The sequence below is a fragment of the Budorcas taxicolor genome, chromosome 4 (assembly GCF_023091745.1).
Source record: "Budorcas taxicolor isolate Tak-1 chromosome 4, Takin1.1, whole genome shotgun sequence".
In the NCBI taxonomy this organism is placed as follows: Eukaryota; Metazoa; Chordata; class Mammalia; order Artiodactyla; family Bovidae; genus Budorcas; species Budorcas taxicolor.
In genome coordinates this window covers 50,693,689-50,837,867 of record NC_068913.1, presented here as the reverse complement: position 1 = coordinate 50,837,867, position 144,179 = coordinate 50,693,689, and the positions used below count along the sequence as shown (strand labels likewise).

Sequence of the window (144,179 nt, the reverse complement as noted above, 5' to 3'; positions counted from 1 at the left end):
TATGTCAATAAAAATTTTTAAAAGCCACAAACCCAAAGGGCTCAGCAGTTCTTAAACCATGTCTACCATTGTCCCCATCAAAGATACCCTCTACTATCTATGAAACAATTTCAGTTGACTGTCCCCAAAACACATCACACAGAACTTAAGTCCTATTCCTGTCCGCCTTCACCATGGCCCTGCTGTTCCCCCTGGAAATCTTTCCTGTCTCAGTGAATGGCTAAACCGGCCCTCTAACTGCTTAAGCCCCAAACCAAGGAGATAGAATCCATGCCTTATTTCCTCTCTGCTTTCAATCCTTCAGAAAGCCTTACTAATTCTAGCTCTGACTGTAACTCAGATGTACCCACCAGCCCACCCTACCTGGAGCCCCTCCACCTCACTTATCTAAAGTGCTATAAAGGCCTTTTTTACGTGTTCTCTCCTCTTCCATTCCTGCCTCCTTTCCAATTCTTTCACAAACCAGCACTAGGAGTGACTTTCTTCAAACACAAATTAGATATGGCTATTCCTCCGCATAAAAATCCTCCCTGGCTTCCTGTTGTGTTTAGAATAAAATCAATGTCAAACTCTTTACTATGGCCCCGAAGGACATCACAACTATCCCAACTTAATTCAAGCCACTCCTCCATTCACTCACCACTCCCAACTCCAGTCTCCCTCCCCTTCCTCAATATGCCAAGCTCCTTCTGGCTCAGGGCCTTTACAAACACTGTGGCTTCTGCCTGGAACTCTCTTTTCCTTCACTATTCCCATGGCTGACTCCTTCTCATCTTTAAGTCTGGTTTAAATGACACTTTCTCAGAAAAACCTTCCCTGATCACCCTTTTAAAATTATGATCCCCACTTACACTCCATCTCAGTGCTCTGTTTTCTTTGCAGAATTTGTACCGTTTATAATTATTTCATTTGTGACTTTCTTTGTTTTCTCTGTTTTACTAACCTGTAAGCTCCAGAAGGTCTAGGATCTTGACCATCTTGCTCATTTATTTATCTCTGACTCTGAGCACAGGGCCTAACCCATAGGAGACACTCATCAAGTGTGTATTGAATGGAAGAATGAGTGAAAGCCTGTTTACTTCTCAGCATCCCCTTCCTGCCCAGGAGAATGTAAATTCTATTGAGATAGGAGACAGATGGGTTCCTGGGCTGGACAGCTAGGTTTGTCAAGTAGAGTAAAACTAAAGCTTTGTTCTCACCCAGACATTCCAAGCTAGTGGCAAAAGCTGAGCTCTGCTAAAGTAGAGAGATAAGGTACCTATTCCTGAGGTCAAGGAAGACTTCCCTGTCTGCACATGTGCAGGAAGGCTTTTGGGGGATTGAAAAGGGGAGGGGCCCCACCCCCTAGTAAGTGTGGACACGTATCCATAGGCCTCTGTGGTGGAATCCATCTTAGCAACAAGTTGCACAGGCATCTTGGCAAGGGTCTTAGGACCAGTCAGGTGTGAAGAAAGAAACAAGATAACTGGCCACATGTAAACAAAGACCTGGAAGAACTGTCCTGTACCAGTGACTTAAATCACCTCCTTACTGTGCTCTTCTCCATTCAGGATGCACTCTTCTCTGGGTATGTATTTCTTCCTAGCTTCTGACTCCAGTGAACTGTTTCTCTGTGATCTCCCATACTTTGTGCTGTGTCTCTAATAATAAGCTTTGTACCTTTTTACAGTTTTTGCCTCCTTGCAACATTCTTCTTTCAAAGAAGGGAAAGAGCCAGAGCCACTTTGCTTCTGGCCTCTAGCCCCTGGTGGTCTAGTGGCTAGATTCCCGGTTTTCATTCAGGCTGCCTAGCTTAGGGAACTAAGATCTCTTTTCAGGACCGCTCACTGCAGTCTCTCTGAGATCACTGTGGCAACTCTATCCCGTTATCCTCAGCACCTAGTATGGTGAATGAATACTCAATAGATATTTGTTGAGTTAAAATGAAAAACAGGAGCTCAGTTAGGAAACAGTGGGAAGAATCTTCATTGGAGACAATGGAGAACGATTTAAAAAGGCAGAAGGCAAAATAATTATCTTGCTATTTTTGGTACAATCACCTATTACATATATCCTTTACTATAAGTATGCAAATATTATGCACTGTTGAGTTAATATTAGCCTATGGTTACATTGCCTTTCTTGTCTTTTTCTTTTTCCTCAAGCTAATAATTTTTCTTTACATAGCTCTCTGTGCAGCTATCATTAAGTTCTTCCAAAACTCTCTCTCTCAGAATTTTAAAGCACCTCTAAATACTCTTCTCTTTACCAAGTGCTCAAATCCATCAGATGACCATTAGTTCTGCATTTTCCCTTGCGCCCTCCATCCTCCTGCTCCTCTCTGCACCCTCTTGTCTTGCTGCCCAAGATTTCCCTTTGCTTTTCTTCTAGCCTGGATCTCTTAGTTCTAGGATCCTATGTCTTCTCCTTTCTTAGTTTATCCTCTCTTTTGGCAAAGCATCTCCTGCTGAAGCTTCTTGAGCGAGAATGGAAGGGAAGTCTCCTCACTGCTAGGAATCCCACTTCTCATTTCTAAGGATTAATCCTGCTCCCTTACAATCTCCTTTAATTAAAGGCAGGGGCTAGGAGTTATTTTTCTTTTAATATCCTAGTCTGTACATGACTATTCCCCTACCAGTCCCTGTTCATCACAGATCCTAAAATTATCCTAGTTATTTATCTGTTTACCAATATATTATCTTTCCACCGTACATGCCTTACTCCATCAATGTATCTTCAGCACATTAAAGTTGCCAGTCCCACTAAAACTACTGAATAAATAGACAAATGAATTAAAAAAAAAAAAAAAAAAGAGGTGGAAGGGAGAGTGGAAAGTGGAGGGCACAGGCCACCACTTACTACTGGGAAGACTACCCTGGTACCGGTTTTGCCTTTTCTAGGCACTATTATGTACAGAGCCAGACAAACCCAGCAGAATTACAGAATCTAGGGAAGGCTATAGAAATGTTTCTTTATTTTAGAATAATTTTAAACAACAGATCTCAGTGTATGGATTATCCTGTAGAGAGAAAACCAACGCTGATTCTAGAATACAGATGCTTACAGCACTATATCAAACAGGAGAACTGTAGAAGTACACATTTATTTTGGTAACTGTGACAATTATTTCTTTCTACTCTGTGGCCCTGTGATGTTCGTGTAGACCAGGAGAACTCTGCCCAGGCAGGAAGAAGTTACAACCTCCTGTGTCCCCCTCACCTGACCCTCCCTAGCTCCATGCTATTAATCTCTTTAAGTTGGAAAAGGTTCCTGGGTATCTTTTGACTGTTTAAGAGTCCAGTTCAATATGTTTGCACAAGTGTATAAAGATGTATGTTCAAGTGTACAAGATGTATGTTTGCACAAGTGTACAAGACGTGTGTTCTCTGCACTGTTGCCTCTATTAGCAACCCTCTGGACACCCACGGGGGAGGCTGGTCCCTTTATACTTCCCAGTGCTAAACCCATGTGGGAAATCTCTGTTGATGAACTCTGCTGGTTTGAAGGCTACCAAGACATGCTTGTAAGTGAAAATAGCAAGATGAAGAATGATGTTTGTTCCTACTTCTATAGCTACAGAGTTTGTATAATTTAAAATATATGTCTCTATGTATAAAAAGTTTCAAGATTCTCAAGATACTGTTAAAGCTTGCTAAGGAAGAAGACAGGAGTCATATTATTTAAGGTTTTTTAAGCCATCGGCCGTGTATTACCTTTTTTCAATTAAAAAATACTACTTAATTTTTAAAATTGACAAATACTCTCTCATGAATTGTAGACTCCAATTTTTATCAAGCTTAGAGTAATTAACTAGAATAACTAGAATAATTAACATCAGGTCTGATTCCTTCATGATTAATTAAAATATTGATAATATTAGAGTCGTACTTTGCAGTTTCCAAAACACTTTCACATATACTATTTCATAACAACCCACTGAAGAATGCATTAGCAGTAGTGATACCAACCACTTTTATCAATGAAAAAAAAAAAAAGCCAAACACATTCAATGTAAATAGGAAGTTATGGATTCAGGACTTGAATGAGGTCTTTGAACATCAAATGTTGTGATCTCTCCCCCAAATCCAACTTCTCCTCTCTTCACCAAATCATTTTCTAAAAGAACAACTCTCTACATCAACTTCAAATTATAACATAATTATTGGGATGTTTATCATCTCTTTAAAATGCTGTTAAATTTTAGGTTTCTTGAAAAGCCTAAATAAGAATTTTTCTATTGTTGCTGGATGCCATTTTCTGCTTCATGGGAGAAAACGTATGAATAATGTAAGATTTTTTTCTCCTATCTTGTTTATCCATCTATTATCAACATTTTATTTCAGGCAGGAATAGGGCTATGGGCATAATCCTGATGTTGATCCCAGAAAATTGGTTCTTATGAGCCTTTCCATAGCCCTGATGGGACCAGAACAGTTAAAATAGACACTTGACAGAATTCCAGTCCTAATGATATAAAATAGAGGAGGGAGTTCCCAGGATTCCCCTCTCCCATGTTGATCTGAGTAACTTGACATAGCTTTTTGATGAGCTGACTAGATGGCCTTTTGTTGCAATAAGTAGGAAAGGGGCCTCTTTCTTTCCTCACCAGGGATTTTCAATCCTGTGTGCACAATGCAACCATCTAGAGAACTTAAAAAAAAATTACTGGTGCTTGGGCCCAACCCCCAGAGTTTTATGGGTTAATCAGTCTGAGCTGGTGCCTGGACATAGATATTTTTAAAATCTCTGTAGGTGATACAATATTAATAAGTGTTGGGGCTGTGTTTACCAGCTGTCTTCTCCTGGATCTATTGGGATGCAGCTTTCCCCTAAAGCAAAGAGCAGCCCCAGCCTTATCAAGGTCCTTTAATGTCCCTCAGTGGGCTTGGCCAGCACCATCTCTCCCACTTTCCATGAGGCCAAACTCTGAGCTTCCAGCTGAGAACTTGCTCAGGCATTTGAACAGATTCCAGACAGCCTCTTAACAGAACACTGCTGTTGCTGCTGCTAAGTCACTTCAGTCATGTCCGACTCTGTGTGACCCCATAGACGGCCCCATCCTCGTCCCTGGGATTCTCCAGGCAAGAACACAGAAGTGGGTTGCCATTTCCTTCTCCAATGCATGAAAGTGAAAAGTCAAAGTGAAGTCATTCAGTCGTGTCCGACTCTTCACGACCCCATGGACTGCAGCCTACCAGGCTCCTCCATCCACGGGAATTTCCAGGCAAGAGTACCGGAGTGGGGTGCCATCACCTTCTCCATAACAGAACACTAGCCTTGCCTATATCCTCTCATTGTGCCCCATACGATGTGAGAAGGCTCCAGATCCAGGCAAGAACTCAGGTCTTTTTATTTGTCACAAGAAGATATAGACTTTACCCACTGGAATTTAAGCTGGATGGATCTATTGCAAATCAGTAACAGAATTTCTATATTTCAGGACTTGCTAGGGAATACAGCCTGGTACTCTCTGCTCCGTCCAGTGCCTGAGAACAAGTCTCACTGAAATCTTAGAGTTCAAGGTCTGTGCAAATCACCTTCTTATCTAGAGTCTGTATGTTCCATCCTTGCCTGGAGCAAACAGGGAGTGTCAGGCTTGCACACCATTACTTTTTTTTATTAAAAAATTTTACTGAGGGAAAGTTGATGTACAATATTATATTAGTTTCAGGTATGCAACAGTGATCCAAAATTTTTAGAAATTTTTTTATAGATTGCTGCTGCTTCTAAGTTGCTTCAGTCGTGTCCGACTCTGTGCAACCCCATAGACGGCAACCCACCAGGCTCCTCCGTCCCTGGGATTCTCCAGGCAAGAACACTGGAGTGGGTTGCCATTTCCTTCTCCAATGCACGAAAGTGAAAAGTGAAAGTGAAGTCGCTCAGTCGTGTCCGACTCTTAGTGACCCCATTGACTGCAGCCTACCAGGCTCCTCCGTCCATAGGATTTTCCAGGCGAGAGTACTGGAGTGGGGTGCCATTTTTTATAGATTATACTCCACTTAAAGTTATAATAAAATATTAACTATATCCCCTTATTGTATAACTTATCCTTGTAGCTTGTTTTATATGTAACATTTGTTCCTGTCAATCCCCTAGCCCTATCCTGCCCCTCCTCACTTCCCTCTCCCCGCTGGTAACCACTAATTTGTTCTCTATATCTGTGAATCGGCTTCTTTTTTGTTATATTCACTAGTTTGCTATTTTTTTCTAGATTTCACATGTAAGTGATATCATACAGTATTTGTCTTTCTCTGACTTATTTCACTAAGCATAATACTCTCTGAGTCCATTCATGTTGCTACAAATGGCAAATTTTCTTTCTTATGGCTGTAGAATTTTCATGTACCTGTTAGCTATCCCTTATGTCTTTTTTAGAAAAATGTCTATTCAAGTCTTCTGCTCATTTTTTAATCTAGTTTAAAGAAAAATACTGAGTTGTACAAGCTGTTTATATATATTGGACATTAACCCCTTATCAGTAACCTCATTTGCAAATATCTTCTCCCATTCAATAGGTTTTCTTCTAGAAGACCTAAATGTAAGACTGGAAACCATAAAATTCATAGAATGAATTCAATAGTGTTCTTTCCTCTGCAATTTTTTGGACTAGTTTAAGAAAGATAGTCTTAAACTCTTCTCTAAATGTTTGGCAGAATTCACCTGTGAAGCTGTCTTCTCCTGGACTTTTGTTTGTTGGGAGTTTTTTTTTTAACTGGTTTAATTTCATTACTGGTAATTGGTCAGTTTATATTTTTTATTTCTTCTTAGTTTAGTCTTGGGAGATTGTACACTTCTAGGAATTTCTCCATTTCTTCTAGCTTGTCCACTGGCATTTATTTTTTATTAGAATTTAATTGTTCATAATAATCTCTTATGATCCTTCATATTTCTGTGGTTTCAGTTGTAACTTCTCCCTTTTCATTTCTGATTTTATTGATTTTGGCCCTCTCTCTTTTTTTCTTGAGTCTGGCTAAAGGTTTATAATTTTTGCTTATTGTTTCAAAGAACCGACTCAGTTTCACTGATCTTTTCTATTTTTTAGTCTGTGTGATAATTTATTTCTGCTCTAATCTTTATCATTTCTTTCTTCCTACAAATGTTGGAGAAGGTGTGGAGAATGGAATCTTCCTACATTGTGGGTAGGAATGTAAGCTAGTGTAGCTACTGTGGAAAGCAGTATGGCAGTTCCTCAGAAAACTAAAAATAGAATTATCATATGATCCAGCAATCCTACATGCTTCTCAGGTGGCCCAGTGGTAAGGCATTCGCCTGCCAATGAAGGAGACGCAGGTTTGATCCCTGTGTCAGAAAGATCCCCGGGAGGAGGAAATGGCATCCCACTCCAGTATTCTCGCCTGGAGAATTCCATGGACAGAAGAACCTGGCAGAATGCAGTCCATGGGGTTGCAAAGAGTCAGACACCACTGAGCACTCGTGCATACAATACACACCAGCAATACTACACCTGGGTGTATATTCAGATATAAATATAATTCAAAAAGATCTGTGCAACCCTCTGTTCATAGCAGCACTATTCACAGTAACCAAAACATGGAATCAGCCTAAATGTCCATCAGATGAATGAATGAAGATATGGTACATATATACAATGGAATACTACTCAGCCACAGAAAAGAATGAAATAACGACATTTGCAGCAACATGGATTTAACTAGAGATTATCGTACTAAGTGAAATGTCAGAACGAAAAAGACAGATACCATAGGATATCACTTATATATTGAATCTAAAATATGACACAAATGACCCTATCTATGAACCAAACAGAATCACGGGCATGAAGCACAGACTGGTGGTTGCCAAGGGGGTGGGGGTTGGAGAAGGGATGCAAAGGGAGGCTGTTGTTAGCAGATGTAAGCTTTAAATAGAGAATGCATAAACAACAAAGTCCTCCTGTATAGCACAGAGAACTATATTCAATATCCTATGATTAAACCATAATGGATCCATACATATAAATGAATCATTTTGCTATACAGAAAAAGAAACATAGTGTAACACTGTAAATCAACTATACTTCAATTAAAATATATTGATTAAGAAAAAATAAAGTCAATTTTGTCTGATATAAGTAATGCTACCCCAGCTTTCTACTGATCTTCATATGCATGGAAAACCTTTTTTCATCCCGCACTTGCAGTCTGTATGTGTCTTTAGATCTGAAATGAGTCTCTTGTAGGCAGTGTGTGTATATATATATGTTCTTATATCCATTCATCCATTCTATGTCTTTCGATTGGAGCATCTAGCCCATTTACATTTAAAGTGATTATTAATAAGCATGTACTTATTGCCATTTTGTTACCCATTAGATTTTTATACAAATGTCACTACAATGGTAACATTGAATAATATAGCCTTGAGGTTTTATGGTGATTTAATAAAAGGAATAGCCATTGAAATACCAGCCTTGATTTTAAGTAAAAAAAGTATATTTGAAGACAGTAGCCTATATTTTGTTCAGTGGATGAAACAGTGACGTTTTTTTGCTCATTTTGTTCAATCAGCAGACACTTATTAAGCACCTCCTTTGGACAGATAGGTACTGGCCATTTATAGATAAGTCAGGTAAGTGTCTATATTTCCAAGAATTCACAGGATAGTGTAGAGAAAGAGTATAAACAAATAGTTACAAAACCATCAGCCAAGTGCAATAAAAGAGTTTAGTGCAAGGTGCACAGAGGGGCCCCAGTTTCACCTTGGCTGGGCAGTCAGAGAAGCAGGTCTGAAGGGAATGACTGAGGTTCCCCTAAGTTGAAAGTGGATGTTTACATTTTAGAAAGATAATTCTGGAAGTTACAAGGAGGTAGATTTATTGACTAACCATATATTGTGTAGCACTCACCATGACCCACACACTATTCTAAGTGCTTACATGGAGTAATACGTTTAATCTTCATAACAACTCTTTGAGGAAAGAACTGTTATCCCCATTTACACATGAGGAAACAGGCACACAGAGATTATGTAACTTGATTGAGATTGTATGGCTATTAAGGAACAAAATCAAGATTTACACTCAGACTGTTTGGCTCCAGAGTCCACACACTACCATTACGCTACAGTGCCTCAGAGAGAGAGAGCGCAAAAGGGAGATGGGTAGACCAGTTACAAAGCTGATGTCAAGGGGAAATGGATACCCAGTATCTAGCAGGTGAAAACAACAGAAAAAATAGACTGAAACTCACTCTGTGGTTCTAGCTTAGGGAATTAGGAAAATTATTAAGCCTTTAACTGAGTAAACAAATGCTAGAGGTATACGTTTCAGATAGGCCAAAAGTTAGAGGAAAATGGAAACAACATTTATGAAACAGAATTTATGTTCTAGGAAATCTAAATATTCAATAGACTAATTAACATGTTTAATTCTTAAAACTTTAAGAGCTGGTTTTTAAATATGAGAAGACAGAAGTTCAGAGAGGTTAAGTGAAGTCACACAATATATTAGACATTTGCTGGTTTGGGCTGCCTAGAGTCCTAATAGCACTTCGGTTTTCTCTAGGGGAATCACATCCCTCCCATTACATGTAGTCTTTTTGGTGGGGCGTAATCTCAGGTACTCGCTTCCCAACAAAAGTTGAAAAGCTGCGTCATTCCTCTTTCTGGTTATTGGTGTACCCAAGGAGAAGACAGGCTGGTCAGAGTTGGTTTTGGTTGCTTGACCCTAAGAAATCCTAACTGAAATCCACAGTAATTGTCAAAGCCAAAATTGTCAAACCCTGGTCCCTCTGCTGCTGCTGCTAAGTCACTTCAGTCATGTCCGACTCTGTGCAACCCCATAGACGGAAGCCCACCAGGCTCCCCCATCACTGGGATTCTCCAGGCAAGAACACTGAAGTGGGTTGCCATTCCCTTCTCCAATGCATGAAAGTGAAAAGTGAAAGTGAAGTCACTCAGTCGTGTCTGACCCTCAGCGACCCCATGGACTGCAGCCTACCAGGCTCCTCCGTCCATGGGATTTTCCAGGCAGGAGTACTGGAGTAGGGTGCCATTGCCTTCCCCACTGGTCCTTCTAATGCCCATCTAATGGACATCTGCTAAGTTGCTAAGTCGCTTCAGTCGTGTCCGACTCTGCCATCCCATAGACGGCAGCCCACCAGGCTCCCTGGTCCCTGGGATTCTCCAGGCAAGAACACTGGAGTGGGTTGCCATTTCCTTCTCCAATGCACGAAAGTGAAAAGTGAAAGTGAAGTCGCTCAGTCGTGTCCGACTCCCAGCAACCCCATGGACTGCAGCCTACCAGGCTCCTCCGTCAATGGGATTTTCCAGGCAAGAGTACTGGAGTGGGTTGCCATTGCCTTCTCCAAATGGACATCTAATGGACATCTAATGTCCATCTAATACTTTTAGATTGTATAATGACACCTTGCTGCTCCCAATGTTTCTCCAGGCAGAATACATGGTGATTGTTCACTATAGGTTCAATATGAGGTGTTTTTTTTTTTTTTTTAACAAACTATTAGGTGTTTTTTCCAAGTAATCTAGCGAAGCCACCATGGAAAACATTGAGCAGTATGGAGTTCCTCAGAAAACTAAAAACAGCTCAGCCATGTGATTCAGCAATTCCACTTTTGGGTATTTACCCAAAGAAGAACTCGAAAATCTATACACACCCCCATGTTGACTGCAGCATTATTTACAATTGCTGAGATATGGAAACAGCCTAAATGTCCATTGATAGATAAATGTGGTATATTCCATATATTATTCAACCATAAAACAAGAGTGAAACCTTGCCATTTGCAACAATATAGATGGACCTTGAAGGCATTATGGTAGGTGAAATAAGTTGGACAGGGAAGGACAAATACTATATGATCTCATTTATATGAGAAATGGGATTCCCTAGTGGCTCAGAGGGTAAAGCGTCTGCCTGCAATGCGGGAGACCCAGGTTCGATCCCTGGGTTGGGAAGGTCCCCTGGAGAAGGAAATGGCAATCCACTCCAGTATTCTTGCCTAAAGAATGCCATGGACAGAGCAGCCTGGTAAGCTATAGTCCATGGGGTCGCAAAGAGTCAGACACGACTGAGAGACTACTTCACTTCATATATGATAAATGAGAAAAAAAAAATCAAGCTCAAAGATACAAAGAATCAGTGGTGGTTGCTAGAGGTGGAGTGGGAGATGGGCAAAATGAGTGAAGGTGGTCAAAATGTACAAAATTCCAGCTATAAAATAAATAGCTCAGGGGAATGTAATGTACAGCATGGTGACCACAATTAATAATACTGTATTGCATATTTGAAGGTTGCTAATACCTTTTTAAGTAGATCTTAAAAAGCCTCATCACAAGCGAAAAAAACTTTGTAACCATGTGTGGTGACAGGTGTTGATTAGACTTACTGCTGTGATCATTTTGCAATATGTACAGATATCAAATCATTACACTGTATACTTGAAATTAACCTCAATTACACCTCAATAAAAAAAATAAAAAGGTCCTTATTCCAGGGTGAGTGAAGAACTTTATCAGGCAGTTAAAATCAGGTTTATTGAGGTATAATTGACATGCAACAAAATTCATCCTGTTTAATGAACAAGTCTGTGATTTTAATAACATATACAGTTGTGTAATTCCATCAAAATCAAGATATAGAATTCCCTTACACCCTTTTATAGTCAATTCCTACTACCCCAACCCCTGGTAACCACTGATCTTTAAAAACTCTCTATAGTTTTCCATTTTCCAGAATGCCATGGAAGTGAAATTTTACAACATGTGGCCTTTCGAGTCTGCAAAATGCATTTGAGAGTTATCCATGCGGTTTCATGATCATTAGTTCACTTATCAGGTAAGTTTTACTGAATATTAAACTTGTTAAGTTGTCAGACAGTTTATAAGGAGTTGCTAGCCTAGGCACTATTCCAGGTCTTGGGAGTACAGCAGTGACCGAAAGAATCTCAAGTTTCTGCCTTTAATGAGCTGATATCCTAATTCTGGGGAGGGAGGCAGACAGGCAATAAACACATAAAGTGAAGTCACTCAGTTGGGGCCGACTCTTTGCGACCCCATGGACACCAGACTCCTTTGTCCTTGGGATTTTCCAGGCAAGAGTACTGGGTTGGCATTGTGGGTTGCCATTTCCTTCTCCAGGGAATCTTCCCGACCCAGGGATCCAACCCAGGTCTCCCACATTGTAAACAGAAGCTTTACCATCTGAGCCACCGGGAAAGTCTTAATAAACACATAAAAAGGACTTTTAAAAGAATTTAATTTCAAAGATTTGCAGGTGCTAAAATAGGATAAGAATAGAGTGGCAGAAGTGAGCATAGGGGTGCTGATTTATCTAGGGTGAGCTTTTAAGGTCTCTCCAAGAGATGGGAATTGGGATCCACATAAAGAGATGTGGGCATCCATGCAAAGATCTGGGAAAAGAGCAAATAACAGGAAGAACAATAAGTGCAAAGGTCTAGAAAGGAACCAAGCTTGATGTGTTCAAGAGACAGGAAGAGGGTTAAAGGGACTGGTATGCTGAGGACCAGGAGCAAATGGTGGGTTAATTCGGAGAGCCAATCAGGAAGGTTTAGAGCCTAATGTGAGAATATCAGTCTTTTTCTAGTTGCAAAGGGAAACCTTGGGAGAGATTTGAATCAGAGTGATGTGCAATGATTTACACTTTATAAAGATAGCTCTTGTTGCTATGTGGTGGATGGACTGTGCTGGGTGGGTATGGGTTAACAGTAGAGAAAGGGAGATGGGTCTGGAAACTTTCTCAGAGTTTCAGAGACAGTTGGCAGTGGCTTGAACCAGGACTGCAGCAGCACAGATGGTGAGAAGTCTTGAAATTATCCACTTTTGTGGCATGGTAGGAAAAAAGAAAAATAATCTCCCAACCCGTCACATTTTAATATATTTTAAAAGCTTTGACCTTAAAAATCTCATAGATGCAAATTTGGAGAAATACACAAAAGTTTAAAACATTCAAGGTAACACAAAATAGGCTAGTGACTGATCTGCATGTGTGCCTGCTCAGTTGCTCAGTCGTGTCCGACTCTTTGCAACCCCATGAACTGCAGCCCACCAGGCTCCTCTTGTCCATGGAATTCTTCAGGCAAGATACTGGAGTTGATGCCATTTTCTTCCTCCAGGGGATCGAGCTTCATCTCTTGCATCTCCTGCGTTGGCAGGCAGATTCTTTACCACTAGCACCACCTGGGAAACCCAATCTGTACAGTGCAGGTAAACTAGTCTTGATGATTAAGGTCAATATATGCTAAATGGGGGACATTCTTTTGATTCCCTGTGGGCACTGATGAAATTAAGCCAGAAGCTCACCTTTATCTACTCTGTTGTCATAACAACAGGCAAAGAACTCACAAGGGCCATAATCTAAATACATTCACATGAACCCCAGATTTGAAGAGCTATAAATGTGGGTTGGATTCCAAAGAAAAAACAGTAGGAAGAGATTCATTGCTGAGGCTGTATCTGGTCAAAGTCCCATCACAGTCACACTTCTCAACCTTTAGGCTTAGAGATGCGAACCATTATAAAGTTGAGTCAGAAATATAGTGAGCCTCTAACTATAGTAAACTGAAAAAAAAAATAAATCATGTTCTCCTACGGCTTTCAGTTTTTATTTCTTTACATCCTCCATTCCATCAGGACATGCAGGTCCTCAAAAGGCACTCGGTGTTGTGGTCTGAGATCATCATTTGGCTCTAATCATTTTGATCTACAGCTGATGCCACTTTCCCAGCCAAGACCTCCTCCCTTAAAAACAAAGATCTCAACTTCAGAGGGAATGAAGAAATGTATCTTAATGGAGTGTTCTGTTCCTTTCACTGTTCAAAGGATTTGAGAAATTTGTTTGTTTTGAAACAAGTAACCAGCCTCCTCCACCTGCATATTACTAAACTCCCAGGGGGCACCGTGCAGACCTGAAGACCTGGGTGACCCTCTGTTGTCAGCCTATCCCATTCTTGCCCTGCTTCCTGTTTACTTATTTGGTTTTGTTTTTAAAGTGAAAAGAAAGAAAGTGAAGTCACTCAGTGGGGTCCTACTCTTTGCGACACCCATAGGCACCGGCCTCCTTCATCCATGGGATTTTCTAGGCAAGAGTCCTGGAATGGGTTGCCATTTCCCTCTCCAGGGAATCTTCCTGACCCAGGGATCGAACCCAGGTCTCCCGGATTGTAGAGAGATTCTTTACCGTCCGAGCCACCACGGAAGTCTTGTTTTTAAACTGAGTTTATATCTGACTCACCCTCAGACTTTCAGTTAGGGTACAATATACTGCAAGTGTTTGCCAGGGAGGAGATTCAGAACAGAGACTGTAGCCTTTCAGAGACAGTGTGTTAGTTAATCATCAGAGAAATGCAAATTATAGCCACAATAAGATATCAGCCCATACCTGTCAGAATCGCTATCATCAAAAAGACTACAAATAACAAATGTTGGTGACAATGTGGAGAAAAGTGAACCCTTGGGCACTGTTGGGTGGAATGTAAATTGGTTCACCACTGTGCAAAACAGTATGGAGGTTTCTTAAAAAATAAATAAATAAAAACAGAACTAGTCAACACCATTGTTGTCGTCGTTTTACTCACTAAGTCATGCCTGACTCTTAGTGACCCCATGGATTGTAGCCCACCAGGCTCCTCTGTCCATGGCATTTCCCAAGCAAGAATACTAGAGTGGGTTGCCATTTTCTTCTCCAGGAGATCTTCCCAACCCAGGGATAGAATCCACGTCTCCTGCTTGGCAGATGGATTCTTAACCACTGAGCCACCTGGGAAGTCCAGCCAATGCCATAGGACCCAGCACTTCCACTCCTGGGTATGTAACTGAAAAAGATGAAAAGCACTAATTGGAAAAGATAGACATACCCCAACGTTCATAGCAGTATTATTCACAATTGCCAAGATACGGAAGGAAGCAACCCAAGTGTCCATCAACGTGGATAAAGACAAGGAATGAATAAATACTACTGGAGAAGGCAATGGCACCCCACTCCAGTACTCTTGCCTGGAAAATCCCATGGATGGAGGAGCCTGGTAGGCTGCAGTCCATGGGGTCGCTAAGAGTTGGACACGACTGAGTGACTTCACTTTCACTTTTCACTTTCATGCATTGGAGAAGGAAATGGCAACCCACTCCAGTGTTCTTGCCTGGAGAATCACAGGGATGGGGGAGCCTGGTGGGCTGTGGTCTCTAGGGTCGCACAGAGTCGGACATGACTGAAGCGACTTAGCAGTAGCAGCAACAGCCAAAAAAAGAATGAAAATTTGCCATTTGCAACAACATGGATGGACTTGAAGGATAATATGTTTAGTGAAATAATCCAGAGAAAGGCAAATACTGTATGCTATCATTTATATGTGGAATCTAAAATAAACTGTGCATGCTAAGTTGCTTTAGTTGTGTCCAACTCTTTGTGACCCTATGGACTGCAGCCTGCCAGACTCCTGTGTCCATGGGATTTTCCAGGCAAGAAAACTGGAGTGGATTGCCATGCCCTCCTCCAGGGGATCTTCCTGACACAGCGACTGAACCCACGTCTCTTATGTCTCCTAAATTGGGAGGCAGGTTCTTTATCACTAACGCCACCCAGTAAGCCCCAAGACAAACTAGTGAATATAAAACAAAAAAGAAACAGATTCGCAGATATAAAGAACAAATGTTACTAGTGGGGAGGGGAGGGGGAGGGGCAAGATATGGGGAGGGGATTAAGAGGTGCAAACTCCTATGTATACTCCTATAAATAAGCTACATGGATATATTGTATGACACAGGGAATATAGCCAATATTTTACAATAACTTTGAATAGAGAATAACCTTTAAAAATTGTGAATCACTATGTTATATACCTGAAATATATATAATATTATAGACAACTATACCTCAATAAAAATTTTTCTTATTTAAAAAGAAAAAAAAAAATGCTGTGTCAATGGTGTTACTCAGTTAGGGGGCAGGAAGGTGGAGGATGGGAGTAGAAAATTAAACAGGACTGTCTCTATAGCCCTCTCCTCCTTTTCAGCATAAATCTGTTCCAGGGAAAATGCCTTGACCAAGACTCAACAAAATCTGTGGGGCTTAGGAAACCCAGAAGAGGACTTTTCAGAGAAGATACAGGCAGGGGAGCATGGTGGCAGCTTCTCCTGCTCTTTTCATACAGTTACACAAGCATACTCTATCCCCGGCCCCCGTGTCCATGCCATTAAAACAAACACAGTCAACCATGTCCACAGGGAAGACTTCATCCTTCTGAAGCCTATTCACACCTAAAGAAGGTTTTTTTTGAATGGCAAACACACTTGTAACTAACATCATACCACTGCTAATCATCCTTCTTTGTATAAAGTTAACATCTAGCTGAGGACAAGAGTGAACTACAAAAGATAACTCTGGAGAAAGAAAGGAAAGAGAGAAGTATTATTACTTTTTATTATACTTTTTATTATTACTTTTTTATCACTTTAAAAAGAATTTATTGTATTAATTTTTGCATTTATTTTTTTAACTTTTTATTTTGTATTGGGGTATAGCTGATTAACAAACAATGTCATGATAGTTTCAGGTGAACAGCGAAGGGACTCAGCCATTACATACATATATTCATCCTTCCCTCGGAGAAGGCAATGGCAACCCACTCCAGTACTCTTGCCTGGAAAATCCCATGGACGGAGGAGCCTGGTAGGCTGCAGTCCATGTTGTCGCTAAGAGTCGGACACGACTGAGCGACTTCACTTTCATTTTTCACTTTCATGCATTGGAGAAGGAAATGGCAACCCACTCCAGTGTTCTTGCCTGGAAAATCCCAGGGACAGGGGAGCCTGGTGGGTTTCCGTCTGTGGCATCGCACAGAGTCGGACACGACTATAGCGACTTCGCATTCATCCTTCCCTAAACCCCCCTCCCATCCAGGCTGCCACATAACACTGAGCAGAGTTCCATGTGCTATACAGTATGTCCCTGTTGGTTATCCGTTTTAAATATAGCAATGTGTATGATGTCACTTTTTTTAAATTGGAGGATAATTGCTTTACAATGTATTGGTTTCTGCCCTGCAACAATGTGAATCAGCAATAAGTACACATATGTCCCCTCCCTCTTGAACCTGCCTTCCACCCCCTACCCCATCCAACCCCTCTAGGTTGTCATGGAGCACTAGGTTGAGCTCTCTGTGTTACACAGCAACTTCCCACTATCTATCTGTTTTACATATGGTAATGTATATGTTTAATGCTACTATCTCAATTCATCCCAACCTCTCTTTCTTCTGGTGGGTCCACAAGTCTCTATGTCTGCATCTCAAGAAAGGATATTATTGATGAAGTAAGATGCTACTAAGGCTTCTGCTGGGTTGCCTGATACACATTATTCAAAAATATATTGAGAACAACTCTTGGTATACATTCATCTGTTCATTAAATAAAGATCTCTTTTGTACCTGAGAAGATAATGTAGCCATTTGGCATGTAGTAGGTGGTCATAACTAACTGTTAGTTATAAGTGTTATTATTACTATCCCTACTAGTATTAGTATTACCGCTACTATTACTCTTTGGCATGTTGGACACTATACTGGGTTCTGGGAACAGAGAGAAGCAAAACTTAGCCTCTGTCCTCAGGGAACTTACAGTCTAGGAGAGGGGATGATGAGTGAGTGCAGGCTGTGACACAGTGTTGCTAGTGCTGGGTGGGGTGGCCAACACACTCAGGAGACTGGCACAGCATGGAACAGGGATGGGTACTGCTTCTGGAGAAAGTTGTAACTGAGAGGGGTCTGGAAGGATAGATAGAAGTTAGTCAGGTATAACAGTCAGTGTCTTAATTGTGAGTAACAGAAAATAGCTCTGGCCAGAATCTTTGGAAATGACATCAATTAGCTACACAGTTTCAGGGAAAGCTATGGAACAATTTGGCAAAGGGGTACCAATGTGATGTGGATGTTGGTGGTGGTGTGGCTTCACAGATGGTCCCAGGAAACTGCATGCCACCTCTGCCATGGCCAAGTAGGGTGTCTTCCCAATTTTGCTTCTTGGTGGCTTTACTTCCAGAGTCCACGTTCAGATCAGTTCAGCTGATAGACCAAGGCTGGCTACCTATCCACTCCTTAGGTACCAGGGTAGCTGGCAAATTGAGTATTGGGTCTTTTACACTTCTGTCAAGGAAGACACTTCTTGTTTCCTGACAAGACTCATAATGAGAGGTTTGTCCTTACATGGGAAGAAGGTTTAGAGGCTGTGAGTCAAAATGCGTCAAATGTTTTCTGTTCCAGGTAAAGCAGGAAGGAAAGGTCACTGTGGCAGAGGGGCCAACATATGCAAAGGCCTGACCTGGGGTGAGAGACAGTACAGTGAATTTGCAGGCCTGTGATACTCCAGTTTGACTGGAGCATGGACTGGAGGGAGGGAGGTATCTAAAGACAGAAGTAGAAAGGTAATCAGAGTCTAGATCAAGGGGAAGCCTGTTGTGTTTTGTGTCCTCTAAGGACTTTTGTCTTCAATTTATGAATGAAATATGGTAAGGTTTTAAGTTTGGGAGTAAGGGACAGGGTAGTAGAGATGGGATGGGGACTGGCAGGGAAGATCAGATTTTTGAAGTTTGAGCTGTGTATTCATAAAGCTTATCAGAAAACATCTTCTTTATCATGTTAGCTTAGAGGTGTCTATTCACTTTTGCATCATCTGGTCAATCACAGCTCTCCATTCTGCCTTTCTGTGTCATAAATTAGATCCACTTATCCCAAATTACAATTATCACAGAGGACATTTCTGGGTTGTAAATTCTTACATTCAAGCACAGTGTAGACACGAGCAGGTTAAAAACTGGCCAGAATTGCAAGAATTGTGTTTAGATCCAGTACAAACTCCCAACTCTAACAAATTTTCCCAATGGTATAAGCAATGTGCTAGACCATGGAGGCAAGTCACCAAAATCAGACATCGTTTTAGTTTCCTAACCCACAGGAAATGTTTTCTTCCGATAACATGGAGTAAATTGGAGGTGTGATGATAATCTGGCCAATTCAGGGCTAATGGTCTGATGGAATTTGTTGGCTAGTGTGGAAATCAGGAGAAAGAAAGAAGGCATCTGGAGTGTTGCAGCTCACTGGCTCTCCAACCAGGAGAAACCATGAGAATGAATAATGCCTAGGGGAGGTAATACTCTGTGTGACGTGCTGGGAGTCACAAAGGGGAAAACCCATCTCTGTCCTTACTGCTGGGGTGGTAGGGAGGAGGAAGAAATAGAAATTCAGACTTGGTTCAGCTTGCTTTTCCAGTTTACCATCTCTTCCCTACATCTCCCATCACTCCTGCCTATAGAACAAACTATGGCTGCAGTCTCTGCAAAATCATCAAAAGCCCCTAGCTCTTGAGAAACAGAAGTTCTGGGGTATGTTGCTAATGGGCACAGGGCTAAGAACCCAAGCCAATGACACCTTTTCATCAAGCCCTGACCCTTAACTAGCAAGTTGTTTACCAGTGAGAATGACCATACTAGTTAATGCCTGGAATTCACTTAAAGTGTGGGTGATAGGATTGCAGTAAGTGACAATGATTTTTACACTGTCCTTGGCAGCAAAAGGATAGCAGGACTATTGTCAATTTGAATCTAGAAAACTGTGTGATTTGTGAAATCTCACAGAAACTTACAGTGAAAATCCTGTGGATAGTTATATGGCTACATCTTTTTGTATGATTTAGTGTTAATGAATTTTAAAAGAATTTTGAAAACGTAAACCAGGATTTTAAAATAGTGAGGCAAGTCTTCCCTGAATGAATGTCTTCAGGTCTGATTGAATCATCCGGTTAACTAATGAATGTCGCTAAGATTTCAAATGTATTCTGGGGGAGTAGGAGGTGAATCGCTTGGTTTCTTATTGAACCACATTCACTAGATAAATGTCAGATGTGCACTTATATGTATCTGTTGAGAAGCACCTTGAAAAAACATACAGAGAGGGTGAGAGAGGCCATCACGATCACTGTTACTTATCGTCCAGGGTAGAGAAGGGCTTAAGAAAATTTCGATCCCACTGTCAAAACACATTACAGTGACCTTGAGGGAACATGGCTTGTGTCATATTCACTCAGGCAGCTTTACAGACACAGGCACAGCTAAATGAACAGAGCTGTTTCTTTGTTCCATCAGAGTAAGAAGCAATCTCTCCTCTGGAACATTCTGAGGAGAGGAATTGCTGAGCTTTGGGGCAATTCAGACAACAAACCATCTCTGGGTGCTTTTTGTCATTATGCAATTAAAAAAAATGTTTATTTTTTTATTATATACTTTACATTGAACACTTTAAGAAAATAATTATGATGATTTCCACATATAGTCCTTAAACTCAATAGGTATTCTTTATTATTATACCCAATCAATATCTAGAAATGTAGAAGACAATGTCTAGGAATGGCAGTAAACCAATTAATAAATAAAAATAAGTAAAATAACTATATAAACTATAAATCTTGGGGATTAAAATATTCACCATCAGTTAAGTCAATTTACCATTTCCCACCATGTTTTGTTTGTTTGTTTTTGGAAACACGATTCATGGATTTATGTGTGTATGTGTTTCAATCACATATACATCCAATGCAAGAGTTAAATTAGACCACTAATGTCAACAACTACAAATTGAGCCTCAACGTAAATGTTAATAGTAGCATTATTCATGATAGCCAAAAGGTGGAAACAAGCCAGTGTCCATTCACAGATGAGTAGACAAACAAAATGTGATCTATATGTACATTGGATATTATCCAGTGGTAAAAAGGAAATTCTGACCTATAATGAAACTTGAAACATTATCCTAAGTGAAATAAACCAGTCACAAAAAGACAGGTATTTTAAGATTTCACTTTATGAGGCCCTAGAGAGGGCAAATTCAGAGAGATAGAAAGTAGAATGGTAGTTGCTTGGGGTTGGGGAGACAGCATAATAGGGAATTATTTTTAATGGGTAGTTTCTGTTTGGGATGACAAAGAGTTCTGGGAATGGATTGTGAAGGCCACACAACAACACGGATATATTTAATGCTACTGAATTACACACTTAAAAATGGTGAAAATGATAAATCATATTATGTGTGAAAGAAAGTGAAAGTGTTAGTCACTCAGCTGTGTCCATCTCTTTGCAGCCCCGTAGACTATAGACCACCAGGATCCTCTTTCCATGGAATTCTCCAAACAAGAATACTGGAGTTTGTAGCCATTCCCTTTTCCAGGAGATCTTCCTGTCCCAGGGATTAAAGCCAGATCTCTTGCATTGCAGGCATATTCTTTACCATCTGAGCCACCAGGGAAGCCCCATGTTATGTGTGTTTTACCACAGTTTAAGACAAAAACAGGATAGAAAGCCCAGAAATAAACCCACACATCTATGGTCAATTAATCAGTTACAAAGGAGGCAAGACTACACAATGGAGAAAAGAATCTTCTGCAATAAGTGGTTCTTAGAAAACTAGACAGCTGCATGTAAAAAAAAAAGAAGAAAGAAACTAGAATATTATTTAACACTATATGCAAAAATAAAATAGATTAAAGACCTGAATATAACACCAGATACTACAAAACTCTTTTAGGAAAACACAGGCAGAACACTCTCTGACATAAATCACAGCAGTATCCTTTTCAATCCATCACTCAGAGTAATGCATATGAAAACAAATGATGAGGTGGATGAAACTGGAACCGATTATACAGAGTGAAGTAAACCAGAAAGAAAAACACCAATACAGCATATTAACACATATATATGGAATTTAGAAAGATGGTAACGATAACACTATATGCAAGACAGCAAAAGAGACACAGATGTATAGAACAGACTTTTGGACTCTGGGAGAAGGAGAGGGTGGGATGATTTGGGAGAATGGCATTGAAACATGTATAATATCATGTAAGAAACGAATCGCAAGTCTAGGTTTGATGCAGGGTACAGGATGCTTGGGGCTGGTGCACTGGGATGATCCAGAGAAATGGTATGGAGAGGGAGGTGGGAGGGGGGTTCAGGACTGAGAACTCACATACACCCATGGCGGATTCATGTTGATGTATGGCAAAACCAATTGTAAAGTAAAATAAAGTAAAAAAAAAAAAAAGAAAAAGAAAACAAATGAATGGGACTTAACTAAACTCAAAAGCTTTTGCACAGCAAAGCAAACCACAAGCAAAATGAAAAGACAACTCACAGAATGGGAGAAAATATTTGCAAATAATGCAAACTACAAGGGACTTCTCTCCAAAATTTGCAAACAGCTCATGTGGCTCAACATCTGAAGTGAAGTGAAGTTACTCAGTCATGTCCGACTCTTTGCAACCCCATGGACTGTAGCCTACCAGGCTCCTCCACCCATGGGATTTTCCAGGCAAGAGTACTGGAATGGGTTGCCATTTCCTTCTCCAGGGGATATTTCCAACCCAGGGATTGAACCTGGATCTCCTGCACTGTAGGCAGACGCTTTACTGTCTGAGTCACAAACATCTGCAAAACCAATCAAAAAATGGACAGAAAACCTAAACAAAAATTTTTCCAAAGACATACAGATGACCAAGAGACACATGAAAAGATACTCAACATCACTAATTATTAAAGAAATGCAAATAAAAGCTACAATGAGGTATCACCTCACACCAGTCAGAAAGGCTATCATCAAAAAAAATCCACAAACAATAAGTGCTAGAGAGTGTGTGGAGAAAAGAGAAGCCTTCTGCACTGTTGGTGGGAATGAAAATTGCTACAGCCACTATGGAGAACAGTATGGAGTTTCCTTAACCTACAAATAGATCTACCATATGATCCAGCAATCACACCCCTGGGCATATATCTGGAGAAAAATATGGTTCAAAAGAAAACACGCACCCAATGTTCACTGCAGCACTGTTTACCAAGTGCTGCAGCCAAGATATGGAAACAACCTAAATGTTCATCAACAGAGGAACTGATAAAGATGATATGGTACATGTATACAGTGGAATATTACTCAGTCATTAAAAAGAATGAAATAATGCCATTTGCAGCAACATGGACAGATCTGGAGATGATCACACTAAGTGAAATAAGACAGAGAAAGACAAATATCATGTTATACATTTATATACAGAATATTTTAAAAAATGATACAAATTATTTACAAAATAGGTTCCAGAGGGGAAGGGATACCATGATGGTGTTATCACTCACTAGAGCCAGTCATCCTGGAATGTGAAGTCAAGTAGGCCTTAGGAGGCATCACTATGAACAAAGCTAGTAGAGGTGACGGAACTCCAATTGAGCTATTTCAAATCCTAAAAGATGATGCTGTTAAAGTGATGCACTCAATATGCCAGCAATTTTGGAAAACTCAGTAGTGGCCACAGGACTGGAAAAGGTCAGTTTTCATTCCAATCCCAAAGATAGGAAATGCCAAAGAATGTTCAAACTACCACACAATTGTACTCATCTCACATGCTAGCAAAATAATACTCAAAATTCTCCAAGCTTCAATAGTACGTGAACTATGAACTTCCAGATGTTCAAGCTGGATTTAGAAAAGGCAGAGGAACCAGAGATCAAATTGCCAATATCTGCTGGATCATCAAAAAGCAAGAGAATTCCAGAAAAACATCTACTTTTTGACTATGCCAAAGCCTTTGACTGTGTAGATCACAACAAACTCTGAATAATTCTTCAAGAGGTGGGAATACAAGACCACCTGACCTGCCTCCTGAGGAATCTGTATGCAGGTCAAGAAACCATAGTTAGAACTGAACATGGAACAACAGAGTGGTTCCAAACAGGGAAAGGAGAACATCAAGGCTGCATATTGTCACCCTGCTTATTTAACTTATATGCAGAGTGTATCATGTGAAATGCTAGGCTGGACGGAGCACAAGCTGAAATCAAGACTGTCGGGAGAAATATCAATAACCTCAGATATGCAGATGACACCACCCTTATGGCAGAAAGTGAAGAAGAACTAAAGAGCCTCTTGATGAAAGTGAAAGAGGAGAGTGAAAAAGTTGGCTTAAAACTCAACATTCAAAAAACTAAGATCATGGCATCCGGTCCCATCACTTCATGGCAAATAGATGGTGAAACAATGGAAACAGTGATAGATTTTATTCTTTTGGACTCCAAAATCACTTCAGATGGTGACTGCCTCCATGAAATTAAAAGATGCTTGCTCCTTGGGAGAAAAGCTATGACCAACCTAGACTGCATATGAAAAAGCAGAGACATTACTTTGCACAAAGGTCTGTCTAGTCAAAGCTATGGTTTTTCCAGGAGTCATGTATGGATGTGAGAGTTGGAGTATAAAGAAATCTGAATGCCGAAGAATTGATGCATTTGAACTGTGGTGTTGGAGAAGACTCTTGAGAGTCCCTTGGCCTGCAAAGGAGGTCAAATCAGTCAATCCTAAAGGAAATCAGTCCTGAATATTCATTGAAAGGACTGATATTGAAGTTGAAACTCCAATACTTTGGCCACCTGATGTGAAGAACTGATTAATTTGAAAAGACTCTGATGCTGGGAAAGATTGAAGGCAGGAGTAGAAGGGGATGACAGAGGATGAGATGGTTGGATGGCATCACCGACTCGATGGACATGAGTTTGAGTAAGCTTCAGGAGTTGGTGATGAACAGGGAGGCCTGGAGTCCATGCAGTCCACGGGGTCGCAAAAAGTTGGACACAGCTGAACCCCTGAATTGAACTGAACTTTATGGTGAATTTTAGTTCATATTAAACAAGAACACTCCAGGAACAAACAGGGTGTAATGAAGTAAACTCCTTGAGCCAAATTTCTCCTTCTCCAATCTGCATCATTCTATCCTGTTATTCATGTTTTCCCTGTCATTCATTTACTTACTTATTATCTGTCTCCCCTCACTAGAATGTAAGCTTCCAAGAAAACTCCATCTGTTTTGTTCCCTAATACTTTGAGTCTGACCCTGAGTTGGTGCTCCGTAAATATTTGTTGAATGAATGAGTGACTGAACCAGTGACTTAAAGCATGTTCTCTATAAACAGAGCTTATTTGAAGTCAAGGGCAAAGAGTCTTCATCTTCATATTATCTTTTCCTTCCTATCCTCTCCTCCCAATTTTCCAAACCCTAATTCCAGTTTAATATCACTTGAGTGACTAACACCAAGCCTCTACACACTAACCTCACCCATGCTAATGTCCATTTGGTCCACACCCGCCATGCTGCCCTGCCCATACTGGAGAGGTGGGGTCTTTTGAGGGGTGTAAGTGATTTGAAAGGTGACGAAGTCAAATATTACAGTACTCTTGGCCTTGTGGGAGATTCTGGACTAAAATGAAGAAACAGCGAATCTCCCTTCCATACTCACATTTTATTACAGTCATCAGCTGATGAAAGGCTCACTTCTGGCTGTGATGGGCCAAGGAAGCCATCAGTAGGAAAAACCAGGAGCCATCTGACACTGACATGCTTGCATCTCCAGAGCAGTGCGTTACCTACCAGGCATGGGGATTCACCACTGGAGATGCACCTGAGAGTTGGGGCTGGCTCAGGAAGACCCAGGGGACACAAAAGCTCTGAGTTACTGGGAAGTAATTTTGTCATTTGAGCTTAACTCTTCAAGTTTTACTGGCAGAAAATTCTATTTATCTATAGCAGCTGTTAGAATCACAATCACTAGGTACCCTATGTAAGGTCAAAGATGCGAATCTCATCTGTCCCCAGTGAGTGATAAGTAGTAGGTAATGTGAGTGAGAAATGACATTTATTTCTCAGCGTATACCCTCCTCTGACTTAGGGGTTTTACCTGACCTCATTTAATTTACCTATGGTCTTCAGTTAGTTCTTTCGCCAAGACTACAAATCATCTCTAGCCAGACACACTGCAGATATAGGTTCTTTGTCACAGAGTAGTAGATGAAATATGAATTCAAATGTATCTCTCTTGAAAAGGAACTATCCAAGGAACACACTGGAAGAAGAAAGAGACATTAACACCCATATATTTTTATTAGAGTAGTGAAAGAATGGTATATGGTGAAAGCACGTGTTTTTGTTTCATTTTGCCCTAAGGTGTGGTATTACTTAATGTATCTACTCATATACACCCCTTCCCATAACTGCCACTCATCCTTCTGCCTCTTTGTTTTCTCCATGAAGCAGGTTTCTGTGACTATTCAAGGAATCAGGAACTGCCTTGAACTTTTGCTAAAGCAGTTAAAGAGAGAAAAACAATCTAGTTTTTTTTCTGAAAAATAAAAGCAAGTACTGCCTTCTCCTCTTCAATCACCTTGACTGAGCCTTCTCTGCTTCTGTCAGCTTCTCTCAGTTTGGGACCCAGTTATTATATCTTCTACTGTTAGTCACAAAATATATACAACATTCTCTACCCACATCCAAACAACACAGAATCGAATCTAGAAGTGAATGCTAAAAATTGAGTGAGATTTAAAAAAAAGAACCAATTATCTTTAAACAAAACAAACTCAAAAAGACTTGTGCTCATTGATTTGTTCCTGTGATGACTAGAACGTTCCTATGTTCAGAGAAAGAATGTAAAATGGTACACTATCGTGAAAAACAGTGCCATACTTTCTTATAAAGGTAAACAAACTACTACCATATGACCTAGCAATCCTACTCCTAAGTAGTTAGCCTAAGTGAAGTCGCTCAGTCGTGTCCCACTCTTTGCGACCCCACGGACTGTAGCCTACCAGGCTCCTCTGTCCACGGGATTTTCCAGGCAATAGTACTGGAGTGAATTGCCATTTCCTTCTCCAGGGAATCTTCCCGACCCAGGGATCGAACCCAGGTCGATCTGGGCAGAAATATTGACAGTGGATTTGTTATTGTCAAAACCTGGAAGCCACCCAATGACCTTTGTGAACATTTAAAGCAAAAAGGTAAGTGGTTTAGCCAGCAAAACCCAGTTTGTTTGGGATTAGCAGAGGAATTGCAGTTTGGGACATGACAACTGTGATGAATCATAGACAAGTCCGGAGGGCAAAGGAGAGGAGCATTTCTTTCATAAAAGAAAGGAAGTTGGGAGGAGCTGCTTGAACAAATGTTTATTGGAGGAGAACAAGAATTTGGGGTTGTGGTGGCTGCTCACTGGCTGAGTTGCTGCTGGGAAAGAAGAAAATCTTCCTTCTTCCTGTTGGGCTATTTAAAGGAAGCTGCCACACTGGTACATGTGTGACAGCTTTCCTTTCAGGGCTTCCTCACCCCATTTTGAAAAGATATTTTTCTTTATTCATTTTTACACCTTCAGTTGTGGAATAGTACAAATCACGATACATCCACACTAAGGAATATTACTCAGCAATAAAAAAGAGTAATCTACTAGTACATATAAACATGAATAAACCTCAAATATGTTATGCTAAGTGAAGAAGCCAGAATCAAAAAGCATTATGTGATATATAATTCATTCAGGCAAAAACTGTGGGGACAAAGGGGCTTTCCAGGTGGCTCAGCAGTAAAGAATTCGCCTGCAATATAGGAGACATTGGTTGACCTCTGGGTCAAGAAGATCCCCTGGAGGAGGAAATGGCAACCTATTCCAGTATTTTTGCTGGGATAATCCCAAGGACAAAGAAGCACACAGGAACAAAAAACAGACCAGTGGTTGCCAGGAGCTGGGGGCAGAGGAGGAAATCACTACAGAGGGAGTTCTGCTGGGTGGTAAAACCATTCTTAATCTTGACTGTGGCGGTAGCGACACAACTTACGTGTCTGTCAAAACTTACAGCTCAGATAGTAAAGAATCTGCCTGCAATGCAGGAGACCAGGGTTCGATCCCGGGGTTGGGAAGATCTTCTGGAGAAGGAAAAGGAAACCCACTCCAATATTCTTGCCTGGGAAATCCCAAGGTCAGAGGAGCCCGGCAGGCTATAGTCCAGAGAGTCAAAAAGATTTGGACACGACTGAAGTGACTTAGCACATTAAAAAATGTACTGTATGTATATGACATTCCAATTAATCTGATATAAAGAATAAGTGACACCCCCTCTATCTATATAAGATAAAGGCGGTTCATCTTATTCTTACCTCCTGCAAGTACTTTTGTATCTGTGTGATCCATGCAACTGAAGGAACACTGCTGCTTTGGGTGCTTTTATGAAACAGCAGTCATGTCATTCTTTGCAAGCTCACTTTGCACTCTGCTCATGCTGGCCTCACGTAGTCCTGGACACACTGCAGCCTCCACACCACCACCCCTCTGCAACACCAACACCCCTCCATTAGGGCTGCTCTGCCCCAACAGCTCCCCCCACTAGCTCCTTCTGATGCTGTAGGTCTCTGCTTAAGCATTTCCTCCTTAGAGAAGCTCCCCTTGATTCTTTCAAGCTAGAGAATCTGTTATTCTCAGCCACCATGCCCCACTGGTTTGCTTTGATAGTCATAACGTTTCACGTTTTACTGTTTACTAATAAACTTTTTAAAATCACCTAAACAGATCTCCCTCAACTTAGATGGGGTTATGTCCCAATAAACCCCTTGCAAGTTGAGACTATCATTAAGTTGAAATGCATTTACTACACTTCACCTGCTGAACATCATAGCTGAGCCTAGCCTACCTTAAACATGTTCAGAATGTGTGGGCAAAATCATCTAATGCAAAGCTGCTTTTATAATAAACTGTTGAGCCTAATCCCCAGTGTTACGGTATTAAGAGAAGGGGCCTTTGGGAGGTAGTGAGGTCATGAGAGTAGAGTCCTCATGAATCAGATTAGGCGCCCTTATGAATGAGACCTCAGAGAGCTCCCTCTTCTTTCCAGCCATATGAGGACTAAGCTAGAAGACCTCCATCTACAAACCAGGAAGGGGTCTCAGACACCACATTTACAGGCACACTGACCCTGGATGACCCAGCCTTCAGAACTGTGTGAGGTACATTTCTGTTGTTTATTAGTCACCCGGTCTATAGTAGCTTGTTATTGCACTCAGAGCAGACTAAGACAACATGTATTCAATAAACTTTTGTTGAACCCAGGAGCCTAGAGACCCTGCTCAGAGTGAGCAAAAGCAATCAGCAGCAGCAGACCAATCAGCAGCAGCAGAAGTCAAGACAGTATTATGATTACCTATAAAGCCAACAGCAGCTATTATCTCCTAGTCTAGAGGCATAAGGTGTCTGTACCGTATTGAATTGCACTGAAATCCAAGCTATATAAAACAGTTCATCCCTTCCTCACCAGTACATTTCTTCTCTTCATTGAAAACCTTCTGGGATGAATTCCCTGGAGTCTGGGCAGAACCAAATCATGTCTATTGCACATTGAACCATTATGATGACAAGCATGTGCCCACAATATATCTTTGCTCCGTGCAACACCACAGCAAGAACTCAAATACAATAGGAAAGGATCAGGTTTGATCAATATGTGATCCAAAAACCTTCTCAAACTCAGTAAATTATTAACTGATAGATAAATTAAAGCTTTTCCTAATGAAAAAGTGATTTCAAAGGATCATTTCCTACTTAAACCACAGTCCAAGATTCAGAGGTTGATTTCTTCTCTGGTAATTATGAGCCAAATGTTTAAATTTTAGGCTCATATATTAACAACATATTTTCCCCCCTGAATCAAAATCTATGTCTGCAGAAACCACTGAACAACTTTTTTACTTGGGGTTTTCTTAAACATGTGTCATTAATGTTTTAGAGTGAGGTCTTGGTATCTGACATTCCCTCTGCCCAGAACACTCTTCCCATGTATCCTCACGGTTTACTCCTTCATCTTCTTGGAGACTTGGCTCAAAATTTATCATATCAATAGGTTCATCCTAACTACATAATATCACACCCATCATCTTTCCCATCCAGCTTCTGCGTTCCCCTTTCCTCCATGATACTTATTCCCCATCTGCCATACGGAAAACGCTGTATGTTTTGTTTATTGCACATGTTTCCTCATTTTTACTGATTATTGTATCTCCCCAGCCTAAAACAGTGCCTGGCACATGTAGGTGATCAATAAATATGTGTTGAATGGATACTAAATAGATTGTTATAACTTATACTATCAACCATTCCCCCTAGATGATATATATTTACTTTCTCAGTTGTCAGGTGGGAGTTCATAGCTCAGGAACTGCAAAGTCCAAGGGAAAACTAACGTTTCTTAGGCTTTATGGTGTTCCCGAGCTATCCTCACTGATGAGGGCATTTCTCTGAAATTCTCAGGACAAACCAAGCAAGTCTCGGGGGGAAGCAACATGATGGAAAGACCAGTGTCCTGGGCTCCAGGACTCACCAAAGCCATGGTGTCAGCTAATTCACGTGACTCTCTGAGCCTCAATTGCCTCCACTATAAAAAGGAGACGTGCTTGCCTCCCTTATCAGGCTGAAATGTGGGTAAACTGAGAATCTTTCCCCTCCCAAACTCATCTCCCCCTACTTCCCCATGCCTCCCTGCCTTACCTTACCTTCTGGGTCCTATTCCATTGTGGAAATGTGATAAACTAACCAGAGCCAATGAGTGTTAATGGGTTAATGTGCCTGGATTTTTACTTTTTTATTTTTAAATGAAGGTTTAGAAAGTCTTTGGCCTTAATCTGGATGAACAATTTTAGATTAAATCAAGAAGGGAAGAATTACAGCTAGAGCCGAGGCGGGGGTGGTTTGTGGTTAATCACTTAAGGATCAATGTTCCTTTTGGTATGCCCAAAATAATAGACTTCAAAATGATTCAGGGCTGTAGTGGCCTTGTTCTCCGCTTTTCAGTTTTGCTGATTGACGACGTCGCCCTGCTCACTTCAGCCTGCGGCCCGCCATCTCCTTGAGACCTAACACCATGCGTTCAATTAAGTTGCAGAGTTCTGATGGAGAGATATTTGAAGTTGATGTTGAAATCGCAAAACAGTCTGTGACCATCAAGACTATGTTGGAAGATTTGGGAATGGATGATGAAAGAGATGATGCTCCAGTCCCCTTGCCAAATGTTAATGCAGCAATATTAAAAAAGGTCATTCAGTGGTGCACCCACCACAAGGATGATCCTCCTCCTCCTGAGGATGATGAGAACAAAGAAAAACGAACAGATGATATACCTGTTTGGGATCAAGAATTCCTGAAAGTTGCCCAAGGGACACTCTTTGAGCTTATATTGGCAGCAAACTACTTAGACATCAAAGGTTTGCTTGACGTTACCTGCAAGACTGTTGCTAATATGATCAAGGGCAAAACTCCTGAGGAGATTTGAAAGACATTCAATATCAAAAATGATTTTACTGAAGAAGAGGAAGCCCAGGTACGCAAAGAGAACCAGTGGTGTGAGGAGAAGTGAAATTTCATGTCTAACGCTGTAACACTGTAAGGATTATTCCAAATACTAGTTGCACTGCTTTGTTTATAATTGTTAATATTAGAAAAACAGTCAACAAATGCAGCAGCAAGTCAATTGTGTTTGTAGAATGTTGTCCTCATTGCATGTGTAGTTTCAGTACAGTTCCCAAACTTAAGGCCCAGTTTCTTCTAGTATGATTGAAAGTTTCTTTTCTTCGCTCTGAATAAAATTGAACTGTGGGTTCCCTATAGAAAGTGGCATTTTGGGCTTTCCCTTTTTGTAAAGCAATTTCTGCCTAGTTTATTGTCCAGTTAATTTTAGTTCAGTGACTTTTAAAGTTGGTGTTGTAAATAAAGCAACTTGCAAAAAACCTTCTGAAATAGAAAAAAAAAAAAAAAAGATTCAGGAAGCAACAGCTGCAGGCCTTGGGGAATTATTCCTATGTATCCAGGCTTCTCCTGGTTACTTTACCTTAGGTACACACATGCATTCTAATGGAAAAGTTTGCAGTAGTTTCCAGTTCAGTATTCTTTTGCTGCAAGGCAAATCACAGGCCACGTAGAGAGAGGAGCCCTGCCCTGCCCTGCCTTCAAAACCCCCTCAGTATTGTCTCTAAATTGATAGATGTTCTGTCTCTAACCCTGATGAGTATTACTGCTGTCCATGTATATCTGGAGATCAGTGGTTAACATTGACTTAGCAGCTTCTTCATTCCTGTCCTTTGTGTCATGTCAACATTCCCCTTTCCTTCTGAGTATTTTCCTCCTGTGTTTGATTCTAGGTTGGTGGTTGATTAATGCTGGGACAAGTGTGATGGTGGTGGTGTAGACGGGGTGTTTAAAATGAGTGTACATTGTTTCCCTGTGTATTTGTTAAAATCTAGGACCTTTGTGTGGTGCAGGGTTCAGGGCTCAGCTTCTTGCATTCCTGGCCAGTTCAGTCTGTGCTTCATAAGGAATGTACCAGATGTGGGTCTGTGATATGTGTCTTTGCCCTTTATTAATCTTCCACAGAATAGTTAGTTAGAGCCAAAACTTCCAAGACTTTCCCTGACAAAAAAGTTTAGGGGAAAAAAAAAAAAAAGAACACAATGTCTCTTCCCTTAGACTGTAATATTTTTGTTTACAGGGGGAAAATTTTATTTATTTATCTTAGCTATAAACCTCACTCTATCCTGGCTTTCTGGCTGGCACACACACACACATACACAAATGTAATCTTTGTATACAGAGCCTCAAAATCCAAGTTCTTTTGTTCATGCAACAAAAATTAATTGAGGTTTTCCTTTGCACATACAGGGATTTCCCTGGTGGCTCAGATGGTAAAGAAGCTGCCTGCAATGTGGGAAACCCAGGTTAAATCCCTGGGTCAGGAAGGTCCACTGGAGAAGGGGAATGCCTACCCACCCTAGTATTCTTGCCTGGAAAGTTCCATGGACAGAAGAGCCTGGCGGGCTACAGTCCATAGGGTTGCAAAGAGTCTGAGATGGCTGAGAAACTAACGCACACAATTGAGTGAATAAGAATGCGAGACAGGGGTGAGGAGAGGGGGTAGAGTGAGGGAGAGTGTGGCTGGAGAAAGCAGAGCAGCATCAGGCGAGGCGGAGCAGGCAGGCTCTCCAGAGATCCGCCCCTGCTCACCCCTACCTTCCCCAAGCTACCATCACCAACTTCCTCCCAGGGTCTTTAGATTATGGCAACTGTGGTGAGACAGAAGTATCTCCTACCCCCATTTTTTTTAAGGCAACATTGATCTCTTCCCTGCAAATAAAGTTTCCATGATGCCACATTCATTTGGTAAGAATATGAAAGGAATACAGGGCACAGAAACAAAGGAATATGCAAGAGGCATATTTTTTAAATATTTATTTATTATGTGGCCATACCATGTGGCTTGTGAGATCTTAGTTTCCTGACCAGGGTTTGAACCCGTGCGCCCTGTAATGAACCTGCAGAGCTATAATCACTGGACCACCACGATTCCCTGCCAAAGACACTTTGATGCATAAAACTGAAGCGGCAGTTCAATTCCAATTTCACCTCACGTATGCGTGCTAAGTTGCTTCAGTGTGTCTGATTTTTTGCGACATTATGGACTGTAGCCCCCCAGGCTCCTCTGTCTGTGAGATTCTCCAGGCAAGAATACTGGAGTGGGTTACCATGCCTTCCTCCAGGGGATCGTCGCAACCCAGGGATCAAACCTTGTCTCTTATGTCTCCTGCATCAGCAGTCAGGTTCTTTAACACTAGTACCACCTCATTGAAACCAAAGCACACTGTTAGCCTGGTAGTACATCCTATCACCTGAATTTCCCCCAACTCTACTCCCCTGGACTCTTTCCACGCCTCCAACAGTTATCTTCTTATTTCCCCTCTGACTAGATCTTCTCTCTAGATGTGGTGTCAGGAGTACATGAAGTTAGCGTGCCTTGCTGAGGTCAAAGCCCTGAAGACCTGACAATTCTTGACTCTGCCACCACTCCACCACCACTGTCTCACCTGTAGGTGACCTTGGGATATCACCAGGAGAGAAGCAGAAGCCAACTTTAAGAGCGGGGAGACGCTCCCTGGCTAAAGGCTTCGCTAGGCTGGCTGGACAGCCAGAACAGTACAAGGGACTGAGTAACACCCTACCATCTCCCACACCCTAGTTTGGACTTGGCAAGTGTTAATAATCCTCCTCTTTGGAGTTTACCTCCAGAAAAATGTCAAGGTTCCTCACTCCTTCTTTGGGCAGCTCAGGCTTCCGCTTGGAAGATGAAAGAGACAGATAGTTACTAAAATGGTTAATCAGTAATTTCAAGCTCATTGACATGTGACCTTGACAGCACTTCATGAAGGATAACCTGGCACACAGTAAACACTTATAAGAGATAGCCATATCCTGATAAAGGCCACGTGATTAACACATTGCTGCAGTTATGACAAACTCTATTTCTCCTGCACCTTAAGAAACATGTTCACCCATACTAAAGTAGGCAAAAGATTTTTGGCACACTTGGCCTGATATGTGGCCTTCACCTCGAGCTATTGAAAACAATGGCAACTAGGTATTAACTAGTAAGCATGAGTCAGAGCCTGGGCTAACCACTGCGTCTCATTTATTCATCTTGCCTACCCTACACAGTAACCCTGTAAGGTAGGTTCTATTACCATTTCTATTTTAGAGATGAAAAAGATGAGACAAGAAGAAGGTTTAAAACTTGTGCATTTTATACCCCTAATAAGTGGTGAACGTGGGAGTCAAACTCAGGGAGTGTGATGCCAGATCCATGCACTCATCCCCTTTAAATTACTTAGTGTCATCTATATTTGCTGGCACTAGAGGGGATCTGTTGTGCTTTCTTCCAGTCCCCTGAATTCAGGGCTGAAGTGAAGTGAAGTTGCTCAGTCGTGTCCGACTCTTTGCGACCCCATGGACTGTAGCCTACCAGGCTACTCCTTCCATGAGATTTTCCAGGCAATAGTACTGGAGTGGATTGCCATTTCCTTCTCCAGGGGATCTTCCTGATCCAGGGATTGAACCCGGGTCTCTTGCATGGTAGACAGACGCTTTACCATCTGAGCCACCAGGGGAGTCTGAATTCAGGGCAGTAGAAGGTAAACGGGATGCAGCCATCGTGGAAAACTGTATGGAGGTTACTCAAAAAGCAAAAAACTAAAAGGAGAACTACCATATGCTCCAGCAATCTCACACCTGGACATATATCTGGACAAAACTGTAATTCAGAAAGAAACATGTACTGTTATGTTCATAGCCACACTATTTACAATAACCAAGACACGGAGACAACCTAAATGTCCATGACAGATGAAAGGATAAAGAATATGTGGTATGTATCATATACAATGGAATACTTGTTGCTGTTGTTTAGTCGCTAGGTTGTGTCCAATACTTTTGGGACCCCATGGACTATAGCTCACCAGGCTCCTTCTATAAGTAGGATTTCCCAGGCAAAAATATTGGAGTGGGTTGCCATTTCCTTCTCCAGGGGATCTTCCCGACCCCGGGATCGAACCCCTGTCTCCCACACAGGTGGGCAGATGCTTTCCCACTGAGCCACCAGGTTAGCCCATAAAAAAGAATGAAATAATGCCATTTACAGCAACACAAATGGACCTAGAAATTATCATGAAATAAGTCAGAAAAAGAAAGACAAATACCATATGATATCACCTATATATGGAATCTAAAATATGGCACAAATAAACGAAACAGAAATAGACTCACAGACATAGAGAACAACAGACTTGTGGTTGCCAAGAGGGAAGGTAAGTCGGGGAGGGATGGAATTTGGGATTAGCAGCTGCAAACTATTATTTATAGAATGGATAACAGCAAGATCCTACTGTATAGCACAGGGAACTATATTCAATATCCTGTGATAGAGACTTCGCTGGTGGTCCAGTTGTTAAGATTCTGCACTTCCAATGCAGGGGGAACAGGCTGGAATCCTGGTCATGGAATGAAGATCTCACATGCTTCACAGCGTAGGCAAAAAAAAAAAAAAAAGATAAAATAAAATAAAGGCAAATTGTTTCACAAAAAGAATATCCTATGATAAACCATAGTGGAAAAGAACAGGAAAAAAGATTGTGTGTGTGTGTGTGTGTACAACTGAATCATTCTGCTGTGCAGCAGAAATTAGCACAACATTGTAAATCAGCTATAATTCAATCAAATAAAACATTTTTTAATTAACTGAAAATCACAGGAGAATAGAGGTGATCTGGTGACTGGGAGAAGTGGAGCAAGGACTCTTGATTTCCCCTCGTGTACAGCTCTCCACTGTCATTCATGGATGTTTCTCCATCCAGGATTTCTGCCTATCCAATTTTTGACTTTTGGATTGTAAGCATTGTGCCAAATATGGGAAGAAATAACATTTTAAAATCACGAAGTTTGGTTTCATACTGCTAATGAAGTGCGTGAAAAGAAAGGGTGTGTTCCACCTCTGTTAGTTTGGAAAGGGGCAAAAACACTTGCCTCACTCCCTTACTCTACACTCTGCACTCAGTTCACACACAAAAGGATGAACATGGCAGTAACTTTCCAGTTCCTGATCTTTTACTGTCCCCCTCGATCTCTCTTCTGGGTAACTGATTTAATCAACATACCAAGCATATACCACACAGACATTCCAGAAGTTTTGAGCTTTGGAAGCTGTTAAAAAGTTAACAATGAAATTATTAGACCATTTGTCACTACTCTTAAGATTGTCTTAGGAAAAAAAAAACCTTTTTGCGTTGGTGAAAGCAGACTATGAATGAGGGATTGAAGAGCCTAGTCCAAGTGGACTTGGACGTACCCTGATGGAGAAAGAGGAGCTAAGGAAACAGTCATTCTTCTCATCTGGGGCATCTGAGGAGTTGAGACAGGGGAAGATGATCCACAGTTTATGAATCCCTCCATGAGCCAGGCACTGGGTTAGGAGCTTTTACAAATATTTTACAACTTAATTGTTTATAATTTTATAGCTAAAAGCTAACACCTTCTAGCATAGTCTTCTAAGTACTTTGAAAATCCCATGGATGGAGGAGCCTGGTGGGCTCCAGTCCATGGGGTCGCAAAGAGTTGGACACGACTGAGCGACTTCACTTTCACTTTTCACTTTCATGCATTGGAGAAGGGAATGGCAACCACTCCCGTGTTCTTGCCTGGAGAATCCCAGGGACAGGGGAGCCTGGTGGGCTGCCGTCCATGGGGTTGCACAGAGTCGGACATGACTGAAGCAACTTAGCAGCAGCAGCAGTAGCTCATTTAAGAGTCACAACAACCAGATAGAGCAGATTCTGTTGTCCTCACTATAAAACATGGGGAAATCAAGTCATTAAGCAGTTAACTAACTTGGCCCCATCACTTCATGGGAATAGATGGGGAAACAGTGGAAACAGTGGCTTACTTTATTTTTGGGGGCTCCAAAATCACTGCAGATGGTGACTGCAGCCATGAAATTAAAAGATGCTTACTCCTTGGAGGGAAAGTTATGACCAACCTAGAGAGCATATTAAAAAGCAGAGATATTACTTTGCCAACAAAGGTCTGTCTAGTCAAGGCTATAGTTTTTCCAGTGGTCACGTATGGATGTGAGAGTTGGACTGTGAAGAAGGCTGAGTGCTGAAGAATTGATGCTTTTGAACTGTGATGTTGGAGAAGACTCCTGAGAGTCCCTTGGACTGCAAGGAGATCCCACCAGTCCATCCTAAAGGAGATCAGCCCTTGAAGGGCTGATGCTAAGGCTGAAACTCCAATACTCTGGCCACCTCATGCAAAGAGCTGACTCATTGGAAAAGACCCTGATGCTGGGAGGGAATGGGGGCAGGAGGAGAAGGGGGCGACAGAGGATGAGATGGCTGGATGGCATCACTGACTCGATGCACATGAATTTGGGTGAACTCCGGGAGTTGGTGATGGACAGGGAGGCCTGGTGTACTGCGGTTCATGGGGTTGCAAAGAGTCGGACACGACTGAGCGACTGAAATGAACTGAACTTGCCCAAGGTCCTACAGCTGGTATGTGTTAGAATAAGGAATTAAACCTAGTTCCAGAAACACAGCTCTTCCTCTCTGGACCACATTACCTCTCAGGATGCTCAGAGAGGTTACCTGGTTCAATGTTGCACAGCTAGAATGGCAGAACCAGGTCTCAGAGCCCAGGTTTGTCTGGCATCAGAATACATGCTTCCTACTATACTTTTCTGCTACCTACGCCTACTACATCTTTCCTGTTTGATCTTGTGATCGCAGGAAAGTTTTCATCCTACCCTCGAGGAACAAATTCAGATATACCGCTTCCTCTTTTGTTTCTCTTCTCTCTGCTTCACCTCTTCCCTCCACTTTCCTCTCCCCCTTTCTCTTTTTCTCTGGTAATTTTTCCTTTCCTTGTTTTTCCTCCTTCTTTTTCCCTGTTTCCTCCTAGAGTCTGCCAGGTAACGCACAGAAAGGGCGAGGAGGAGATAAGAGGTTACTAAGCTTTGACCTCACTAGTTTAAGCCCAATTTACCAAGGTTAAGAATAATTGCAATCTGACCAGAAGCTAAAATGAAAAATTAAATGTTTATCTCAAGAAACATGTACATGGAGAATTGGTCCAACTGTTGTGACAAACGCGGCATTTTGAATTTTAATACATTCAACCTATTGACAAATTAGATGGATCACTACGTGTTCACTGTATTGTTTAATGATTCTATCAGGGGGTTAGTTATTGATGTCAGTGTTCAGATTAACCAAATTACACAGCCTTACCCTTAGGCTAGATCCTAGGAAGCCAGTAGACTCAGACGTGCAGAGTGCCAACAAGTTTCCAGTTTATTGGCCTGGAGACAGCTGCAGTTTCTAAGACACCCACAAGTGCTTCAAATAAAGGCATGTATAGAACTCATTAACACCTCAAAGACTCCATAATACTAATTCACGTCATAACCTTTTTGGTATATTATACAGTGTGTGTGGATCACAATAAACTGTGGAAATTCTGAAAGAGATGGGAATACCAGACCACCTAACCTGCCTCTTTAGAAATCTGTATGCAGGTTAGGAGGCAACAGTTAGAACTGGACATGGAACAACAAACTGGTTCCAAATAGGAAAAGGAGTACGTCAAGGCTGTATATTGTCACCCTGCTTATTTAACTTCTATGCAGAGTACATCATGAGAAACGCTGGGCTGGAAGAAGCACAAGCTGGAATCAAGATTGCCAGGAGAAATATCAATATCCTCAGATATGCAGATGACACCACCTTTATGGCAGAAAGTGAAGAAGAACTAAAGAGCCTCTTGATGAAAGTGAAAGGGAAGTGTGAAAAAGTTGGCTTAAAGCTCAACATTCAGAAACGAAGATCATGGCATCCAGTCCCATCACTTCATGGGAAATAGATGGGGAAACAGTGGCAACAGTGTCAGACTTTATTTTTTGGGGCTCCAAAATCACTGCAGATGGTGACTGCAGCCATGAAATTAAAAGACTCTTACTCCTTGGAAGAAAAGTTATGACCAACCTAGATAGCATATTCAAAAGCAGAGACATTACTTTGGCAACTAAGGTCCATCTAGTTAAGGCTATGGTTTTTCCAGTAGTCATGTATGGGTGTGAGAGTTGGACTGTGAAGAAAGCTGAGTGCCAAAGAATTGATGCTTTTGAACTGTGGTGTTGGAGAAGACTCTTGAGAGTCCCCTGGACTGCAAGGAGATCCAACCAGTCCATTCTGAAGGAGATCAACCCTGGGATTTATTTGGAAGGAATGACGCTAAAGCTGAAACTCCAGTACTTTGGCCACCTCATGTGAAGAGTTGACTTATTGGAAAAGACTCTGATGCTGGGAGGGATTAGGGGCAGGAGGAGAAGGGGACGACAGAGGATGAGATGGCTGGATGGCATCACTGACTCAATGGACGTGAGTCTGGGTGAACTCCGGGAGTTGGTGATGGACAGGGAGGCCTGGCGTGCTGTGATTCATGGGGTCACAAAGAGTCAGACACGACTGAGCGACTGAACTGAACTGAAAATCACTGTAGAAGGTGATTGCAGTCATGAAATTCAAAGACGCTTACTCCTTGGAAGGAAAGCTATGACCAACCTAGACAAGCATATTAAAAAGCAGAGACATTACTTTTGTCAACAAAGGTCTGTCTTGTCAAGGCTATGATTTTTCCAGTGGTCATGTATGGATGTGAGAATTGGACTATAAAGAAAGCTGAGCCCTGAAGAACTGAAGCTTTTGAACTGTGGTGTTGGAGAAGACTCTTGAGAGTCCCTTGGACTGCAAGGAGACCCAACCAGTCCTTCCTAAAGAAGATCAGTGTTCATTGGAAGGACTGATGTTGAAGCTGAAACTCCAATACTTTGGCCACCTGATGCAAAGAGCTGACTCATTTGAAAAGACCCTGATGCTTAAATGGATGAGATGGTTGGATGGCATCACTGACTCGATGGACATCAGTTTGGGTAAACTCTTGGAGTTGGTGATAGACAGGGAGGCCTGGCATGCTGCAGTCCATGGGGTCACAAAGAGTTGGACATGACTGAGCTACTGAACTGAACTGAACATTATGTATTTCTTCTCCTACTCAAGGACTAGATCTGTCCAGGACTCTGATAGTGATCTTCTCTTCTCCATCTGCTAATGCTCTTTCATGCCTTCAAGTCCCATCTACTGCTGATGACCTCCAGATCAGTGTCTCTAGATTCTCAGTAACTCTAATTATTTCCCTGAAGTCATTACTTCACTATCCTTCTGGAATGTGAAATTGACCCAGAACTAGATTCCTAGAATTTCCCCCATACAATTCTGCTAATAGTATGTCTCCACCACACAGCTAAAATTCTTCATTCGTTCTGAGTCCTCCCTCTCCTATATTCCATATTCAGTAGGTCTCCAGATTCTTCAGGAGATTCTTCTCCAGGTCTTCCAGATTAGTTCAAATACCAAGGAGATGTCTTCCAAATATCTCCATTTCTCTATTCCTACTGTTATGGCCTTTGATTTTCATCTCTTCCAAGATTACTGCCAGTCTTATGCATCTGGGACAGAGTGTGTCTTTGTGTCCCTGTATGTTTCATCTCACAGTCTCTAAGTTAGTTACATCTGTCTTGTGCACCTTGAGATACAGTTACAAGCAGAACTGAGCTGGCCTCACCTCACTCTAGTCCACTATTTATGACACTGCAGAACTTTATTTCCCACATATAAGTTATCCCTGTATTTCCATTAGTTTCCTATCACTTACAGAAAAGGTGAAGCACATTGATATGATATGCAAGGCACTTCACAACTTTTTTACAATTTAATTCTCTCCCTCCCTCCTTATTTTCCATCATTCTTCTCCATCTACCTGACACTCCAGCTGAATGAACTCGGATGTTCCTGAACATGCTGCTGGGGCCAGTTCAGGCAGTCGCTCAGTCGTATCTGACTCTTTGTGACCCCATGAACTGCAGCACACCAGGCCTCCCTGTCCATCACCAACTCCCGGAATTCACTCAAATTCACATCCATCGAGTCAGTGATGCCATCCAGCCATCTCATCCTCTGTCGTCCCCTTCTCCTCCTGCCCCCAATCCCTCCCAGCATCAGGGTCTTTTCCAATGAGTCAACTCTTCGCATGAGGTGGCCAAAGTACTGGAGTTTCAGCTTCAGCATCATTTCCTCCAAAGAAATCCCAGGGCTGATCTCCTTGCAGTCCGAAGGACTCTCAAGAGTCTTCTCCAACACCACAGTTCAAAAGCATCAATTCTTCGACGCTCAGCTTTCTTCACAGTCCAACTCTCACATCCATACATAACCACTGGAAAAACCATAGCCTTGACTAGATGGACCTTTGTTGGCAAAGTAATGTCTCTGCTTTTCAATATGCTATCTAGGTTGGTCATAACTTAGGTGACCCCAAAACACGCCTCAATGGCATATTGATTATTCTGAATTAAAGTTACTTAAGAAATGGTCAGTGCAAGAGGGACACTCTGACCTTCCCATCTCCCTCAAAGCAGGAAATCAATCTCTCATGTGAAAAGTACACTCACTGTATCTGGAGGTAAAAGGATATCCCTGTCACCAGAGGTTGAGGACTCAGGCCAAAGGGACTTACATACACAAAACTTGCTGCTTCTTTAATTTATTAACCCATTCCCAAACTCTGTTTAGATGCGTCACTAACTTCAAACCCCAAACTTAAGTTTGTCCTGTCAATTCCTCACAAATGCATCGTTTCTTTGTCTAAAAAGTATAAAACCTGCCTGTTTTGGTCAGTTCTCAGGTCTCATTTCTATAATACCTCCATATGCATGAATTAAAATTCATTTCTTTTTTTTTCCTGTTAACCTGTCTTGTGTCCACTTTATTAGGTCCAGCTACCAGAACCTAAGAGTGATAAAGGGGGATATTTTTCCCTCCACAATAATGCCATACTCTGTGTATCCCTGGGTCTTTTTTTTTTTTTTTCTCTCACTATTCCACATGGTATGTGAGATCTTAGTTCCCTGACCAGGTTCAAACCTGTGCCCCTTGCAGTGGAAGTGCAGAGTCTTAACCACTTAACCCTGGCAGTCTTCCACTGCCAGGGAATTCCTATCCTCAGGTCTTCACACATGCTGCAGTTCTGCCAAGAATGACCTCCCCTTGCTCCAGCCCTAGCAGTGCCTGGAAAATGTTCCCTTATCTTTCAAAACCCAATTCAATGTCTCTTCTGGGACACCTTCCCAGACAGCTCTTTTCTCTGCAAACATACACCATCTGAATCTCCACATAAGATGCTGTTTTTCAAGGATTTATTTACTTTTGTCACCATTTATGTCGGTTTCCTGGGGCTGCTGTACCAAATTATCACAGACTGGGTGGCTTAAAGCAACAGAAGCGTACTCTTTCACAGTTCTTGGGGCCAGGTGCATATACCTGGACTAAGATAAGGTGTCAGCAGGGCCACACTCTCTCCAGAAGTTCTAGAGGAGAATGTGTTCCTTGCCTCTTTCACCTTCTGGGGGCCGCTGCCATCCCTTGGCTTGTGGCCACATCACTTCAATCCCTGCCTCCACCTTCACATCATCTTCTCCTCTGTGTGTTGTAAGCTCTCTCTCTACTTCCCTCTTATAAAGATAATGTGATGGCATTCAGTGCTCACCTCACCTGGACAGTCCAGTCTAATCTCCCCATCTCAAGATTCTTAATCATATCTGCAAAGACTGTTTTTCTAAATAAGTTAACACTGAAAGGTTTAAGAATTTGGGTCTAATATTTTGGGGACCAACATTTAGGTCACTACACTGTCCCAATAGTCTAGGACTTCAGAACAGGTAGAGGATATGTTTTATTCCTTTTTTATTCCCAGCACTAATAGAAATTCAATACTTGTTTACTGGATGACTAGGGAATAAACAGAATTCAACATTCTCATCTTATAGATAATGGCTGTTTATTCACTCGACAAAGCATTTATTATTATATACCAGATACTACACAGGAAGTACAGTGACAACACAAAACAAACATGACTCGTCTCATAGAACTTATATTCTAGTAAAAGAAATAAGCATTTTAAAAAGGGCAGATATTGGGACTTCCTTGGCAGGTCAGTGATTAGCATTCCAGGCTCCATTGCAGGCATCATGGGTTCAATTCCTGGTGAGGGAACTAAGAATATCAAGCCACACACTGAGGCCAAAGAAAGAGGGGCAGCTATTACAAAATACATAATTATGGAGTGTAATCAGGGTCAAGAAAGGAAAGAGCAAGGATCAACAAGAAAGAAAAAGGAGTGCAGATCAGCAAGTGCTTCTCTATGGAAGTAACATTGTAAGCTGAGATCAAAGAATGGATAACTGGAGAGTGAAGAGTCAGGGGTGGGGTGCAATTATTCCAGACAGAGGGAACAATATATGCACAGGTTTTTTGCACTGTAAAGAGCTTGGTGAATCCAAGAAACAGGATCCAGAGAGGCTGGAATGTAATCATCTACAGGCAAGAGAGGGAAGATGTTGGCAGGACACATCATGCAGGCTTTGGGCCTGTCTTAACAATTTTGAATTTATCCTTTATTTATTTATTTTTAATTATTATTATTATTTTTTAATTTTTATTTTTACTTTATTTTACTTTACAATACTGTATTGGTTTTGTCACACATCGACACGAATCCACCACGGGTGTACATGAGTTCCCAGACATGAACCGCCCTCCCACCTCCCACCCCACACCATCCCTCTGGATCATCCCCGTGTACCAGCCCCAAGCATCCTGTATCCTGCATCAAACATAGACTGGCGATTTGTTTCTTACATGATAGTATACCTGTTTCAATGCCATTCTCCCAAATCATCCCACCCTCTCCCTCTCCCACAGAGTCCAAAAGTCCGCTCTACACATCTGTGTCTCCTTTGCTGTCTCGCATACAGGGTTATCATTACCATCTTTCTAAATTCCATATATATGTGTTAGTATACTGTATTGGTGTTTTTGTTTCTGGCTTGCTTCACTCTGTATAATTGGCTCCAGTTTCATCCATCTCATTAGAACGGATTCAAATGTATTCTTTTTAATGGCTAATACTCCATTGTGTATATGTACCACAGCTTTCTTATCCATTCATCTGCTGATGGACATCTAGGTTGCTTCCATGTCCTAGCTATTATAAACTGTGCTACGATGAACATTGGGGTACATGTATCTCTTTCTATTCTGGTTTCCTCAGTGTGTATGCCCAGCAGTGGGATTGCTGGGTCATAAGGCAGTTCTATTGGCAATTTTTTAAGGAATCTCCACACTGTTCTCCATAGTGGCTGTACTAGTTTGCATTCCCACCAACAGTGCAAGAGGGTTCCCTTTTCTCCACACCCTCTCCAGCATTTATTGCTTGCAGACTTTTGGATCGCAGACATTCTGACTGGTGTGAAGTGGTACCTCATTGTGGTCTTGATTTGCATTTCTCTAATAATGAGCTTTTAATTTTAATTAGATCCCATTTGTTTATTTTTGCTTTTATTTCCAGAATTCTGGGAGGTGGATCATAGAGGATCCTGCTGTGATTTATGTCGGAGAGGGTTTTGCCTATGTTCTCCTCTAGGAGTTTTATAGTTCTGGTCTTATGTTTAGATCTTTAATCAATTTTGAGTTTATTTTTGTGTGTGGTGTTAGAAAGTGATCTAGTTTCATTCTTTTACAAGTGGTTGACCAGTTTTCCCAGCACCACTTGTTAAAGAGATTGTCTTCATTCCTTTGTATATTCTTGCCTCCTTTGTCAAAGATAAGGTGTCCATATGTGTGTGGATTTATCTCTGGGCTTTCTATTTTGTTCCATTGATCTATATTTCTGTTTTTGTGCCAGTACCATACTGTCTTGATGACTGTGGCTTTGTAGTAGAGCCTGAAGTCAGGCAAGTTGATTCCTCCAGTTCCATTCTTCTTTCTCAAGATTGCTTTGGCTATTCGAGGTTTTTTGTATTTCCATACAAATCTTGAAATTATTTGTTCTAGCTCTGTGAAAAATACTGCTGGTAGCTTGATAGGGATTGCATTGAATCTGTAGATTGCTTTGGGTAGTATACTCATTTTCACTATATTGATTCTTCCAATCCATGAACATGGTATATTTCTCCATCTATTAGTGTCCTCTTTGATTTCTTTCATCAATTGTCTCTGCCTGCTGATTTGAAGACTGATTGGAACAATCAAGCAAGGAGAGGGAAGGCATGTGGGGAGGCCACTGGAGGGGTCCAGGGAGAGCTGCATCTGGCTTGGACTAAAGTGATAGCCCCTGGTAAGGAGAGAAGTGCACAGACTGGAGATATAATTGGAAGTACAAAAATAAGCTTCACATGTTAAACCAGAAATGGGGTGTGTGTGTGTGTGTGCGTGCGTGTGTCTGTCACCACATAAAAATTTTACACAAAATAATCAAAGACCTAAATGTAACAGCTAAAACTACAAACAGAAAAAACTCAAGGATAACTCTTTATAACCCTGGATTCGGCAATGGATTTATAGATGTGACATTTAAGGCATAAACAACAAAAGAAAAAATAGCTAAACTGGACTTCATCAAAATTAGAAACCTTTTAAAAATAATTTGGAACCCCCAAATTTCTAATTACACTGAGAAATAATGATGTCATAAAATGGCATGAAAAATCTTAGGAAAGAATAAAGGGATTGAATACAGAGGCTGGTAGAGATAAGAATTTGACTTGACAAAAGAATGAAAGCATAATATTCCAAATTGGCAATGGGTGGGGTGGCAGGAGAGGGGTAGTGTCTGCTTCTGTTACCAAATAAACACACAGAAGTTTCATTGCTTAAGGATTTGGGGTGGGGGAGCCACAGGGAAGAAGAGCTGCTATTGAGGAGGGCTGAGCATTGAAGACAGATGCTTACTTGTTTTTAATTCTATAATTTTCTCAACTGTTCAAAGTCAGGTCTAGTTCAGCAGTTTTAAAAAATAGTTCAGTTCAGTTGGGAAGTCCTGTTCGACTCTTTGAGACCCCATTGCCTGCACCACGCCCACCTTCCCTGTCCATCACCAACCCCCAGAGTTTGCTCAAACTCATGTCCATTGAGTTGGTGATGCCATCCAACCATCTAATCCTCTGTTGTCCCCTTCTCCTCCCACCTTCAGTCTTTCCCAGCATCAGGGTCTTTTTCAAGGAGTCAGTTCTTTGCTTCAGGTGGCCAAAGTATGGGAGTTTCAACTTCAGCATCAGTCCTTCTGATGAATATTCAGGACTGATTTCCTTTAGGATGGACTGGTTGGATCTCCTTCGCAGTCCAAGGGACTCCCCAGAGTCTTCTCTAATACCACAGTTCAAAAGCATTGATTCTTCAGTGCTCAGCTTTCTTTATAGTCCAACTCTCACATCCATACATGACTACCGGAAAAACCATAGCTTTGACTAGATGGCAAAGTAATGTCTCTGCTTTTTAGTTTGCTGTCTAGATTGGTCATAGCTTTTCTTCCAAGGAGTAAGTATCTTTTAATTTCATGGCTGCAGTCACCACCTGCAGTAATTTTGGAGTCCTGAAAAATAAAGTCTGACACTGTTTCCCCATCTATTTGCCATAAAGTGATAGGACCGGATGCCATGATCTTAGTTTTCTGAATGTTGAGTTTTAAAAGCCAGCTTTTTCATGCTCTTCTTTCATTTTCATCAAGAGGCTCTTTAGTTCCTCTTTGCTTTCTGCCATAAGGGTGGTGTCACCTGTGTATCTGAGGTTATTGGTATTTCTCCTGGCAATCTTGATTCCAGCTTGTGCTTCATCCAGTCTGGCATTTCACATGATGTACTCTGCATATAAGTTAAATAAGCAGGGTAACAATACACAGCCTTGATGTATTTCTTTTCCTATTTGGAACCAGTCTGTTGTTCCATGTCCAATTCTAACTGTTGCTTCTTGACCTGCATACAGATTTCTTAGGAGGCAGGTCAGGTGGTCTGGTATTTCCATCTCTTGAAGAATTTTCCTCAGTTTGTAGTGATCTACACAGTCAAAGGCTTTGGCGTAGTCAATAAAGCAGAAGTAGATGTTTTTCTTGAACTCTCTTGCTTTTTCGATGATCCAATGGATGTTGGCAATTTGGTCTCTGGTTCCTCTGCCTTTTCTAAATTCAGCTTGAACATCTGCAATTTCACAGTTCATATACTGTTGAAGCCTGGCTTGGAGAATTTTGAGCATTATTTTACTAGCATGTGAGATGAGTGCAATTCTGTGGCAGTTTGAATATTCTTTGGCATTGTCTTCCTTTGGGATTGGAATGAAAACTGAACTTTTCCAGTACTTTTTCAGTCCTGTGGCCTGAAAACTCACTGCTGAGTTTTCCAAATTTGCTGGCATATTGAGCGCATCACTTTAACAGCATCATCTTTCAGGATTTGAAATAGCTCAACTGGAATTCCATCACCTCTGCTGCTGCTGCTGCTACTGCTGCTGCTGCTAAGTCGCTTCAGTCGTGTCCGACTCTGTGCAAGCAGATAGACAGCAGCCAACCAGGCTCTGCCATCCCTGGGATTCTCCAGGCAAGAAGACTGGAGTGGGTTGCCATTTCCTTCTCCTCCATCACCTCTACTAGCTTTGTTTATAGTGATGATTCCTAATGCCCACTTGACTTCACACTTCAGGATGTCTGGCTCTGGGTGAGTGATCACACCATTGTGGTTATCTGGGTCATGAAGATCTTTTTTGTATAGTTCTTCCATGTATTGTTGCCACCTCTTCTTAATATCTTCTGCTTCTGTTAGGTCCATCCCATTTCTGTCTTAGGACAAATGCTCAGTCTGATTTTTACTGAGTGCATAAAGAACGACAGCAGAGCATAAGCAAGATATGGGGCCAATCTAAGAAAGATTTCCAGCAATCCCTTCATTTATTATTTCTGGTTCAGACATGAAAAAGGATTCATCATGCCTTCAGCTATTTTTTCTACCTAGCGAAAACTAACATTTGTCAAGCACTTATTTTACACTCAGGCATTACATTAAATATTATCCACACAATATCTTCTTTTATCCTGTCAAATATCCTACTAAGTAGATATTATTTACAAACTCACTTTGTTTTATTTGCCTGTTTTTTAAATTTTTATTGAAATATATTTGATTTACAATGTTGTGTTAGTTTCAGATGTACAGCAAAGTGATTCAAATATATATATACACACACACACATATTTTTTAGACTTTTCCATTATAAATAAGCTGGACTTCATCAAAATTAGAAGATAAATTACATTAAATTACAAGATATTGATAATAGTTCCCTGTACTATATAACAGGTCCTTGTTGGTTATCTATTTTATATATAGTGTATATATGTTAATCCTAAACTCCTAATTTATCTTCCTCCCTTTCCTGTTTGATAATCATGTTTGTTTTCTATACAAGCTCATTTATAAGTGATTAAAGCAGAGCAGTGAGTAAACAGCTTGTTGAAAGTCAGAGAGCACAGCCTGAATTGGAACCTGGGAAGTATGATTTCAGAGCATTGCTCTTAAAGCCACTTTCCTGTATGGTCTACTCTTTACTTTTCAGTGATTTAAATTTTACTTAGCTTCTCTAAAGAACACTAAGATATATAATAACAAGTGAGAAAATATCTTTTCTCTCAGAGATTCATGAAAATTCTCCATTTGAAAATTACTATAGAAAATTATTTAAAATAATCAGTTTATAACCCAAAGAATAAAAGCAGGTGAGTCAATACTGATATAAACACTTGGATAACTGAAGAGATAGAGGAGAAGGACTAGCTCTTCCTTACAGAAGATTTCAACTAATATTGTAGGAGAAATGAGGAAAATAGAAAATCATCATTAGAATACCAGAGTAATAAATACTGTTATTTACACCATAGGCAAGATCCACAAATTGATGCTAAATTAGCATGTGCAGGTCAAGAAGAAACAAGATATTTGCATAACCCCAAATTATCTTCTTCCCAATCCCAACAAAAAGTTATTCATTATGAAGGCAAAAATAGAAAAGAAATGTTAACTATACAGTGGAGAAATTTGGCAGATACCATCTTAACCTCATGATCAAGGTTAATGTTATCAGTAATAAGATGTATCTGTATCATGTACCCCAGTATGATACAGGAAGAGACATTACTTCTATGATAGTCTTCCCAATGATGCATAACCTCTATCTAAGCCTAATATCAAACAATATCAGAAAATATCAGACAAACCAAACCAAGGAATGTTCTGAATAACGGACCAGAATGCTTTAAAAGTCTCAAGGTCATGAAAGATAAACTATCACAGATTTAAATAAACAATCCTTATGGCAGAAAGTGAAGACAAACTAAAGAGCCTTTTGATGAAAGTGAAAGAGGAGTATGAAAAAGTTGGCTTAAAACTCAGCATTCAGAAAACTAAGATCATGGCATCCGGTCCCATCACTTCATGGCAAATAGATGGGGACACAATGGAAACAGTGAGAGATTTCATTTTTTTGCACTCCAAAATCACTGCAGATGGTGACTGCAGCCATGAAATTAAAAGACGCTTGCTCCTTGGAAGAAAAGCTATGGCCAAACTAGACAGCACATTAAAAAGCAGAGATGTTACTTTGTCAACAAAGGTCCATCTAGTCAAAGCTATGGTTTTTCCAGTAGTCATGTATGGATGTGAGAGTTGAACTATAAAGAAAGTTGAGCACTGAAGAACTGATGCTTTTGAACTGTGGTTTTGGAGAAGACTCTTGAGAGCCCCTTGGACTGCAAGATCCAACCAGGCAATCCTAAAGGAGATCAGTCCTGAATATTCATTGGAAGGACTGATGAATATTGAAGCTGAAACTCCAATACTTTGGCCACCTGATGCAAAGAAATGACTCATTTGAAAAGACCCTGATGTTGGGAAAGATTGAAGGCGGGAGGAGAAGGGGATGACAGAGGATGAAATGATTGGATGGCATCACTGACTCAATGGACATGAGTTTGAATAAACTCCAGGAGTTGGTGATGGACAGGGAGGCCTGGCGTGCTGCAGTCCATGGGGTTGCAAAGAGTCGGACAAGACTGAGCAACCAAACTGAACTGAATATTTTGTCACAAGTGAAAATTACACGGCATTCAAATGTTAGTACTCATCAGTAGTTTTATTGGTATACAGCTATGTTTGTTTATTTGCATATTGTCTATGGCTGCTTTCAGCTCCCACAGCAGAACTGAGCCTTTGTAATGGTGATGCTATGGTTCACAAAGCCTAAAATATTTATTATCTGCTCCTTTACAAAAAGTGTGCTGAGCCCTGGTATACACGGTTGCCCACATCAGCTCCTTATGGGTATACAGTTGTGCATCGAAAACACTTTCCTTAGTGCTACAAAACAGGTCTGTGTTAGTCACAGAATCATAATTTCATGCCTATTTTATAGAAACTTAGAAAATGTTAATTGAATAAATTATGTAAACGTCTAAATTGTCCATTAAAGATTCCCACAGTAACCCTACTGTCTTCACATTATGTGTAGAAGGATGTTTCTACATAAGGATTACAGCAGTCTTCATACTTGTCAATCAAGCTAGTACCAAAGATTGTAATAGATTGTGCAGCTTGTGTCTGCCTCATTTTCTCCTTCCCTTTCAACCTCCCTCCATTTCTTCCTTTTTCCTCCTTTTCTTTCCATTCCAGCTTCTCCACAGCTCCAAGAAGAGTACAGCCATCTCCACCTGACAAAGATGTCCCCAAAGATGCAGAGATATCACTATGCACAGTCTCTAAGAATTGTAAGGAACTGTTAGGAAGCAAAACGCTTGAAAAAGTGGTTTAACAAATCACTGAGTAATATTTTCTTATGGTATCAACTTAACCTAACCCTGAGCAGACACTACATGGTTAATTCAAGAACAATACGTATAGAATCACTAACATGTATGCTCACAGGGCAAGTACAGGATGAGTACATAAATGGGATTGACAAACAAGTGGTAAGCATATGCACTAATAATAAACATTAAATAAACTAATAAACATTTATGGAACACCTACTATGAGTTCCATAAATGTGATAAACATATGCACGAATAATACAGTAATAATTAGTATTACCCTCACAACAAATCTATAAGGTAGATACTGTGGTTTTCTCTGCACAACGAATACAGGAGCCAAAACCTAGAGATGTCAACCTACCCAAGGGCACATAACTCATAGGTAACAGTCAGGATTCTAAGCTAGGTTTGTCCATGTCCTGGGATAACCTTATTAACTGTATGGCTGTGTCCATTCTCCCCCTGCATATGTATTTTCGTGTTTCATACTTTTCTCTCATATGTATACAACGTTCCTCCTACAGTACCTAGGGCATATCAAGGGCATGAAGGAGTCAGGGAGCAGGTGAGAATGTGAGTTTGGGATTGTTATACCAGAAAGAAGTCCAAAAAAAAAAAAAAAGAGAGAGAGAGAGAGAGTTAATATTCAGCTTCCAATACCCCAAAATCAGATTTTCAATTCCTTAGTAACACAACAGGCTTAAAGGCAGACTTTGCCAAGAGAAAAGCATCTTTCTAAATTATGTTACCTCTTCAAGAACCGTATCTGGAAGACTTAAGCACAACTTTAACAGAGGTGTAGGTAAATCAGAAAAGCCTCCTGTCTCTTCTCTCAGTGGCCTGTGGAGAGAAAAGCAGAGTTAGAGAGTCAGGGAGAGAGGCTGCAAAAGACCCTGAAGCTGGGAAAGATTGAAGATAAAAGGAGAAGGTGGGCAGCAGAGGATGAGATGGTTAGATAGCATCATCCACTCAACGGACATGAATTTGAATAAATCCCAGGAAATAATGAATGACAGGCAGCATGGCGTGCTGCAGTCAATGGGGTTTCAAACAGTCAGGCACAACTTAGTGTCTGAACAACAACAATCTTCCCTCTCTGGGCCAATGCCCCTATGAGAAGAGTAATAGTAGATAAGGTGAAGGGAAAGCCTGGATTTGAGGAGTTTCTGCTTTCTGCTGAGAGTGCTGAGAGGTGGAACTGCCTATGAATTGCCCTGCAGCCACGTGGAGGCCACCATGTTGACATAAAGTCAGGAGGTGGCGCGGTTAGACAGCAAGAAGGCCCCACTCCACTTTCCACAAGGTTGTCAGTTCACACATGATATTTTGGGGGTTGGGGGACAGGGATGTGTGTTATGGATATGAGTTTAGAGACTGGTTGAGGAATTTTCCAAAAATGTTGGTGTGCAAAGGCCCCTCCGGCCCAGTGAAGACCAAGGCAGGGTCCAGGCGTTAGCTGTGGTAAAGGCGGCCTAACCAAGCCAAGAGAGAAGACCGCTCCCCCACTTCAGCTCCGGACACTGGTGGAGTACTGGGGTGCTGGTCCACTACCCTCAGCAGTTGCCAGTCCAGGCTGTGGCTCTGAGGACCCCTTCTCCATCACAGACACTCCCTCACACTCCACACCCAGTCACCCAAAGACTTAGCACCATCTGGAAGAGGGTGATAGAAGTCTGACAGACTGAGCTCCGTTCCCAAAGAAACTGAATGTGTAAGTCTAAAGACACTATTCAATGAGACTAAAATAGTTTTGTTGAATGCAAAGTAGAATTTTCCCCACTAATGTGTATACTATGGGAGGTTATAAAGGCTAGCATACAGGTTATAGGTTAATCGTGAGGGATTATCAAGGATCTCAAGTAGGTTATTTTTCATCATCAAAAAATCTGGGCATAGTGTGAGTAAATTTGTCCAACTCCACAGCCTGAGCTCTAAACCATCACATTTTACTGCTAGTATATGCTAATGGTAAAGGTTTGGCTAAAATCTTAGGAAAGTGAAAGGTTTTAACATTCTCCAAGTATATTTCTTGGCTGAAGTGGGGACAGAGGGTGTATAATCTGTTTATATATTATTTTATATAATAAATAATAATACCTTTCTCAATGAGCAACTATGAGAATTGAGGCTTAGAACAGAGCCTGGCAGGAAGTGCTACATGTTTGCTATCATTATTATTTTCTATGGTAATTACGATAAATATTGTTGGCTGACTCTCTAGCATCCATATGTCCCTTCCTCCCAGTGAGTAGCGACCACACAGTCTAAGTGGAATTAAGCCCAACCCCAGGCATGGGTCCTGATTACTGAATGCTGCTGCTGCTAAGTCGCTTCAGTCGTGTCCGACTCTGTGCGACCCCAGAATGCAGAGTAAATCAGCCCCTTCTCAGAGTGATTGGTTTACAAGTAGACAGAGATCCTAAGTTGGTTCAACCAGAATAAAAGTTGGGGCTTCTATCTGATGTTTTTGGGGAAAAGTTCTCTCTTTTCTTTGTATAGTATAGTGAATGAACTTGTGATTTAAAATTGCACCAGCCAGTTTTGGTATTATATTATTTAGGATCTATTAGGGATGGGGGAGCCTGGTGGGCTGCCGTCCATGGGGTCGCACAGTCGGACACGACTGAAGCAACTTAGCGGCAGCAGCAGCAGCAGTGCGTCTCAATATTTTTTGGTTTAAGGATCATTTTGCATCCTTAAAAACTGAGAACCACAGAGAGCTTTTTTATGAGAGTTTTTATGTATGTGGATTACATTTATCAGTATACACTGTATTAGAAATTAAAATTGAGAATTTGAGAACTATTAACTCATGTAAATAATAATAAAAATATTTCTTTGAGATTAATGTAAAGATCATAGTTTTAAACTTCAAAAAAAATGACATTTCCAAAACAAAAAAATCAGTGAGAAGAGTGGCATTTTTCAAACCTCTTTAGTATTCAGCTTAATGAAAGACAGCTGGATTCTCATAGCTGATGTGCTCAGATTGATAAGATGTCTATCCTCTGGAAAACTGCACTCTTTGTTTGGGATAAAGGCAAATAATGTCCAAGCATTTGTGTCAGTTTCCTGTGGTTACTGTAATAACATAAACTTAGTTGCTTAAAAGAACAGATTTTACCTTCTACTAAGTCCAAAATCAGCTTTGCTGGGCTAAAAACACAATGTCATCAGGGACGGTAACTTCTTGAGGCTCAGGGCTCCCCAGCTCCTGGTTAGGAATCCAGCTGCAGAGCAGGAGGCAAGCAGCAACCTGAATCATCACTGGCATATTACTGCCTGCACCATACCCCCTATTGTTCGCATTATTGCCTGGACCTTCCCCTGCTCCACACCTCTGTCCATGAAAAAAATTATTTTCCACAAAATTTGTGCCAAAAAAGTTGGGGACTGCTGCTCTAGTGGACACTCCATTTCCTTACCTTTGCCAGCTTCTAGAGGCTGCCCCGGAGAAGGCAATGCCACCCCACTCCAGTACTCCTGCCTGGAAAATCCCATAGACTGAAGAGCCTGGTGGGCTGCAGTGCATGGGGTCGTGAGGAATCGGACACGACTGAGCGACTTCACTTTCACTTTTCACTTTCATGCACTGGAGAAGGAAATGGCAGCCCACTCCAGTGTTCTTGCCTGGAGAATCCCAGGGACGGGGGAGCCTGGTGGGCTGCCGTCTATGGGGTCGCACAGAGTCGGACACGACTGAAGCGACTTAGCAGCAGCAGCAGAGGCTGCCCACATTTCTTGGCTTGTGGCTCTTTTCTCCCTTCTCCAAAACCAGCAAATCTGAATCATCACGGCTTCTCCTGTGACTCTGCTCTCTTGTAGCCCTCAGTGATTATGTATATATCCCACCTGGGTAATCCAAAGTAACTGCCTCAGCTTAATAGCCTTAACTTAATAACAGATGCAAAATCCCTTTTTGTCATGTAAAGTAACATAGTCACAGGTTCTAAGTATTAAAAATCAACATCTTTAGGGGACTCATTATTCAGCCTACAACAGCATTATTACAAAAATAGACTTGACCTCAGAGATCCACTAAAATGGTCTCAGGGATCCCAGGGATTCTAGATGGCTGCTCAAAATAATAGTAATGGTATAAACCATGGGTCTGCAACCTCTGGGATCTAATGCCTGATGATCTGAGGTGGAGCTGATGTAGTAATAATAGAAATAAAGTGCACAATAAACATAATTTACTTGAATTAATCCTGAGACCATCCCTACCCCACCCACATTTGTGGAAAAACTATCTTCCATGAAACCAGTTTCTGGTGCCAAAAACATTGGGGCCCACTGGAATAAACAAAATACCCCATATTTTAGTTAAGGCATAAGCAGGTCAAAACTTTCATGGAAGTTCCAGTTTCAGGGACCCAGGATCCTTTCCTCTGATTCTGTCATGATCTGTAGGATTCAAGATAGTTTTGTCCTCACAAGTGTTGCCTTCCTCTGTATTAGTTCAGTGACTTGTTACGATGAAGAAGTATCTATCCACTTCCCCACCCCCGCTTCTAAAAGTAAGACTGAGAAATCACTTACATCCCTTCTGCTCATATCCTGTTGGCCAGATCTGGTCTGTTCATGTAGTCACATCCAGCTCCCAGGGGGCTTGGAAAAGTAGCTGTGGCGGGGTCATCATGGACCCAGCTAAAAGTTCTACTAGAGTTGAGTAGTCTGTACTGCAGTTCTCGTAAGGAAAATTAACCTGATGATGAAGCACAGCAGAGCCAAACACATGAAGCCAGACCAAACCTTAACTGAATCCCACCTCTGAGTTTTTCAACTACTTGGGCTATTACTTTTTTTTTTTTATGATAAAACCTATTTGACTTGGGGTTTCTATAATTTGCAGTCAAGAGCAATCTGCTTCAGTAACTGCATAGTATTTTCCTAATCAAAAAGTGGGAATACAGGATTTTATAGTTTTGTCTGAACTACAAGAACAGTGAGACAGGTGATTAGAAATTGGAGTCATGGCAAAAAGAAAAAAAAATATTCAGGGGTAGAGGGTGAGATACTTACTAGTTATTAATCCTAGTTGCAACACAGGCTACTCATTAGCTGAAACTCCAACCATAGAATTTTTTAAGATGATCTGAACAGCATGGATTACTGAATCAAACTTTTTTTTACCTGGATAAGCTGTACAATTATAAAGTGGCATCATTCAATATAAAGCTAAGGATGTTATTGGGGCTGATGCAGTCTTGTTATGGTATCAGGAACCTGGACTCCTTCCATCTCGTTCTACTTCCCTAAAGTAGCTGCTGGTATCCACATAATCCAGACCAGCACACCATCACATCTCAAGTCTCCCTAGCAAGAAAAAAGGAAAGGAAAATCATTCCCTGGCCCTCTAAGGGGCATGAATCATTGTCAAGGAAAATCATCTATCACTACTAGTTCTTTAGGTTTGACAAAATACATAAGAACATAGATAAGGATGATCAATTACATAATTTCTTTTGAATTTTAAAATACTGTTTTATTCTCATAAATAAAATATTGAAAACCAACAATTTTGGATAGTGAGATACAACATTGGATAATAAGAGACAAATCTTAGCAAACTTATTAGAAAATTGCACCCAAATAGTGAGATTCTGATTTCTGTTAAATGAGCCACAGATCTTGAATCTGGTACCCATGAAACTCACAATAGATATGGGGATGTCATACTCTTGGATGTTCATACTCTTGGATGTCAAATTTTTCCCTATACAGACACAGAAAGAAAATGTCTAAAAACCCGCTGCTGCTGCTGCTGCTGCTGCTGCTGCTGCTGCTGCTGCTAAGTTGCTTTAGTCGTGTCCAATTCTGTGCGACCCCATAGACGGCAGCCCACCAGGCTCCCCCGTCCCTGGGATTCTCCAGGCAAGAATAGTGGAGTGGGTTGCTACTTCCTTCTCCAATGCATGAAAGTGAAAAGTGAAAGTGAAGTCACTCAGTTGTGCCCGACTCTTCATGACCCCATGGACTGCAGCCTACCAGGCTTCTCCATCCATGGGATTTTCCAGGCAAGAGTACTGGAGTGGGGTGCCATTGCTGAAAACCTGAATAGGAGAAAATAAGTTTTCTAAGGTTAACAAGGAAAGAAGGAATAAAGACAGAAATGAACATTTGCAGGCAGGCAAGTTTAACAAAGTGTTCCTAACCTTCATCCCTGAGCCTGGTCTCACTTAATAGCCTTCTTTTCTTCCCCCTTTGCCCCTCCCACCTGAGGCATGAGGGATCTTAGTTCCCCAACTAGGGGTCACCCTGCACCCCATGCAGTGGAAGAATGGAGTCTTAACCACTGGGCCGCCAGGAAAGCCCTTCATGTTCCTCATTGAATATCTATTAAGATAGCACGTTTTTGGAAAGGGACCTCAGTCAAAACTTCTTTTACGACAACACTATGTTGGAGAGTGAAAAGAGAAGCCAGTGGGACCAAACACAATTTGGAATTTTTTCAAAGCTCTGCTGCTGCTAAGTCACTTCAGTCGTGTCCGACTCTGTGTGACCCCATAGATGGCAGCCCACCAGGCTCCCCAATCCCTGGGATTCCCCAGGCAAGAACACTGGAGTGGGTTGCCATTTCCTTCTCCGATGCATGAAAGTGAAAAGTGAAAGTGAAGTTGCTCAGTCGTTCAAAGCTCTATAAATGTTCAAAGAAGTAGAAGATGATGTTCGGGGTTGATAGCAAGTTTAAATTAAATGTAAGCTAAATAATTTTTGAGCTAACAGTGATGTCTCTATGGTTCACAGTAGTCTGTCCTCTGATCATGGCTGTGATACGTGCTGGGTTAGCTTAGAGCAGAAATGTGCAACGGTAAAATACATTTTAATGTTACTGGAACAAAAGAGAAAAGCCGACAGGAGTCCTGTTTCCTATTTTGAGAAACAGAGCAATGGAGCAAAGTCAATTATTAATTAGGACTAGTGAATTTTGTCAAGAAAAGACCTTTTTCAATAAAAGAAGTCATTTTTCCTTCCCTTTCATACCCAGTTGCCCATGATTTATGTGTTCTTTCCGTCTGTTTCTAATATGTTGGTAAGGAACGCAGTAAAGTTGGCAGTACTTGCCTATTCAATCTCTTCATAATAAGCTCAAAAAACATCCAATGGTGATAAATACTAACCATACTAGAAGAAGCAGTTCTTAAACTTACAATGGGCTGTTTTATTCAGAAAGGCATAATAAATCATCAGATTGTGAATCAAATCTGATTTTCTCACAGGAACAATGCTACAAGAGCAGGGTTATGCTTGTAACCAGATGCCTCATGCTATACATGGTTTTTTTCTTTGAAAGAAATGACTGCGGTATCTCATCTAATCAATTCTGAATTATATGCCTATATACAATGTGTACATAAATCAGTTGCCAATGCAGTCCAATAATCAAAGTATAAGATCTGTATTTACTCATGAAGTCCTATAGAGAATTTTGGCAAGATGAGCAGGGAGGCTTTGACAGAACAGTTGAGCATTCCTAGAAATGACTGTTCTTTAGACTCAGGAGACAAAGAGGCTCCTGAGAAATGAGCTATGTCCAGTGAGGTAAGCCTCACACACTAGAATGGGGAGCATGAGGCGGGGAGAGAGAACCCCCCCTCATGTGAGGCTCTCACGCCCTCTAGTCAGGGGGGCATGAGGAAGGGAGAGAGAACCTGAGGTCTTAAATACATGGTCACACCAGATGGTATCTCCTTTCACTCATGCGTTGGTTGGCTTTGAGAACCTCTCCTATAAAGCTTCTCTGCTTCATTCATTTTACCTACTACTGGGTCCTCTGTTGAGCAGTAGAAATAGCCACGTCTGCCTCTACCATGAGCACATGTGGAGGAAAAATGGGATGTTTGCATCACATCCATAAAACCCTTTAAAAGTCTTCAAAGGTCAGTGCTATTTAAACAGATACAAAAGGTAAAAGTTTCTTATAGTTTCTCCTCTTATCTAAATCTATCAATAACAAAAAATTCCATCTTTACTATCTCTTGATTGGCTTTGTTTGTTAACAAGTAAACTTGGGGTGGTGGAAGGGGACTAGCATTTTTATTCTGTATATTTCCATCAAATATATATATATATATATATATATATATATATATTTTTTTTTTTTTTTACAATGTGCATGTGTAACTTTGTGCCACAGGAAATAAAAATAGAAGATGAACCTGAGAAGGACACTATAGAAATGGATTGACTAGGGCCAAATTAAGGGAAATTTTAAAAGAACATGAGATAGATACGATAAAGCAAGATTTTTTTCCTTCTAGTTTTATTGAGATGATGTATCAGTTTAAGGAATACAGCAAATGATGTGACTTGCATACATCACAAAATGATGACCACAGTAAGTTTAGCGAACATTCATTATCTCGTGTAGCTACAACGTTAAAGAAACAGAAAAAAATTTTCCTTGTGATGAGAATTCATGATTTACGCTCTAAAAACACTTTCATATATAATGCACAGCAATATTAATTATATTTAGTGTGTTATACATTCCATACCTAATACTTATTTATCTTATAAATGGAAGTTTGTACCTTTTAACTACCTTCATCCAATTCAATTTCCTCCCACCCCCACTTCTGGTAACCCCAAATCTGATCTTTTTTCTATGAGTTTGCTTATTTGTTTTTGAAGCACAATCGACTTACAACATTATATTAGTTTCTGGTATACATTTCAAAATTATCACCATAAGTCTGGTTGTCATCTGTTACTGTACAAAAATATTACATAATTATTGACTAAACTGCCAACATTTCAGACTTGTGACTCATTTATTTTGTAACTGAAAACTTGTACCTCTTAATTCCCTTCCCCTATTTCTCTCCTCCCCCGTTTTCTCCCTTCTAACCAGCACTTTATTCTCTGTGTCTATGATTCCATTTCTGTATAGTTGTTTCATTTGTCCTTCTGTTTTGTTTTTTTAGATTCCACGTATAAGCCATACAGTATTTGTCTTTTTCTGTCTGACTTATTTCATGTTTTCACAATGATAAGATTTTACTTTTTTAAATGGCTGAGTAGAATTCCATTATATATATATGGACCATATCTTTGTCCAGTTCACCTATTGATGGACACTAAGGGTTGCTTCTGTATCTTGGCTATTGTAAACAATGCTATAATGAATATAGGGGTGCATATATCTTTTCAAATTAGTGTTTTCATTTTCCTCAGATTAAAATCCAGAAGTGGAATCCTGGATTGCATGGTAGTTCTACATTTAGTTTATTGATCAATCTCCATGCTGTTTTCAATAGTAGCTGTACTGATTTACATTCCCACCAAGAGGGTATGAGGGTTCCCTTTTTTCCAGTTCCTTGCCAATACCTTTTATTTGATGTCTTTTTGATAATAGCCATTCTGACAAGTGTGAGGTGATAACCTCATTGTGGTTTTGATTTGCATTTCCCTAATGATTAGTCATGCTGAGCATCACTGAGGGTGATGGGCAAAGCTGGGTCAGATTGCTGGCTAGGGGGGCCCCTGGGGTCTCAGGACTAGGGCTAACCTACTGCTAAGTGAGGCTGGGTCCTGAGTCCTCTGGTGGGCAAGGTCAGATTCTCTGTGTGGCCAAGGTAGCTGAGGGAATCCAAGGTTGCCTTTCTGCTGGTGGGTAGGGCTGTGTCCCCACACAGCTACATGCTTGGCCTGGGCTAAAGTATTTCCTTCCTTCCAGTATGAGGGTTATTATTTCCCTTTTGCATATGAGGAATTTAAGTGGCTTGCCCAGATTCTCACAGGAAATGAGTGGCAAAGAATCAGGACCAGGGCAGTCAGTCTTAACGGAGGGGGAAAGATAAGCTGTGACAATGGAAAGAAGGAAAGGGACTTGGCAAAGCAAAAATGAAAGAAGTAAAGGCTGATTCTCAGCCTTCAAGCTAGGTTCATCAGAGTGATGTGCACAAAGTGGGGGGAACCAGGAGATGCATCTGTAAGAAAGAATGAAGTAATTTTATTTTTCAGTATTATCATAGTCTAGATTCTTATGTAATTGCCTTGAATGGTATAGTTTTAAGATAGCTTTCCAGAGATGCCTTATTCTTTTTAAAAGCTATATCGTATATCATTGTATGGACATACTATATTTAATCAGTCTTTCCTGATTAATATTTTACCCGTATTTAATGGGATTGCTTTGGTAGGTTACTGTTGCTCCTATTTTTTAGAATTTATTTCATTGAAGTATATTTGATTTACAATGTTGTGTTAATTTCTGTTGTACAGCAAAGTGACTCAGTTGTACATATATCAGTATTAGTTTTCATATTCTTTTCCAATATTGTTTATCAGAGAATATTGAACATAGTGCCCTGTGCCATACAATAAGACCTTCTTGTTGATCTGTTCTCTATATAATAGCTTGCAACTGCTAATCACAAACTGTCAATATACATCATTCCCCCACCTCAAACCACCCCCTTGCTATTACTGTCTGCAACTACACAACATTCCTGCAATGCAAATTCTTGTATGTAATTATTTTTACTTATTTACAAATACATATCACTAAGCTAAGTTCTTAGAAGAATTAGGTCAAATAATATTTCCTTTTAAATTTTTAATAATCTTTTAAATGTTGATAAGTACTGCTAACGGAGAAGGCAATGGCACCGCACTCCAATACTCTTGCCTGGAAAATCCCATGGACGGAGGAGCCTGGTAGGCTGCAGTCCATGGGGTCGCGAAAAGTCAGACACGACTGAGTGACTTAACTTCACTTTCATGCATTGGAGAAGGAAAGGGCAACCCACTCCAGTGTTCTTGCCTGGAGAATCCCAGGGGCAAGGGAGCCTGGTAGGCTGCCATCTATGGGGTCACACAGAGTTGGACATGACTGAAGCGACTTAGCAGCAGCAGCAGCAGCAGCAAGTACTGCCAAATAAATAACACGTACTAATAAACACCTGTATTCACAGAGCACAGATGGCCCTAATTCTCCACACTGTCATTAGAATGAATATTTTCAAGACTTTTGTCTTGGCAGACTAATGCAGGAATAATGTGACTGTATTGTAATTTTAAGTTCTGGATGAAATATTAGACATTCTGAGTTTCGGGAGCTGCAGGGTCACTTAAAGGGAACATTCATGTAGGTAGCTAGGAGTACAGGATCTGCATTTGAATGAGTGGGAAGTCAGCATAAATGTTGATTTTGGAATCACAACCTTGCAAAGAATAAAGTTCTCTCCAGACTTGAGGTTGCTGGAAGGAGAGGTGGTGAGATGGAGTGGGAGTTTGGAGTTACCATATGCAAACTATTATATACAAAATGGATAAACAAGAAGGTATGTGTGGCCTTCCCAGGTGTTGCAGTGGTAAGGAATCTGCCTATCAGTTCAGGAGATGCAAGAGATGCAGTTTCGATCCCTGGGTCAGGAAGATCCTCTGGAGTAGAATCCTCAGTATTCTTGCCTAGAAAATTTCATGGACAGAGGCATCTCTGTCTGATTTGACAGACAAATGAAAATGGATTAATTCAGTCTTATTATTATTCAGGTGTTGTGACTCTTGTGGACAACACATTATAACATTTACTCTTTACTAGAAAATTCTAGTGTTAGTCGCTCAGTTGTGTCCGACTCTTTGCAACCCGTGGACTATAGTCCACCAGGCTTCTCTGTCCATGGAATTCTTCACCAAGAATACTAGAGTGGGGCAGCCATTCCCTTCTCCAGAGGATCTTCCCAACTGAGGGATTGAACCCGGGTCTCCTGCATTGTAGACGGATTCTTTACCAGCTAAGTCACCAGGGAACCTTGATGAAGGTGGTACAAAACCCAGCCAGCCTTTAAACTCCCCTAAAGAGGAAGTTGACTCATATTCAAAATATTAAATAATGTTGGCAATAAAGTAGAATATAGTTTCCAAATGACCAGTTTGGCCATCCCATCCCAATATACTCTGCACACTCATTCTTTTACTGGGAGTCCCACCTTGGAAATGAAGACAAGCCATGGGAGGGAAGTTGAAAATGATGAGGACGCAAGGTTGTAATGCTATATTTAAACACATAAAATGCAATCCTCCAGTCCAATATTGCTATAAGAAATCGTATACTACCACACATAATAAAATGAGTTGAAATAACAATAAGCAATAAAGGAAATATGACTTATCCTTGAAATGAGAGTCATGAACCCTAGGTGACTGTTTCAAATTTGTACAAAGTGTACTTCCTGCAAACGTTTCAGAATCACCTCCCACTCCCTTTTTCTACCACCCCTTCCTCTCCCCATTTATATCTGAGGATGACTTTGCCTCCACTTGGTCACTCTAATTGAAAATCTTCCAAAGGATTATATTCTACAGGATTGCTTCTTGTTTCCTTCTGTATTCTTTTCTAAATCTGATTGGTGATCACTGGTTTGTTTTATTCTTTTCTCTCTGTTCTAAAATTTGAGTTTCCCTCTGGGGTCTGTCTCATCTTGACACTAAGAGGGATAAATAGAGATTCATGTTACATCAGGAGTTATTTTCCTTGATGGACTGGAATCCTTGTGGGGTCAATCTTTGTGAAATGCAAGACAGTCTCATTTCCTAACTCCTCAAGGAAACAGAAAAAGATAATCTGCATGGGCTAACTGGCACTTTTGGCAGCCTGGGGTTCTGTTAGAATCAGAATGATTTGATGTCCAGACATAATAGTCGATCTCAGGGAGGTGAACTTTTGTTATTCCCTCCATGACCAAGAGATATGCCTCGTGGTATAGCTTCTTTCCACTTTATCAGTGATGACTGGGGATGCACCTGCACTATGCCAGGGAATTTGTTTCGATTTATGCAGGCAAACACTTGAATGGTCAACTTAGAAGAAGAGTAATCGAATTAAGTGCTTAATGTAATGAGTCAACTCACTCTTGACTGTGCACCACACACCGCACAGAATGCACATACTGACCTCACTGGCCAGTCAACGCAGCCACAATATGAATCCTATTAACTCCACTCTGTAATTGTTCATATTTCTTGTCTTTTGAAAATCTGATGAAAACTGGACAATCTTCCCTGAAAAATTCACACCCACACCCACACACACATTTCTGTAGAACTTTAATAGAATCCCTGAGTTCTAATCACAGATCTGGAGGTATCACCCAGAGCACCAGGATTTAGATTGAGTTTGAATCATGCAAATTTTATCCAGAGGTTTTTATCGCTAGTAGAATTCAATACAGCTCAAAGATCGTGCCTTTGGTGTTGTAGAGTCAGGTGATTCCAGGTTACTAAAAATAATAACAGCTATTTTAAAGCATTGTGAGTCATGAGATATCACACCTGAAACAACCCTGTGTCTAGAAAATAGATGGATTAGGAGAAGATGGAGGTCAAATCGCTGATTTTTTTTTTTTTTTTTACAAATACTAATTTTCTTCTTACTGGAGAAGGGAATGGAAACCCACTCCAATATTCTTGCCTGGAGAATTCCATGAACAGAGGAGCCTGGTGAGCTCCAGTCCATGGGATCGCAAAGAGTTTGACACGACTGAAGCAACTAAACACGCAATTTTCTTCTTAAGCAATTTTTTTTTCACTTTAAATGAGAAGTAGAATAAAAAACATTTTATCTCAATCCAAATTTGTAGCTAAGGTCAAACTAAGATTTAAGCACAAATTTGAAACTGGCTTTCTATTAAAACAGAGGTAAGTATTAATAGTTATTATATAATATTATAATTATATAATAGGTAATTATTATACAGTCATATAACAAGTATAATAATCATGATTATTATAACTGCATAATCATGATAATATAATATAATAATTCTAGTCTTTCATATTTATACTTTACATCAGTATGTTTATTTACTTGTTTATACACTCAACAGCTTTAACTGAATGCTGTACTAGGTACTAGAGATAGAAAGACAAATAAATAATAAAACACAGCTCATCTTCAGGAAGTGGGAGAATGTTGAAAAACCAGAAGCATTTAATTCAAGGCATCAGGTATTTAATTAAGAGAATAAAATTTGACAGGAGAGAAAAAGGTTCGTTTCCTAAGATATATCTATATCAATACATTTGTTATGTTAAACCTCAACTGTTACTTATTTTTTTTAAACTGCCTCTATGTTACAGTCATGCAATGGCTATAAAAATAGCTTGCTAATATATACTATTAAAGGTTTACGTAATGAAACTTGGGCAAACTTTTTGAGAAATAGTCTTTATTTTGTTGTTTGAGGGGGAAACTTTTGCTTCTTTTTTTTTTCAAGATATAACCCACCTAATGGCTAAAACTGAAAAGATCAGTTATACCAAATGTTGACAAAGATGAGGAGTAGCTGGAATTCTTATACATTAATGATGGGAGATTAAATTGGCAAAACCAGTTTGGGAAAACAATTTGGCAGTTTCCTATAAAGTTAAATATATTTCTATCCCCTGACTCACCAATCCACCTAGATTTTCACCCAATCGAAATTAAAACATGCATTCAAAAAAGACTTGTACATGAAAGTTTATGATGCCCCAACACCTGGGAAAAAAATGCAAATGTTTATCAAAAAACAGAATGTATAAACAAATTCTGGTATATTCATACCATGGAATATTATTCAACAAGAAAAAAGAATGGGCAACTGATACATGTACAACATAGATGAACCTCAAAAATATTATGCAATGAGACAGAAGCTATATACAAAAGCGAAGATACTGTAAGTGCCACTTATATAAAGTTCTAGAACAGGCCAGTCTAATTGAAGATGATAGAAATCAGAACAGCATTTGCCTCTAGGGGTTGGTTGAGGTTGACAATAGAAAAAAGAGCAGAGAGATGTAACATTGCTCGCTTTGAAGATGAAGTAGAGGTATGAGACAAGGAATGTGGGTGGTCTCTAGAAGCTGGAACAGGTAAGGAGATAAGAGTCTCCTCTAGAGCACCCAGAAAGGAACACAGACCAATCAACACCTTGATTCTAGATCAGTGAGCTCTATCTCACACTTCTGACCTATAGAAGTATAAGATAGTAAGTTTGAGTTGTTTAAGCCATTAAGTTTGTGGTAACTTGTTACAGGATCACTAGAAAACTAATACAACTGAGTATATGCATTTGTCAAAACTCAGCAAAATACACACTTTAGACCTGTATGTTTCACTGCATGTAAATTATATCTTGTGATGGATTGAATTGTGTCACCTGAAAAGATATGTTCAAGTCCTGGCTCCCAGAATTTCAGAATGACTGTATTTGAAAATAGGATAATTGCAGAGGTAAGTAGTTAAAATGAGGTCATAGAAAATAGGATGGACCCTTAATCCAAAGTGAATATCATCCTAATAAAAAGAGGAGAAGGGACTTTTCTGGTGGTCCAATGGTTAAGAATTTGCACTTCCAATGCAAGGGGCATGAATTTGATCCCTAGTCAGGGAACTAGGACCCCACATGACATGGCCAGAAAGTAAAAATTAAAAAAAAAAAGAAAGAAATTAAAAATAAAAAGAGAAGACAGAGACACACAGAACACCACGTGTTGACAGAAGGAGAGATGTGAGTGAAGCAGCTTCAAGACAAGAAATGCCAAGGACTGAGGTCACCAGAAGCTGGAAGAGGCTAGGGGGAGTTCTCAAGTTTCATAGGGAACATAGCCCTGCAACACCTTAATTTCAGACTTTTGGCCTCCAAAACTGTAGGAGAATAAATTTCTGTTGTTTTAATCCACCTAGTCTGTGGTACTTTGTTAAAGTGGCACTAGAAAACTAATGCATATTTTAAAAGAAAAGAAAGAAATCTGCAGTAAAAAATAATATATTACAGATTCAGTTGAAGCCCTCTTCATAGTCCTTCCTGCTCCCACCGTGAATATCCTCCCTCTTAACACAGAGTTAACCACTATCCTTAATTTCTTATTTAGCATTCCATTGCTTGTTTTTATATATTTGCCACGTATCTATGAATCATAAGCATTCTGTGTGTCTTTAAACTTTATATGAACAGAATCGTATTTATTCTTTCATACTTTTTTCCACTTGATTTGCGCTTGTCAGATACATTTGTGTCATCGTGTGTAGCTCTGATACATTAATTTTTATTATGCAGAATTCCACTGTATGAACAAAGCATAATTTTTTATTCATTGTCTTGTCAATAGACTTTTGCTGCTATGAACATCTTTGTTGTTTTTTTTTAAATCTCCAATTTATTTTTTATTTTTTATTTTTTTAATTTTAAAATCTTTAATTCTTACATGTGTTCCCAAACATGAACATCTTTGAACACATGTTTCTTAAAAATATATACCTAAAGAGTAGAATTGCCAAGTCTTAGAAATTATGTATCTTTAGCTCAATAAGACAGTGCTAAGTGTCTCTCTGAAGTGATGCCCCAATTTATATTCACACCAGCAGTACAAGAGTTCCTGTTGCTCCACATTCTCTGTAAGCTTAGGCATTTTCAGGCATGTCAGGTAAAAGAAATCTCAGTTCAGTCACTTAGTCTTGTCTGACTCTTTGTGACCCCATGGACTGCAGCACGCCCACCTTCCCTGTCCATCATCAACTCCCAGAGCTTGCTCAAACTCAGGTCTATTGAGTTGGTGATGCCACCCAACCATCTCTCCCTCCGTTGTCCCCTTCTCCTCCTCCTTTCAATCTTTCCAAGCATTAGTTCAGTTCAGTTCAGTCGCTCAGTCGTATCTGACTCCTTGCGACCCCATGAACCGCAGCACGCCAGGCCTCCCTGTCCATCACCAACTCCTGGAGTCCACCCAAACTCATGTCCATTGAGTCAGTGTTGCCATCCAACCATCATCCTCTGTCGTCCCCCTCTCCTCCTGCCCTCAATCTTTCCCAGCATCAGGGTCTTTTCAAATGAATCAGCTCTTCGCAACAGATAGCCGAAGTATTGGAGTGTCAGCTTCAACATCAGTCCTTCCAATGAACACCCAGGACTGACCTCCTTTAGGATGGACTTGTTGGATCTCCTTGCAGTCCAAGGGACTCTCAAGAGTCTTCTCCAACACCACAGTTTAAAAGCATCAATTCTTCAGCACTCAGCTCAGATCTACCATGCAGCAAATGAAGCTTAAGGACCTCCCATGAACTTAGACTTCTTCAAGAGGCACATAATTAATTTTATATTTGTAATTTTATATTCTTTTTCTTAAAATGAGCCTCATAAATTCCATAAGCTTCAGGTTCCACCAAACCTAGCTCCACCCCTACTGATAACAGATATGAAATGGATCTCATTGTACTTTTAATTTACTTTTTCCTGATTGCTAGTGAAATGGAATATCTTTTCATATGTTAATTGGCACTTCAAGTTTTCTGTAAGTTGGTGTACTGGGTTTTGGGGCTTCCCAGGTTGCTCTGTGGTAAAAGAATCCACCTGTCAATGCAAGAGACACAGGAGACATGGGTTCCCTCTCTGGGTTGGGAGGATCCCCTGGAGAAGGAAATGGCAACCCATCCAAATATTCTTGCCTGGAAAATTCCATGGAGAGGAGCCTGGTGGGCTACAGTCTATGGGGTCACAAAGAGTTGGACACGACTAAGCACACTAGGCTTTTGCCTTTTGTCTTATTGACTTGTAGGAGTTCTTTATATATGCTGGACATTAATCCTTTTTAATTGTCCATTTTGGAGCTTGTCTTCACTATTGTTCTAGTATCTTTCATATTTTAATTTTAGTGAAGTAGCAGGAAATGGCAACCCACTCCAGTGTTCTTGCCTGGAGAATCCCAGGGACAGGGGAGCCTGGTGGGCTTCCGTCTATGGGGTTGCATAGAGTCGGACACAACTGAAGCGACTTAGCAGCAGCAGTAGCAGGGTTCATTAATCTTTTTCTTTATGATGAGCACATATTTGTGACTTGTTTAAGAAATACTGCTAGCCCAAGATTATAATGGTATTCTTTTTTGTTATGAAGGTTTTCAAGACTTGCTTTTTACATTGATATCTTTAGTCAACTTGAAAAATTTTGTGTGTGTATGGTGTGAAATTTGATCTAAATTTGATTTGTTCCATGTGGATCACCAGTTGTCTCAGGACCAATTATTGAATGTTATTTAATAATGATAATCTTTTCATGACTGAAATACATCAATTGTATATCAAATTTCAATATGTCTCTGGGCCTTCTGTTCCATTGGTATATTGGTCTCCCACAGCACAATAGAGCACTGTCATATTTACTAAAGCTTGGTAATAGGGCTCTACATCTGCCTGAGTAAGTCTCTCTGCTTTTTCTTCTTCAAAATTGTCTTGACTTTCTTGGTTCTTTGTACTTTTATATAAGTCTTATGATGAAGATTTCCTGTTAAAAAAACCTTTAGATTTTCATTGCAATAGCATTTAATATAATTAACTTGGGAAAAAATCTTTGTGATACTAGGTCCTCACATCCATGATGTATGGCTTTGTATTTTTCTCAGATTTCCTTTTTGTGTGTTAATGATGTTTTCCCATTTGTGTCCATAAGGTTCTTATATGTCTTCAGATTAAAATTTATTCCTACTTATCTTCATATCTTTTATTGCTATTACCAATGGTATCTTTCTATTATATATTTTTTTATTTGGTTATTGTTAGTATACAGGAATGCTTTTCTCTTAAATTCTTTTGTAAAAAATATTGATTTATTTTTAAATGTAAGATAATTGCTTTACAATATTGTGTTGGTTTCTGCCATTCATCAACATGAATCAGCCATAGCAATACCCATGTCCTCTCCCTCTTGAACGTCCCTCCCACCTCCCACCCTATGTCACCCCTCTAGGTTGTCACAGCACCAGGCTGAGTTCCTTGTGCTATACAGCAACTTCCTATTAGGCATCTCTTTTACACACAGTAATGTATATATTTCAGTGCTACTCTCTCAATCTGCCCCACCCTCTCTTGCCCCAGTTGTGTCCATAAGTCTGTGCTCTATGTCTGAGTCTCTACTGCTCTGCAAATAAGTTCACCCGTTTTTCTAGGTTCCATATATATGTGTTAATAAACAATATTTGTTTTACTCTTTCTGCTTTCACCCTGAATAAGAGGCTCTAGTTTCATCCACCTCATCAGAACTGACTCAAATTCATTCCTTTTTATGGCTGAGTAAAGGAATTCTTTTGACTTGTCTTTGTTCAGCTTGTATCCAAAAACCTTACACAACTTTTATTTGTTCTGAAATAAATAATTTTTAACTAGATCAGTGGTTCTGAGAGTTTATCTTTATATGCAATGTTTTCCAGTTCTTTCAGCAACCAAACCTAAAAACACAATTTGATCAATGCACAATAGTTCTGAATAAACACTGTACATTTTTTGAAGTATAATTGATGTACAATATTATATAAATTTCAGATGTACAACTTAGTAATTCAATTTTTTAAAGGCTGTATTCCATATATTGTTATAAAATTGGCTATATTCTCTGCATTATACAATCGATATATTATATAATATGTTATTTTATACATAGTAGTTTGTACTCTGTATATTTTTTAAAACAAAAGCAGCTATTTTGTGTTTCAAATAATGCCATAACTCATTCTGTTGCACAGTTAGTGCATGTCTGAGCCAAAGTTAAAAATACAGGTTAGATTAATTTAGAATAAACATTAATGAGTTTTTCAAATTCTTTTGGAATTCCAAAATTGTACCACATATAACTCATTCATTTAACCGTCATTCAACCAGTTCTGTGGTAGATTCTTTCTAGGTATTGGGGATAGAGTCACGAATGAGATAGTCAAGATCACTGCCTGTATGGAGCTTTTACTCTAATGAGGGAGCCAAACACTAAACAAGCATTCACAAAAAAAACCTGCTTATTTTCCAACTATGATGCTACATTAGGAAAGTTGGTTAGTCGCGTCTGACTCTTTTGCGACCCTATGGATTGTAGCCCACCAGGCTCCTCTGTCCATGGAGTTTCCCAGGCAAGAATACTGGAGTGGGTTGCCAGTTCCTTCTCCAGGGGATCTTCCTGACCCAGGGATCAAACCTGTGTCTTCTGTATTGGCAGGCACTGGCAGGTGGATTCTTTACCGCTGAGCCAGCAGAGAAGCCCCACATTATGAAAGTACAAGACACTACGAGAGAATATCATGAAAGGAGTTCACTTAGATTTAGGAATCAAAGAAGTTCCCTTTGAGGAAGTGATGTTGAAACTAGTTAACTGTCAGACAGAAAGGAAACAGCCAGGCAGAAGCAGAAAGAAAAGAACACTAAAGCAGAGGAAACCATGTCTGAAAGGGGCAGGAAAATTCAGGGCACTGAAGATGTCCCTGTGGATGGAGGGAAGAAAACAATAGGCAGAGCAAAGCTAAATAGGGTTGTGGAGCTGGGCAAGACTTATCATGCAAGACTTTGGAGGCCTTTTATCCTAAGTACTCCCATTAGCTTTCTAATGAGACCTAGCATGAAAAAAATCATTCTAACTATTGGGTAGTGAGAAGACTGGAAGGGCTAAGAAAGGAAGAGAGAAGTACAGCGCGAGTCTATTGTGAGAGATGGTGGTGATTTAGGCTAGGAGGCAAGAGTGAGATGAAAATTTGTAATATATTTTGGAAGTAGATTCAGCAGGACTTGGTGATGATGCATTGGCTAGGGATTGTGTTTGCATGAGAAAGTAACATGACTCTTGGATTTCTGACATGAGTAGAGGGGGTGTTCTTTACTAGAGTGGGGAAGATGAGAGATGAAGCATATTTTCGAGGAAAGATCAAGGGTTCAGATCTACATGTGTCAAGTGTGAGATGCCTGTGGGACTTCCAGAGAGATACCGGGTACACAGTTTAAATATGTGGATCTGGAGGGCTGAGGCTGGAAACATGAAACCCTCAGAGCCGTGGGACTCTTATTTAGTGTAGAGAGAATGACATGGGGTGGGGGGTGGGGGGCTGCTGCTGCTGCTGCTAAATCGCTTCAGTCGTGTCCGACTCTGTGTGACCCCATGGACGGCAGCCCACCAGGCTCCCCTGTCCCTGGGATTCTCCAGGCAAGAACACTGGAGTGGATTGCCATTTCCTTCTCCAATGCATGAAAGTGAAGTTACTCAGTCATGTCCGACTCGTAGCAACCCCATGGCCTGCAGCCTACCAGGCTCCTCCATCCATGGGATTTTCTAGGCAAGAGTACTGGATTGGGGTGCCATTGCCTTCTCCGAGGAGTGGCAGGCAGGTGGTGGGGAGGACCTGGAGCTGTCTACAGAGAGCTTGCACTTGCCCCTGAACAAATGTCTCCTAGAGTGGCAGAATACAAAGAAACTATAAGGAACTAAAAATAAGTACACACATGCACAGTTGGGGCAAATTATGAATAATAAGATACAAAGCCACAAACCAACTGCCACTTCCAAGGTGCTGGGAATAAAAGCAGCGTACTACTCTGCATGACTCCTGCAATAGCACGACCAACGGGGTGGGCAGACCACCTAAGCCAGCCCTCTGGTCTGACCCAGATGTATCAACTCACCTCTACCTTCACCCCATTTAAGGAACCAGCCCACCCTTCTCAGGGAGCAAGCAAAGGAACCCGTTCCTTGTTCTCACTCCCTCGTGCAGCAGCACGAATCCCAGTAAAGCTTGCCTGAATTTCTCACCTTGTCTCTTATCAGTTTGTATTGATTCCAGAGTCCAAGGACTCAGACTGGTAACAAGAAGAAAAGGGAATCTAGGACAGAAGGGAGCGCCAAGCAAGGAGTTGGATACAGGTGGAGTTGGCAAAGACGCATCAGGTGAAAAATGGAGACAGGTGTGATGAAAAGAATGAACATTTTAAAAAGAGAGAATTCCTTGAAGAGTAGTCAGCACATCAAATGCTAAGAGGTTGTGTAAGATAAGGATTCAAAGTAAGATGAGGATTCAAAAACCCAGTGCTGAACCACTGGGTGCAGCAACATAGGGTTTGCTGCTCTTAGTAGGAGCAATGGGCCGGACATATGTTAGAGCCAAAACAGAGGCCTGTTGCCTGGAGTTAGGAGAGCTTCCTAACAAGGACCTTTATCACACCACAAGTTAGCCTGTACACCACTCTCTTGCAGCTCATGAACATTCCATGGAGTGACCCAGCCAAGAAGTAATACCTCTGAACTCCCATCCAAACTGCTAGGAAAAGTGTTAGGAAGATAACCCTCACTGAGATTTTTTTTTTTAACTGCTACATACACATCTGCTGTGTAAATCTCTGCAAACCAATGAAATGCACACACACACACATACAAGTGCAATGAGAGGTATAATCTCACAAGGAACTTGAGGAAGCTGTTGTAATCATCCCATCTGCTGATCAGAGTCTCAAAGGTCAAGACGACACTGGAGTCTTTCCATTGTTGTAAAAGTTAATGAAAGTTAATTATTAAAGCTGACAGAAAGGTGATTTCCCCACTGCCTTACATAACCTATATATAGTCATCAATATACATATGGATGCACGCAGAACCTATAAAACTAAGTGGATGGACACTGCCTTTTAGAACTGGGCTATATTCCACCATCGCTGAAGGGCCTCAATGACTGTGTATCAGGTAGGAAATACATTTATGATTATTTTACTCAAATTGGTTTTCTGTTTCTTGCAAATGGTATATTTTCTGACTGAAACATATTCAAAAGTTAGGGTGGCATTCTTGAGTTTATTCCATGATCAGGAATATTTTAAATCCTACCTAACAATAGGCTTATGTATAAGGAAGTGGCAACCCACTCCAATATTCTTGCCTGAAAAATTCCATGGACAGAGGAGCCTGGCGGGCTGCAGTCCATGGGGTTACATGACTGAGTACACATGTATGAGGAGGGTGGAGGTAGATGGGTTGGTAGCAATAAACTGGTAGAACTAAAAAAAAAAAATATATATATATATATATATACCTAACAATAGGCTTAAAATGTTAGTCTGTAGCCATAGCAATGTGATGTAAATATTTAAATAGATTTTGATATGACATTTGAGTAAACGTCTGTATGCATTTTTAGGACTTAAACTAACCCTTTCAATGATAGCAAGGTTTTTGTATTCATTATTCCCATATTCCTTTTATTCTACACCCAAATCTGATTTTATTAGTAGACCATCTGTTCTGAAGTTTAGCAAATAAAGCAGGCTTTTAGGAAAGGTTTTTCCAGAAGATAGGATCATCTATTAGAAGGTGTTGAGAAAAGGCTTTTGGTCCAGAAGTGAGGAATTTAAGTGCCAAACTCCCCAGATAGTCTAAGAAGGGAAAATGGGAGTGGAGCTGCTGCTGCTGCTGCTAAGTCACTTCAGTCGTGTCCGACTCTGTGCAACGCCATAGACGGCAGCCCACCAGGCTCCCCCGTCCCTGGGATTCTCCAGGCAAGAATACTGGAGTGGGTTGCCATTTCCTTCTCCAATGCATGCACGCATGCTAAGTTGCTTCAGTCATGTCTGACTCTGTGCAACCCTACGGACAGCAGCCCACCAGGCTCCTCTGTCCACAGGACCCTCTGGGCAAGAATACTGGAGCGGTTGCCATTTCCTTCTCCAGTGGGAGTGGTGGGGTGCAAAAAGGGAGTAGAAACAAGTAGGACATACAGTAAAAAGGAAGAGAGAGAAAAAATTGCCACTGGAAAGCAGCAGAGTGTCATATGCCACGATTAATACTATACCGTGCAGCAGTATTTTTCCTATGGATTACCAGCCCTAACAAAAAATTCATTTCATTCTTTAAAATGTCAGAAGATTACACAACATTCTCCTAAATACGAGCATGGGAAACAACTTCTTAAATTTCTGGATTAAATAATTTTCTTTTCCAAAGAAAATTGTCATTCAGAAAAACAGTTTAATGAAAGTTGGCCACATAAAGATCATTTCTACTGAGAAATGAGGAAGCAACTATTTCATTTCAGACAAAAGTAGTTTTAGAGTGGGTTAGTTTTACAGTGGGTTAACACATATCTTGCCTCCTCCATCTTGATAAATGAATGAGTAAGTATATAAATAAATGAACAAATGTCTCAATGTCTACTAAACAGCTTATATTTGACTAAGGAACAAAATTCACAAAATCAGAATGGATGTTTTTAAATTTCTGAATAAATGAGTAATAACCTGGTTCAGCTTCTCTCCATGATGGAGGTCCTTGGTTCTCCAAACAAGAAGAAAAGAGTCTTCCTCCAGCCTCTGTTTCACTTTATTGGGTAGTAAAGGGGAGAATAATCAGGTTCACTTCAATGAGATTGAACTCCAGGCTACCCGGGCTCACATTTTGTGTATATGATATCGAGAGCGGGAGCGTGGCAGAGGGGCTCTTCTGCACAAGGACAAGAGCATGTATGTGTCTCCTCTGGAACTCTGTCCTCTTGTCTCTTAGGGATTCAGGGCTCATGGGCGCCCCTACATCAAAAGGCAGAGAAGAGTACATACTGGAAAGAATCGTTTACAAGACCTGGCTTCTTGTCCTAGCCCTGTCACTTGCTTAGCTGCGAAAATTGGGAAAGTCTTCTATTTTCTCTGATCTCAATTTCTTGATCTGTATGTTAACGATAATAATTTCTACCTTCTCTGCTCAAGGGAGAAAAGTGAAAGTGCTTAGAAAAATGTAAAGCCTTAGAGAAAGTCATGGGATTCTCTTTAATTTTGTCAGCTTCATGGGTCTGAGATGCCTTCTTAACAACTTAACACTTAACATTTTTCATAATAGTTCATCCTTTTGGCCAACAAAATCCTCTGTTTCGGTATTTGTCTCACTAGCCTTTGAACATGATGTCTTAATCCCCCATTGCTTTCTTATCTCTTTCAAACTTATCTGTTCTTTAAGGCCTAACACAATTCCTAGATGAAATCTTTCTCAGTGCCAACCCACACTCACATCCTTTCTTCTTTCAATTTGTTATCTGTATCACTCATATTGGGCACTCCTTCTATGCAAGTAAACTTTGGAATTTAGAACTACATCATTTCTCTATCTCTTGTTTATAGTTCAATTTATCTCAAAAAATCTTCCAGATTAAGACTACTTTAGAGGTACTCTGCAAAAGGGAAAGAAATGATTAAGTTTGGGCTTTGTCCTTGAGGAACTGAGTCTTACTGGCAAGAGAAACTTATAAACAAATAATGACAATACAGTTTACTACGAGAGAGAAATGCATACCAGGTGTGTACAAAAGGAAATGATTAACTCTTTTTAGAGGATTCCATGAAGGCTTTACAGCATCGTCATATCTTATACAGTTATGTTAAGAAGTTTTCCTAACAAACAATAGAATAATAAATGCTTGTTGAAGGAGCAAATCATTGGTCATTGACAGCCAAGTATTTTAAAGGATGAATTGGAACTTACCAGGTGTTGGAGGAGAAAAACACAGGTAAAGGAAAAAGTGCATGCAAAGGAATGGGGGCGAAGGGATGTTAAATATCATTTGTTTGTTAAGAAACTTCTGTAATTATGAAGGAGGAGTTAAGAAACTTGTGAGATAGGCCAGAGCCAAAATATGCAGGGCCTTGTATACCATGCTAGGAAGCTTAGACAGGGAGACAGTTTAACATTACATTGAAATAAATGGGTGAGAATGGAAAACTGCCAATTTTGGAGAAGTTCAGAATAAATATGAAGTCACAGAAAAGATGTTAGCACTAATGTTTTCAGACAGGTTCCAGCTGACTGTGTCATGTAGAGTCTATTGGTCAATATTAAACTCAGTCCTGAAACTCTTACCTATGCAATTAAAGCTAAGAGGGCTCTCCTTATACACCTTAATTTCAGTCTTTACAATGGCCCTTTGTTGTTGTTGTTCAGTCGCTAAGTACTGTCTGACTCTTTTGCAACCCCATGATTTGTAGCCCACCAGGCTCCTCTGTCCATGGAGTTTCCCAGGCAAGAATACTGGAGTGGGTTACCATTTCCTTCTCCAGGGAATCTTCCCCACCCAGGGATCGAACCCACATCTCCCACCGTGGCGGGCTGATTCTTCATCACTGAGTTGTCTGGGAAGCCCTTACAATGCCCCTACAAGGAAGGTAATGACATCCCTTTTCACCTTGAGAAAAACTAAGGATTGAAGCACTTGCCCAGAGCAACTCAAACTATGGCCAAGTAATGACATGAAGGCAGGTCTACTTAGCTGCCAAATTCTCAATTTTTTCAGCTGCACCTCCTGACTGAATTAGGCTTGACTTAGTTTCTCAGCAGTAAGACTGATAATAATGATTCCCAATAAAAAGAGCTGTCAATAACAATAATAATGTTTAGTGCCTGAACTAAGATGAAAACTGAACTAAGTTCCTAGAAGGTGTTAAGACCACTGTAAAGCAGTTACATGAGCAAACTTCTTGACTAAGCAATACAGTTCAGTTCAGTCACTCAGTCGTGTCTGACTCTTTGTGACCCCATGAATCACAGCACTCCAGGCCTCCCTGTCCATCACCAAATCCCAGAGTTCACTCAGACTCAAGTCCATTGAGTCAGTGATGCCATTCAGCCATCTCATCCTCTGTCGTCCCCTTCTCCTCCTGCCCCCAATCCCTTCCAGCATCAAAGTCTTTTTCAATGAATCAACTCTTCGCATGAGGTGGCCAAAGTACTGGAGTTTCAGCTTCAGCATCATTCCTTCCAAAGAAATCTCAGGGCTGATCTCCTTCAGAATGGACTGGTTGGATCTCCTTGCAGTCCGAGGGACTCTCTAGAGTCTTCTCCAACACCACAGTTCAAAAACATCAATTCTTCGGCACTCAGCCTTCTTCACAGTCCAACTCTCACATCCATACATGACCACTGGAAAAACCATAGCCTTGACTAGACGGACCTTAGTTGCCAAAGTAATGTCTCTGCTTTTGAATATGCTGTCTAGGTTGGTCATAACTTTTCTTCCAAGGAGTAAGAGTCTTTTAATTTTGTGGCTGCAGTCACCATCTGCAATGACTTGGGAGCCCAAGAAAATAAAGTCTGACACTGTTTCCACTGTTTCCCCATCTATTTCCCATGAAGTGATGGGACCGGATGCCATGATCTTTGTTTTCTGAATGTTGAGATTTAAGCCAACTTTTTCACTCTCCACTTTCACTTTCATCAAGAGGCTTTTTAGTTCCTCTTCACTTTCTGCCATAAGAGTGGTATCATCTGCATATCTGAGGTGATTGATATTTCTCCCGGCAATCTTGATTCCAGCTTGTGCTTCTTCCAGCCCAGCGTTTCTCATGATGGACTCTGCATATAAGTTAAATAAGCAGGGTGACAATACACAGGCTTGATGTACTCCTTTTCCTATTTGGAACCAGTCTGTTGCTCCATGTCCAGTTCTAACTGTTGCTTCCTGACCTGCATATAGGTTTCTCAAGAGGCAGGTCAAGTGGTCTGGTATTCCCATCTCTTGAAGAATTTTCCACAGTTTATTGTGATCCACACAGTCAAAGGCTATGGTGTAGTCAATAAAGCAGAAATAGATGTTTTTCTGGAACTCTCTTGCTTTTTCCATGGTCCAGCGGATGTTGGCAATTTGATCTCTGGTTCCTCTGCCTTTTCTAAAACCAGCTTGAACATCAGGAAGTCCACAGTTCACGTATTGCTGAAGCCTGGCTTGGAGAATATTGAGCATTACTTTACTAGCGTGTGAGATGAGTGCAATTGTGCAGTAGTTTGAGCATTCTTTGGCATTGCCTTTCTTTGGGATTGGAATGAAAACTGACCTTTTCCAGTCCTGTGGCCACTGCTGAGTTTTCCAAATTTGCTGGCAATACAGGATGCTCTTATATTCTTGCCCACTGAACTAGAGTTGTGTGCATCATCCATATTATTTTAGCAGAAAAAACATCCAAGGTATTTTTCTATAGCCATTTGCTTTGGGACTCTTTAGAGAGCCCACACCCTCAGGATCCTCATTCCAACCCCATTACTTTTTTCTGAATAATATTTATTATTTTCATCTGTGCTAGGTCCTCACTGCTGCATGTAGGCTCTCTCTAGTTGAGGTGAACAGGGAGCTACTCTCTAGTTGGGGTGCAAGCGCTTCTCATTGCAGTGGCTTCTTTTTGTTGCACAGCACAGGCTCTGGGGCAGGCAGTCTTTAGTAGCTGTGGCTTAGGATCAGTAGTTGCAGAGGCTCCAGACTGCAGGCTCATTAGTTCTGGTGCACTGGTTCCTCTTTGGCTGTGGATTGGGGTCCCTCTGAAAGTGTTCACTGGACCCATTATTCTGCTTGTTCTCCCACCTCTCTCCCAGGTGTAGCTATCAAGACATGGCTGTATTTCCCATTGTCCAAAGACCTATTCATGAAAATAAGGCTGGCTTACTTCTGGTTTTCCACTGACTGGCACAGCGGTATTTTGAGATCTGGCTCAGGGTGGAGTCAATGACAGCCAACTTTGTGCAAGGGTGGTGGAGGTATCTACCGTGACTGGGGAGAGGCCAGGAAATATTCAGCACACCTGCTTGCCTCCTGGATTCAAATGACCACCAATTAAAGAAAAATACTAGCATCACTTATGCGCATCTTGTTTCAAATTAGTTTCCCACAGGAAGGGCAGACGCTGAAAGAACAAAACACTGAATGGATAAATGGATGAATGCTGAGACATGCAAAGGTTAGGGCTATGGCCACTTTTCAGAGGAGTGGGGCAGGCAGAATGGAGGTGACCAGGTAGCTGGAAGCCCAGTGGTGACACTTAGTTTTCCACAGCCCATCGTGGATGCGTGGAGTTTAAGGGGACTGGAGGGGAATGGGTAATGTACACAACTCTCCCTAATTCCTATAAAAATCAAAGTGTTATTAATAAATCAAAATAGTTAAATTGGAAAAAGCTGAACTCTATAAAATAATTCCAGGACTAAATTTGTGCTTGGGGCGGAGGTTGGTGGCAGGGAATGCAGAGAAAGACAAACTTGTATGCCCAAGTCACAGGACCAAAGAATGTAGGTATATGTATATATGCATATGTGTGTCTGTGTATGTAATTGGTATGAAATAAACCCAAAAAATTAAAAAGAACACATCATAGGAAAGGAGGTAAGAGTGGAAATGTGTACAAATGCGACTTAAAGTTCAAAAATCATTAGGAGAAAAAGTGCCTAAGAATGAATTTCAATCCCCCAAAACCACTGATACCTTAACGAACCCAGAGAAAAATCTGAGGCATGAAGATAAAACAGAAATGAAAAGGTTGTACATTAATATGGGTGTCATATTTGATGCTGGAATTGTTACTCTAGGCACCAATAAAAAAAGTTTTCCAAGAATTTCTGAGGTAAAGGTAACATGTTCAGGTTGTTTTGTTTTTAAATTAAGAAAAATCACTTTTGAATTCCTAACTAAATTAGGTCATTCTCAAGAATCCCAGAAATGACGGACTGGGGAATGACATTAATTTATGAGTGTCAGGAGCTTTTTCCAGCAGAGGCACCATAGGGGTGGATGATTCAGTGGCTCAGATGGCTGGTTACATGTGGACTATGAGGCAGCTGCTCTTGGGAGCAGTGATGCCCGCCTAGGGAAGAACCACAAGATCGGAATTGTGGCCCTCAAGCTCTCTCACTCTAAATTCTGTAAAGATTTCCTAAGCAACCCTGACTCTTGCCCTCAAGCACTCCCTTTGTAGTCTGAGCCTTTGACCCACAAAAGAGCCAGACATGGTCCTCCTCAGGGAAGGAAGCTTCATAGAGATGGAGATGTAATCATATCTGCCATCCTTGTCACTAGCAAAAAAGATTAGACCATAACGTAACAGAGATAAAACATATAACAGCAAAAGGAAGGAGGGAAAAAAAAAATGACCAAGGAAAAGAACTAATGTGTTTCCATCAACAACCTGGTGAAAATATGAGTAAAGCAACAAAATGGTGCCTTTTTTTTTTGTCCATGGCAGCATCTGTCATAAATAGAATGCACAGTACCTGAGTCATCTTCATTCTAAGGTTGGCTAGACTGGGGACATTCCAGGCAACCCAGTGGTTAAGACTTGGGGCTTCCCCCACAGGGGGTATTGGTTCAATCCCTGGTTGGGGAGCAAAGATCCCACATGCCTTGTGGGGCAGCCAAAAAGGAAAAGAGAGAGAAAATTTATTTATGGGACTTCCTTGCTGCAGTCCACCGGATCACAGAGTCAGACACAACTGAGTGACTGAACTGAACAGAACTTGGCTGTCCAGTGGTTAAGGTTTCGACTTCCAATGCCAGGGCATGGGTTTAATCCCTGGTCAGGAAACTAAGAGCTCACATGCCTTGCAGCCAAAAAATCAAAACATAAAACAGAAAGAATACTGTAACAAATTCAATAAAGATTTTTAAAATGGTCCACATAAAGAAAGAATAGCGAAGAGGGTCTCACAGTCATAACAAAGTTCACAGGGACTCAAATGCTAGAGGTCAAGCCAGAGGTTGAGGCAGAAATGATAAGAAAATAACTTGAATGGGCAATATGCCTTGAAGTTCACAGATTAAAAGCATTTTAAAAGATATTACAAAAATTCTGATGGATCAAATGGAATAGCCTTGGCTCGAGTTATCAGCAATGAATAGACTTTGATTTAAATCTTATGTGGCCCAGTATCCACAATGCCATAACTTTGGAAACTTTGCTGAAAAAAAAATTTGAGTAAATTCTTTTCTTGAGCTCTTGCTTTACAAATCAAAAATGCACTGACTGGTTAGTAAACTGAGTCACTCACTTCCTATTGTTCTTTGGCAATCTTTTAAAAATCAATCAATCAAAACCCTTGTTTACTTACCCAATGAATCCATGTCCAGCTCATTGCAGTAAAAAGAGATATCACTGTCACAAAACACAGTCTAGGTCCCTTAATCCAGCCTCTTTTGATCTCAAAAGGTGGTAACATTCAGTTCAGAGCTCACTCATCTGTAAATTGCATCACATTATCTCTGAGTTATTTAAGAAGCAAGCTGTGTTTGGTTTCAGGCATTTTAACCTGCTAAAGGCAAGAAGCGTTTGCCACATAGTTTCAAAGGTCTTCCACTTACTACCACCGTCAGAGAAAGCAAAATGATTGAACCCATCGGGAATCAGTACGTTGTGGCCAGGCCAGTGTATTCTGCAAATGCTTTTGGGGAAGAACATAAGAAGAAACACAGACATCATAAGACACTTCTGGATCATCTCAAAAAGTTGTGCCGGTAAGATGTTTTCTAAAGTACTGGTATTAGGAGTAAATGAAGCACTTTCTCTGAAATTTTTAAGCTTCCAAGTTCTTTCTAGCCCAGTCTCCAGAGTCAGTCTTTTCATCTTTGATTTCCAAACCTCCTACTCCAGGGCTAGAAAGGTAGTCTCTGAAATGAACACCATCTCAGCTCTTGACACAATCTTTCCATATCAGAAAACTGATAGATGAGGACAGAGGAAAATTTTCTGTCAACTGTTGTACAAGTCAAGCTGAGGATGACAAATAAGTTCTATTGTAGCTAAAGAAAAGAAGTATTTTTCTTAAAAAAAAAACCCTTTGGTGGTAGTCAGGGCAACTAGTATATGTAAAGAGGTGAATATTAGTGGGAAGATTAGTGCAATGATATCATCTTTAACAAATTTCCATCTACAATAGGTACTAAACTTAAAATTGGATATTAATTAACTGACCTATGGTTTTCATTGTTACAGCTGTTCTGCACAAAAGGCCAAGAAAATTGCCTTCTCGTTGTTCCCCATAGCATCTTGGTTGCCAGCATATCGCATTAAGGAATGGCTCCTCAGTGACATTGTTTCTGGAGTCAGCACAGGGCTGGTGGCTGTACTGCAAGGTAACTTTTTTTTGAGATGTAATTTATATATCATAAAATTCATCCTTTTAATGGGTAAATTCGGTATTGGGTTTGTTTGTTTGTTTGTTTTGGATATTTACAAAATCTTGTGCAACTAAGGTTGTGCAACTGTCATGGCTAAATAATTCTGAGACATTTTCACCATATCCATCCCCCCAAATCTCTTGCAAATCACTTCCCATCCTCCCTCCACCCAGCCCCTTGGCAAAAACTTTCTGTCTCATTGGAGTAATCTATTCTGGACATTTCATGCAAACAGAATCACAGAACATATCAATCTTCTATGTCTTGTTTCTTTCACTTAGCATAATGTTTGCAAGTTTCTCCCATGATGTACAAGTCCTTTATGCACTTTTATGGATGAATAAGATCCTACTCTGTAGATACACCACATTTTGTTTGTCCGTTCATGAGTTGATGGACATTGGGTTGTCTCCACCCTGTGGCTTTTATGAATAACACTGATACTATTATGAACACTTGCACACAAGTTTTTGTGTGAACGTATGTTTTAATCCTCTTGGGTATATACCTAGGAGTATAATTGCTGTGTCATATAATAATTCACTAGCAATGGTGAAGATTCAAAGTCCTCCACATCCTTGTGAACACTTGTTACTGTCTGCCTTTGTTATTTTAGCTATCCTACTGAGTATGAAATGGTATCTCACTGTGGTTTTGATTTGCATTCTTCTAATGACTAATGATGTTGAGCATCTTTTCATGTGCTTACTGTCCATTTGTATATCTTTGGAGAAATGTCTTTTTAAATCTTTTGTATATTTTAAAATTACGTTATGTGTCTTTTATTTTTGAGTGGCAATGGTTGCTTACACATTCTGGAAAATAGACCTTTATCCAACATATGATTTGCAGATAATTTCTCCCTTTCTGAGGGATGTCATTTCCCTTTTTCATAGTATCTTTGAAGTACCCATTTTTACATTTTGATGGAGTCCAGTTTATGTGTTTTAAATTTGGCCGCTTATGTTATAGGTGTCACTAAGAAACCCTTGCTTAATTCAAGGACACAAAGGTTTATACCTAAGTTTTCTTGCAATAGTTTTATAGATTTAGCTCTTACATCTTTGATACATTTGAGTTAATAAAACAAGTTTTAAGGTGCAATCTTAAATACTAGAAGACCCTAATTAAAACTTCTATGATCCTTTGCATGAAATAAGAACACTGATGCTTGTATATTTACAGGTTTAGCATTTGCACTGCTAGTCACCATCCCCCCAGGCTATGGGCTATATGCAGCCTTTTTCCCAGTCATCATCTACTTTTTCTTGGGCACTTCTAGACACATATCTGTGGGTAAGTGAATTACTGGGCTAATTAATGCTCATTGCTTTTTCTTTACGAATGACGTTTGCCATGCATTGTGTATGCGTGCTAAGTTGCTTCAGTTGTGTCCGACTCTCTGCAAACCTATGGACTGTAGCCTGCCAGGCTCCTCTGTCCATGGGATTTTCCAGGCAAGAATACTGGGGTGGGTTGCCATGCCCTCCTCCAGAGGATCGTCCCAACCCAGGGATCAAACCCAGGTCGCTTGTGTCTCCTGCACTGTCAGGCGGTCTCTTTACCACTGGCACCACCTGGGAAGCCCCAGTCATGAATTGAATCAATTCCATATTGTGCAACATCCAGAAGAGGAGTCATAATTTCTTGTAATTACAAATTAGAACTGAGGCTTGGGAAGGAGACCAGAACTCCAGATGGTAATCTTTCTACATGCTACATTTTGGTTGAAAGACAACTGTGCTATGGGGAAGCATAATGACCACAATTCACCCTCTCTTTATTAGGTCCATTTCCAGTTCTGAGTATGATGGTGGGAGCAGTAGTTGTGAGATTAACCGCCACAGACAATACAGCTGATTCAACATTCACTAATAGCTCAATGACTAATGATTCATCAATAGATGAGCAGAAGGTGATAGTGGCTGCAACAGTTACAATTCTTTCTGGAATCATCCAGGTGAGCATTTGTCCCATAATCTACCCTCCCCAATCTATGTGTCCTGACTGGTACACATCTTTCTGTTTTTTCTCCTTCTTGCCACCCCTCCCAACTCTTCCTGTTAGTTGGTGTGCCTCCCTCAGTGGCCCACTGGAAATAATTTAAGAAGAGTCACTCATGGCAACCATAAGAGGAGGGACAGATCCACTTTGTGAAGAGGAGTGAACATGGGTCTGGAGAGTAGGAAATATGAGAACATGGAGGCACATGTGATGACAAGTCAATGCTGAACTCAATAGAATACCTGGGAATTGATACACTCACAGTTCTTACTAAACAGAACTGTATGCAAGTAATAGAGAAACTGGCAGCTTGGAAATTTTTTCTCATTTCACATTGTGTGTGTGTGTTCAGTCACATCATTTGTTTCTGACTCTTTGCCACCCCATGGACTATAGGCTGCCGGGCTCTTCCATGGGACTATCCCAGCAAGAATACTGGAGGGGGTTGCCATTTCCTACTCCAAGGGATCTTCCCAACCCAGGGATAGAACTGGTGGCTCCTGCATTGGCAGGCAAGTTCTTTACCACTGAGTCAACTGGGAAGCCCAATTTCTTATTGAAAGTGAAAGTGTTAGTTGCTCAGTCGTGTTCAACTCTTTGTGACCCCATGGACTCTGTCCATGGAATTCTCTAGGCAAGAATACTGGAGTGGCTTGCCATTTCCTTCTCCAGGGGATCTTCCTGACCCAGGGATCGAACCTGGGTCTCCCACATTGCAAGCAGATTCTTTATCATTTCAGCCACCAGGGAAGCCCTGAAGCTTACCATCTGAGCCACCAGGAAAGCCCCAGATGGTAAAGAATCTACCTGCAATGTAGGATAACGGGGTTCGATCCCTGGGTTGGGAAGATACCCTGGAGAAGAGAATGGCTACGCACTCCAATATCCTTGACTGGAGAGTTCTATAGTCCACATAGATTAGGGAGGGGCTTAAAGACTTACTCCCAAGCCACACCCCCACCACCATGACTGGATTGTAAAAAATGCCCCTGTTCTCAAGATGTTAGATAGTGATAATGTCAAACGCCTCAAGGTGTTGCCTAAAGACAAAAGTGAAAAAAGAGTCAATTCAAACCAAGACATAGTGATATGTCAGTTCAATGATGGGGTCTGAGTGCATCTCCGATTCTAGTGCTTTTGCAAACTCACAGTTCAGGTTGCATTCTGGTGACAGGAGTGGAGAGTCAGGCCAACTTTCTATACCCATTTACATTATTGCAAAATCCTAATGCTTTGGAGGAATGAATCAGTTTTGCCCTCAGTTAAAATCAAGCAGTTTTGATGTCATAAACAGTTATGTATTTTCCAACAAAAGTTGACCAACTTGTTTGAGGGAATCTGAATGGATGCTTGCCCATGAATGCAACAGCAACCAAAAAAAGGTAACTGACAATTCCCTGGGAAAAATTATGAGGACTGATGTTAGATAAAATTCTGCTATGAAAAGTTTATGGGGTGAGTCTCCTAAAAATACGTTGCCTTCAAAAGAGGGAAGAAAAGAAACATGCTAGTTCTTGGAGGTATACTGAAATGATGTGCTATTTGAACACCATGTAACATTTGGGGCTGCGGCAGGGAAGAGGGAAGCAGAGGGAGGTACCTTAATGGGAGGTGTTCCAAGAGGCTGAGACACTTTTTTCTTCCAGACCCAAGAGTGGAGGCTGAACCTCCACAGTTTGAACCATTTCAGTGGTTGATCTTTCAGATTGCCGAGGTATATTGTGAATCTACACTAACAAGGCTCTGTCCTCTCTTTGCAGTTGCTGATGGGGGTTCTACGGCTGGGCTTCGTGGTGATTTATCTATCCGAGTCCCTAATCAGTGGCTTCACCACCGCTGCCGCTATTCATGTTGTGGTATCCCAGCTCAAATTTATGCTTCAGCTGACAGTCCCCGCACATACCGATCCATTTTCACTTTTTAAAGTGAGTATTTTTTTTTGCTTCAAAGATAAGGAATACACGAAATTCACTATCATGTTTCCCAGAGAACTTTCCTTTTGTGCCTTTGCTACGGGGCTTACTTAACAACTTCCAGGAAATCAACAGGCTGAGAAATGTATTCACATGAAGAAAAAGTTAGTGGCAAAGAGAACAACACTGAAAATCTTTCACAACTCCCATGAAGCTGATGTAAACAACAGAAATTAAGTATCACTTCTTCTAGGTTTGACTCTTCAGTATATTTCAAAAGAAAAAAAATGATGGCACACATGATGAAAAGCTTTGTCCCGAGTTTTAAAATCTTTCTCAAAATCTTATGTTGAAAGAAATGTGCTAGTTGGATGGCACTGCTTCCCTATTTCTAAAAAAGCAGGTCTTGTTTTTTTAGAATTGAAATTCTTCTGACTCTTATGTATCCTTGTTTATAAAGCAAAAGGAAATTGGCCAATATGTAAATAGAACGGTGGTTCTTCTCTCCTCTGGAGGATGTACTTTAGAACAGTGTTCTTAGTGCCTCTGAATTTATATATTTAAGTCCTCACTCGTTTTTCTTTTGTGAGTCTAGCTAAAGGTTTGTCTCCTCTGTTTATCTTTTCAAAAAGCTAGCTTTTAGTTCCATTGATCTTTTCTTTTTTTTTTTTTTTTTTTAGTCTCTGCTTAAATTCTTCCCTCTCTGTTCTTTGTTATTTCCTTCTTTTTCCTGACTGTGGGGCTTGTTAGTGCTTCTATCAAGACAGTGTTTGGGAGTCTGAGGCAAAACTTGCTCCAAGTTGGAACCAGACCTCTCTCACTCCCATTCAGAGCTATTCCAGAAGTGGAATCTTTAGGGAGTCATTTGGGATCCAGTCTGGGCCTGCTTGAGCTGTCCAGATCCCATAGATGTGGAAATCCAACTGGCCTTGAGAATTAAGACTGTAAACAGTGCACAGCTAGCCAGGAAACTATTTTCCAAAGTGACAGAGAGAGTCAATGAAGCAATATCAGGGGTCTGAACCTTAATTTAAAAAGCCAGGAATTCAGGGGAAACATGCTAAGAAAAACTGTCAAAGGTGAAAGGTGATTCCCTGGACAGAGCAATAGTGTTGATTATGAAATGAAAAATGAAGTATACATATAGCTGATTCACTTCGTTGTGCAGGAGAAACTAACACAGCATTGTAAAGCAATTTTACTCCAATAATAAAAACAAGAAACAAAAAAAAACGATGGCAATGACACCTAAGAGTAGAAGAGACCAGTTCTAAAAATGTGAAAAGCATCCCAGAAAATCTGACACCAGATGAAGAGCATCGCTAAACCAGTGTGATGACAATGCTATGCTAACTTACTCTTCTCATATCTCCACGCTAGTCTCTACAATTACTAGTGTCTAACATGAGCAGAACAGGCAACTGCTATCCATCTGTCAGTCCTTTCATGTCTTAAGTTTATTTTTATGCATTTGGAATTAAATGTTGTATCCAAATTACACATTAATATAGCACTTGGGTTTTTTAATTTTTATACTTTCAGGTCCTAGAGTCCGTATTCTCACAAATAGAGAAAACTAATATTGCAGACCTTGTGACATCCTTGGTTATCCTGGTGGTAGTATTTGTGGTTAAAGAACTAAATCAGCGCTACAAAGCCAAGCTTCCTGTGCCCATCCCAATTGAGCTCATTGTGGTAAGTGATCATCTTCTGGTTTCCTTTCATAATTCATTTGCCTTGCGTTGTTTTTTTTTTAATTTCTTTTTTAAAAATTAATTTATTTATTTTAACTGGAGGCTAATTACTTTACAATATTGTGGTGGTTTTTGCGATACGTTGCCATGAATCAGCCACGGGTGTACCTGTGTCCCCCATCCTGAACCCCTCTCCCACCTCCCTCTGGGTTGTCCCAGTACACTGGCTTGGAGTGCCCCGTTTCATGCATGGAACTTGGACTGGTGATTTATTTCACATATGGTAATATACACGTTCCAATGCTATTCTCTCAAATCATCCCACCCTCACCTTCTGCCTTGTGTTTTTATGTTGAAAGCCCTCCCTATCTGTAAATTAGGAGGTTTTAGTGAGACAGGCAATCTCTCTGCAGTTTCTGGTATGATATTTAGTATGGTATTTTTCTTCATTCATACTTTAATAACTTGCTTTGATGATTTGAGGTTTATTCTTTCCATGTAAGGCAAGAGAGCTGCCCTTTGAGAAGCCTGGTGATAGATTCATTGGAATGAAGCTGTGGTTCTGTTTCAGTAGTACATTAGAATTGCCTTGGGACTTCTCAAAAAGTAGCCAAACCTGAGCTTGAGATTCCTATGTAATAGGTCAAAGGGTGGCCTTTGGCAACGGTACTTTTTTTTTTTTTTTCCAAAGCAAGATTCTTAGTGACATCTCCCATTTCTAACTTGGGCAATTTGCAACTTTGCAGACTGTGATCGCAACGGGTGTGTCCTATGGCTTTGACTTCAAAACCAGGTTTAATGTGGCTGTGATTGGGGAGATGAAACCTGGGTAAGTGTCTAGCTCATGATGGCATCTCCAAGCACCAAGAGAGTTAGCAGTAGTGACAGAGGACTCTAAGCTGAAATGTATTAACCCTCCTCAGCACTCTCCCTGTATCTGGCGTCCATCACGCATCCAGGAGGAAGGCTCACTTCTGTCCTTCTAGGAATAAGTCACGAAGGACATCAGGTCTGCAGTTCTTAATATCAAAAAGTGTCTCCATGTGAAAGAACTCACAAATCAGAGAAGGGACTCACACGCCCGTAAAAGCAAGATAGTAGAAGTAGAAAAAGAGGTTAAACTTGTTCCTTCTCGTAAAAAAGAACCGAGAGAAACCAGATTTCCCTGGCCATTAATTACCATAAACACTATGTAGTGTTTTGTTTGAAGTTACTGGAGCCAAGTTCCAATAGTTCAAAGGAGACACTGAAGGAATACCTGCCACACACTGCTTGAGCAGTCCAGATGGGCACACTCTGTCCTTTCTCAAGATCAAGTTCAAAACAAGCCCAGAGCAACTCTTACCGCTCCAAAAGGCTGGGAGAGGCAGTTTTTATAAGGAGTCTGAAAATGTAGTCCATTGCCTTTATTCAGTTGTTGAGAGAGATCCAGTTTTGTGCTCTCTCCTTTCTCTGCCTTCTGACCATTGCATCAGTTTCTTCCAGCTTGCTTACCAAGGAAACGTTGTATTCCTGGTAACGAAATGAAATGAAAATGAAACAAAAATGAAAACCTTCCCTCCTTTCCATACCTAGGAATATTTAAGAATTATTCTAGGAATAAGAATTTATATGCATTTCATTGTTGACTTAAAAATAACTAACTTCTAATAGAAAGTGAAAAGTGAAAGTGAAGTCGCTCAGTCGTGTCTGACTCTTTGGGACTCCATGGACTGTAGCCTACCAGGTTCCTCCATCCATGGAATTTTCCAGGCAAGAATACTGGAGTGGGTTGCCATTTCCTTCTCCAGGAGATCTTCCCGACCCAGGGATTGAACCGGGGTCTCCTGCGTTGTAGGCAGATGCTTTACTGTCTGAGCCACAAGGGAACTTCTGTTAGAAGCAAATATATATTTTTAAGCAAAAAATATTTTTATCACCAGATAAAAATGTGTTATACTTGTGATATTTAGATCACAAATATCACTTTAAATGGTAGAAATTAGGCTGAAGTTGAAAGACTATTTCTAGGGTTTCTCTCTACTCTGCAACTTTCAAGTGATTATACTTTATCTTGTCAGAAGATTTTGGAAATAAAAGATTAACTTAAGATCACTGAATTACAGTGACATTACTTAGTAAATGTATTTTAAATGTTAATGGACTTCTTTCCACAGTATGTGTGGGTGAAGAAGCGGGTGACATATTTATAGATCATCACACCCTACAGACAGGCAGTGGAGCCCAGTAAGCAAATTCATGCTTCCTAGAGGCAGAGTGCCTGGAATTTACTTCAGACTCACTTCCTGACCTTGAGCAAATAATTAAACTCTGTGCCTTAATATCTTTGGCTGTAAAAAATGGGGCTAAAAATAGTCATTATTACACAGGATTCTTATAAGGATTAAGTGAGTTAATTAATGCATGTGATATCCTGAAGTGCCTGGCCTACTGTAAGTATTCAAACTGCACTACTGCTATTCTTAATTTATCACCTAAATTACTGTGCCAGACACTTTACATGCTTTTTACATTCCCACTTCTTCTGAGTGATGATTGAGTGGACATTTTAAATGCCCATTGGTGTTTGCAAATAGAATATAAGTGAAAGATAATGATTATTAATTATTGCTAATCTGCTATTAATGAATATGACATCTTAGAAGTGACTTTGTGAAGTCATGTACACTGAGTGCAAATACTTGGCTGAAGGATAGAGATCATTGAAAAAGTAGACAGAACACCAAGGATATATTCAGATTCCAGAGGGACACTGTAATAGTAGCTAAGAGGCACTTTGTACTTTACAATGTGTGAATAGTATTCACATTCATTGTTTTATTTGAACCTTCCACAAAAATTATGAAGAAAAGAGAACAAGTGTTACTATCAGCACTTTACAAATGAGGAACCTGGGTGAGGAGCACAGCCAGGAAATCAGTCCAGTTTTCAGGCTGCAAATCCCCATCACATCATTCTGCCTATGGCGTTCAGAGGCTAGAACAAAATAATAATAGCAGGCTTCTGGGTATTTTGGTATAAAATGCAAATTGTATCACTCATTTTATATTTTACATATATAATATTCCTAGCTAACCTTCTGATTTATAAAAGCTGCAGAATATGAAATAATAGTACTCCTTCAAAATTAGAGCTAAAACTGTATTAACACTTACAAAACATGAACAGCAATTAAAAAAGAATTGAATGGACCCAGTTAACCCAGTTGTAATAAGTTTTACATCAGAAACAGATGTTTATAGGAGCTGAACATTTTAGTAAATTTATTTAACTGCTCTAAGTCCATGCGGTATAAACACAGACATATCCTCTGTGACTTCAGTGTTTCCCTGACATAATCCCACTTTAAATGGAAACCCACTCTCCATCACGGCTGCAGTTGGCTGTAGCCGATTAGTGGAGCTCAGGGCAGAGTCCAGCGCTTGTTTGCTAAGAGTTTGCCATGAAAGGTTATTGTTATCAATGGAGGGAAATATATCTTGCTTTCCTTGTCTCAGAACTGTATTTGCTCAAAGAGCCTTCATCCATGGATAACAATTGGCAGTATCATGAGCGATGCTTTGTAAACCAATGTAACAATACAACTGGGATCGGAGATGTTTTGCAGGAAGCTTATATTGATCTAAATGTACACTGTAATGCAGCTATACTAGCAAAATCATATCAGATTTATCACTATCATTGGACTAGTTTTACAATCTTATATCAAATCCAGGCAGCATTGCTTTTCAACATTAAGATAACAGATTGCAAGGTATTCAGTGGTGCTAAATTCTTGCTAGTCATACTTGAAAGGCACAACTCAGCCTAGAATGCATTCATTCATTCATTGACTTGCTCAACAAATACTGACCACCTGATATATGCTGTGAAAAGTGTTTGATCCTGGTCATAGAACAGTGAACTAGTCATTGTCCCTGCTCTGGGTCCGGGTGAGAGTTTCCGGTTGGGAGGGCGGATGGAAACAGGAGGAATCAAATACTGGAGAAGCACAGACAATCTCGCCTAACCCTGACCTTGGGGATGAGAAATGACTTTCTGGAGGGAAGGATGGGAATGAAGGGAATGGTTCAGGCAGAGGGAACAGCAACTTAGAAGCTTCCAAGGTGGGAGATGATGGGTGATGAGAAACAAAGAAAACTTGGTATAGCTGGAGTCTCAATTCTGAGAAATGGTAGTAATTAAGCACGATGTGGAGCAAGGGGTCATTGGGGCCTTGCTAAGGAATTTGGATTTTTTCTTGAGGATACAAGGATGCTGTTGAAGGCTTCTAACCAGGTGGGCAACATTCTGACTTGCTTAATTTCAATTTCAGGTTTCAGGCCCCTGTCACACCTAGCAGGCAGACTTTCCAAGATACCATTGGAGACTCCTTTGGCATTGCCATTGTTGGCTTTGCAGTGGCCTTTTCTGTGGCCAGCGTCTACTCCCTCAAGTATGATTATCCCATTGATGGCAATCAGGTAAGTATACAACGGACAATGGGTCTAATTAGGCAACTTGAACTGCTACTTTGCATACATAATATTGATGGTGCTGCATCTAAAAAAGATTCCTCCTTGCTCTCCTGTCAGGAGTTGATCGCCTTGGGAGCGAGTAACATATTCGGTGGATCGTTCAAAGGATTTGCAGCAAGCACTTCTCTCTCCAGATCGGGGGTCCAGGAGAGTACAGGAGGCAAAACTCAGGTCCTGGGGGGTCTTTGCTAAGAGGCCCATCTTTGCATGAGTCCCTGGGGATTTGGAACCCTGGGGGAAAGTTGAGTTTGTGATGAGAAATGTTCTCGTCTCCGCAGATAGCGGGCCTTCTTTCTGCTGTCATCGTGCTGATTGTCATTGTTGCCATCGGATTTCTCTTGGAGCCTCTACAAAAGGTAGCACTCATCCCTTGGGCTGACATCTATCTCCTTTGGATGATGAACAGAGGACTCTGGTTTTTAAACTCATGAGGCATAAACTAAACTAGGGAACATGAGTATCTACAAACTCTCAAGTACTTCTTAGCCAATATTCTATGGGCCAAAAATACTTCTTTCTCTCTTGGCACTACTTTACAAATGTTAGGAATGCAAATACCCAACAACGCTACTCTTAAAACTCTACACTGCCTTATCAGTTCTACTCTGCTGATCAGCTCTACTCTTGAGCCTTTATGTGTTTACCCCAGATATGATTAATGTTTAGATTGGAAGGTACCCTGGCACTGAAGCTTCCATATGGGTTGACTAAAGTGAAGATTTTCTTAAAGGTTGATGCCATTGAGGCCTGTATGGAATTCAGAGAATGGTACTACCAACCACACAACTTGTTCTTAGGAGTACGCCCGGCTCCCAGAGTGTGGTTTGACTCCAAGACCAAAACGGTCAAACTGATGGATGGGAGCAAACGGTTAGACTTTGACCTTGCACCTTTACCCTCATGCTCCTCTGTCTGCCTCTCCAGAATTACTGTAATTTTTGAGGATGTAGTTTTATGCTTTGTCCACCACTGCAGTACCCAGGTTACAAAAATAGCAGCAGGCCCTAGGAAACACAGGATCTGTAGGAAACCAAATGATGGTCAATATATTGTTCTTTGCAGTGTTAATGTGATTTTGAGGTAGTACAGAGGGCACTGGCTCTAGTCCTATGGACATTCTTCTAATCCTGCTCTGCTGCTTATTATCTCTGTGATTTAGGCAGATCATTTAACCTCTTGAACCTCAAGTTGCCCATTTGTAAAATAGAGAGGGAAATAGCACCCACTTCACAGAGTTGTTGTGAAAATTAAATGAAATAGGGCATGTGAAGTATTAATATTTAGTCCAGGGTGTGGCACATGATAAACACTTAACCAATGATACCCTTTATTGGGAAGATTATTATTGTTGTTATTCTAAACATCCAATTATACCTCTGACTACAGAGGACATAGACACAGGACACAGTCCACCAAAGTCTGTTGGTTTTTATGTAGGCCTTTTTCTTTGCTGGTTGGTAGCTGGAACATGAGTTTTATCCCAGGTTTCTGGTGTCCTGATATGGTTATCCCAAACCTGGCCAAACAGTGCACAGTACTTGTTGTCAAAATTACGCATTTTTATTGTGCTAACCTGATTTCCAAAGGAATGGCATAAAAAGAGTCAAAAAGTCACCCCTAAAGAAATATTATGTGTAAGAATTGTATATCTCAATAAAAATAAATGCACACACAACCCCCCTACATAGAGAATTCGGCCCGGTGTACTTCTTCCTGTGTGTATCCTTGGTCTCTACCTCACCCACTTCAATTTGGAGAAACTAAAAAAAAAGGCAATTGCCACTTAAAATCCTATCTCTTTCGTAAATAAATGACACCAACAACACTGGCCAGGATGTTAATCAAAGGCCCTACTTTGTAAAGGATCCATCTGACAATTACTTCTTAGATCACTGTGTCTATAATGTTTTTGTTTCATCTAAATAACTGGTCTGTTTTATCATATGAAGACAAAATAACCTTTCATGATAGCTAAGAATGAATGCTCCTTAAGCACTTATTAAGTATCAGCAGTGTTCTAAGCGTTTTTTAAATAGTTAATCCTTAGTATCAATTACAGTCAGGATAGCCAGTTCCTGGTAAAATGATCCCCCTTTCCCTGTCTGTGGCTTCTCAATGCTCTGTAATCTTTATTTTTTTTAAGGAGTTACTGTGTTTGTATTTCATTGTAAACTGTTACAAATTTTTTTAATTTAAAAACATTTTAATCGATGTATAGTTAATTTACAATGCTGTATTAGTTTCATGTGTACAGGAAAGTGATTCAATTATATATTCTTTTTCAGATTCTTCTCCCTTATTGGAAGATACTGAGTATAGTTCCCTGTGTTATACAGTAGGTCCTTCTTATTTGTGGGTGTTTAGTCACTAAGTAGTCACTAAGTAGTTTAAGTCCGACTCTTTTGAGACCCCCATGGATTGTAGCCTCCCAGCCTCCTCTGTCCATTGGATTTCCCAGGCAAGAATACTGGAGTGGGTTGCCATTTCCTTCTCCAGGGAATCATCCTGATCCAGGGTTCGAACCTGAGTCTTTTCATTAGCAAGCAGATTCTTTGCCACTAAGCCACCAGGGAAGCCCCTTTGTTATTTACCTAGTTCCAAATTGTTTTTCCATGGAATACTGACTCGGTACGAATTAATGAAAAGAAAAAAATAACATGTCTCTTTTGCAAGTTGTACTTGACTTGTTTTATACTAAAGTTCCCCAAAGCAGGAGGCTTATTGTAGAGTTCCGTGAACCATTCATCCAGCTCCCACAGGGGTGGCATATTACACAGCTACACGGCAATATCAAAACCAGTACATTGACGCTGGAAGGACAGGTGCTGAAGCTGAAGCTCCAGTACTTTGGCCGCCTGATGCAAACAACTGACTCACTGGAAAAGACCCTGACGTTGGGAAAGATTGAAGGCAGGAGGAGAAGGGGACGACAGAGGATGAGATGGTTGGATGGCATCACCAACTCAATGGACATGAGTTTGAACAAGTTCCAGGAGTTGGTGATGGACAGGGAAGCCTGGTGTGCTTCAGTCCATGGGGTCAAAGAGAGTAGGACACAACTGAGTGACTGAACTGAACTGAGCTAAAGCTTTGAATTCTATTCCAAGACCCCCAAGCTCCCTGAGGTTTTTTTTTTTTTTAAACAAAGAGCAACACCCACTCCCTACTACAGTAAATAGACACACACTAGACTATCTCTGATTAGAAAGAATTGCTTTCAGTCACAGGTCTTCAGATCTGCCTTTCTGTGTCCCCAGGTACAGATGAGTAAGTGCTATCAGATGGCACGTTCCTGTCACTGTGGTGGAGCCAAAATCATACCTGGGGATAGGTCAGAGTTCCAGGGCTGCTGTGCTATGCATTGGCACTGTACACAGGAAAAGGGTGTATCGTTTGATAGGCTCTGAGGCCCTTGAAAGGATTCACTTATCTACAGCCTTCACCTTTGCTTCTATATGGTTATTGGATTATCTCAAAGTACATCTGCTCTTCATGTTTCCACAGTCTGTCCTGGCAGCTTTAGCACTTGGAAACTTGAAAGGAATGCTGATGCAGTTTGCGGAAATACGAAGATTGTGGCGAAAGGATAAGTATGATTGTGTAAGCAGAGGTGATATTATCTGAGAGAAGAATCGGAATTGCATTTTAATGCTGATGTAAAATGTATATTTATATTGTAAACAAAGGGAAATCTTGTTTCTATCTACCTGTTCAAATCACCTGCTTGTTTTCTTTGCTATCTTGAAACTGCACACTCTAATGATTATTCTCTGGGATTTTAATGAAAAATGATGAGTTACTTACAAGTAGGAAATAGTCCATGAAGCACAAAGAGACCACTTCTTAGATCTCTTCTAAAAATTCTTGCAGTCATCTCTACTGCCACAGAAACTCTGAATCTTACGGTGTTCATGGCTTCTGGTCTTCATGACCTCGTATGGCAGTGTCCAAAGAAGAACTCAAATTCTGAACAATCCTTTTGGAAACACTCTGTAAAGCCTCCCCTCACTCTCAACAAGCCTTGCTCTGAGAAGCTGTGTCCCTAAATTATAGCAGGGTCAAAGTCTGTGGTGTAAAAAGGCTTGTTAACACAGCCTGTGGCTCTTAACAAGCATGAAGTAATAAGCCAGGTTTCGTTTTGCTGCTGCTAGATCAGCGTTAGGGACTTTTACACATCTGGCACATGCTAGCAGTCTGATAGAGATAAAAGTGTCAGTCGCTCGGTCGTGCCCAACTTTCTGTGACCTTATGGACTATAGCCCACCCACTAGGCTCCTCTGTCCATAGAATTCTCCAGGCAAGAATACTGAAGTGGGTAGCCATTCTCTTCTCCAGGGCATCTTCCTGACTCAGGAATCGAACCCTGGTCTCCTGCATTGCAGGCAGATTCTTTAGCAGATGGGCTCCCCAGGGAAACCCCCAGCAGAGATAGTAGTCTTTATTAAATCAGCAGACCAAAAGTAAGATATTAGTCCAGATTCTACCGATTAATAACAAACAGCAACTGGTTCTGGAATTTTAGCTGGGACAGATTCAGTCATTTCCTTAACTGGTTCAGGGATGGGGTTAGAAAATGGATACACTCTCTCGGGATTTTTAGAAAGATTTGCTTGCGCTTCTGCAGCATCTGAACCTGAGCCAGCAGAATGAGCGGAAGGCAGCTCCCTTCTGCTGTGTACTCCCGACCTCTGCTTTGGACACCAGAAGTTCATGCTTTCTTATGCCTCTGAACCTAGGACACTGTGTTTGAATCAGAGTAGGAAACGGTAATGTATGTGGTGCTCTTTTTTTGACAGCTAATCTGGGTCATGACCTTCATCTTTGCCGTTGTCCTGGGGCTCGGTTTGGGCCTGGCAGCTAGCGTGGCATTTCAGCTCCTGACTATCGTCTTCAGGACTCAGTTGTAAGTGCTCACTGTGGTCTGCATCCTTGCAGGCTTTGACTTGCCTGGGTCAGAGGAGGAAAAAACCTGTCACTGGTTAGGGGGAAAGCAGTTTAGTTGATAGGTATGCAAATCTATCAAGACTGGCCAGACTGGGACTTCCCCTGGTGGTCCAGTGCTTGAGTCTGCACTTTCAGGGCAGGGGGTGTGGGTTTGATTCCTGGTTGGGGAACTAAGATCCCACAAGTCTTACCATGCAAACCCCACCCCCCTAAAAGAAAAGAAAAGAAGATGGGCCAGTCTATTCTGCCCCACTCCAAGACCTGAAGGCAAAAGATGGCCCAACCTTACATCAGCCGAATCTCACCAGTTGTTGGTCTGCTTCCTTCTTTGACAATTCAAATAAATCATAATTCTCTAAGTCTGTTTACCCAGCTGTAAACTGGAAGTAATTCTGAGCAAGTTTACTGTCTTTGCCTCAGACTTGTTAAACACAGGGCAAGTGTTCCTGAGAAGATTCTGAGATTCTGTGTGTCTGAGGGAGGGTTGTTTCTCTGGGCAAGTTGTTATATTGGACTCCCACCTGGAAATCATGAAGCTGGATTTAGAGAACTTTTCAAAGGCCCCTTTCAACTTAAAATGCCACAAAAGCCACTTAGAAGTCTTGATTTTTAACAGAATTCAAACAGATTTCCTCTCCAAACATCTTCTGGATTCTTAAATTTGTTATAAAACATCACCACCATGTGGTCACTCAGCCTTTGATGGATTATATGATGTGACAGAGAGAAGGTTTCTTGGGATCTAAGGTGTTCTAGAATAGAAGGTGTTATCATACTTAAGTTTGATGGACTGATGGAACACATTTACACTGAGATGTTCCCACACTCTTCTATTTACTTATATTTTCATTCATTTCTTGGGGACTTATCAAACATAAGAGACAAATTGAGTGGTTGTAGGCAAGTCATAATAGTTCTCTATGTCCTCATCCATACAACAAGGTGATTGTATCTGCCTTATTTCACCGAATAACTGTAATATTCAGAATCAAAATGGCAAAGGCATATGGAAGTGCTTTGTAAACTGGATGTGGGAGATGGGAGAGGAGGCACAGTTTCGGAGCTGTGGGAGGGTCAGTCAAACAAGGTGTTTGCCCTCCAGGGCATGATGGCATGAGAATTTTCCAATCTTTAAACTTTGGATAAGCGAGCCTGCTTTGGGTTGCTAGGAAAACACCAGCGTTAGCCTTATAGGCTTAATAAATATGCAGGAATGATTCACTAGGTGTTGATTTTCCCTACAGTCCCAAATGCAGCACCCTGGCTAATGTTGGAAGAAGCAACATCTATAAGAATAGAAAAGATTATTCTGAAGTAAGCTTCATTTTTTTACTCTTATTTGCTAAGTAATATTAACATAAATTGAATGGGCACCATCTAATATGATTTATCTGCCTTACAGATATATGAACCAGAAGGCGTGAAGATTTTCAGATGCCCATCTCCTATCTACTTTGCAAACATTAGTTTCTTTAAGCAGAAACTTATTGATGCTGTAAGGTTTGGGGTTATTAATTTTTTTTTAATTCCACTGAATACCTAGGAATGAAACGCTTATTCTATAACAAGGAGGAGGGTCACTGATTTCACAAATACTGCAGATGGGTAGTGTTCATATCTTTGTATCCTTGTCCCAGGTGGAACTATCTTAATAGGGGTCCATTAACATGTTAGGAAATGAGACTTTTTATCTAAGGTCCCATATAGAGACTCTTTTCATTATATATTGCTGTAAAGTAAAAAGATTTACCATAAGATAGATGGTCTCCTATAGATTTTCCTTGGGACTCAACTTCAGAAACAATAGGAGTCTTTAATATTTGACTGCATCATTGAAGAGATTCAGGATAGCAAGTGAATACTTAAAAATGAATAAATAAAATATAAATGAATATTTAACACTAAATAACAACTAGCGTCCCTGGTGGACTGGAAAGAAGCTGACAAAAAAGCAGAGTTTAAGGTTAAGAAACAAAAGCTCAGCACTCTTTCACGTTCCTTCTGGTCCGCTCTGTCCCTCACATAGAGCTTGCCTTAAGCCCTAACTATTTTTAGTCATCTGTTATACATCAAATATCTTTCTACCCAAGTTTTTTTTTTTTTTTTACAAAAATGGGATCAGATTGTCTATCTGGCTTTAGATACTGTTCTTTTCACTTAATCTAGTATCTTTTCATCTCACTACATTTTTTGGTCAAGGGTTTTTTATTATATAATTTGATCCTCCTTATTACTCTGGGCTTCCCAGGTGGTGGTAATGGGTAAAGAACCCTCCTGCCAATGCAGGAGACATAAGAGATGAGGATTTGATCCCTGGGTCAGAAAGATCCTCTGGAGGAGGAAATGGCAACCCACTCCAGTATTCTTGCCTGGAGAATCCCATGGACAGAGGAGCCTGGCAGGCTACAGTCCATGGAGACGCAAAGTCAGACAAGACTGAGGCGACTTAGCACGCACACACGTACTTATTACTCTGGAGCTAAATATTACTGCGTTAAGAACACATTTGTTTTGGAAAGGAAAAAAATGAAGGTTACCCTCATATCTAACACTAAGATTATAAAAAGTTCATATAGTAGATATTATAATTATATAAATTCTAATAGAATAAAAAATATCTAGAAGCAGGATACTAATTAGATACCACTCATATTCAACAAATGGAAAAAAATAAAATGAAATTCCCTAAGGGTTGTGTGGAAAGAAAACAAAAACTTCAAATAGTTTCGATCCATTTGTGGATACTCTAGGGATAAAACCTGGATGGTACAGAGGTTTTTCAATGTTAGTTAACTGCATACAGAGTAGCAGACCATAGATCTGATACAATGCTCTCAATGATGATGTTAAATTTTTGAATTTCAAAGCAAATTTCAATTTTAATGTAAATATCTTTCATATATGTCCCAGTCCCTCAACCCATCCCATTTAATTATGCTATAATTATCCCATTTAATTAAGTAGAACTATGCTATAGCTAGAATTAGGTTATATAAGTAGAATTGTGCTATGCAAGTAGCAGAATATTCAGCATTCTTGTAACACAGCAATGGGTTTTTCAGATTGGCTTTCGTCCACTTCGAATTCTTCGCAAGCGCAACAAGGCTTTGAAGAAAATCCGAAAAATGCAGAAGAAAGGCCTGCTACAAGTAACACCAGTAAGTTCTTTCCCACATTTCTACGTATTACAGCTAAAAGCTTAGTAAAAGGTAGTTCAAGTGGTTGGTTCCATTTCTTTTAATGAAATGGCAGATAAACAAGGTACTTCATGTGTCAATTAGTGTCATGTTTTTAGAGGTCTCTTTAAAATTGTATTGTCCAGGGAAAATTTCTATTCTCCAAATAAAAGAATTAAAATCCCATCACTTGAGCCAACTTTGACTCTATGCTTCAGAAATTCACTGGTTAACCTTAACCTTCAGTGCTTTTCTTGGTCAGAGTTTTTATGCATGTTAGTATCCTCTCTTGCAGAAAGGATTTATATGTACTGTTGATGGCTTTAAAGATTCTGATGAAGAGCTGGACAATGATAAGATTGAAGAGCTGGATCAGCCCATCAATACCACAGACCTGCCTTTCCAAATAGACTGGAATGCTAATCTTCCTCTCAACATTGTGGTCCCTAAAATCAACCTCCACAGCCTCATTCTTGACTTTTCAGCAGTGTCATTTCTTGATGTTTCTTCAATGAGGGGTCTCAAAACGGTAATTTTTTTCTGAATGAAAACAACTAATCAGTGACTACAGCTTAAAAAAAAAGTTGTATTTGTGGCCGGATGTTCCTTTAGATAACACATGCATGCTTAAGCAGAAGTAAAATTTAATCTTAGAATATTTCATGGAGGGAGTGCAGGTGGGGTGTGTTTGGTGGACTCTTTAAAGTGCATTTCCCATGAGACTGCATATAATTTCTGACATATGCTTATAGGCAATACTGCTCACAATCCTATTAAATTCCAGTTCTGCTGTGTTTCAAATCCTTGTGGGTATTCTATCTAAATTGTCCTGAAACAGAGATCTTGCAAGAAAGTAGAATAGTGGTCCTTTTATTTTTATCCTCATCTGTCATAAGCCAATGAACTTTAACTTGGCTATATAACAATTTGTCTTTTTGTTTTTTAAGTTAGATATATGAAAGAATATATGTCACGTATGATTTTAAAAAACAGAACTGTAACAATCTGGTTGCACGCTGTTTCCTTACCACAGGTTTGTCGTTTCTAAAAGAGTTTCTAACAGAAATGCCGAAACAGATATAAAGAAAATTTAAGAATGTTAACATCCCCCTCTTTTGCTTTTTTTTTAAACAGAAATCTGCCTACATAAAAACTGAGCTAAGATCTATTAAGTATAGGTGAACTAGATATAAAATCAGAAAACAGGATTAATTTTATCTCCTTCAAACTTAACCTTTTAAAAAAATCTTAGTATCACATGACCTCTGAGACTGCTTTTTCTTCGTTTGCTTTTGTCTATTTATTTTTGTTTTGAAGGAGAAAATACACATAACCTTTATTTTTTGATCTTGGCATATAGCACAAAAGACAGGGACTCTACCTTAGGTTTCCTGAAGGTCCGAATTCTTACTTCAGCCCAGTAGAGCCTCCAAAAGTTTTTACTGATGATAATAGTGATATTATTGATCACTATTGATATTAATGTAAACAGGACAAGCTACTTTCCTTATCTTTTATAACCTTACTCACATCACTACTGGCATTTGTTCTGAGCCTCGAGACCAGGAAAATGGATAAAGATTCTTTGGTGCTAGACACATTCAGGCACTGTGGACAGGAATAATGAACAACATATGGGTTATGGGTTTTTTAAAACGTTTACATATATAGAAAGCTCTCGTAAAGATCATTCCATAGAAGAAACTGTTTAAAACTTACATCAGAGTTCCTCTTTTGAGTCAAAGCAGACATTTTTTCATTATACTTCCTTCAAGAATGACCGTCTTTGACTGAAGAGCTCTTTCCTTTAGGCTTCTGCCGTAGAGCCTTGTTACTAATTTCAGTTCTCTACAGTATTGTCTCTTTTAAAAATGTAAAGGGCTCTGAAAGCAACATATTCGCATAAGGCACAATTATGATAGTTTCCTTTACGTTTCTGACAAGTGAAACTGTTCCCTAAGAAAGATCTGCTTTCTTTTTTAACAGATTCTGCAAGAATTTATCAGGATCCAGGTAGATGTGTATATTGCTGGAACTGACGGTAAGTTGTTCTGGTTTTATTTTCTGACAATCCCTTTACTGCTAGCTCTCAATCTACACAGCTTCTCCTCAGAACAGGCATTTTTGATGATCACCAAGAAGGTCTAATTTGTAGATTTCCAACAGCAATCTCCAGGGAAACGGCATCTTTATATTTGAGTTGTGTTGATACATAATTGACTTTACAATTTTAATTCTAGTTTAACGGGCAGCAAAGGAGTGAATATGTAGCCTAAGTTTACTCTAAACTTCCTAAAAAAGTAGGTTTACTCTCTTCCTTGCCTCCATTGAATTAGCAGCCCATAATCACCTGGTTTCTGCTTCACTTCACTGATGAGGCTGCCCTTGCCAAGGTCATCAACGATATCCCGGTGATCAAAGATCAACCACCCCCATCCCAGCCTCATTCTCTCAGAGCTTTAACAGCGGGCTCTTTTTGGCCTCTGTCTCCCTGACTTTGGAAAGACCTGTCTTCTGAGTCCCTTCCCACCATTCTCAGAGCTCTGCGGTATCTCACACTGGCTCCTAGCCACACTGCTATCTATGTTAATGAACCCACAAACTGTATCTCCAGCTCAGACCTTTTTTCTGAGCAGCAGACCCGTGTACTCAACCATCTGGATGTCCTCCAACTACCTAAGATACACATATTCAAAACTAAATATACACATCCCAACTACTACTTCTCCTTTTCTATCTTGGTCACTACATTACCACATACCCACCCAGTTGCCCGAAGTACAAACTTTGGAGCCATCTTTAATCTCTCCTCCCCATTCCTCTATATTCGGTGAGTCACCATGAATATTTAATACTGAATCAGTCTCTTCCTCTCCATTTCTACAGCCTAAATCTAGCTCCTTATCCTTTCTCATCTAAGTCCTCTGAAAGAACTAATCAGTGTCCTTGTCCATCCCTAGAATGTCCTCCCATCCCATTTTCTGACTCATCCCATTAATCTTTCTCATGAAGCTTATAGTCCAGTGGGAAAGCCTGATAATAAACAAAGATATTTCAGGTAATGATAAATGCTGTCAAGAAAAAAATCAGGGTTGAGACATAGAGCCACAGGGGTAATGCTATTTTACACAGGTGATTAAGGATGTCCAGAAACTCAACATTTGAGCAGAGACTGGAATGAAGTGAAGGAATCAATCTTAAAAGTGTCTTGGGAGAAAGCATTTTAGGGAGGTATGAAACAGGCATTAATTTTTGCTCTGTACTGGCTCCTGTCCATGAAATCTACAGATATACCCTAGTTTCAAGGGTTCCTTATAATTAAAAATATCCTCTTAATCTCAGTAATCCTTTAAACAATTTTACTCTTCCATCATCCCAGGTCTCTTGAAAGCATCTCATCCTGCTGCCTCTGCTGCCTGGCACCCCTCTAGGCCCTTAGCTAAGGTCGTCACCCTTGCTCACTGAATGCCACCTGCATCCTGACAAGCGCAGTGCCCTCATCTCCCTCTGCTGCAGTTACTGCGAGGTCTTGTCCTTGCTGAAAGTTTCCCTGTGAACAGACTTCCCCACCTCCACGCTTTCATACCTTCTCCTCCTCCTCTTGCCCCAAATCCTAGGCATTCTTTAAATGGTATCTGCTTCATTAACTTTCCCAGAATCCTGCCAAGTGGAAACAATGTTTACCCTTCTCTCTCTGAATTTCCACAGCACATGATCTGTGACCCTCTTATTCATTTGACAACAATGTGAGGACCTACTATATTCTAGGCATTATTTTAAGAACCAAGAAAACATTAATTTTAAAAATTAGATTGCTTCCTGCCTCTATGATTCTACTTTTCATTAAGATAATATATATGCTCTGTCTTCCTCAAGGGCAAGATTCATATCTAATTTATCTTTTGATCCTACCCAGCCAGAGCTTTGCATATAATAGACATGAGGCAATATTTGATTGACTGATCTGAGCCAACGATGCTGGTTAGTTCTTCCAAGAATAGAAGTAATTCCTCAAAGATTACTGGAGAGGTAATGGAGGGAGCCAAGGAAGATGTTTTCTGATGGTATCCAGCAGCTTTGGTAAAATGGACTACAGTAAGCTAATTGGTAAATCCAGAACCATGACATTGGTCCATGACTATATGTTCTATTTTGGCAGACTCTCCATTTTTAGTAATAAGCCACCTTTGAAGCTCCTGTTATTAACAAGAGAAATTAACCCACAAGGCTCCTGCCTAACAGTGTTTCTCATTTGATCCTTTTTGGTATTTTACATGTAATTTTATTACAAAGATGCCCTTCAGTTCCAGAAGACATTGTACTAATGGTACACTAATATTGTACTGCTGCAACTCCCAAACACTTTACCGAACACCAGTGAAACGCACATTTGAAAACAGACATTCAAGTCCCCAACCTCAAGGAGAAACCCATGGTCAAACACTTAACTTCTGTTATTCTTTCTTTCCTCTCTTCAGATGACTTCATTGAGAAGCTTACACGGTGTGAATTTTTTGATGATGAAGTCAAGGACTCAATATTTTTCTTAACAATCCATGATGCTGTTTTGCATATTTTGATGAAGAAAGATTACAGTACTTCAAAGTTTAATCCCAGTCAGGTATCAACTTTTGGGCAACTTTCATGTTTGTATAAACAACCACCAGTACTTCTTAAATTTCTCTTTATTTTTCAACATTAAAAAGCATATTCCTAATTCTTAATTCCATCCTGGCTTTCTCAGGAAGTAGAAGCAAAATCTGATGATTTCACCATCAGTACAAATGGAGGGTTACGTAATCGGGAATGTCAGGTAAGAACCTTCAGCAGGTTTATGTATACATAGACAGTATGACGAAGAACTTTCAAAATGCTGAGGCCTCTTCCAGCACGCTACAGAAAGTCCGGCACCTGTTTGAGCCTCTGTGCCTCATCCCTAGAAAACTGAAGCAATCCCCATCTAATAGGGACATTAGGGGAAAATAAACTCAGATCAATACAAAAAGAGATGGAAAACAGTGATACTAGACCTCTTACTGCAATAATGAGCATATAGAAAGAGAATGTTTTATGTTTTCAAAGTATTTACAACCAAGATCTTATTCTGGTCTTGTCATAATCCATGAGGCAGAGAAGGAAATACTATTTCCACCTACACATGAATTCATGATGGAGCTGAGAAGCTAAGTACACTTCCTGACCCCTAGAGGCATGGGAAGCCCCTAGCCAGTATCTAGCTCAGTGCTGAATGTTAGGTTCCTTCACTTCCTTACTAGAAAGAGTTGCCAAATCATTTAACTGTATAGTGCCATTTCATTCTAGAACATTCATTTCTAGAATATTCAGTCCTTTAAAGGTCTGTCCCTAGTTTGGGAAAAGCAGAACTACAAATCAAAATGAGTATCCCCTATAAAGCAAGTATATGGTAAATGCCTTACATTCATGATTTCAATCTTTACAACACACAAAGAAGATATCTTCATTTCACAAATGAGGAAATTAGAAGGGCTCAGAGAGTTAAACTAATTTGCTTAGGGTCATGCACCAAATTGACAGCAATAGGATCTGAAGCAAGATCTGTCTGATGTCAAGATCTATGCTCTACAGACTATATTATACTGGCTCTATCCTTTGGTGAAAAACTATTGGAAGTGAGGGTCCCAAGGAAGAATCCAATGCTTGTCTTCTCTCATATGAAGAAAGGTCTAAGAAGCATATCAAAAAGGAATTTAAGTTAGCAATGTATAGCATTAAGATAACCCTGCGTGATTATTAAGAGTTCAAATAGAAAAACCTTAGATAAAAGAGCCATTCCAGAAATCTTGATAGACCTGAGGGGTGAGGGGAACCATAATTCTGCTTCCTGGGGCTGTTTTCCAGGGAAATTCACACCTAGCACCGTGTCTGAGGACTCTATAAAGAGAGCCTTACCAGAAACCCTCTGCCCAGCAGCTGGACTCAGAATTGTCACCAAGTTTTAAGGGATATAGTAAAGGAACAGAATTTCAATCCAATGTCTGATCAAAGCTTTAGAACCAACTGTCAGACAGAATATAGTCAATACCATCCTGTATCTGTTTCTCTATATTTTTTAAAAAAACAAGCATTTAACACAGCCCCTTGCATTACTTAGAGGAAGATAAATTGGCGGTTGTGGTTATGCCACCAGTGGTGATTCATGTAAAAGCTGAGTGTCCCTAGCCAGCACACATAAGCCCTTGGAGTTTGTGTGGCCCCTGAAACAAATGTGAAGAAATAATTACTACAACACATTATATTATTTTGGTTAAATTAGGCCTTTGAAAAATACACTTCTACTACAACATGGTATCACATGGGTCTACATTAACCAAATATCCCTGGAAGATGTTTGATCATTAAAATTGAAGACAAATTTGTTGGTGAATCCAGTAAATTCTAGCTTCCAATTTTAATCAGATTTTATTCCTTTTACACACAAGATATGATTATTAAAAGGGATAGAACTTAACAAGTCTTTTAACACAAAAACTTTCTCTCTTCTTCCAGGTACCAATTGAAACAAAATTCTGAACAAAATGTAATTCAGAGATCCTCATCCCTCACATAAAGAAGAACTTTATACCCAGAAAGTTATTGCTAAGTTCATACATTGTATGAAGAGTATTTCTGACAGAAATTATGTTTCAAACTTTGGAACGAGATTGTTCTAGCATGGTATATTTTTCACATATCTAGTAACCAATTATGTAAATGCTTTTAATTTTCTACTTTGTAGATTTATCAAAAGAAAATTATTTTGTTTATAAGTATTTTTATAGCACTGACAGATTTCCATCTAAGCCACTACTTTTGTGCATAGTTTGCAGTGCATTTGCACCACTGCTTTGAATCTTGTAATTTATATAGTTCATACTGACATATATTCATTTAAAAAAATCAACTGTACAATAGGTGTGTCTTGCTTTATTAAGTTTCTTATTAGCTTTCTGAAACATGCTGAGTCCTCTTTACAGTGATCTGACTGGAAACCTGCTACATGAGAATCCTTCTAACCTTTCTGCAATGAGACTTGTATTTTATAAATTTATTTATTTTATGTAACAGAAATTAAACATCATCACCAACAGTAAAGATTCAGTGGCCTCTGTTCAACATAAAGCCACTCTGTTAACGGGAAAAGCTGTCCCAATTGTTTTAGATCTCACTTCTAAATGTTTGTCAAAGTACTCTTTCATCCTTTATTAATAGTCTTACTGAGAGGGCTTGTCTACTTGACTTAAAACCAATTACAGAAAAATAAAACAAATGCTTATTCACATATCTTCTCTTAATTAAAAACTAGAATCTCAACACTTTTTATGGCAACCTCCATCACAACCCATTCAACCATAACATCTTGAGGTTCACTTTCCTCATCCTTAAATGTTTTATTTTCTCTGAGCCCTCTAAGGTGAATATGCTGAGTAAGGGGTATGCATGGAGCTGGACCTTGACTTGCCTGCCTCGGAGCAAATACTGGAAATTGACTAGGACAAAAACTCTAATCTTTTATTTAGGAAGAGGTCAAGAGATTGGTGCTGGGAGATAAAAATAAAACTTACACAAATCAGAGCAAGACTGAAGGGGAGAGGACATCCAATGATCAACTGGGAGACAGAACCACTTGTCAAGAAGCAGCTATATTACTGAAATTAAGAAAGGCTGGCACTCATCCATGCCAAGCAGGTTTATCTCCAAAATCATTTTCTAGTACTAACTTGTGCATGTGATACATATTCTTGTTTAAACACAGTAATTTCTCATTGAGAAACATAATGTCTTAAATGCAAGCTGGACCACCCACTGCGTAAGCAAGAGAACAAAGAGGAATATTTCATATTTGCCTGCCATTTTTACCTGGACATCTACAGGCCAAAACTGATCTACTGATCTTCTCCCCCTCATCAGCTCTACTAGCATCTTTCCACTGCAGTTAATGCCAACTCCACAGTCTTCCAGCTGGTCAAGCTGAAAAATCTGTCAGGAAATTCAGCTGACTCTACCTTATATCTAGAACCAGCTCATTTAACTCTCAAAAAAGTCCCCATAAGGTAGGTTCTATGTTTATCCTCATTTTTCAGAAAAGCAAAATAAATCAAGGCTTAAAGATTAAATAATGTCTGAATTGCATATACTTGCTAGTTCTATAGGTAGTAGAACCAGAATTCAGTCCAGACAGTCTTGACTCCAGAGCTCAGGCTCTTAATCTTTAGGAAATATTCTCTCTCCAGAGAAAGAAAAACCTATCTAAAATCTGATCTAGCACAAGGCAAGACTAAACTCAGGAACAATAGATGCATTCTACAGATATGTTCCAAAGTCACTTATTTAGCATTGCACAATTAAATATACCCAGAAAAGCAATTAGAAAACATTAATTCCAGAACCAAACAAATTATCTCATTATGGTTGTATATATATTCCATTTTTGTAATATTTTTTAATTTTTTTTTTTCCACCTGGCCACCATATTTTGAAAAAGAACATAAAATTTTTTGAGGAAAACTTAGGGACTACTAAATTTAGGGGTTAGAATATAAGCTCCTAATTGGTAGGGATCGTATCTATTTTATTCATCACTGTATACCTGTGTCCATCATATAGGTGTTCAATTTATATGTAGAAATTGAACCCAATCATTACATTCCTTTGCTCAGAACTTCACAATGGCTTGCTATGTCGGAGCAATAAGGTCCAAGTCTTTACAATGGCCTAGGAAGCCTGTGATCTTTCCATTCCGCTGTCATTACCTCTTTGACCTCTTCTTACTACTCACTCATTTGTGCTAGGCTTCTTTAAGGCCTTCATAGATTCTGTCCTCTGCTTGGAAAGTTCTTCCACATATAATATATGTGGTTAACTCTTACTTACTTCAAATCTTTGCTCAAATGTCAACTTTTCAATGAATTCTATCCAGACTGCTAGATTTAAAATCGCAAACCTATCAACACATTATTCTTACTTTCCCTTTATTCTTATTTTCCTGACAAGTGTGATTTTATCACACTTCTAGCATGTTATATAATTTAACGAAATTTGCTGGGCTTCCTGGTGGCTCAGAGGTTAAAGCATCTGCCTTCAATGCAGGAAACCTGGGTTCGATCCCTGGGTTGGGAAGATTCCCTGGAGAAGGAAACGGCAACCCACTCCAGTATTCTTGCCTGGAGAATCCCATGGACGGAGGAGCCTGGTGGGCTACAGTCCACAGGGTCACAAAGAGTTGGACACGACTGAGCGACTTCACACACACACACACATTGGTCATCTGTCTCTAAAGACTTGTGCATCCCAAGTGATTAGAATGGTGTCTGATCAAGTATACATATCATGTATCACTTATATGCAAAACCTAAAAATAGAAAAAATGAACTTATAAGCCAGAAAGAGAACAAACTTAGTTACCAGTGAGGAAGGGCAGTGAAAGCTGCTCAGTCTTGTCCGAGTCTTTGCTACCCCATGGACTACAGAGTCCATGGAATTCTCCAGGCCAGAATACCGTGAGTGGCCGGCCATTCCCTCCTCCAGGGGACCTTCCCAACCCAGGGATCGAACCTGGGTCTCCCGCATTGCAGGCAGATTCTTTATCAGCTGAGCCACCAGGGAAGCCCAGGAAGGGTAGGGATATGTACAGACTGGGAGCTTAGATCAACATGTACACACTGCTATACTTAGAACAGATAACCAACGAGGACCTACTGTATAGCACAGGAGCTCTGCTTAACATTCTGCAATAACCTAAACCAGTAAAGAACTTGAAAATGGATACATGTATGTATGTAACTGAATCACTTTGTTGTATACTCAAAACTAACACTATTAATCAACAATACTCCAATATAAAATCTTTAAAATTTGAAATGGCATCTAGCATATAAATGAATATATTCCACATGGTGTATGTTCAGTACATATCTGAGTACAGGCCACAAAATACTACATTTACCATGGATTATTAAGGTGCTTAACCAGAGCATGAAGCCTATTATTTAGTTGTCAGCTCTGCAACTAACATGATTTGTACACCAGTTATAACAGTGGTTATCTCTGGAAGGGAAAATTATGGTAGTGATCAAGGGGATCTTTATTTGTAATATGACATATTTCTCCCCAAAATTTACTGCTTGTATAACTGAAATGAATACAAATTTTAAAACAAAAAAAAAAATTAAAAGGTTTTGAAAGCAACACATAGGAAGAAAAGTAAAAGGGAATAAGACTTTTCAATGTGAAGACAGAGAACAATTTCAAAGGTAGATTAACGGGAAAAAGTGAAAGTGTTAAGTCACTCAGTCATGTCCAACTCTTTGTGACCCCACGGACTGTAGCCCACCAGGTTCCTCTGTCCATGGGATTCTCCAGGCAAGAATACTGGAGTGGGTTGCCATTTCCTTCTCCAGGGAATCTTCCCAACCCAGGGATTGAACCTGGGTCTCCCGCATTGTAGGCAGACTCTTTACCAACTGAGCCACCAAGAAAGACTAGATTAGTAAGAAACAGACTTAAATACAGTATTAAAGTTGGTGCTTACAACTAACTTAAAATAGAAATAGGATATTCTGAAGACACAGGCTAGATTTTTAGAAAGATGTGGTCCTGACCAAGTGATAAAAACTCATGACCCACCATTGTTCATTTAAATCCTGTGATTCTGTAATGCCTAAAATTTCAAATGGGAGATGAGGAAATTAAAGTTTAATATTAAAATGTTGCTCTAACAATTCTGCCTTAACGCTTTTCCCCTCAAAGACAGAAAACTGAAGGGGCATGAATCAAAACAAAAAATGTTTGAAAATTCAAATATTTTTATTAGTATTATTACCAAGTATTTTAACTGGCTTACCTCTCTTTCCCCTTTAAGTCTAGTATATCCAATATTGCTTTATTAGACTGTGCATATATTGTAGTAAGTAAAGTCTGCTTGGTCTAGGCCACAACTGAACAGATTACAATTACAAATCAGTAAAGAAAAATAAATCCACTTCAGTTAGAATATAGTATGATTATGTCAAGCGTCAATTAACATCAATATACCAATTTGATGGTTGATCTAATAATCAGAAAAGTGTATTTTTGTTTCAGGTACTTGAGATTTTTCCACATACTTTTTTTTTTCCATTAACGTTTTTTCAAAAATAAGTTTACATGGTTTTTCCAAAAAGTCGTATGAAAGATACCCTTCCAGTACATCAGAACAAAGCCAAAAGCAGCTCTGTATACTTCATATCATAAAATGACCTATTTCAAGTTTAAAAATATGGTCAAATTATCTTTTCCATTTGTATTAGTGTTAGTCTCTTATGCAATAACTTGAGCAAGTGGTTTTTTACAGGGCAAAATGAGTATTAAGTAGTTTCTTACAATCTTTGCAACTGATCATTTTCTCCAATACTATATATTATACTTTGAACAAGCATGTCACTTTAGAAATACTAACATTCACCCTGCTGGTTAATCTCCAAAAACGTGAAATTTTGCTGTAAAAGTTGTATCGACGTGGAAAATTCTGCAGTCTCCCAAATGTGTCATCATTAGGTAAAAACTCACCTAGGCAAAATAGTATTTATGCTTTCATTTTATTGTTTTTAAGAATTAAACTGCCACCTCAGTAGTCTTTTAAGAGCAATATAATGAAACATACATACATTTAATTTAGACTTACGTCCATCATAGCTTCAAAGGCTTCCCTGAAATAAGGCTGGGATTCACATCTTTTTCCTTAAGGAAAGAAACACTAACAGTAATTTTGTTATCCTTCTACCCACCCACCCTCATTCAAACAATAACTAGATGAATTCAAGTCTAACACCATTTAACAAAAAAAAAAACTGTCTGCTACAACACATTTATCTGAACTGCCTCCCTGCATAACACATATTTCTTTAACCTAACCAAAAAATTTTAAAGCCTACGAGACTTAACATGTGGAATTTTACCGTGATAACATTTTTTTGTTCAATACATTCAATTCTAGTGAATTTCAATTAAATCAGGTGAGCTCTTCATAAATAGCTGAGAAGCTTTAAAGTGAGTTTTATTATTTCCTATTACATGAAACCAAATTATTGGTACTGAATTTTCAATAATATTTTAACAGCTCCAAAGAGGGCCATTAAAGGTAATCAAGTCTGCACCAGTCCAAGTACCTACAGTAATATGATAGACACACTCACCACCATTTCACACTATTTCACTCCTATGCTTCTAATAACAATTTCTCATTAGAAACACCACATTAACACTGAACTCTCAAATTGCTAGGTGTGAAAAATCACGTACTTTCACTTAAAGAAAAAGTGTATTATTTTCAGCTGGTCATGGTTGAAAGGGCCATTTATATTATTTCAGCTCTAAATTTATAGATGACTTTGCATCAGATTATCCAAAGTGAGAAACTGCTTTGCCTGTTCCTGACAGAATTAAATGGTAAATTAGCCATCAGTTCACCTCTTGTCAAAAAGAAATGTTCTAAATTTATACACTACAAACTATTTAATAATAAATGGTATCTGTATACTACACATTTCATGTTTATGTTATGCACCATTTTAGGGGGGAGGAAGTACTTCACAGGGGTGTATTCAAAGGATATATAGTAATATCCTAAGAATGTTGATTTATACATATGAATTCTGTATAAACTGTAAGTGGTCATCTTAGCTGGACTGTAACAAGCCCCTAGAATGCAAAAGCTGACTCCGAAGGCACCTTATAATGCATTGAAATTCACAATTTAGACATTACTTTTCTCTTCAATACAAAATCATCTGGTAGTCTTCACTGTTGACTCTATGCTAAAAAAATGTTCCAAGTTTTAGACTGCTTAACCAATGAAAGAAACAGAAAGTCAGTAATAGTTTTTAAATGTTAAGTTAAAGAAAAACACCTTATCATACAGTAATGAAACCTGAGCAACGCAAGTATGTGATTACAAGAACATCCTTCATTAATACAGTATTCAAATTCCTCCATGGCATTCAAATTATACTTTAAAACCCAATAAACAAGAATCCACTTAAGCACAGGATCAAATTCTACCATGAAATGAGGAATTACATAAAGCCTATTCAGCCCTAAATATTTAGTTTCAGACAATGAGCAGAGAGGAACACACTTCATCTAAAGAATACCACTTATACAGTTCTATAAAATGTTACTTAAGGTTAATAAGTGTGATGCATATGACTCCAACCATTCGGTAAAAAGCATTAATGAGTAACAGCATCCCCAACAGCTTGGAGCCTACAGAGTTGATTACTTTGGCCCTATCTTTCCAAAAATACAAGCAATGCCTCTTAACATTACAGACATAAATATTCTTAGTACTGGAATTTCAATGTATTTTGGTGCTCCTGAGGCTGCCTATAAATGAAAAGGCATCCAAGTGAAGTGCATTATATACCTAATATACCTCAAAATTTCAGTGCCTAAAATGTGAAATAATTTTCTACCATTTAACAGTCTGCCTTACAGTAAATTCTATTAGATTTTTACTTTTAGGATTTTATTGTAACTTTGGGAAATTAGTGGTAAAACATATGGTTTAAAAAACAGTATGTGGCTGCACTTAAGTTCACATAAAAATAGTATTTTTACAACCATATTGAAGTTTAATCCTTTTACACAGGTTAACAAAATGTATCACAAGAAAAACTTAAACATTGGGTTTAACAAAAGACGTACTTTTGAAAGTGGAACAATGGAAAAAGGTTTTCAATTTTTTTTTTTTTTTTTACAAATGGTCACCTCTGGGTCAATTTACCACACTAGGGGAACAAAGTTCTTAAAATATAGCTGTGCTCAACTGAGCCACTTAACTGCACTACAGTATAGTACTTGAAATCAATCCTAAGGTCAAGATTTAAAACCATTTTAAGAGACAAGACCCTAAGTGTTGTACAGCCACCTCAGCAAGAGGCGCTTTTCCTTCCCCGAACAGTCAAAGCTTAAAGAAAAGATTGACTATACATATAAGTTTTGTTTCCTCATCATATCATCAGTTCAGAATACTATTATCATTGGTAATACGGTCTATATCTTGTCTGATCTGGATGATGTGGTCCAGGTAGTGGGGTTTGAGAAGGCGGACCCTGCATTCGTGGAGGAGGAGGTGGCCCTCTCGGTGCAGGCCATATACCAGGACTCATTCCCCCTGGTTGTGTAAATGGAGGGCTCAGAGTTCCTTGATCTTCAGTGAACTGGGGTAAAGAGTTGGGATTGTAATGGTGAGGAGGGGGTGCAGTTACAGGTGGACCACCATGTTGAGGTGGGGGAGGTCCTGGAGGAGGATGATTCATATAAGGTGGCATCTGGGCAATAATATGTCCAGGGGGAGGGGTAATTGGTGGTGGAGCAGAGGTCATTGGTGGAGGTGGAGCTTGGCTATACACCAAGTGAGGAGTACCTGCGGCCTGGGGAGGATGTGGCATTGGATGGCTTATTGGTGGTGGAGGAGGTGGGGGTGGTGCATAATGTTGCTGTGGAGGCATAATATGATGAGGGTGCGAGACCACTGGTTGGCCCTGATATTCAGGATGATGGTGAGCAGGTGCGGGGGCAGGAGGTGGTGGTTCTCTAGCACCTGGATTTGAGTCATCCTGAATAGGGACAGTTATTAAATTGCTGTGTTTTCTTGTTGAAATACGAAAGGTTTCCTGACTGACTGAGCGAGGTGGAGGAGGAGCCATGGACAATTCAGCTGGAGGAGCACGGATATCCTCGTGTGGCTGATTATAGTGCTCGTGGGGCACATGTTGCAAAGGAGGTGGTGGCATCATGATGTGCTGCTTTGGCGGAATATGGCTCATATGGTGCTTGTCTGGCGGCATGATAAAACGATCGGGGATTTCAGCTGGTGGTGGGGCAATAGGAGGAGGATGAACATTTTCAAGTGAAGCCCGGGTAACAGGTTTTCCAGCTCTCATATGGCGGTGGTTGATATGAGCCTGTAAGTCTCTCTGAGACAAGTATGTTCTCTTGCACCCTTGAACAATGCTACACATGAAGAGAGAACCTCGTGTACACTGCTCAATTCGCTGCACAGGATCACTACAGCTAAATCAGAAGGGGAAAAAAGTTTGATTTACTAAAAACAGACTATAAAAATAAGGCACTAAATTTCAAAGATATGACTAGTTTTAAATTTTATTATGGAAAACATTGCAAACAGTTCACAATTAAAAGTTATAGTTAATGTAAGTGAACCTTTAATCTTTTCCACTTTGTGGTTTGTTTGCTATTAAGCATCAGCATTTCTGTCAACATCAAAATTCTTAAGAAAAAAATTTAAAGTGTTTATCAAACAGAGTAGGTTTGAAGCAAAACCCTTTTCTTACCAAGATTTAGAATTTATCTGATTTCACAAACAATTCTATGTTTTGAATCCGTGTGCAAAAAACCCCAAAACTCCAGGAAGGGCAAACCAAAGGATCTTGTCAGAATCACAAAATGCAAACCTGTAGAGTATTTATTGACCAGTAAGCAATTTTCTGAGCAAATACTACTACGTAGAAGATACTAAGTGAAAGGTGTTGTAAGAACTACAAAAATAAACAGGATCATCCTAACCATCAAGGTTCTTAATATTAAACAATATTTAAATTCAAACCACGAATGCCAAGAGTCCTTTCAAGAAGGGGTCTTCCGGAATTGTCAGGCAAATCTACTACAAAGAATTACACACTCCTACTTTCCTAAATTATAAACACTACATTTAGCTCAATTATTTTCTTAAGAAGTCAGGGTCAAATTGTAACTCTTCTTCATCTGCTGCTTTTTAATACACTTTTGCCTTTAGAAGGCTTCTTGAAACAACAGAAAGAAGACTGAACTAGGAATTGGAACTGGGACCTAGTATTGGCTGAGATCTTGGAGAAGTCATTTAAACTTTGTTTCTTTATCTGTAAAATGGGTTATAACATCTAATCTAACTCATAATGCTTTTATATAGACTTCACCCTACTTAAAAGAACATTTGAAACATCAATGAAACAGTGAAAATGACAGGTCTTAATGATTAGTTAAGCACTAAACACGTATAAGCTATCATCATTGAATATGTGGATCAGGTCATATGACCTGTATCAAATGGCTCCATATTCTTGATTTGGAGTGGTGGCTGGTGTTTCTTCCTCACTGTAGGCTGGTACTACTTCTTCATACTTAGGAGGCTTCCCTTTAGTGGCCATTTGGCACACTTCTCATTTTTTGCTTCTAATTTGCTATAAACTCTGAAATAGCTTCACAGTAACAGGATTGGAAGGTGGGGTGTATTTCTTTGGGTGATGCTTAAGCATTAATATATAATATTTACATTAATTAGGGTTGTCATTTCTTCACTTTCTGACCCAGGTCTGTTAATCCAGATAAGCTTTTGTTTTAATATCCCTAATAGCCAACCAGTGATATGCTTACTGAAGTTACACTGAAAAACTTGAAAACTAAATTCCCTTTTAAATATTAACATCAAAACACTTACATAAAAGAGAAAACCTTCTGATGTCCTCTACATGGTGTTTTACAACATCCAAAATCCCTTATCTCAATGAGGCAATCAAATTTACTATAGAATTTAAGCGGATGTACACTGTGTTGGAAAATCAGGCACTACAGAAAATGAGGCAAATAGTGAATATGCACTGTCAATTCCCTAATTCTTTTGAATTTTAATTCTATTGAGAAAATATTCTTTAAACTCACACTATAAAATTTATAATATATGACTTTAAAGGGCTAATAAAATATGCTAAGAGAATTAGTTCTTACTGGTTTGTTAATGAATCTTCATTCTCTCCCACAGATGCTAATCTTCCTACACCATAAAAGAAAACGATCCCTTACAACCGTCCACAATTTTATTACCAACTAATATTACAACCCTTGGGAGAGGTTCTAACTTAGGTTATAAGTGACCTAGAAAGCCTACAGTTGTTCCCAAAGAAGCTTCTCTCAAGGTTTTTCTTAAATCTTCTATCAGGGGTTCTGAATTGATATAAATATTCATAGTTTATTCTGGATCCTTACCATTTCCAAAAAGATCACTATCGATCAACACCTCCTTAATTTGTCTTTGGTCTTAATTTGTCTGAGCCTGTCTTAGAACATGAAGGTGTTCTAAGATGTACTCAAGACATAATCAGATTTGAAGTCAATAAATAAAGAGTTTATACTTACATAGTACTTGCTATCTGCTACTCATTTACTTCTAATAATAACCCAGGGAGGTAAGTACTATTATTAGCTCCATTTTACAGATAAAGAAATCATCTATGTGACATAGTTAATAAATCACAAAATAAAGATTTGAATCCAATAATTCTAATTCCAGAGTCTTTGCTCTAAATCACTACGTGATACTACCTGTCTAGCATCCCATTAAAATAAGAAAGTATTTTTGGTTTACAATGCTAACTTTGTGATGTATTTAATATTGTTATTTTGGCCAATGTGAATTAACTGATAATAGCTAATTAGCCCTATCCTAAGGAGAAGGTTATAGTCAACTCTAGGTTCACAGAGAAACATTTGCCAGGTCTACACACTTGACATCTTGCCAATGGTCTATATCACATCCTCACCTTTAACCTAGATCATAAATCATTATATCACAATCCTTATTATTTAAAAATTTAATGATGATCTTACCCCGGACACATCTTATCTCCCTTTTTTTCATGTAAAATAGCACAGTCATAGCAAAACACATGCTTGCATGGAATCTGCAAACAGAGACATGTTACAGTTAATATTCTAGAGCAAATTAAAATATTTCGATAAAAAGCAACAGTGAGCGCAGTGACCTAGACATGGAAGGTACTTGAGAACTGTTGGTTAAAATGAACATATATTAAGTACTAGTTACATAAAAGCAACAGTTAACCTTCTTCAGTCACAAAGCTCTTTGTGAGAATGCAATGAAAACTTTGGCCCTTCCCCAAAAAACATATACATGCACATTCATGGTTCCTACAGGTTAAAAGCTCCTGAAGAATACTGTACAACGTTTCACCTAATCCTATTATCTCCACAAAGTATTTCATGGCAGTGAAAGAACACGTATCCTCTACATTTAATATAAGCAGCCTTCTTCCCTGGTAGTCTTAAGTTAATGAACTTACAAATATTTAAAATAAATCAGAAGGACACAGTAAAATAATGTTACACTATTTTAAAACTCACAATTCATTACTGTTATTTAGTTATGCCACAAATCAAAGCAACAGTGCAGAATCCACGGCTTCTACCACCACAGATTTAACAGTTCATTCAATTTTTTTCCAACAAAAATGTAAAACTATCTTTTCATATATGAAAATTACTATAAAATTACAGTACTTTAAGTGCTTAGAATACCCAGAAATCATAAATAATATTTAATTCAGTTTTATATTAGAAATTTTAGCCTTTAGAAATAACTGATTCTGTTAAAGAAAAAAAATTTTTTTCCCTAAGGATCAAACCATTCAAAGAAATTAGTTTCAGAATTCGTTTCCTTAATTAATATTTTACAAGCAATCCAAGAATCTGTCAAGATAATTTTATTAAATGCATATTATCCCCAAACTTTCCCTAGCTATTTTATACTTATTCATTATAAACTTTATTGTTAAACAATAATAAATCTATCTAAATTTCAGAGTTCTCATCTCTACACAAATATATAAATTTATAAAAACAGAATTTAACTTAGTTATACTTACCATTCGCCCATAAATTTTAATAGGTAATCCACATTTGTCACAGAAATGAACTGGAGTATCATCCTTTTCACCTAAGATGTTTATCTGTTGAAATGATGAATTAAAATTTCCTTAAGCATTTCTAAAAGTTATGTCTATAAATTACACAATGAATTGGTTAGTATAAAAGTTACTAAAACAATTAGAAATGAAGATCTTTTGGTATGATACCACGTATGCCACATTATTTGGGCAACCATCAGTTTTGGGTTTTTTCCCCCTTTGACAGTGTTATTACTTATTGATTTTACTTGACATCACTGAAAATTACTTCAGATTATTTTTGGAAATATGGCATTAACAAATGATTTATGGGTAATGAAAGATATAATTATAATAAAAGTTCACACTATTCTTTATGCAATCTAAATTGTCCTAATAAAGCATTTAAAATATTTTATTGTTCTAATAAATTTTTTAATTTTTACTTATACCTGAAAGTCCCAAAAAAGGTGTCCAGGAAATCTTCGTTGATTTCCAAACAGTTCACCCCCTTTACAGTCATACCGTTCTTCTTCATTATAATCAAATCCTTCTGAGGAAACAAAATGTTACCTATTAACTTTTTACATCTCAAATTTCATTTTGGAAATACAGGTACACAGACCTGTTATTTCTATTTTGTACATGGACAAAATAGACCTGTTCACTGACACCTTTCAAAGCTCCTCTAAGAACAGCATAATCAAGTCTTACTAAACAGCTGCTAGAAATGTAGTCCAATTCTCATGCCTGAGAATACTGCAGTACTGGAGACCATAACAACACACAGAGGCCGAGCTAGGAAGGGATCTCTGATCTCTTCCCTCCTATTCAAGAGCTCATATTAACCCACCAGACTATTTCTCGTATAAAACTACTAATAATCATCATCATGATTATTACACAAAAGATACTGATGGTCATTTATTCCAATCATCTATAAAAGTGGTATTACATTGTAACTGGTATTAGTGCCAAAAGATTAACAAAGAATTCTGCAGGCTTTCTTCTTATGACTTAGAAAATTAGGTAACCTCTTCTTCAACTTTAAACTGAACCTGATTTTAGAAATCTCAACATACTTATACTTCATCATTTCAATTAAAACCTTTCCTTGGTTATTCACCCGAATAGCAAAATTTATATCCTACCTACAAGTCTCCTCCCCTACACTGTATGTAGCAGTATCAATAAACTTCAAGATAAAGATCAAATAGGCTCAATTTCTCTGACCTGATTAAAAAGTTGATGGCAATCCTCTCATCTTATACAAAAGAAAAGAAAATCAGTGAACAGTCTGATGGGGATTCTCAGTAGAATTCAATTACCTAAAGTAAAGCTGAGAAGACAAATCTATCCCTCCAATATGCCAGGCTTCTCACGACTTTTGGCCCTAGAACTGGTTAACATCTGCAGACAGACACACAGGCACAGATGCAATAATTTCTTGAAGCTGATACTGATACACCAGTGTACTGCTATCTAATTACCTGCAACACCAATGTAGCATTCTTCTAAGTTCCATGTGAGTGACCCTAGGCTCTTAGATGGCCCATTTATACCTTATAAAAGCTGCTGTCATCGAAAACTCAAAATAAGGAAAGTTAATTTTTCTACTTATCTAAAACTCAGAAAATTATGGAGCAGAACAAGAGCTAAGAAAATCATGAGCACATTATCATTATCCAGAGTGGTTCAACCTATACTCCCATCATTAAACTATACATATATCTGTATAGATAACAAAGCAGCAGCTGCTGCTCCATCAATAACCTAGGGTACTCTTGTCTTTGGCCTTTCTAGTTTTAAAATAATTTTTTAAAACTATACAGTAATGTATAAATAAATTATTGTGTAACAGTAAAACAATGCAAAAAAGCTAAAATCCCCTTTCTAGCCCTTTCCTCTCAGATATCTCTTCATCCCCTCCCACTTCAAGTCACACCCCATTTTTAACAACCAAATATACATCCATAAAAGTTCCAAAGCCACGATCAGCAAACTTTATCTGCCTAAAGACCAATTAAGTAAATACTGCCATACCTGCAATTACTCAACTATGCCAATATAGTGTGAAAGCAGCTACGCGTGGTGCGCCCTAAGCTCAGTCATGTCCAACTCCTTGTGACCCCAGGGACTATATACAGCCCACCAGGCTCCTCCGTCCATGGGATTTTCCAAGCAAGCACACTGGAACAGGTTGCCATATCCTACAGGGCATCTTCCCAACCTAGGGATCAAACCCGAGACTCCTGCATTGGCAGGTGGATTCTTTACCACTGACCCACCTGGGAAGCCCGAAAACAGCCAGACAATACGTAAAAGAATGGGCATGCATGTGTTCCAATACAACTTTACTGATAAAACACAGCACTGGATTTGGCCCATAGGCCATAAAAACTGTTTTATACTCGAGAAATGGTGAAAGGCCTTTCTAAGGATGACATAAAACCCAGAAATTCAGTAGAAAAGACTGAATGTCTGACTACAAAGAATTGTCAAGCTTCTCTACAATAAAAATTTTATACATAAAATTCAAAAGACAAATAGAGAATATACACAACATATAACAAAAGCCAATTTTGTTCATCTATAAAGAACTCATAAAAATCAAGAGAAAGACAATCAAACAGGAAAAAAATGGAAAAGGATATGAACAGATAGAGCCTAGAAAAAAGAAATGACCAATACTATGAAAACATACAGCACCACTGATAAATTAAAGAAATGCGTATCAGTACAAAAATCTGCAAAGGATAATAGTACCAATATTGGTGTGGGAGTATAAAGTGATGTACTATTTTTTAAGAACCATTTGACAACATCTATTAAATTCTAAAATGCATAAATTCTAAATCCACCAAGTTCTAAAATGCCCAAATTCATGCAAAATTTAAGTTTCAAAATACACATACTAAGGTGTGTATTCTACAAAACATACATACGAAATAAATAAGGACACTTATTGCAAAATTGTCTTTAACAGCAAAATGTTTTTAAAAATTGTTAAAATAAACTATGGTATATCCATAAGTGAAATACCTAAATCCATCTTCTTAAATAAGATATATCTGAATCTGAGAAAGCGGAATCTCACATGCATCTTACAAAAAAAGGGCAGGGGGGTGTGCCAGTTATAAAGCAACTATGAAAATGTCATACCAGGGATTATTTGAGGGGAGAATAAAAATGCAAGGACAATTTTACTTTAGTATCATGTTTTCTGTGATACTGTTTAGATTTTTCTAAACAATAGACAGTGTTACTTTCAACAACAAAAGAAAATAAATAAATATTTATAAGGGGATAGGAAGTAAAATATGCCAAAATGAGAAGTCAAAAGACTGAAGAAGAGAATATTTAAGATAAAAAAAGAAGTGGCTAAAAGTAAATAAACTCACATGGCTTATTTGGTGGAATCAGATATAAAAGAAAGACTTTTGGACCTGTTAAACACATTACCTTCATCACCAGCTGGAGCCTTTGCAGGCATCCTGTTTATAGTCCTTGGAGTTCGAGGTGAAGCTTTGGCTTTGTTCCCTTGTTTGGAGATGAGCTTTATAGGAATTCGTCTTCGAACATCAAGACCACCCAATGATCCAGAACTATTAGTGCCTTGTAACTCATTGTCTATGTTAGGAAAAAAAGTTGTAATTTCTTTTAGGTTTTCTTTTTGAAGGTTATTCTGCCACAGGTATTAAAGCAATATACCCAACATCATGAAGGGCTGAGTATCTGATTTTAAATACTATGCTATGTAAGTTCAAGTACTAATTTTCTCTATTTTGGATAAACTCTTAAAGCAATGTTTTTTAAGACATGGAGCCCTTTAAAAAGTTCACAAAAGTTACAGAACCCCTCCCTAAGAGGATGGACAATAAAATTTTCCATGTAATTCCAAAGGGGTTTACAGAAACATAAAATCCTTCATGAGCCTAAGGTAAGAAGCTCTGTCTAGCAACTGTAAGATTGTTTTTTTAAAAGAAGGAATAAAAGGTAAAGAAAGAACAGCAAAAAGAAAGAAAACCATCATTTCCATCAAGCATGCAAAGTAGGCACTCAATGAATTTAGTAATCTGCATCAGGACAATCAATACTGGAAACACAAACTAACACTGACAATGGTAGAATTACATAAATAATACCCGGAAAAAGGAGTTAGTTTTAGGGATGTGATTATCCTCTTCGGTGTAAAATAGTTTTTCTAAAAAGCATTCAGGAATATAGTAAAAATTACCACACAATTTAGTAGTAAACACAGACACTAATGTACTATAACATTTCCAGATGTACAGGTGACTGCGTTATTCTTAGTCAGCACTGTAATGGTAAATTATAGGTGAGGAGGATGCAAGATTTCTATACTTCAACTAGGCCTAAACAACTGACACTTTCTATGTCTCTGTTATTAGCTTACGAAATAAATTTACTCATATCCTATGAGTAATACGAGCATTATTTCATAGAACTGACTCTATTTTAAGATTAAAAGCCACCTTTTTTTCAAGTCCATGACATATTACAATCCAGAAAATATTTACCTTTATCTGCTAAAAGCAGAAAGGCAAATGTCCTAAAGTAGGAAATGCAAATAATTTAAAATAGTAACATTTTAAACATGACAATTAGTGAGCAACGCTACGTAACTGCCACTGCAGGAGACAGCACAGAGACATAACCAAACTATCCACATTAAATTCACTAAAGCCAAATTTGGAAGTAGTATCCTACCCAGCAGTAATGATCTCTAAGGATACTAGAATAACACAGAGATTTGCACTCTTTCTCAATAATACACAGAACAAAATTCAAAATCAGTCCTTAATTATTAATTTAAATATCTTTCAGTCTGCTTTCTATCATTATTTTCATAACAGCTAATCTGCAAAAAAAAAAAAATCATGGGAATGGGAATACATGGACAGTTAAAAGTCTTAAACTAGGATAAATCCATCTTGATTTAACTCTCAATACTTCACAAATGTATCAACAATCAGATAATGCTTTCATCTGCTTTCACTCCAGTTGCATTTAGTTGCTAAATATCTATAAGCAATGAAGTAGCAAAAAGATAATAATGTATTTCATCTGCTTTGACTCTAGCTGTTTAAAGTACCTGCAAACAATGTAACAGCAAAACGGTATGGCAGAATGAGTTTGTTTTTTTTTTTTTTTGCTTGGAAGGTATTCCTGATTTTTCAATGAATTAAAAAAATAGCAAGTTATCAGAGACAGTTCAATGTCATCTTTCCGACAGTAAAAGGACTCTGAACGGTTTTTCCTTGGTGAACAACACTTCATTACTACAAGTCCTTTTCACACTACCCTAGACATCTGAAGTCACAATTATGACTTTCAAGAGCCTGCTGCCCTCTAACATCTTGCAGTCTGCCTCAGACTCCAAGTTCAAGCTGTTAACAGTGACATCACTCTGGGTTTATCCTGGGGGTTTTTATTATGAGTCAAAATATACAGTATATATGCAATATATTCAACAATATATTTAGTTGAATATCACAACTAAAAACCCTAAAACCCTAACAATGAAAAGTCCTTGGATATTATAGAGAGTGAGAATTAAGGATGTAACCACTCATATGAAGTGAAATCCACTGTAAAAGGCCTAATACGGAATACTGTATCATATAGGTTTTTAAAAGATTTGTGCAGAATTTTATCTTGAATTAAAGGAATCAAGAAATATTTTTACAAAATTTAGGTTACAGTTACAACTAAGTGCTAACTTTTAGAATGGCCAAAGACTCAATCAAGTGTTAATTAGGAGTTTCTTGAAGTAATTTTCTATTACAATACTACAGGATAGCCTTCATTTTATGACTGACAATTTCAGCACGTTCACAAAACCAGTCATTTTTGCATAACATTCGAGAGTTCCATCAATCTCCCCAGGGGCCTCTTTTAATCCTTTGATATTAGAATTTTCCTTTTGAGATGCCTATCCTGACATGTGTTCAATTTACTGGCTATCTGGCACATCCTCATTTCCCAATGATTTTTTTTGTGATTCAATTACCAAATTCACATTTCTGAATATCATGAAAGCTTGAATATTTTGTAAGGTTTGTAATCACAATCAGTATACAACATTTAATACCACTTTCTGACATGAAACTGGTAAGGACACTGCCTTATAAGGAAATTAACTAAAAAAAAAAAAGAAAAGAGGTTCATGTTAAGCAGCAGGGATATCTGAGCAGGAACTATTTTTTCAAGAGGTCAGTTCATTAGTGAGTATTTTCATGTTAGGATGACTTTTACTTTCTTAGGCAAACTTTTAACTTAGAAAGTAGGATAATAAATACTCCGATACACACCAACCCACATTACAATTTCCTAACATAACATCTTTAAACTGTGAAAAGTGCTTGACTCTCAATTCCAGTAACAGGTTCAAATGAGAAACATTTTGCTAATGTGGCACGTTTGCTTCTCTAACACCAAGATTTCACGGGTTTCAATTCTATAAAAGCTCCAAACACTAGAGTTCCCTAGAGCCTGCTGCTAGGCCCTCTTCTCTACTGTTTTCCCTTTCCTTAAGTGATCTCATCCATCCTCATGCCTTAAAATCATTCCAAACAAACTGCCCTATGATTTCCACTTGACATCTCCCCTTCTATGTCCCAACAAACACCTCATCCTTAGCAGTTCAAAGTCTTGTTGCCAAATTCCCATTTGTCACCTCTACTCCATTAAAAAAAAAAAAAGGTATTTTTCTCCCAAGTCTTCCAATAAAGGACACCACTCAAAAACTAGAACCCTACGCACCTTTTCTTTCTCTCACATGCCTCCAAACCAATCCACCAGGGCCTGAGTTCTACCACCAAAATATTTACTGAATCTGCCCATTCCTGTTTTTACTAAACCAAGCCACCGTCACTAAACCAAGCTTCCCTTCTGGTCTATTGCAATCACTTCCTAAATTTTCTATTTATCTTGCCTCCTTCTCTTACACCATTCTTCATACAACAACCTGTTATACTTTAAAAAGAGATTATGTTCCTCCTCTACTTCTGTCCAATGGCTTCATATTGCACTTAAAATAACACTCAAATCTTTTCCATGGACTTCAAAGCCTTGCACCACCCGACTCCTGCCTTCCTTACCAATCTTATCTTAGGGCTCTTTCCCTCTATGTAAGTGCAGCTGATTGGTTTTCTCTACATTTTCCTCCCTCAGAGTCTTAGTACCTGTTATAAACATTTTCCACTTGATTTATGCCAAGCTGGATTCCTCTCATCCATCAGATCACAGCTTACAAATGTTACTTTCCTAAAAAGACTTCCTGACCACCGTCTCTGAAGCTTCTACCTTCCACAGCCCCATATGTCTTCTTCAAAGCCCTCATAATAATCTGTATTTCTAAACACTTGTTCATTGTGGTTTTCCCAATAGAACGTAACTTCCCTGAGGACAGTGACTCAGTTCACCTTGTTTATCATTCCACCTCCAAGCCTAGAAGAATATGTGTATATACATACGTGTATGTGTGTGTGTTTACATACACACATAACGTGCGTGTGTGTGTGTATATATATATATGAAATTAGGTAGACAGTTGATGACTGAGGAATCCTAACTAATACGTGATACTGGAAAAAAGCCTTTTATCACCCTACTAGTAATACAGCTGATAAACTGAACGGAGCAGTATCTAACTCCAAATGCACTCATTCAACATCCAAAAACTGCAAGGGAGCAAAAGAAAAAAAACACTTAAGAAAGAACGGAGCCATTCTTACTTGGAGAAAGTGATGAGAATATCTTGATTTTAAGCTCAAGACTGGTGGTTAAGGACCACAGATGAAGCGCGGAGCATGCTACAGGCTTAAGCAGAAAAGCTGCTCCCGGTATCATTCCAAAAACCATATCCGACTCCCTTGTCCCACCTCTAGTCCAAGAAACACCGGAGAGACAACGACAGGCAGTGACCATCGCAAGCACCCGCCCAAAGCTGACTGAAACAGCAGGAAGTCTCTAACCCACTCTAGCACATCGACTCGCAGCGTAATGACACTTCCCAGACTCTCTACCCGCCAGTCCCCATAACGTAGGGCAGAGCACCCAAAATGAGGGGGAAAACTGCCGGCGCTCTCTCCTCTCCGCGAAGCCCGCGCCCCCCGCGGTGCAGGCTCCGGGCTCAGAAGGAGCTGCCGTTGCCGGCACCGAGGCTGTAGGTACCACATCGGAGGGTAGGCCAGGAAGTAGCAGGCCCTGGCCGGAGACGGGAAGGGGGTCTGTGAGATTCCTTCCTCGCCGCCACACCCCAGTGCTGTAAGGCGAATGTAACCCCTCTATGTTCGCTGGGCGACCAGTCCCAGGCCGGCCAAGGGGGCATGGAACCTGGACCCCCACTGCCTCCGCCTCCTTACCAGTGTGATCCATGATTCGACTCGCAGGGCACAGTGGGAGCGGAAGTCAACCGCGCCGGAGTCGCAGGGAGCGCGTGCGCGGTACCTTCCGGAGCCCGGGAGGCGGAAGTGTGATCAGGTGGAACCAGGTTGGTTCCCTCCAAAAGTTCCCTTCTCTTGCGTCCGCTAGCCGACTCCGGTGAGGGAGTCAGGCTCAGTTCGGGCAGAGAGAGAAAAAGCGAGTACGCGGGGAGCGTCAGTGTAGAGGCTGCTAAGGGTTCCTCTCATGTGCTTCCAGAGGAAGTAGCCTTTTAATGTGGAGCGGAGACTGACGGGAACGGGGGAGGGGGAGAGCCGGTAGTAGCCGGAGGACTAAGCTCGCGGCAGGTAAGGCAGCCGCCGCGCCCCGCCCCCTCGCCCCCCCCCGACCCCGTGCGGAGCTTTGCCTTCTGGGACTTGTAGTGCGCCGGGACCCTGGTGCCGACCTAGCCCAACTGCGCAGGCTCAGCCGTTGGGCTGTCCCACCCCGGCGGGCGGAGTAACGGTTTGGAATCCCCCAGAGTCCGCGAGCGACGTTCTCTAGCACCCCCGGTCCAGGAAGAGTGTAAACACGCGCGCTCCGGAAAGCGTCCTCCAGCGGGAGGTTGCCTAGGGGACGGTTGAGCTGTGTAAGGCTCCCAGCTAGAGAGACAAGCTCTGTGCATATATATCTACATTTTGCTTTGTCGTGATGAGCTGCACAGACCCACACAGAAGCTGACTTGGGTATCTACCCCGGTTCCCATCTCAAGTTGCTAACAGCTGAAACCCATTTCTAACGCTTGATTAGCATTCATTTTCTAGGGAAACCTCCCCCTCCCCCTAGAACACCTGTCCTAAGGAGCGTACGCGGGGCCAGGTGGAGGACGGATGCAGCGCAGCCGCCTCTTAAAAAGGTCAGCGGGGACTCCAGTGCGGAGTAGAGCTGAGGATGGGGAGAGGTTAGGGCTGGCCGCGATGGAGCCGTGAAAAAGGGGAAAGGCCAAAAATGAAAAGACAAGTTACCGCCACGGGCAGTACCTAGTTCCAGTTCTTGGTCCCAAGGGTTGGTGGTTGCTGCAGCTTTCATCGTCCTCAGCCGAAACAAAAGACAAGTGCCAAAGAGTGATTCCTGAGGACCTTCTGGGCCGTCTCCACCTCGCGACCCTGGCGCATGTGTCTACTCCCTTCTCCAGCCCTTCACACTTGATGCTCTCGAATGAGTAGAAAGGAGCACAATTAGTGGAAAACACAAGCTGGGGAGTCAAGGGATTTGGGTTCTATTCTTGTCGTCCCTCGGTGACGACATCATTACCTTGTGTTATGCACGCTTTCAGTGCCAGAGTTCCTAGATCAATTAAAGATTATTGTGTCGACCTCTTAGAGAAGCGGTTTCATGGTGCTGAATTCGGAGTCAAGTATGTGTAGTGATGTGCTCCATCTGTATAGTTAACCAGTGAGAGCTTGGAATAATATGATGAGTAATACTGTAAGTGTTCTGTGTTATTTGGTGAATGTTTTGGTGGGATCTTTTAAAAGACTTACCGTTTGTGCAGTTTTATAAACAAGTTTTTAGGTGCATTCACAACTAAGGACAATTGTGATTCAGAGTTACACTTGCTTTTGTTAAAATGTAAGTTTCTGTATCCCTAAGTGGTTTTCAAGATGCTTTCAATTGCTGGGCATTTTTTGTGTTTCGCAAGTTGGGGGAAACAACCTTTCTTCCATAGTTCCCTGTTTCTCTAAATACAATATTGATATGAAAATCAAGCATTTTCCACCAATTTTGTGTGTAAAAGAAAAGTAGTTGTCACCTAGAAAGTGTTTTGTTTTTTAAATTTTTTCGATCTTCATATTTAGCCATCAGCCATCCTTCAGACGAGGTCAGTTGCATTCAGGGTGGTATGGCCATAGACTCAGCCATACTTCAGATTGATGCAGATGCAGGTTCAGAGTAATAATATTAGTGTCTGCTGATGCTATTTAAAGAATTAGAATTTTTTAAAATGTCTTCAAACTGTGTTTTATGTAATTTAATATGTAAGTCAGAAGTTACGTCAACATTTTATGGTGCATCAAGTTATGAAAATTTACTAAAAGGAAACTTACATGTTTAGATTTCTTATTGCTAAAATGTTAGGTAAACATTTATTTGATTTGACCTCATGCTTTTATGCATTTCTATAGCATCTGTGCTCTATATTCACTTTTCCCTCAACTATAACCTCACTTTACTAGCACAGGGGCAATATGACAAATTAATTTCTTCCTCTAAAATGATAAGAGAAACTGTATATAACATTTTATTACTGCCCTCTGGTATTCGTTGTTGTTAACCTTTGTGCTGTAAGCAGTCACAATTTTACTGAAAGTCAACATTTATACTTAATTTATAGCTTGGTACTATCCTAAGGTTTATAAAAATGAAACATCATGGTAATGGACAATCAGAAGCACTAAGGTGTATATCATATTTTCATCTTATTGACAAACATCTGCTAGTCAGTGCTCTTCAAGGTGTTTTGATGACCTTGCATTTAAATACATAGCACTATAGGATGTGTGTCAGAGAGCTTGAGACTCCTCAATGCCAGATAAAGGGCAATAACTTTCATTTCTTTAATGCTTTTTTTTTTTTTCCCCTCACTGCATGTCTTATGGAATCTTAGTTCTGGAACCACTTATCAAATCCTGCCCCCTGCGGTGGAAATGCCAAGTCTTAACCACTGGACCACCAGTGAGGGCCCTCCTTAATGCTCTTTTAATTGTAACACTGTAGTGCCTAAGACCACAGAAGGAAAAAAACATATAAATAATGGTTCCTATATGCAGAACCATATAGCCTAGCATTTATAGAAATAATTAAAAACATGGAATTACATTCTGTGTCTTTCAGGAGAATGCAGTGCTACCTACATTCAGAGAAAATTATGAGCTGAGGGCAGTTAGGTAGACTGACTTTATCTTGATGAACAGGATAGCGTTTGAAGGTGAGAGAAATGAAAGAGGCACATCAAACCAGAAAGAGCAAGGTCACAGATGTCATAACTTCTATAGAGAACAGGGATCAGCTTCACTTTGGTCCATGTTTGGGAATACTGAAAAATAAGGTTTGATTATAGAGAACCTTGAAAAGATTTCAGAGTAACAGTTCAGAAAGAGCATATAGACAAAACCTAGCATGTTATGTTTATAAAAAGAACACAGTTCAGCAAGGTAGATTCAGAAACAATGAGCAGATCTTAAGTGTGCGTAGGAGGAAGTCAGTACTATTAACCTGTAAGAACAATTGACCAGGAAGCCTGAGACTCTCTGTGATGGCCAAAATGCCAGCAAGTGTGAGTGATCTGTTAATAAGAGAACCGATCAGGACAGTGTCCACTAAACGTGAACAAGTTTGATAAGTAGATATGAATAGGAAAGGTAGTGGACTATAGTGATAGATATATGGACTTGGACGTTAAAAACTGGGTTCTAAGCCCAACACAGCTGTAAGACTTTAGACAGATTACCTAATCTCGTGGCTGGCTGACTTCATTTATAAAGTGGGAATGGTAATAGTACCTACCTGTAGGGCTATTTTGAGAATTAAATATTGTTTTCTATCTAAAGCAGTTAGTACCTACTGGCACCCAGTAAGCCCTCATAAAATGATAGTTTTTATTACCAGAGTAGTTACTATATTCATTGCTTCATGAGGTGATTAAGTGAGATAACAATATAGCACCTGGCCCATTATTAAATGAGTGTTAAGTGTTAGCCGCAATTTCATTATTGCCTGTAAATATGGATTGGAGATAGGTTTTGACAATAAGGTCAGTAGGGCAGTTTTACACCTCCTAGCCTACTGATGCACACACCAAGCAAGCCTGATGTTTAGCCAAGGCTCTTTGACTTTTGTTTATTGGAGTAAATTGAGTGATCGGCCTTCAAGCGTCATTAGCAGACTTAACTAACTCCAGCCTCTCATGGTTCCATCTTTCTCCTCTCCCTACCAGCTGCTGAAATGGCCCAAACATGTTACCACAGCTGAGCCTTATTAAGTATGGCCCCCAGCTTTCCAAAAACTATCAAAAACTGGGCAAGAGACAGATTTGGGGAGTAAGAAGGAAACAAGACTACAAGGACTGAACATTACTGATTGAAGGCACTTCCCCACTCTGTCCTTTGAAGCCTGGCGATGTATTTACCCATTTGGATAGGAACGTTTGTTCTAGAGAACCTCTGCAGCCTTCCTTCTCTTCTGAGGACAGTTTTGCAGTGGATATCCTTTCAGCTTATAGGCCTGTTCCTCCCAACCGCTCCTCTACTAAAAGATTCTTGTCTTTTTTTCTCTCCACGTCTCTGTTCAGCTCACACCTAAAAGAATGTTCAGCGGTTTTACACTACTCTGAGCAAACAGTGTGTCATACTAGTACATGAAAACAGTTTTTTGACCGTAGATTTAACACCCACCTGTCCCTCAGTTGAGAAAAACACTAGGCCTGAGTTTGCAGTTCTTACTCCCACCTTAAAACCTACCTACCCATCAAGGCTTCTGTTCATGTGCCATTTTCCCCATCAAGGTTTCTCTGACTCTTGCTTCCAATAGATAATATATATAATAGAGAAAGAACATGAGCTTTGGGATGAGGCAAAATGGGGTTCAAATCTCAGCTCTTGCTGTGTGATATTGGAAGATTACTCAAGCTCAGTTTCTATGTCAGTAAAATGGTGACAGTAACATTCCTTGCAGAACTGGTCTGAAGATCATAGGAGATCCATCTGTGAAGGCTTCTTATTGCTTGCTAAATAACAGGCCCTCAATAAATGTTTATTTCCTTCATTCCTCTTGGTAATTACTGCTCTTTCAGATCTATGTTTAGGACATCACTGTCTTAATTCATACTTTAGAAACATTTTATCCAAGTATGCCTCTAGAAGATAGCATCAATTAGTAGTTCATATTTGTATAATATACAGTATTTAGCAGAAGGCACAAAAATATTTGTTGACTTACTGAAGAATGCCATCAAACATAATATGAGCCTGTCAAAAAAAATTTAAACTTTTGACCACAAATGGATATGGCAAACAACTGGATAAAACCTTGCAATAAAAAAACAACTGCAATAGAATGGCAATGACCACTAGAATTGTAAAGAATTAGTGACAATTTATTATACCAATTTTCACAGTTCATTCAATAAAATGAGCAAAGAACATTTCATTCCAGAAGACAACCCATATCTGCCAACATGAAGAAACTCAAGCAGTATAGCAAGCCTGAGGTTTTCTTGAGTGAGAAAAAAAATATATTAAATAGTAATGCATATATGTGGAATCTAGAAAAATGGTACAGTTAAACCTATTTGCAAAGCAAAAATAGACACGTAGATGAAGAGTACAAACATAAAAACACTGGGGTTGGGGGAGGGGGAATGAACTGGGAGATTGGGTTGACATATATATACTATTGATTCTATGTATAAAATAGATAACTCAGGAAAAACCACTGCGTGGCACAGGGACTATGTTCTGTGCTCATTGGTGACCTGAATGAGAAGGAAATCCAAAAAAGAGGGGATATATGTATTCATATAGCTGATTCTCTTTGCTGTATACCAGAAACTAATGCAACATTGTAAAGCAACTATACTCCAATTAAAAATTAAAAAAAAAAAAACTGTGTAGGTGTGTGCTTGTTTAAACGTATACACGTTTTGTTGTTCAGTTGCTAAGTCATGTCTAACTCTTTGCAACCCTGTGGACTGCAGCATGCCTGGCTTCCCTGTCCTTCACTATCTCCCAGAGTTTGCTCAAACTCATATCCATTGAGTCAATGATGCCATCCAGCCATCTCATCCTCTGTCGTCCCTTTCTGCCCTCAGTCTTTCCCAGCATTGGGGTCTTTTTCCAATGAGTCAGCTTCCACATCAGGTGGCCAAAGTATTGGAGCTTCAGCTTCAGTATCAGTCCTTCCAATGAATATTCAGTGTTAGTTTCCTTTAGGATTGACTGGTTTGATCTCCTTGCTGTTCAAGGGACTCTAAAGAGTCCTCTCCAGCACCACAGTTCGAAAGCAACAATTCTTTGGCACTCTGCCTTGTTTATGGTCCAGCTCTCACATCTGTACATGACTACTGGAAAAACCATAGCTTTGATTATATGGACCTTTGTCAGCAAAGTGATGTCTCTGCTTTTTAATATGCTTGTCTGTGTTTGTCATAGTTTTCTTCCAAGGAGCAAGTGTCTTAATTTCATGGCTGCAGTCACCATCTGCAGTGATTTCGGAGCCCAAGAAAATAAAATCTGTCACTGTTTCCATTTTCCCCCATCTATTTGCATAAAGTAATGGGAATGGATGCCATGTTCTTAGTTTTTTGAATGTTGATTTTTAAGCCAGCTTTTTCACCATTAATTGGTCCTAGCTGTATGTCAGTTGGCACAGGAGCCAGGGGAAATGCAGTACTGATGGAGCAAAGGCAGCGCAAAAAATGGACACACAGGCCTTGCATTGAATATAGGCTACTGTATTGTCTTTATGAAAGTATTGCTACTGATACACTAGGTGTAAAGAGAGATCGCTGAGCAAGCTGTTCAGCTTGTAATAATAATTTTTTCTGTATAGACTGATATTTCACACGAGATCACGAAGTCGCTCAGTCGTGTCTGACTCTTTGCGACCCCATGGACTGTAGCCTACCAGGCTCCTCCGTCCCTGGGATTCTCCAGGCAGGAATACTGGAGTGGGTTGCCATTTCCTTCTGCAGGAGATCTTCCCAACCCAGGGATTGAACCCGGGTCTCCCGTATTGCAGGCAGATGCTTTGCCATCTGAGCCACCAGGGAAGCTCAGACTGATATTTAGTGATTCCCAAAATTTTGTCCTTGTGTGTGTTTTTTTTTTTTTTTGTATTGTTGGAAAAGTTTTAGTTGGAATTTTAAAAACTTGTCATCCATATAGTTTGGTGAGCTGAATCATTAATGAACATAAGTTAAAAACTGGTAAATTTAGGCAGAGTTCTAGAATTATGAACATACAGTGTTCTTTAGTATTACCACCATATCACAGTATGTTAACTACCGCAGTTGATAAACCTTCTGATTCCACTCAGGTAAGAAGTTTAAATCTGAGGTCTATTAATTATGCACTGTATTTTTGTAACAGCGTTTCCCCTGTTGGTCAATATTTCTGTACAAATCTCTAAGAGATAATATAAGTCACATGGCCATTATCACACCTCAGTCTCTTGAGAAAGTCAGTGTCATGGGGAAAAAAGGGATAGGACTTTTCTAGATTAATAAAACTGAGGAACTATAATAACTAAATGCAATTCTTGCAGCTTCATTAGATCCAAACTCTGGAAAACAGCTATAAAAGGTATTAGGGAAGTTTTAATATGGATCGGCTGAAAGATGACATAAGGGAGTTATTTCTTCAGAGTAATAATGGTATTCTGACTAGGAGATGCATGCTGTCATAGCTGGAGGTTGAATATCATGTCAGCAAGATACTTTAAACAAAATATATAGCTAATAGGCATAAAGTCATATAGATAAAAATATATAGCTAATAGGCATAAAGTCGTGTAGATAAGGCAGATGAGGCAATTAATGAATCTAGGTGTGGTATACTACTGTCTTTCCATTTTTCTGGTGTAAAAAATACATAATAAAAAGTTGGATAAATGCTCTGGAAAGACTCATTTGCAATATAAATAAATGTGCACGAAAGAAATTAAATACCTGGTACTATGAACTGAATGTGTTCGCATCTTCTCAAAATTCATATATTGAAGCCCTAAACCCCAATGTGATGGGGCCTTTGGAAAGTAATTAGGATTAGATGAGGTCATGAGGTTGGGACCCTGATAATGGGATTAGTGCCCTTGTCAGAAAGAATCCACTCGCCAATGCAAGAGATGTCAGTCCCTAGGTTGGGAAGATCCTCTGGAACAGGAGATGGCACTTCACTCCAGTATTCTTGTCTGGAAAATTCCATGGGAAGAGGAACCTAGTGGGCTACAGTCCATGGGGCCACAAAGAGTCAGACATGACTGAGCGACTGAGCAAAGAGACAGCTGAGAATTTGTTCTCTCTATTCACGTGCACACCCCAAGGAAGGCCATGTAAGCAGACTGCAAGAAGGCAATGAGCTCGAGATCTCTCAGCAGAATCCAACCATGCTGACACCCTCAGAGACCTCAGAGGTCCAGGCTCCAGGACTGTGAAGAAATAACTTTCTATTGTTTAAGCCACCCCATCTATGATATCCTGCTATGGTGGCCCAAGCTGGCTAAGACTGAGTTTGGTACCAGTGAGTGGGGTGCTGCTGCCACAAATACCTAAAGTTGTGAAAATGGGTGATTGGAAGAGGCTGGCAGAGTTCTGAGATGTGTACTAGGCATACAGACATTAAGAAGAAATGTAGAATGTTATTGCACAAACATGCTTACAGGAAAAGGCAGTCCTCATTATCAAACGGTAAAAAACCTGGCTGCACTGTAGTGCTTCGTGGAAGGTAGAACTGACATTTAGCTAAGGAGATTTCTAAGCAAACTATTGAAGGGGCAGCTTGGTTCTTCCTGACTGCATAAAGTAAAATGCAAAAGGAAAGAACTGAATTGAAGAAGGAATTGTTAAGCAAAGAAAGGAGCCAGAACTTGAAGATTTGGAAAATCTTCAGCCTATTCATATTACAAAAAAATGAAAAAGCTTGTTCTGAAGAGAACACTAAGGCTATGGCTGAACAACCATCTGGTAGAGTCATGGACTCAGAGGCCATCTCAACAGAAACCAGGCAGAAAGATGGGATTATACAACAGAGACTGCCAGTTTGAAGTAAAACGAATAGACAAGATGGGATGGAATGAAGGAAGGTGGTTGGACTTGGATTTAAAAGGGTGGGACCATGAAACTATCCTTCAAGAAGCAAGAAGGATCCCTTAGGTGACTACACAGATTCTCAAGGCTGCCATGCCCATCACAGGTCCAGTGCACCCAAGGCAAGGCTGCCTCCGTCTTGTTTCAAAGGGCAGGACTGCTGTTCAGCAGAGCTGCATAGACAGGTTCCTCCTAGAGAGCCATGAGGGCAGGGCTGTCCCACTGAGCTGTGGGGCTGGAGGGCAAGCACATCAAACCAAACAGCCATAAGATCTAATGGAAGGAATTCCCTGGTGGTGCAGTGGCTAAGACTAGGGGCTCTCAATGCAGAGGGCCCAGGTTTGCAGTGGCTAAGACTCTGTGCTCTCAAACCAGGGATGGAACCTGCTGGGGGAACTAGATCCCACATGCTGCAAGTAATAATCCTGCATGTCACAACGAAGACCTGGGACAAATGGAATTTGCCTTGTGGAGTTTGGACCTGCTTGATCCTTCCTGGAGAAATGCTGGGCTGGAGGAAGCACAAGCTGGAATCAAGATTGCCAGGAGAAATATCAATAACCTCAGATATGCAGATGACACCACCCTTATGGCAGAAAGTGAGGAAGAAGTAAAGAGCCTCTTGATGAAAGTGAAAGAAGAGAGTGAAAAAGTTGGCTTAAAGCTCAACAATCAGAAAACTAAGATCATGGCATCTAGTCCCATCACTTCATGGCAAATAAGTGGGGAAACAGCAGCTGACTTTATTTTTCTGAGCTCCAAAATCACTGCAGATGGTGATTGCAGCCATGAAATTAAAAGATGCTTGCTCCTTGAAAGGAAAGCTATGACCAACCTAGACAGCATATTAAAAAGCAGAGATATTAGTTTGCCAACAAAGGTCCATCTAGTCAAGGCTATGGTTTTTCCAGTAGTCACGTATGGATGTGAGAGTTGGACTATAAAGAAAGCTGAGCGCAGAAGAATTGATGCTTTTGAACTGTGGTGTTGGAGAAGACTCTTGAGAGTCCCTTGGCATGCAAGGAGATCCAACCAGTCCATCCTAAAGGAGGTCAGTCCTGGGTGTTCATTGGAGGGACTGATGTTGAAGCTGAAACTCCAATACTTTGGCCACCTGATGCGGAGAGCTAACTCATTTGAAAAGACCCTGATGCTGGGAAAGATTGAGGGCAGGAGGAGAAGGGGACGACAGAGGATGAGATGGTTGGATGGCATCACTGACACAATGGACATGGGTTTGGGTGGGCTCCAGGAGTCAGTGATGGACAGGGAGGCCTGGTGTACTGTGGTTCATGGGGTCACAAAGAGTTGGACACGACTGAGCGACTGAACTGAACTGATCCTTCCTTCTTAACTATTTCTCCCTCTTGGAATGGAAGTGTCTCTCCTATGCCTGTCCCACAACTATATTTTGGGAGCACTTGTTTGATTTTACTGCTGGAGAGGAATTCTGCCTCAGGATGAATCCTATCTACATTTTCACTTGTATTTAGATGATATTTAGGTGAGACTCTGGACTTTAGACTTCAGAGTTGGGAAGTGTACTGAACTTCTCACTAAGAGGCTAGAGAGATATATACTTTTCCTTCATCTGGAGAAGGAAATGGGAACCCACTCCAGTACTCTTGCCTGGAAAATTCCATGGACTGAGGAGCCTGGTGGGCTATAGTCCATGGGGTCGCAAAGAATTGGACATGACTGAGCGACTTCACTTTCACTTTCATCAGGAAAGAATGAGTCCAGATGGTCTGGGTGGAATCTGAGCTTTCTAATTGGATATGGCGGGAGGGAAAGTGCCAGTCTTCGCCCTACTTCAGCTATCCCATTTATTGTGTTTGTTTATCTCTTGCAATGAAAGACAATGAAAGTGATGGCCTGGCCCACCTGTATTCTTGCTTAGAGCACCAGAGGAATTCAGAATGAATCCTATCTGCCCAGTGTCCAGTGCAGGACATATCTTTAGTCTCTTTGTATTGCCCCAGGGGATAGCTGAGCTGATCTCTTGGAACCTATCAGTCATCTCCCAGGTGCTAAATCCACCACCACCATCCACTCACCTCCCAATGTATTAGCACATGGACCCTGAAATTTATTTCCTGAGCAGCCTCAGTCTCCATAGTCTGCAAAATGGTGTTGGCTGTTTCCAACTAATAAATAATAAGCATGTAGTGAATGTTATCCAGATCATCACCACCTTTGCCAGGTAGATAGAAATCCTGAACTCAAAGCTGTTTCAGAGATGATGTCCACTAGATGGCACTAGTCACAGGTAAATAAAGTCTCACATACATACTGTCTGTCTTCCATCAAAAGTTTGGAAGTCCTAAGGAAAGAGAAAAGTGTGGTAATAATAAGTGTGGTAATAAGGCAATGTGCATATATTGTGGCCCCAAAACTAAGCATTTGATCCATAATAATTATTAAAGCAGTTGTCCAAAATAGTTACAGGTCAAAATGTGTTCTGGTTTTTGATTCCCAGACTCCAGGAGATTCTAATGAAGTGTATCAAATCTCGACCATTTGAAAGATAATTCTCTCTCCATTTAGCATCTTGTAATTGCTATCCTCTCCTTTCTTTGCTTTGCAGCCACAGTTCTAGACAGAGCAGTCTCCCTGGCTCCCCTTCCTGTCCTCTCTTTCTATGCCCTCCCTGCAATTAGACCATTTTGCCAACACCCAATTGCAAATACCCCCACGCCAGTTACCAGTGAAATTCCTCATGTCAAGATCTTTGGGTGGTTTTTGGCGCTGATCTAAGAAAGCCAGCTGCAATATTTGATTGCAGCTGTTAGCATTTATCCAGTAATTACCTAGCACCTGCCATGCATGAGCACTATGATGTTTAGCTAGATAAGGCTCTGTCTTGAGGGTGCAGCCAGGTTAGAACATTCATCAGAGATATCAGGCCCTGGGCTTGGGCAGGTGAGCCCCACTATTTGGATGAATAGGACAGCAAGCTCTGATAAATGTGCCCACTTTGACTCGCTTCTCTGCATTGCAATCTGCCTTTCACACCACTTGCTCAAATATTATTTTCATCATATTATTTTTACTATTCCTTATATTTATTTATTTGGCTGTGTCTGGGATTAGTTGTGGCACACAGGATGTTCTTTGCAGCCTGCGAACTCTTAATTGCAGGATCTAGTTTCCTGACCAGGAACTGAAGCCTTCTTTCTTCCCACCCCTGCATCGGGACCAGGGAGTCTTAAGCCACTGAACCACCAGAAAAGTCCCTCATCATATTCTTAACAACTCTCCTATCAACATAGCATCTTAAAATTGCTGAAAATATATTTTAGGAGGAAATGATCACTCCTTAAAGAGATCCCTTTGCCCCTTCCCCCATGTAATGACACAGTGAAACGGCACCTTCTGTGAGCTGGGAAGTGAGCCCTCACCAGACACTGACTCTGCCAGAGCCATGATCTTTGCCTTCCCGGTCTCCAGAACTGGGAGAAATGAATGTGTGTTGTTTACAAGTTACTGAGTTTTTGGCGTTTTTGTGACAGCAGCCCAAACAGACTAAGACAAGCACCTGTGGCTGAGGGAGAGCTGCTTTACATAGTATGGACGAAGAAGGCCTCTGAGAAGATGCCGTTTAAACTGCAACATAAAAGTTGCAAAAGAGGTCATCTTTAGAAGACCCTGGGAGGAAGCCTCCAGGCAGAGAGAACAGTAAGCACAAAGGCACCACAGAACTTGGAATGTTGGGAGACTGAAAGGAGAGCCATTTGCCTAGAGGTTTGTGAGGACAGTGGCTAAAGAGGAGGCCTTGTTTTATCAGAGGGGAGATCTCACTGAAGCATGTTTAAGAGCTAACAGAATTGATTCAGTAAACAGAGGAATTGAGGTTCAGAAGGGATGGGGCTCCACCATGAAAATGGAAGCATTTGCATTGATAAGAGCAGAAATGTGCATACTTTTTAAAACTTTTAGTCTCCTTTCCAGACCCACCTTTAATTTTCACTGTCAGCAGGATTCTATCCATGGCTGTCTCCGAGTCATCCTCTGTAAATCTTCCTTATGTAGACACTCTCATGCCTACACCACTCTCGTGCACTTCTCATATCCAGCTGCAGGCAGATATATTTTAATCTCTCAAATTATAGCTCCAGCCCTGACTTGTCCTCTGACCTGATTTAGCTGCTTATTTGACATTTTAATTGGATAGAGGTATCTTTAATGTATGCAGAATACACTGGGATTCTTGAGTGGTTGGGATTCTTCTCCATACACAAAATAGCACACTGCAGAGGGTCGTTGGTGCTCATTGAGGACCCAAGTTCCACCTCTCCTCTGGCCTCTACCCCCATTCTTCAGTACAGATCTTTGAAGTGTTTTTATGCTTATGTAAGATACAATAGTAAGCATTACTAGAGTCACCGGCACTTCTGGCTCTCCTTCCTTTCCTAGACATCATATTTATTTATATAAAAGGATTATGTTTATCTGCCTCCTTGAAGGTAGGCTTAGCTCTGGCTCTTATGTTAGCCACTGAAATGCGGTTGAAAATTACATGTGCTGCTTCCGGGTAGAAACTATTTAAGATTAGGTGTTCAGTTCTCCTTGCTGTCTTTTTTTTCCCCCCTTCTTTGTTTTAAGGTTATCATTTGTTGAGATAAAGATACCTAAGATTAAAGCAACTTGCAATGCTGAGCCATCACGTGGAAGAAAATTGCCCAGAGAGTCATTTGGACATGCAGCAAACTTTGAGAAAGAGGAAAACAATAAAGAAGAAGAAGAAGAAAACCTTTGTTATATAAGTCACTGAGGTTTTGCTTTTTTTTTTTTTTTTTTAGTTCTCATGTGTGTGTTCAGTTCAGTTCAGTCCCTCAGTCGTGTCTGACTCTTTGCGACCCCATGAATCGCAGCACGCCAGGCCTCCCTGTCCATCACCAACTCCCGGAGTTCACTCAGACTCACGTCCATCGAGTCAGTGATGCCATCCAGCCATCTCCTCCTCTGTCGTCCCCTTCTCCTCCTGCCCCCAATCCCTCCCAGCATCAGAATCTTTTCCAGTGAGTCAACTCTTCGCATGAGGTGGCCAAAGTACTGGAGTTTCAGCTTTAGCATCATTCCTTCCAAAGAAATCCCAGGGCTGATCTCCTTCAGAATGGACTGGTTGGATCTCCTTGCAGTCCAAGGGACTCTCAAGCCTGTCTGTATTTTGGGGTTACTACGTATAATATGACATACCCTGACTGATTTAAAAAAAAGTGTTAAGAAAATTCATTGTTTAAGGCAAATCTCTTCTAGCCACTACTTCAACTAGCTGGGCACTCCTAAGCCTCTTTTAACTCGAAATTCTGGAGCTGCCAGTGCTCCTAAACTGTCTGTCTTCAACTCTCCCCAATTTGTTTTCATCACCATCTACTTTGTCATTCAGTCCTAAATCCAAAAACACAGATCAGCTTAATTCCTCCCTGTTCCTCAGTCCCACAGTCTGATCACCGGATTTTTTTACGTCGGTCTCAGATTTGTCCCAGACATCTACAATAGCTTTCTTCCTATTCCTGTGTCTAGTCTTAGAATATATAATACCTTCAAAATCAGAAGTGAACAGATGGTCTACAAAGCTTCTTCCTCCTGCCCTTGCCCCCAGTCACCCCTAGTCCCTCTTCCTGAAGGCAACCAGGATGACCAGATCCTGTGTATTCCTTGAGAGATACTCTCTGCACATAGAAACAAACAATTCACCCAGAGTAATCTTCTGAAACCAAAGCTGGCCATCCCTTTCCCAGCTAAAAATCTTCCATTTACAAACTCTTGAGTATCTAGGACCTTCCTCCATCCTGCCGATCTTTCAGTCCCAAATGACCACTTCTCAGCTGAGCTTAATCCTGCCTCAGGGCTTTTCTTGACCTGTTCCCTCCGCATGGACAGTTTTCCCCCAGGTCTGTGCTTGCTAGTTCCTTCCTCAAGCATTACCTCCCTGGAGAGCACACACAGCCTTCCCAAGTCAGTCATCCACCACGACAGAAGGCCCTTTGTGTGTCGCCTTCAAGCCTCTACCACAAGTAAAGTTGTCAGCCTCTATTTACCAGGCTCTTGGCCTGTTTATCGACCATCTCCCACATTAGACTTTAGCCCAGGAGGATAGAGATGGGCTCAATTTTGTTGACCACTGAATGTCTACCCAGCTTCTAGTTCCGTACATGTCACAGAAAAGGCACTTGATGAATAAGGAGCTGATGGAAAAGGAAGATGAAACTAAAAAGAAAGTAGCCTCAGCTCTTTAAGCAGGCAGATCAGGCCTGCATGCTGTTTCTCCTCCAGATCTTCTTCCTGAGCATCTTCTCGCGGAGTGGTTGGCTGTGTCTCTGGTTGGGCCACCACTCAGTGTAGAGGAGAGGTGGTGAGGGAATAAGAAAGCAGGCTTCATCCCCACAGCTTGGAAGCTTTCACTTCTTCCGGAGCAGGTAGCACAGAGTACTCGTTTGCACACTTGTATTTTGTCACAGACATTTAACAACTGCTTTAAACATAAATATTAAGCAATCACTTCCTCCTTTGTTTTAGGGACCAAAAGTTCTTTTTTTTTTTTAAGAAAAAAAAAAAAGCAGGTAAAACCAGAAAAGACAGGGACTCCTGCATAGAAACAGCAACATGTTTGTTTATGAAGAAACATTGACTCCTCAATCTCAAGAAGTATCTACTTCTGCCTTAAATGTTTTAATATAGCACATACCTTCCTAATCATAAAAGTAATGCCTCATATCATTGTAGATGATAGAATTCTGAAATTGTCTTTAAAAATCCCTAAGCTTAATCCTCCATCTGTTACTCTGTCCTTGAAAACCAACAAGCACTTCATTCATTTCTACTTTAATTTCACCTTCTGAATTTATTTCTAGGTATCCAGGTCAGCTGACTGGATTAGCTAGGTAATGTAACCCAGCCCATTTTGCTTTTATCTCTTACCAGAGTTGAGGATAGATAAAATCCAAGCTTCTTAATGTGGCATACGAGGTCCCTCGTAATCTGGCCCCAGTCCACCTCTCAGCCTTATTTCTCACCACTTCCTTCCTTTACCCACTTAACTGGGAGCTTACTGGAGAAAGGGCATAGGCACATCAATTGTTCTACTGGTCCAGACCACTGCTATTCACCTGAATACTTCTGTGCCAGGGAATCAAAGGATGCCCAGGCCTCCTTTTGTATATGGTGTAAGCTTGGGGGAGTGGGTTAAAGGATCCTGAAGTGCTACACTCGCCATGAACTGTTGAGCTCAGAAGTGAATTCACCTGGAAGCAGTCGGGCTGACTACTCTGATCAGG

The 144,179-nt window shown here is 40.0% G+C and overlaps 3 protein-coding genes across 3 annotated transcripts; 2 read left to right on the top strand and 1 right to left on the bottom strand.

The window, feature by feature from the left end:
• The first annotated feature begins 30,725 nt into the window (after nt 1-30,725).
• LOC128046705 (S-phase kinase-associated protein 1-like) lies at nt 30,726-31,602 on the top strand. Its single transcript, XM_052638878.1, has one exon. The coding sequence runs from the start codon at nt 30,726-30,728 to the stop codon at nt 31,131-31,133; it is 408 nt and encodes a 135-aa protein (XP_052494838.1). The 3' UTR covers nt 31,134-31,602.
• Nucleotides 31,603-81,869: 50,267 nt separating this feature from the next.
• Nucleotides 81,870-107,463, top strand: SLC26A3 (solute carrier family 26 member 3). Its single transcript, XM_052639041.1, has 20 exons — nt 81,870-82,000; nt 82,479-82,618; nt 83,849-83,959; nt 84,451-84,623; nt 86,428-86,592; nt 88,123-88,275; nt 89,021-89,103; nt 92,590-92,737; nt 92,849-92,962; nt 93,070-93,147; nt 96,296-96,391; nt 97,588-97,694; nt 98,980-99,049; nt 99,138-99,230; nt 100,798-100,893; nt 101,207-101,440; nt 102,898-102,952; nt 105,390-105,532; nt 105,656-105,724; nt 107,440-107,463. Exons 1-20 carry the CDS (start codon nt 81,870-81,872, stop codon nt 107,461-107,463), a joined length of 2,283 nt encoding a protein of 760 aa, XP_052495001.1.
• A 7,033-nt stretch (nt 107,464-114,496) lies between these two features.
• Nucleotides 114,497-128,153, bottom strand: CBLL1 (Cbl proto-oncogene like 1). Its single transcript, XM_052638813.1, has 6 exons — nt 128,039-128,153; nt 123,111-123,278; nt 120,101-120,201; nt 119,628-119,711; nt 118,573-118,646; nt 114,497-115,983 (listed from the first exon to the last, which is right to left on the bottom strand). The coding sequence occupies exons 1-6, from the start codon at nt 128,049-128,051 to the stop codon at nt 114,945-114,947; spliced, it is 1,479 nt and encodes a 492-aa protein (XP_052494773.1). The 5' UTR covers nt 128,052-128,153; the 3' UTR covers nt 114,497-114,944.
• Between the last annotated feature and the right edge of the window lie 16,026 nt (nt 128,154-144,179).

Coding starts and splice junctions, on each gene's coding strand:
- LOC128046705 (XM_052638878.1), top strand. CDS start 30,726: ATGCGTTCAATTAAGTTGCAGAGTTCTGATGGAGAGATATTTGAAGTT.
- SLC26A3 (XM_052639041.1), top strand. CDS start 81,870: ATGATTGAACCCATCGGGAATCAGTACGTTGTGGCCAGGCCAGTGTAT. Junction 84,624..86,427: donor TTCTTTCTGGAATCATCCAG/GTGAGCATTTGT, acceptor CTCTCTTTGCAG/TTGCTGATGGGGGTTCTACG. Junction 97,695..98,979: donor ATCGTCTTCAGGACTCAGTT/GTAAGTGCTCAC, acceptor TTTTCCCTACAG/TCCCAAATGCAGCACCCTGG.
- CBLL1 (XM_052638813.1), bottom strand. Junction 120,202..123,110: donor GGCTCCAGCTGGTGATGAAG/GTAATGTGTTTA, acceptor TTGTTTCCTCAG/AAGGATTTGATTATAATGAA. Junction 118,647..119,627: donor TTAAAATTTATGGGCGAATG/GTAAGTATAACT, acceptor CTCTGTTTGCAG/ATTCCATGCAAGCATGTGTT.